The 106,216-nt window shown below is 41.4% G+C and overlaps 5 protein-coding genes across 7 annotated transcripts; 2 read left to right on the top strand and 3 right to left on the bottom strand.

Moving 5' to 3' along the window:
* Window positions 1-1,331: 1,331 nt before the first annotated feature.
* On the bottom strand, window positions 1,332-48,242 carry LOC139416705 (diacylglycerol kinase alpha-like). The gene is made up of 24 exons (XM_071165687.1): window positions 48,015-48,242; window positions 42,875-42,961; window positions 42,467-42,543; window positions 36,740-36,872; window positions 36,475-36,549; window positions 36,311-36,360; window positions 34,468-34,542; window positions 34,196-34,312; window positions 31,812-31,929; window positions 31,354-31,442; window positions 31,061-31,180; window positions 26,292-26,390; window positions 25,935-26,021; window positions 24,003-24,076; window positions 23,817-23,891; window positions 18,880-18,965; window positions 17,818-17,907; window positions 15,204-15,364; window positions 14,937-15,001; window positions 14,724-14,814; window positions 4,268-4,457; window positions 3,931-4,048; window positions 2,274-2,334; window positions 1,332-2,067 (listed from the first exon to the last, which is right to left on the bottom strand). Exons 2-24 carry the CDS (start codon window positions 42,948-42,950, stop codon window positions 1,990-1,992), a joined length of 2,205 nt encoding a protein of 734 aa, XP_071021788.1. The 5' UTR covers window positions 42,951-42,961; window positions 48,015-48,242; the 3' UTR covers window positions 1,332-1,989.
* Window positions 48,243-49,950: 1,708 nt separating this feature from the next.
* Window positions 49,951-58,013, bottom strand: LOC139416716 (E3 ubiquitin-protein ligase NRDP1-like). 3 transcript variants are annotated; one of them, XM_071165714.1, is made up of 8 exons: window positions 57,925-58,013; window positions 54,862-54,937; window positions 54,472-54,587; window positions 54,014-54,285; window positions 53,675-53,810; window positions 51,729-51,832; window positions 51,227-51,495; window positions 49,951-50,442 (listed from the first exon to the last, which is right to left on the bottom strand). In XM_071165714.1, exons 3-8 carry the CDS (start codon window positions 54,559-54,561, stop codon window positions 50,369-50,371), a joined length of 945 nt encoding a protein of 314 aa, XP_071021815.1. In that variant the 5' UTR covers window positions 54,562-54,587; window positions 54,862-54,937; window positions 57,925-58,013; the 3' UTR covers window positions 49,951-50,368. The 3 variants fall into 3 exon arrangements, with proteins under 3 accessions (XP_071021815.1, XP_071021814.1, XP_071021812.1); XM_071165713.1 differs by lacking the exon at window positions 49,951-50,442 and having other exon boundaries at window positions 51,079-51,495; window positions 54,871-54,937; XM_071165711.1 differs by lacking the exon at window positions 49,951-50,442 and having other exon boundaries at window positions 51,079-51,495.
* A 2,144-nt stretch (window positions 58,014-60,157) lies between these two features.
* LOC139416706 (zinc transporter ZIP5-like) lies at window positions 60,158-73,975 on the top strand. The gene is made up of 11 exons (XM_071165688.1): window positions 60,158-60,219; window positions 60,346-60,395; window positions 60,596-60,790; window positions 63,137-63,390; window positions 64,286-64,475; window positions 64,793-64,970; window positions 65,158-65,327; window positions 65,488-65,616; window positions 70,808-71,096; window positions 71,757-71,947; window positions 73,090-73,975. The coding sequence occupies exons 3-11, from the start codon at window positions 60,608-60,610 to the stop codon at window positions 73,237-73,239; spliced, it is 1,734 nt and encodes a 577-aa protein (XP_071021789.1). The 5' UTR covers window positions 60,158-60,219; window positions 60,346-60,395; window positions 60,596-60,607; the 3' UTR covers window positions 73,240-73,975.
* Window positions 73,976-78,969: 4,994 nt separating this feature from the next.
* Window positions 78,970-95,781, bottom strand: LOC139416717 (serine/threonine-protein phosphatase 6 regulatory ankyrin repeat subunit C-like). The gene is made up of 26 exons (XM_071165715.1): window positions 95,423-95,781; window positions 95,046-95,132; window positions 94,481-94,559; window positions 94,176-94,246; window positions 93,853-94,053; window positions 92,440-92,527; window positions 92,091-92,233; window positions 89,785-89,997; window positions 89,466-89,544; window positions 89,170-89,367; window positions 88,566-88,683; window positions 88,384-88,452; window positions 88,033-88,173; window positions 87,872-87,934; window positions 87,610-87,721; window positions 87,418-87,489; window positions 87,068-87,269; window positions 86,801-86,888; window positions 86,453-86,570; window positions 86,045-86,264; window positions 85,812-85,899; window positions 85,215-85,298; window positions 84,886-85,031; window positions 84,617-84,699; window positions 84,287-84,461; window positions 78,970-84,157 (listed from the first exon to the last, which is right to left on the bottom strand). Exons 1-26 carry the CDS (start codon window positions 95,447-95,449, stop codon window positions 83,892-83,894), a joined length of 3,231 nt encoding a protein of 1,076 aa, XP_071021816.1. The 5' UTR covers window positions 95,450-95,781; the 3' UTR covers window positions 78,970-83,891.
* On the top strand, window positions 95,773-101,275 carry LOC139416720 (coenzyme Q-binding protein COQ10 homolog A, mitochondrial-like). The gene is made up of 5 exons (XM_071165717.1): window positions 95,773-96,386; window positions 97,051-97,203; window positions 97,602-97,794; window positions 98,057-98,158; window positions 98,377-101,275. Exons 1-5 carry the CDS (start codon window positions 96,256-96,258, stop codon window positions 98,542-98,544), a joined length of 747 nt encoding a protein of 248 aa, XP_071021818.1. The 5' UTR covers window positions 95,773-96,255; the 3' UTR covers window positions 98,545-101,275.
* Window positions 101,276-106,216: the final 4,941 nt, after the last annotated feature.

The raw sequence follows: 106,216 nt of genomic DNA on the forward strand, positions 1-106,216 counted from the left end.
GCCGCTTGATCCTGTTGTGATGGGTGGTTCTGTAACGGCTTTCCTCCTGGGAAGGAGAGGCGGACCAAAATGCAGCGTGGTTATAGTTCATGTTTTTTAATAGGTAAACTCAACATGAACATAATACAAAATAATAAACGTGGCAAAACCGAAACAGCCCTATCTGGTGCAAAAACACAAAGACAGGAAACAACCACCCACAAAACCCAACACAAAACAGGCTACCTAAATATGGTTCCCAATCAGAGACAATGACTAACACCTGCCTCTGATTGAGAACCATATCAGGCCAAACACAGAAACAGACAAACTAGACATCCAACATAGAATGCCCACTCAGATCACACCCTGACCAAACAAAACATAGAAACATACAAAGCAAACTATGGTCAGGGTGTGACACACTGTATATAGACTATTTTTTTACTACTGTGTCATTGACTTGTTTATTGTGTTACTGGCTTGTTTATTGTTTACTCCATGTGTAACTCTGTTGTTGTCTGTGTCACTGTCACGTCCTGACCATAGAGAACCCTTATTTTCTATGGTAGTGTAGGTCAGGGCGTGACTGGGGGGTTAGTCTAGTTTATATTTTCTATGTGGGGTTCTAGTTTCGTTTTATATGTTGGTGATTGGTATGATTCCCAATTAGAGGCAGCTGGTAATCGTTGTCTCTAAATGGGGATCATATTTAAGCAGCATTTTTCCCACCTGTGTTTTATGGGATATTGTTTTGAGTAAGTGCACATAGCATCTCTGTAGTCACGGTTTGTTGTTTGTGTTATTGTTTTGCTAAGTTTCACTTTATAATAAATTATGTGGAACTCAACATCCGCTGCGCCTTGGTCCGTCTCTACAAATATTCGTGACAGTCACACTGCTCTGCTTTATCTTGGCCAGGTCACAGTTGTAAATGAGAACTTGTTCTCAACATGCCTACCTGGTTAAATAAAATAAAAAACACTGTCTGTGATTTATTTAGAATTCAAGGCATGGCTACCACAGCATTCTGTAGCGATACACCATCCCATCTGGTTTACGCTTAGTGGGACTATCATTTGCTTTTCAACAGGACAATGACCCAACACACCTTCAGGTTGTGTAAGGGCTATTTGACAAGAACAAGAGTGCTGCATCAGATGACCTGGCCTCCACAATCACCCAACCTCAACCCAATTGAGATGGTTTAGGATGAGTTGGACCGCAGAGTGAAGGAAAAGCAGCCAACAAGTGCTCAGCATATGTGGGAACTCCTTCAAGTCTGTTGGAAAAGCCTTCTAGGTGACTACCTCATGAAGCTGGTTGAGAGAATTCAAAGCTGTCATCAAGGCAAAGGTTGGCTACTTTGAAGAATCTAAAATGTATTTTGATTTAACACTTTTTTTGGTTACTATATGATTCCATATGTGTTATTTCATATTTTTGATGTCTTCACTATTATTCTACAATGTAGAAAATAGTAAAAATAAAGAAAAACCCTTGAATGAGTAGGTGTGTCCAAACTTTTGACTGGTACCGTATACATTTAAATTATCCTACAAAAATGTCATAACAATGAAGTTAAATGCAGTTAAAATAATCTTGTTGAATAAACATTTAACTCAAACTTTTCAAGCGGATACCAATATCTTAGACTGTGCAACCCAGCAGTCTTTGTCCCCTTGATAACGCATAAGGTAAATTTGGCAAAAAATGATGGAAAAGGCACATAAAACCCACTAAAAGCTCTTAACTTGTTGTCCAGAGTAATATAAAAGGCTATCATACAGCTGTAGTTGGCAATGTTTTCATAATATCGTCTTGTATTGAGGCAGAACAAACAAAATAATATGTGTTGAACTTTCTTAAAATGTTGGTCAACCTATTTCTCTAAAATATGCATATACCAACTGGTTTCACAAACAAAGCTGCTTCAGTCATTTCACAAATGTAAAATAATAAGCAAGTGCATATAGGTCATGTTACTGCGTGTAGCCAGGGAGCAGGCTTCTACTTTGAGCTGAAGAAGCTGGACCGGCTCTGGGGACCCATCAGCATACTGGCCTGGTTCTTGTGTGTGATGTGAATCTGAAGGGGGAATATGAGTGAAAGGTTGTGTTACTCAAATGACCATGTTATTACCATGTCTACGTACTTGTTCCCAACATGTTACCATGTTATATTAACAACATGTTATTAGCATCAAGCTCCATGGTCTCTAGCAATATAACTTGCTTTAAAAACCCTTAAAATGCTCTGTTACACTGAACTCAATCTGGGTTCCTAGCACTCACCGTACAGGGTGGCTGCATCCAGGGCTCTCCGTCTATCTGCATTGGTAAAGGTTTCTTAGTCCTGAGAGATGGACAGAGACATAAGGGAGAACATTTTGTGTTCACAACATCTCAGAATTTTGTAAATACCAGCATACAACTGGGAAAATATACTTAAATGCCCTTCCAACTGGTAATTACTAGTGGGGAAACTCATCTATCATCCCCATGCTACCGGGTTTCCCACTTGCACCTCTCTGACACCATTTGTCATCAAAAAAAGACAGCAAGCATGGTGGCATCTTCAGCAGTTGTACAAATGATTGATACTAAATTGATTCTGTTTATCTTCCTTCTGATTTAAAAAGTGAAAGCATCTCTGAATATAGGGCAGGTAGCCTAATGGTGGCAGGTAGCCTAGTGGTTAGAGTGTTGGGCCAGTAACTGAAAGGTTGTTGGATCGAATCCCAGAGCTGATAAGGTACAAATCTTTCGTTCTGCCCCTGAACAAGGCAGTTAACCCACTGTTCCCTGGTAGGCTGTCATTATAAAGAAGAATGTTCTTAACTGACTTGCCTTGTTAAATAACAAACAAAACAATATAATATGTTCAACAGTTAGGGGCAGTTATCCCACTGTTCAACAGTTAGGGGCAGTTATCCCACTGTTCAACAGTTAGGGGCAGTTATCCCACTGTTCAACAGTTAGGGGCAGTTATCCCACTGTTCAACAGTTAGGGGCAGTTATCCCACTGTTCAACAGTTAGGGGCAGTTATCCCACTGTTCAACAGTTAGGGGCAGTTATCCCACTGTTCAACAGTTAGGGGTCACTTAGAAATTTCCTTGATTTTGAAAGAAAAACAACTTTTTTGTCCATTTGTCCATTTAAAATAAAATAACATCAAATTGATCAGAAATACAGTTTTTAATGTTGTAAATGAAAAAGAAAGCTATTTATTTATGGCCATTTTGAGCCTGTAATCAAACCCACAAATGCTGATGCTCCAGATACTCAACTAGTCTAAAGAAGGCCAGTTTTATTGCTTCTTTAATCAGAACCACAGTTTTTAGCTGTGCTAACATAATTACAAAATGGTTTTCTAAATGATCAATTAGCTAATCCAAGTTTATAATTGTAAAAGGCTAACCCAACGTGCCATTGGAACACAGGAGTGATGGTGGCTGATAATGGGCCTCTGTACCCTTATGTAGATATTCCATTAAAAAACTGACGTTTCTAGCTACAATAGTCATTTACAACATTAACAAGGTCTACATTATATTTCTGATCAATTTGCTGTTATTTTAATGGACAACATTTTTTGCTTTTCTTTCAAAAACAAGGACATTTCTAAGTGACCCCAAACTGTTGAACAGTAGTGTATATATATATATATATATATACTTTTTATGGGCAAAAAAGAGCAAAATAATCTAAACCTTCTCATGACCTACACATTTGATGGAATTTCTCAGTTCAAAATGTGAATACACCCATCTTGTATTTAAGACTTTACAATGGGTAATTACCACCTTCTCACTTGGTTATGAAGGCAGCATTAGTAGTGAGGATGGAATATATTTTTTTAAAGGTGTAAGGTGTACAAATAATCATCCCACATCATACTGTGATATCTCAGCTAGTCTGTACATGTCTCAACATGTCACAAGCACTCACCTGATTGTAATCTGTGAGGTTTTTGCTAGTCTTATAGCACTCTTAAGTCCAGTATATATCTGCCCCATCTCCATGGCCCCTTCTAGACCAACCACTTCCAAACGCAGGTCACTGAGGTCTGTCATGGAAGATGGAAACACTGAACATGCAGTTCACACAGAGGCAGTACAGTTTTTAGTCTGAGACTAGCTGTTCAAACCTAGAACAGACCTCTTGAAATGGATACTCTAAAACATCTCACATGATATTCTAACAATATTCTATACCAGACATGGGCACAACTTTTAACATTTTGAAACCTTGAGCCCTTGGATCAAGCCAAGGGATTTCACTGTACCTTGTCCACTGACTTTCAGGATTTCAGGGTCGACAATAACCTCCGGCATTTCCTGAGGATTCATCAAGGACTTGGATTCACTCTTCTTGGCTTCTCCCCACAGGTTGGATCCACCGTGCATGCTGGGAATGTTGAGGACTGCGATCCCCTCCATAGAAAGGCCACTCAGGTCCAATGGGGTGCCGCAGCACTGAGGGACGTACAACATCAGGCAGACAGTGCAACTTAATGAGATGCCATAATGAGCTAAACATACCACATAACTATCAGGTCAGCTGTGTTAACCACAATCCTCATGTAATAAAATAATATATGCTTGCTTGCAGACTATCGACGCGCTAGCGGAGTGGAACTCACCTTTCATGGAGTAGCATTATTTTCCATCGATAGGTTTGGATTTCTGAACTTTAAATGTTATTCATCATTAGTTGTAATAGATACCTGAGGGGTGCCATAGGCGAGGGGCTACACCAGAGGTTAATGGCTATCTGTAGGAAGAAAGTATATAGTGGGTGCAATGAAGCTTGGAATGTACTGAGTGTAGGGAATGAGATCACGTTAAGGGATAAAGAAAAGTTTATGGCTCGTATCACTTAGTTTCCTGCCTAGCAATAAAGATACAATGTTTGTTCAGATGTGTAGGAGGAGACTCAGCATAGGACAAAGGGTTAAATATCAGTGCTTGTGTGAATATGTCCTTGTCTAATGCAGCTGTATTGACCCTCTAGAAAGAATCAAATTGGTTTGAGCTTTCAAATTGCCCGTTGAGTTTTTACTCTGAAAATTAGAACCTAACAGTTGGCGTCACGAAAGGGATTCACCACGATTTGCAGTTGAACTAGAGATTTCCGAATCAGAGAAACAGGATCCGGCACCAGAAATAAGGTAGAAGCAGTTCCTACGCCTGTTATCACTAATTCTGACACCTTGGGGAGATGAGAATCGTAGGCTGAACAATTATAGGATACGGACCTAGAAAACCTGAGTTTATTCAGTAGGTCCATTGTGTTTTATTTATTTTTTATTTTACTAGGCAAGTCAGTTAAGAACAAATTCTTATTTTCAATGACGGCCTAGGAACAGTGGGTTAACTGCCTGTTCAGAACAACAGACAGTTGTCAATCTTCCAGTTACTAGTCCAACACTCTAACCACTAGGCTACCCTGCCGTGTAATGACCGGTCGTAAATATCTGGTGTAGGCTAGGTTCCATTAGGATAGGTCCCGAGTGGAGGTTTTCCTCTGCGAGATCCATGAGGGACAATACAGTGTAGGGTAGGTTCCATATAGGATATGTCCCTAGTGGGGATATTCCCCTGTGAAATCTGTAAAAGGGATGAAAGTCCCAGCTGCAGTTGACAGTGAGGCAGTAGAGTGTATGTGGATAATGATAAGAAGGCTGCCTATAAATTCTGAAGATAAGCCACATGCATGGGTAAAAGAAAAGCATTAAGATATTCAAACACTGTTTAAGTTACGTGTATTAGCAGTAGCAATAAGGAGAGAGGTTGGTTTATGCCCTATGGGGAGGGGGAACCATGAAAGATTACGTGGAAATAGGAAGACAAGTCTGAATAGTTTTGGTAATGTGTGTTATCAACAACAGTGATATTTGAGGCGCAACACTGGAATAAGACATTAGGTGATATGTATTCTCCAGCAATACATTTGCAGATGCTATAGTATAGGTTCTAATACAAGCTATTAAGTGCCGTGACCAATTAATAGCCACAAATACCATAACTATTATCCGGCGAAGTGGGTAGCTCTACCTTGGAAAATAGTTAATAGAAGGTGTGTATTATAGACGGGAGTGAAGAAATCTAAACACCCTGAACACTGTCGGGAGAGGTTTCGGAATAATAACTATTGATATGGCAACAGGCAGCCCTGATTTTTCCGGTAAAGCAGAGCTAGAGGATTTTAATAAAGCCATGGAGGCACTGAAAGAAGCGTACAAGCATTCTATCAATTCGGCTCGAATATGGGAAAATTGAGCAAACTGGATAAGATTGGTCAGCATTTCCCGGCTGACAGAAAATTCCAATCTGACAGAAAATTCAGGGAGGCAATTATGACTTGGCACAATGACAAAACCATAATCAAAGCTCAATATACCAGCGTTTTGATGTGAGCATTATCTCAACAAAAAATACCAACCGATAAACCCGGAATTAGTACAGAAAGACTGGGTACGGGAGTACATTGATAGAATTTGTACTTTGGCCTTGATATCAGATTTGAAACCTGTGATCAAAACAGCGAAGGTTGTGGATGAAATAGAGCAAGATGCTATGAGAGTGGAATTTAACTCTGCTCACTTCGCAGACGTGCGAGGGGTTAATACGGCCACAGGGAAAGTCACTAACTATAGTTTCAATGGCCAAGGTAAGAAAGAAACGTAGCGGAAAAACATCAAAGCGTAGGGAGAAAGAGTTCTGTTTTAGATGTGGGGCTGTTGGTCATTGGAAAAAGGATTGTAAAGTGGGAATGGAGCCTGCTGCAATCGGAAGAAATGCTGCCATTTGCATCTTTTTTAAAAGAGCAACAACAAATCCTCTGGAAAGTAGCAGGGCAGGAACTTTCACATAGCGGTGTACGGCATCGGTACGATCGATAGTGGTTCATAGAGATTACAGTTCTATGTGAAGGAAGACATATGAGATCACCTCTTACACATCTTTTTAATAGATCCAGGGAACAAATATGGCTGATTACTTATGATGAGAAATTGGCTAAATTTGCCATAAGAAAAAGTCTTTTGGGTTGAAAAATCTAGGTGAAATGCCAGGGGTGTGGATTCTGAAGAGGTAACAAATTAAAATGATCTGGCCAAACACTCAGAACACACCTTGGGAGCTGTTTTATCTTAGGAGACATTTTATGTGGTTTTATTGTGAAATAGATTTACATTTTATGTCGTCTTGTTCTGAAATTGATTTCTAGAATGGACGAAAGGGTGGAGGGATCATGAGGAATTAGCATAGGGGTTACCAAACCTAAAATTAACTTTACATTGTTTTTGTTCATGAACATTGTGGTGCGGTGGTTATGGAGAATCATGGGGAAAAGAGACCTGTGAACCGTTGGACTCGTGGCGAGATAAAGTCGCTAAATAAAAGATACATAAACGTTGGGGTGGATTAAAACAAATGTTTCATGATTGGAGTAAGGATAGAGGATTTACCATCATCGTGTTTGATTTATAATTAATACTTTTGGATTGCTGGTTAAGATGTAGCATAGTGAATGCTAAGGAAATGTACACTTTCTTTTCCAGAAGAGGGGGTTTCATTATCTCTCGTTGGAATGTTCCCGGAGACTGTGGTCTTGGGGAGAGCAGTTAGGGATATTTGGCAGTTTTAAGTATAAAAGTATCTGGAGTAAGCCATAAACGGAGTTCCCGGATAAATAAGGCCTGTTCTTTAGTGGGGTCTTTTCAATTTGGTTTTAAATTGGGTATGCAGAATGATGGAAAGATTTCAAATGTTTTTAAATGGTTTCGGAAGGAAAGGGAAAGAAAAGGGAGAGGAAATTTTTAATGGTGTCGAATGCCCTGTATCCTGACTTTCTGGTGAGGCCTGATCAATCTCACTAGAAATTATCGAAACGGGTGGGATTTAATTATACATTGAAAGAGAAACACCAGTCTCTATTCTATTTTACCATTTATGGGATACCATTTTTTCCTTATAGAATTATCAAGAGTTGTAACTCTAAGTTGATTGGTTATTCGAATTAGTTTATTTTTTATTTAACATGTTGTTTTTGAATCACGATGTGAATCATGTGTTCGAAGGGAAAATTACTAGTTCCCTGGTCCTTGGGTAAATATACACATTTACTTTGTTCAGTCTGCATACAGAAGAAAATATATATGTTAATGATGTTAATGATGGTTGACTCTTACTCCAAATGGATTGTGATATGTGTATTGCTGATTTCATTTTTGTCTTTGTTTCGATACAAATGTCACCAGATTGGGTCTACTGGAGTGTTGGGATTCCCCCATGGGTTAGGGTGCTAACTCCCTGATCTGGTCACTCTTCTGAGAGGTCGTCGGTAAAATAAGGGAGTATAAACCAAGTTTGAAAATGGTTTTAACAGTAACAGTATGTTGTTATGCTGTTTGACATTTGTTGTAGAGATGATGTTATTAAGGAATTGGGAATGTAATATTTTGTCATAGTCAATTCTTGTCTGGATTTCCTGAAACAGAACTGTTGTTCTGATCTGTCCTCTCTTGAGGTTATCATGGAAGGTGACGTCAGATGGTGTCTTAATGCATGTAGGAATAATTTGGCCACAAACGGTTTGTGTGAACCGGCTGAAGAAAGAGCAACAAAGGCGTTCAATGTGACAGTGACTTTTAAACACTCCAATCTGAGTCCGAGCCAAACCTGGGTACAGGTGGCAGGAGTGCTGAGACTGCGCATGTGGAGTGAGCATGGAGAGAGAGAACATACACATTTCTCTCATGCTCCTGGGTTGCTGGTGGGAGAAATGGACAAGAAAGAAATGGTGGTAACGGCTCAGATGAGAGACTCATGTATGTGGGAAAAACGGATGTATCTATTTGGATATTGAAATCGGGACATTATCAAGGGCCATCAAAATGACAGGCAAGAGTAACATGTGCCGTTGGGAAGATGAACTGTCATGCTACCTGAAGAAGACATGCTAGAATGATAAGTGCCGGGAAAAGGGGCAAAACACAAGTCTCAACATCAACAGTGAAGAGGAGACTCCGGAATGCTGGCATTCTAGGCAGAGTTGCAAAGAAAAAGCCATATCAGACTGGCCAAATAAAATAAAAGATTAAGATGGGCAAAAGAACACAGACACTGGACAGAGAAGGCGAGAGAATTTTTCTTTGCAACTCGGAGCATCCCGGAGTCGCCTCTTCACTGTTGACGTTGAGACTGGTGTTATGCGGTACTATTTAATGAAGCTGCCAGTTGAGGACTTGTGAGGCGTCTGTTTCTCAAATTACACCGGGGCCTCCCACTCCTCTTTCTATTATGGTTAGAGCTTGTTTGCGTTGTTCTGTGAAGGGAGTAGTACACAGTGTTTTACGAGATCTTCAGTTTCTTGGCAATTTCTCGCATGGAATAGCCTTCATTTCTCAGAACAAGAATAGACTGACGAGTTTCAGAAGAAAGTACTTTGTATTTCTGACCATTTTGAGCCTGAAATCGATCCCACAAATGATGATGCTCCAGATACTCAACTAGTCTAAAGAAGGCCAGTTTTATTGCTTTTTAATCAGAACAGTTTTCAGCTGTGCTAACATAATTGCAAAAGGGTTTTCTAATGATCAATTATCCTTTTAAAATGATACACTTGGATTAGCTACCACAGCATGCCATTGGAACACAGGAGTGATGGTTGCTTACAATGTTCCTCTGTACGCCTATGTAGATATTCCATTAAAAAAGAAATCTGCTGTTTCCAGCTACAATAGTCATTTACTACATTAAAAAAGCAGTTTCTTTCAAAAACAAGGACATTTCTAAGTGACCCCAAACTTTTGAACGGTAGTATATATATATGTATGTACAGTGGGGAGAATTTGATAACCTGCAAAATCGGCAGTGTTTTCTACTTACAAAGCATGTAGAGGTCTGTAATTTTTATCATAGGTACAGTTCAACGGTGAGAGACGGAATCTAAAACAAAAATCCAGAAAATCACATTGTATGATTTTTAAGTAATTAATTTGCATTTTATTGCATGACATAAGTATTTGATACATCAGAAAAGCAGAACTTAATATTTGGTACAGAAACCTTTGTTTGCAATTACAGAGATCATACATTTCCTGTAGTTCTTGACCAGCAGGGATTTTGGCCCACTCCTCCATACAGACCTCCAGATCCTTCAGGTTTTGGGACTGTCGCTGGGCAATACGGACTTTCAGCTCCCTCCCAAGATTTTCTATTGGGTTCAGGTCTGGAGACTGGCTAGGCCACTCCAGGACCTTGAGATGCTTCGTATGGAGCCACTTCTTAGTTGCCCTGACTGTGTGTTTCGGGTCGTTGTCATGCTGGAAGACCCAGCCACGATCCATCTTCAATGCTCTTACTGAGGGAAGGAGGTTGTTGGCCAAGATCTTGCGATACATGGCCCCATCCATCCTCCCCTCAATACGGTGCAGTCGTCCTGACCCCTTTGCAGAAAAGCATACCCAAAGAATGATGTTTCCACCTCTATGCTTCACGGTTGGGGTGGTGTTCTTGGGGTTGTACTCATCCTTCTTCTTCCTCCAAACACGGCGAGTGGAGTTTTGACCAAAAAGCTCTATTTTTGTCTCATCAGACCACATGACCTTCTCCAATTCCTCCTCTGGATCGTCCAGATGGTCATTGGCAAACTTCAGACGGGCCTGGACATGCGCTGGCTTGAGCAGGGGGACCTTGCGTGCGCTGCAGGATTTGAATCCATGACAGCGTAGTGTGTTACTAATGGTTTTCTTTGAGACTGTTGTCCCAGCTCTCTTCAGGTCATTGACCAGGTTCTGCCGTGTAGTTCTGGGCTGATCCCTCACCTTCCTCATGATCATTGATGCCCCACGAGGTGAGATCTTGCATGGAGCCCCAGACCGAGGGTCATTGACCGTCATCTTGCATTTTCTAATAATTGCGCCAACAGCTGTTGCCTTCTGTTAAGGTATTTTTTAAAATCAATAATGACTAATTATGTATAAATTTCAATCAGGACTGACTAACCAGAATACTATTATGTTACTGTATAGATTTATGAATTTTCTTTTTATCCTAGTACTGAATATAATGTGTGTAAATATAATCAAGAATTAGAACAATGACTGTCTGTTCCTTGGTAGAAATTAATGAACTTATCGTCAGACTGGCTAGAATGCTTATCTACACAGGAAGATCTTGGCTCATAAATTATATTAAATTGGTGTGGGATGATGTGGGAAGGCTTGAGATACTGCCTTTGTACCAGGGTGAAGAAGAGACGGGACAGTTTGAAAACTAATGACGTCATTTTCAGTTTATAACCTGTGGTAAAATGTTTCATGTTCAGTACTCTCAAGAATAAACGCTGCTGATTGGTGTCCATTTAATGCAAATAAGAGTCTTACAAATTCTTAGAAGTGGGCGGAGTGTTTAATTTCATTGGGTATTAAAACATGTAGGAATTTAATTCCAGTAACAATTGGTCCTTCGAGACGGATCTAAATACCCGTCTCTGTCATCTGAAGGTAGTATGCCGAAAATCGTGCACGAGCGGGTCTAGTCCCGTTATTTGAAGACCTGGCCTCTGAATTGAGGTTAAAGACCAGGCCGGTGTACACCCCAGACCGACAGGGACGGTGACTAGATTACAACGAACATTGCTTTTCCCAGTCGGCGACAAGGTTAGTAGCCTATATTCTCGATTCTGGGGGGAATGATTTAAGTTATGTTTGATTTGATTTTCTAAAAGGTTTAGAATTTATCAAGAATAGGAGCTTTGTTCTTTCCAAACAGATCCAATGGGTTGCGTATGACCGATATACACTGGGTTTTTTATAACCCTGGCAGGTTCGAGATAACCTGAGGTACCGTGCACACCATAAATAAACTAGCTTGATAGATCCGAGTGCCTTGGAGGCCAGAGGTGTTATTAAGACGGGACATGCAGTCCAAATGAGGTTCCAGGAGAGAGGGAAACCTAAAATAGCGGCGTGAGATACGAGATATTAGTGTTCTTTAAAAGCCCTTCGACACAACCTGAAATAAGATGTTAACTAGGGATTTATGACCCCTGGGCTTATAGTTGTATAGGTAAGAGACAATATCTGATCGACAGTCAAAACTATAGAGAAGGTTTCCAAAAAGGAGAAAAAACAAATAGAAATATATATACACATATATAGTGATAAATACGAACATTGCTACTAAGAGCGGCAAGGATTTATTAAACACGGGTAGTAAATCCTCCAAGGAGGTCCCGGAATGGACGGGAGATTACCATTATATGGAGCAGAAAGACAGAAGGAATATTGATTTCTGTTTAAAATGGAAAAATGTTATGATCACTGTGTTATGGGCTACCTTCACCTGTGTGACTGTTTTAGTTTTGTGTGACTGGTTTAGTTTTGTGGCTATTGTCTAATTCCCTGTGTATGAGGTCTTATTTCCAAGACTCTGGAGAAATCAATGAGAAAACAGATGGTGCGATACGGACTGATTCCAAGATTAGACCAGTGGAATGATGGATACATGCCTCAAACCTAAATAGATGAATGAATCTGGATTCTTCATATGCGAGGAACTTATGTTTTTGATTAGGGCATTTTGATATTTAGAGATGTTAGGTTGTATCTTGTTTCGATGAAGATTGTAACGAAAATTCTGATGAGAAGAATTCTGATTCTGATGTTGGCCTAAAAACAGTCAGTGTGAATGTAACTATTGGTTTATGCTTTTAAATATTTTAATAAAACTAGATGTGTGATTGGATGTATAATATTTAATCATAGGGTGGATATGTTAAGGGATTTTTTTTATCAATAATGACTAATTATGTATACATTTCAATCAGGACTGACTAATCAGAATACTATTATGTTACTGTATAGATTTATGAATTTTCTTTTTATCCTAGTACTGAATATAATGTGTGTAAATATAATCAATAATTAGAACAATGACTGTCTGTTCCTTGGTAGAAATTAATGAACTTATCGTCAGACTGGCTAGAATGCTTATCGACACAGGAAGACGTTGGCTCATAAATTATATTAAATTGGTGTGGGACGATGTGGGAAGGCTTGAGATACTGCCTTTGTACCAGGGTGGAGAAGAGACGGGACAGTTCGAAAACTAATGACGTCATTTTCAGTTTATAACCTGTGGTAAAATGTTTCATGTTCAGTACTCTCGAGAATAAATGCTGCTGATTGATTTTGAGACTGGTCTCTGTCCATTTTATGCAAATACGAGTCCTACAAATTCTTAGAAGTGGGCAGAGTGTTTAATTTAATTGGGTATTAAAACATGTAGGAATTTTATTCCAGTAACACCTTCTCACCAAGCTGCTTGCCTATTGTCCTGTAGCCCATCCCAGCCTTGTGCAGGTCTACAATTTTATCCCTGATGTCCTTACACAGCTCTCTGGTCTTGGCCATTGTGGAGAGGTTGGAGTCTGATTGATTGAGTGTGTGGACAGGTGTATTTTATACAGGTAACGAGTTCAAACAGGTGCAGTTAATACAGGTAATGAGTGGAGAACAGGAGGGCTTCTTAAAGAAAAACTAACAGGTCTGTGAGAGCCAGAATTCTTACTGGTTGGTAGGTGATCAAATACTTATGTCATGCAATACAATGCAAATTAATGACTTAAAAATCATACAATGTGATTTTCTGGATTTTTGTTTTAGATTCCGTCTCTCACAGTTGAAGTGTACCTATGATAAAAAATCACAGACCTAAGTAGGAATATATATATATATATATATATATATATATATATATATATATATATATATATATATATATATATATATATATATATATATATATATATACATACATATACATACACCATTAGGGGAGCCTGTAATAATCCATTTGTTTAGAGATACAAATTATAATCAGTTTTTAATAAAGCAGTACAGATTTAAGGTAAGTATGTTGGAGGCAACTGGCACACCCTCCAATAGGGCAACTTGAAAAAAAAGTGCCATCTGTAGCCACTTATTTCCCTAAGCATGACCATCATTAAAATACCACATTTTTACCAAACTTTGGGGAAAAACTTTTCTTGTGTCAGCAATTGGACATTGTTCTTAGGGGGAACTAGTTACACCACGTTAACCTATCAAGATATCATTTAGTTGTGTGATGACACTTTTTATTGCCGTTTTGAATTGTATTTATCAGACATTTTTTATTGTTTATATGAACATTTCGTAAGAACACTTGGAAATATTATTTAGGCCTATGGATCTTCGTTTATTGTCATAATATGTAGGCCTATAGATTTCTCCTCTTTCACGCATTTCTGGAACTTTGGCTACCAGCTCTGTGCCTTTGTGCACAATCTTCAGATGCTATTTCAGGTTTGATGTGGTGTTTCTAGACAAAGATATTAATGCTTGCTGCCTGTGCATAGGTTAAGCAGGGGACACAACACAACTGCCATCTTTCTTTGATTTTCAGTTTCACGATAGCCTAGGAAACGAGTTAGCCTAGCTACAGATGAATTCCAGGAAACAAGGCTTAAAAAATATACAACCTTCTGAGAGATTCTGAAAGTAATGGAAAAAATAATAATATAAAACAATTTTGAAGACAGTAACTTGTTATGTTACTCCGTTACTCATAAAAGTAACAGTACTTTAATGTGTTACTTTTACTCGCAACACTGGTTGGGTATATGTTTTTTTATAAAGTTACTATATGTTTCTATGTGTTGATGCAAAGCTGTGTGTTTGCAATCCTCACCTCAATTGTAAGACATTCATTCAGTTTCTTGCATGAAGCAGAGATGGTCTCAGAGGTGGCAAACTCAAAATACCACAACTTGTTCTTCATTCTAGAATATTGAACAACATTCTTGCATTAACGTAGGGTCATTTACACCATGCACAAAGTCATTACACCTAAAAGTCCCCTCTGAATAACCAGACTCCAGTCCGGTTATTCAAGTTTTCTTACCTGCTATTAAATTTCTGGGGGTGTTTCTCTCTCAGCGTATGAAACCGGTGGGCAATAGAGGCATCCTGTCAACACAGAACAAGTTATAAAAAAGTTGACAAAGCATTCTGGTGTGTGCCATAACTAAGTAGCCTGGACATATCATTTTTTGCTGTCCTGCCAACTCCTATGGTCATTGCCATGTTGACGTGACAACACGTGACAATGACCATAGGAATTGGCAAGACAGCAAAAACAGATCTGGGACCATGATAGAAGTTCACTCGCCACTCCGATGGAGAAGTAGTTGTTGATGATCTCATAAGGCACAGGGTCACCCATCTCCTGGGGGTCCTCTAGGATCACCTCTACATTCCAGCGGTCCATCAGCACCAGGGTGCTGCCCTCAATCTCCTTCAGGATCCGACACAGATCCGTCCCATCATAACCTATAGGGGAGAGTGGCTCAACTATATTCAGCATCACTCCATCAAGGGAACTATAGTATTCTTTCTCACAGAGATACCTACATATATTTCAGGATGTTCTGTTTCCCTGGAAATAATCAGAATTCATATTAACATGATAGTTTTGAAAATATACTTGTAAAAAAAAAAAAGAAGTGGTCTCTTTGCACAACTTAACCCAGGTTTGGGATAAGTTCAGCCGCGGGACTGTAAGTTAAGCCGCCTACAAAACAGACATTTGTCTGTACTGAATGAAATATTACCACTACATTTTTCAAACCATTTCTATCTTTATTTCCCAAACACAATCACAATTGCTCTTTTGTATTTTAATAATTTGAAGCATCTTTTAACACACACCTAAAAAACATGCCTAACAAACACTTTGTATTTAAAAAGAAAAACATTTTTAACACAGGCCAAGCCCTATTGTTACCTAATTTCCAGTGATAATGCGTTGCATTACACCTGGGAAGAAAACACTTCAATTTGCTCAACTTAAACAAACATAGACTATATTAGCCCACACAGCTACAGTTGAAGTCGGAAGTTTACATACACTTTAGCCAAATATATTTAAACTTAGTTTTTCACAATTCCTGAGATTTAAAGCTAGTAAAAATTCCCTGTCTTAGGTCAGTTAGGATCACCACTTTATTTTAAGAATGTGAAATGTCAGAATAATAGTAGAGAGAATTATTTCTTTTAGCTTTTATTTCTTTCATCACATTCCCAGTGGGTCAGAAGTTTACATACACTCAATTAGTATTTGGTATCATTGCCTTTAAATTGTTTAACTTGGGTCAAACGTTTTGGGTAGCCTTCCACAAGCTTCCCACAATAAGTTGTGTGAATTCTGGCCCATTCCTCCTGACAGAGCTGGTGTAACTGAGTCAGGTTTGTAGGCCTCCTTGCACGCACACACTTTTTCAGTTCTGCCCACAGATTTTCTATAGGATTGAGGTCAGGGCTTTGTGATGGCCACTCCAATACCTTGACTTTGTTGTCCTTAAGCCATTTTGTCACAACTTTAGAAGTATGCTTGGGGTCATTGTCCATTTGGAAGACCCATTTGTGACCAAGCTTTATATCCATATATATATCCACACAATTTATCTTCCTCATGATGCCATCCATTTTGTGAAGTGCACCAGTCCCTCTTGCAGTAAAGCACCCCCACAACATGATGCTGCCACCCCCGTGCTTCACAGTTGGGATGGTGTTCTTCGGCTTGCAAGCCTCCTCCTTTTTCCTTCAAACATCAAGATGGTCATTATGGCCAAACAGTTCTATTTTTGTTTCATCAGACCAGAGGACATTTCTCCAAAAAGTACAATATTTTTCCCCATGTGCAGTTGCAAATCATAGTCTGGCTTATGTTGATATAGGACCAGGTTTACTAGGGATATAGATACTTTTGTACCTGTTTCCTCCAGCATCTTCACAAGGCCCTTTGCTGTTGTTCTGGGATTGATTTGCACTTTTTGCACCAAAGTACGTTCATCTCTAGGAGACAGAGCGCGTCTCCTTCCTGAGCGGTATGATGGTGCGTGGTCCCATGGTGTTTATACTTGCGTACTATTGTTTGTATAGATGAACATGGCTTCAGCCATTTGGAAATTGCTCCGAAGGATGAACCAGACTTGTAGAGGTCTACACATTTTTTTCTGAGGTCTTGGCAGATTTATTTTCATTTTCCCATGATGTCAAGCAAAGAGGCACTGAGTTTGAAGGTAGGCCTTGAAATACATCCCCAGGTACACCTCAATTGACTCAAATGATGTAAATTAGCCTATCAGATGCTTCTAAAGCCATTACATAACCTTCTGGAATGTTCCAAGCTGTTTAACGGCTCAGTCAACTTAGTGTATGTAAACTTCTGACCCACTGGAATTGTGATACAGATACATTGCGATAAGTGAAATAATCAGTCTGTAAACAATTGTTGGAAAATTTACTTGTGTCATGCACAAAGTAGATGTCCTAACCGACTTGCCAAAACTATAGTTTGTTAACAAGACATTTGTGGAATGGTTGAATAACTAGTTTTAATGACTTCAACCTTACATGGATGCACTTTCATGCTAGGTTTAGGACCTCATAATGAAGCTTACGTAGACCCAAACTGATGTATAGAACAATCTTAAAATAATATTATTTTGTTTAGATACGAACATCATGAAACCTCTTACAATAAATGTACAATTTTTTTTTTTTTTTTACCTAACTTGCTTACCACTTTTCCCATGTGGTTTCTTCCTTCACAATGATGACCTTTTCCTAAATGTTTAGTTAAATTATACATTTTGTGTATGGATTCCTATAAACAAGGGTGGCTCAACTTACCCCTTTGGCTAAACTTACCCCGTGATACAGGAAATATGATACGTGAACACACAACAGAATGAAAAAAGACAAAAGACAACCCTTCTCACCTCCTCCCCATCTAAGACAACGTGCAAGGTCATTTCCTGTGCCCAGGGGTAACACAGCCACAGGTGGCCGCACTTGAAGATTGGCTTTTTCTGATTGCACCAGAAGGGGAGAAAGAGAGATCATCAGCATTACTCATGTCTAGGTTACTACATGGAATCCATTTCTGTAACATGTTTGGTAAGAAAATTAATTGTTTTTACTCATATACTAAAGTTGACTTGTCTATTGGCATGTACACACAGAGGCCAGTTTATGGTACACCCATCTAGTCCTGGGTCGGATCCCCCTTTGCCTTCAGAACAGCCTAAATTATTTCGGGGCATGACCACTTTCTCCACACCGTTACACTACTGCCAACAGTCAGTATCGTTGACACCAGGCAGGATGGGGCCATGGACCCGTGCTGCTTACACTAAATCCTGACTGCCATCAGCATGACGGAACAGGAACTGGATTCGTCGGACCAGGCAATGTTTTTCCACTACTCAATTGTCCAGTGTTGGTGATCGCGTGCCCACCGGAGCCACTTCTTGTTTTTAGCGGTTAGGATTGGAACATGGTGTGGTCGTCTGCTGCAATAACCCATCTGTGACAAGGACCGACGAGTTGTGCATTCCGACATGCTGTTGTGACCCACCGGTTAGCTTGCACGATTCTTACCATTCTCCTTCGACCTCTCATCAATGAGCTGTTTTCTTCCACAGGACTGCCGCTGACGGGATGTTTTTTGTTCGTCGCAACATTCTCGGCAAACCCTAGACACTGTTGTGCGTGAAAAGGCCCAGAAGGGTGGCCGTTTCTGAGATACTAGAACCGGCACGCCTGGCATCAACAATCATACCACGTTCAAAGTCCCTTAGGTCACTCATTTTTCCCATTCTAATGTTCAATCGAACAGTAATTGTATGCCTCGAGGCCTGTCTGCCTGCTTTATTTTGCAAGCCACAGCCACGTGACTCACTGTAGGAGCGAACAATTTTCCTGAACGGGGAGGTGTACCTAATAAACTGTCCACTGAGTGTATAGTACATGGTCTACCAATATTGTGTACTGGACCCCACCTATGGCATCAAGTATCCAGCCCACAGTGCCGTCCCCTCCGCAAACCAATATCCTGTAATCCTTCAGATTTCTGAAGAAGCACAGCCTGAAACACAGAGTGTATATTATGTTGGGGGTGCAGTACAAGATCTAACAGTGACGTTCACTGATGGTTATGATATCTCAGAGAGAAATAAGCCGTTCAAGTTTACTTGAAGTATGAGTGTACAAAGTGGTCAGTCAACAGTGTAAAAAAAAGAAGAAAGAAGGCGTTATTTATATTTATTATTTCTAAACATAATTTTTAAACCAAAAGTAGGGAAATCTATCAGATATAAAAATGCTGAACAAAGTCTTCCAAACATGGAGATCAACTATGATTAACATCACGGTTGTGATGATAAGTTTATAACAAAAAGGTTCAACATAAAAAGATTAGTGAAGAGAGGATCTGAAAAACCATGATCAGTCAATGGGAAATATCACTAACTTGGGAAAAGTATTTATTTTTAGGCCAATATCGGCATAAATGTAATAATTTTACAACTGCGACCTGGCCAAAAACACAGAGTTACACATAAATGTACAGTCAATAACACAATATAAAATATATGTACAGTGTGTGCAAATGTAGAAGAGTAGGGAGGTAAGGCAATAAATAGGCCATAGAGGTGAAAAAATTACAATTTAGCATTAACACTGGAGTGATAGATGTGCAGATGATGATGTGCAAGTAGAGATACTGGTGTGCAAAATAGCAAGAGGATAAATAACAATATGGGGATGAGGTAGTTGGGTGTGCTATTTACAGATTGGCTGTGTATACAGTGCCTTGCGAAAGTATTCGGCCCCCTTGAACTTTGCGACCTTTTGCCACATTTCAGGCTTCAAACATAAAGATATAAAACTGTATTTTTTTGTGAAGAATCAACAACAAGTGGGACACAATCATGAAGTGGAACGACATTTATTGGATATTTCAAACTTTTTTAACAAATCAAAAAGTGAAAAATTGGGCGTGCAAAATTATTCAGCCCCCTTAAGTTAATACTTTGTAGCGCCACCTTTTGCTGCGATTACAGCTGTAAGTCACTTGGGGTATGTCTCTATCAGTTTTTCACATCGAGAGACTGACATTTTTTCCCATTCCTCCTTGCAAAACAGCTCGAGCTCAGTGAAGTTGGATGGAGAGCATTTGTGAACAGCAGTTTTCAGTTCTTTCCACAGATTCTCGATTGGATTCAGGTCTGGACTTTGACTTGGCCATTCTAACACCTGGATATGTTTATTTTTGAATCATTCCATTGTAGATTTTGCTTTATGTTTTGGATCATTGTCTTGTTGGAAGACAAATCTCCGTCCCAGTCTCAGGTCTTTTGCAGACTCCATCAGGTTTTCTTACAGAATGGTCCTGTATTTGGCTCCATCCATCTTCCCATCAATTTTAACCATCTTCCCTGTCCCTGCTGAAGAAAAGCAGGCCCAAACCATGATGCTGCCACCACCATGTTTGACAGTGGGGATGGTGTGTTCAGCTGTGTTGCTTTTACGCCAAACATAACGTTTTGCATTGTTGCCAAAAAGTTCAATTTTGGTTTCATCTGACCAGAGCACCTTCTTCCGCATGTTTGGTGTGTCTCCCAGGTGGCTCGTGGCAAACTTTAAACGACACTTTTTATGGATATCTTTAAGAAATGGCTTTCTTCTTGCCACTCTTCCATAAAGGCCAGATTTGTGCAATATACGACTGATTGTTGTCCTATGGACAGAGTCTCCCACCTCAGCTGTAGATCTCTGCAGTTCATCTAGAGTGATCATGGGCCTCTTGGCTGCATCTCTAATCAGTCTTCTCCTTGTATGAGCTGAAAGTTTAGAGGGACGGCCAGGTCTTAGTAGATTTGCAGTGGTCTGATACTCCTTCCATTTCAATATTATCACTTGCACAGTGCTCCTTGGGATGTTTAAAACTTGGGAAATCTTTTTGTATCCAAATCCGGCTTTAAACTTCTTCACAACAGTATCTCGGACCTGCCTGGTGTGTTCCTTGTTCTTCATGATGCTCTCTGCGCTTTTAACGGACCTCTGAGACTATCACAGTGCAGGTGCATTTATACGGAGACTTGATTACACACAGGTGGATTGTATTTATCATCATTAGTCATTTAGGTCAACATTGGATCATTCAGAGACCCTCACTGAACTTCTGGAGAGAGTTTGCTGCACTGAAAGTAAAGGGGCTGAATAATTTTGCACGCCCAATTTTTCAGTTTTTGATTTGTTAAAAAAGTTTGAAATATCCAATAAATGTCGTTCCACTTCATGATTGTGTCCCACTTGTTGTTGATTCTTCACAAAAAAATACAGTTTTATATCTTTATGTTTGAAGCCTGAAATGTGGCAAAAGGTCGCAAAGTTCAAGGGGGCCGAATACTCTCGCAAGGCACTGTAGGTACAGTGATCGGTAAGCTGCTCTGACAGCTGATGCTTAGAGAGGGAGATATAAGACTCCAGCTTCAGTGATTTTTGCAATTCGTTCCAGTCAGTGGTGGGTAGTATATGGGGCTTTGGTGGCAAAACGGATGGCATTGTGATAGACTACATCCAGTTTGCTGAGAGAGTGTTGGAGGCTATTTTGTAAATGACATCGCCGAAGTCAATGATCGGTAGCATAGTCAGTTTTACGAGGGTATGTTTGGCATCATGAATGAAGGAGGCTTTGTTGTGAAATAGGAAGCCGATTCTAGAATTAATATTGGTTGGAGATGCTTAATATGAGTAACAGTCAAGGCCATGTCAGTCAAGGCCATGTCAGTCAAGGCCATGCCTTGATTTTCTGGAGACTGACATAGTTTCACTTCTGTTGGTAGGAGGGAGACCAGCATTTCTCATCTCCACAGTTTTGGCTATTCTATTCTGGACACATCATCATATTCTGACTGTGTTAAACCTGCCGCTGCATCATGTCATTAACAGTCAAGGCCATGTCACTGACTGCACTGAGCAGGCTGGAGCTGTTGGGCAGCCCTTGGCACATTGACTGTAGTGTTGTCAGCTTCCCATAAGGTGGGAGTGGATGATGATACTTTGTGTTTTCTTTGTGTGAGGTGAGTTTCTGATAGAGGGTTATTATTCTCCAAAATGAGGGAGAACGTTGCACTAATGCCGGGGCCCAACGGTGGTGAAACTGATGAAGCGTCAGGTAGTGTCAGTGGGACTGGAGTCACCAAATCAGGAGTAACCGAAGACCCTCCAAGAGATGGAGGAGATGAAGTGATACAATTAATGCAATGCAAAATCCAATATCTAACGTAATAAAACTAAAGTCATGTTTTTAACACAACTCACCCTCAGATTTCACAACAGGGACTGATGTTTCTGTCACAAAGGGGCATTCCTCTTGCCAGACAACTCACCCTGAATTGAATTCTGCTGCTCTATCGTTACATACATTCAGTCTAAACTGCCAACCTAGAAGTCATTTGACTTCAAAATGAGGATCGTAAAAATTAACCAGAGTATCAAAGTTGATAATGCCATCATGTAGGCCGGCTCTGGCCTAACCAATCGTTTTTTCGGACCAATCAGAATGGTCAGAATGTGTTTGCATTCTAGAAATCGTCGGGGAGGGAGGCAAATCCAGACTCATCACGGAGAAGAAACATCAGTTGGCTGGAGCGGTGTGGATGGGTAGCCAGGCAAGCATTCCTCTTCTGTCTTCACAATGATTGGCTGTTGCTGCTCAGCCTCAATCTGTGGAGGAGGTATCTGATCTTTCGAAAGGGGTACAACTGCATGTCCTACAGCAGTACAGTGCAGTACAGCATTGTCCGCCAATCCTCCTTTATTCTTTCTAGCTCCGAGTCTCTCTGGCCATCTATGCTTCACCTCGCTTACATAGCCGTGGGAAATAGGGGTGCTGAGGGTGCTGCAGCACCCCATGATAAATTTAAATAAAATAAATATCTAATATATATACTTTAAAGTGAACTACGCCTTTATTACACGTCAATAGCACCCCCAACCCAAAAACATCTTCCAGCGGCCATGGTCGCTTACTGTTCGTCTAGCGCCCCCCACTGCATTGATTTTCTGTGTAATGTCAAAAATGTGCTGCCTTTCACCACTCCCTGTATTTACCATGTGCAACATATTTTTGTGGCGCATGACCTCCCTGTTCATCACTTTCCCTTTCGCTAAAATTATTTTTCCGTCTGTGTTTGTCTGCATTCTTTTGAACACACAGAGCTGCATTGCCTCGCATTTTTGACAGCCTGCGACTGAGCGATATTTGACCAGAATCCATCAAATTTATTGGGGAATTTATTTGTGAAACTTTAACGCGAGATACTGTAGTAAAACTCTTACAACTATGAACTTTTTTCCCAACTGCCACCAGTTTGGCGGAAAAACAAACATTAACATAGAAAAATGTTTTACAGCTTTGTCACCCTATTTTTTATTTTAAAATTATCTTATTTGATTATTTATATATATTACATGTGATAAGGCCACAGACAGCCAGAGGTAATTACAGATACCTGTGATCATCTAAAGTACCAACAAAAAGAACACTAGATGTCATCTGATAAAATTCCCATTAAAAAACGTGAACGTTTTCTGGTAAACTTTGAACGTTTCCAGTAATATACCCTCCCTTTGCAACCATTTTATTGGCTTTGATGTTCCAACTATCCCAATACCATTGCATATTCAAGCAGTAACTAAGAGAACTGGTAATGAATTTATATTAAAGCCCAGATACACACACAATAACAAATCTCAGACTTCTCAAAATGTAAAATGTCTTAAATGTAATTTTCGAGATTTAACGCTGCTAAATACACCCCAGTTGTCCAATTAGTGATGCAGGTAAAACAGAGTGTAGTTTTTCATTTTATACTAATAGTGGTCTATACTTAGATACATCATATGCAGTTATCCATATGGGAAACCTTACCCTGGTCCAGGTCCACCATTGGATAGGTTATACACCTGCCGTGGATTCAGCAAATACTGGAATTTACGCAGAACTCTGAAAATAATAAAATAGGACTTGAAATTGTAAAATAGAAACATTGACATAGCTTATTATTCAACCATAAATGCCCATTTGTGTAGTAGGAGTGTTCACTTGTAGCATCACCTTTCTCCCTGCTTGCCTCCACTTTTAGGGTTCACAAACACTAAAAGAGGATGAGTGTCTGGGACCGGATCAATCTGATCAGAGATAAATAGTTCAAAGATTACAACAGTTTCACAAATGGATACAATGATATTGTCAGTATATTCAGTCTATATTGTCAGTATATTCAGATAACATATACAGTGGGGCAAAAAAGTATTTAGTCAGCCACCAATTGTGCAAATTCTCCCACTTAAAAAAATGAGAGAGGCCTGTAATTTTCAACATAGGTACACTTCAACTAAGACAGACAAAATTAGGAAAAAAATCACATTGTAGGATTTTTAATGAATTTAGTTGCAAATTATGGTGGAAAATAAGTATTTGGTCACCTACAAACAAGCAAGATTTCTGGCTCTCACAGACCTGTAACTTCATCTTTAAGAGGCTCCTCTGTCCTCCACTCACTACCTGTATTAATGGCACCTGTTTGAACTTGTTATCAGTATAAAAGACACCTGTCCACAACCTCACAGTCACACTCCAAACTCCACTATGGCCAAGACCAAAGAGCTGTCAAAGGACACCAGAAACAAAATTGTAGACCTGCACCAGGCTGGGAAGACTGAATCTGCAATAGGTAAGCAGCTTGGTTTGAAGAAATCAACTGTGGGAGCAATTATTAGGAAATGGAAGACACACAAGACCACTGATAATCTCCCTCGATCTGGGGCTCCACGCAAGATCTCACCCCGTGGGGTCAAAATGATCACAAGAACGGTGAGCAAAAATCCCAGAACCACATGGGGGGACCTAGTGAATGACCTGCAGAGAGCTGGGACCCGAAGTAACAAAGCCTACCATCAGTAACACACTACACCGCCAGGGACTCAAATCCTGCAGTGCCAGACGTGTCCCCCTGCTTAAGCCAGTACATGTCCAGGCCCGTCTGAAGTTTGCTAGAGAGCGTTTGGATGATCCAGAAGAAGATTTTGAGAATGTAATATGGTCAGATGAAACCAAAATAGAACTTTTTGGTAAAAACTCAACTCGTCGTGTTTGGAGGACAAAGAATGCTGAGTTGCATCCAAAGAACACCATACCTACTGTGAAGCATGGGAGTGGAAACATCATGCTTTGGGGCTGTTTTTCTGCAAAGGGACCAGGACGACTGATCCGTGTATAGGAAAGAATGAATGGGGCCATGTATCGTGAGATTTTGAGTGAAAACCTCCTTCCATCAGCAAGGGCATTGAAGATGGAACGTGGCTGGGTCTTTCAGCATGACAATGATCCCAAACACACCGCCCGGGCAACGAAGGAGTGGCTTCGTAAGAAGCATTTCATGGTCCTGGAGTGGCCTAGCCAGTCTCCAGATCTCAAACCCATAGAAAATCTTTGGAGGGAGTTGAAAGTCCGTGTTGCCCAGCAACAGCCCCAAAACATCACTGCTCTAGAGGAGATCTGCATGGAGGAATGGGCCAAAATACCAGCAACAGTGTGTGAAAACCTTGTGAAGACTTACAGAAAACGTTTGACCTCTGTCATTACCAACAAAGGGTATCTAACAAAGTATTGAGATAAACTTTTGTTATTGACCAAATACTTATTTTCCACCATAATTTGCAAATAAATTCATAAAAAAATCCTACAATGTGATTTTCTGGATTTTTTTTTCTCATTTTGTCTGTCATAGTTGAAGTGTACCTATGATGAAAATTACAGGCCTCTCATCTTTTTAAGTGGGAGAACTTGCACAATTGGTGGCTGACTAAATACTTTTTTGCCCCGCTGTAGTCTAAATGGAATATGGCTGTGAGGCACTTCCTAGTGACAGTTCTCTAGACCCTAAACAAGGTAAAATAGTTAGACACGGTTGCTTATTTACTCACACCAGTTACTATCCAGCAGTCCTGTAATAGGGAAAGGCCTAGACAGGGTACTAGTACGTACCTGAAGCACCTTTCCGTCAGGAGTGGTGTTGTGGTCACTGTCGCCGACTGAGCTCGAGGAGCCGTTCTTCATGCTGTTAGGCTTCTCCTGATGGGGTCAAGAGAGAGATGAACAGTCAACTTAGCAAATCCAGAGATCATATAAAACAACAAGCAATAACCGTATAATAGTCAAATACAGATGTATTGTTTCTCAAACTAGACTTCTTAGCTTTCCTACTATTACCATTGCATGTGAGTGAATGTTGTTAAGAGAATAAAAAAAGTAATTTCACTAAGTTGAGGTTCCTTAAAATATATCCTTATGTGAGCTTTACAGTATTAGACACCTGTCATAGGGCAGTAGGTTATCCTGTACCTTCATAACAGGGTAGATGGCCCAAGGGGGGAGGATATGGTCTCTGAGAGTTCCACAGTTACAGTCGGAGGGCTCCTGGGAGGCACAGTCATCATGGCGCTGGAATACAGTAACAGCCTATTATCAAATTATTCATTTATAAAGCTAACCACATTTGATTTATAAAGCATTTTTATATCAAAGTAGTCACAAAGTACTGTATTGTTCACAGACATACAGTACCAGTCAAAAGTTTGGACACACCTACTCATTCAAGGGTTTTTCTTTATATTGACTATTTTCTACATTGTAGAGTAATAATGAATCAAATCAAATCACATTTTATTAGTCACATGCGTCGAATACAACAGTGAAATGCTTACTTACGAGCCCCTAACCGACAGTGCAGTTTCAAAAAATACGGATAAGAATAAAAGATAAAAGTAACAGAGTCTATGTGCGGGGGGCACTGGTTACTTGAAGTAGTATAAGTCGGAAGTTTACTTACACCTTAGCCAAATACATTTAAACTCAGTTTTTCACAATACCTGACATTTAATCCTAGTAAAAATTAAATTTTAGGTCAGTTAGGATCACCACTTTTTTTTTTAAGAATGTGAAATGTCAGAATAATAGTAGAGAGAATGATTTATTGATTCATCACATTCCTAGAAGTTTACATACACTCAATTAGTATTTGGTAGCATTGCCATTAAATTGTTTAACTTGGGTCAAACGTTTCGGGTAGCCTTCCACAAGCTTCCCACAATAAGTTGTGGTGAATTTTGGCCCATTCCTCCTGACAGAGCTGGTGTAACTGAGTCAGGTTTGTAGGCCTCCTTGCACGCACACGCTTTTTCAGTTCTGCCCACACATTTTCTATAGGATTGAGGTCAGGGCTTTGTGATGGCCACTCCAATACCTTTACTTTGTTGCCCTTAAGCCATTTTGCCACAACTTTAGAAGTATGCTTGGCGTCATTGTCCATTTGGAAGACCCATTTGTGACCAATCTTTAACTGATGTCTTGAGATGTTGCTTCAATATATCCACATAATTTTCCATCCTCATGATGCCATCCATTTTGTGAAGTCAACCAGTCCCTCCTGCAGCAAAGCACCCCCACAACATGATGCTGCCACCCCCGTGCTTCACGGTTGGGATAGTGTTCTTCGGCTTGCAAGCCTCCCCCTTTTTCCTCCAAACATAACGATGGTCATTATGGCCAAACAGTTTTATTTTTGTTTCATCAGACCAGAGGACCTTTATCCAAAAAGTGCAGTGGTGGTTTTGGAGCAGTGGCTTCATCCTTGCTGAGAGGCCTTTCAGGTTATGTCGATATAGGACTCGTTCTACTGTGAATATAGATACTTTGTACATATTTCCTCCAGCATCTTCACAATGTCCTTTGCTGTTGTTCTGGGATTGATTTGCACTTTTCGCACCAAAGTACGTTCATCTCTAGGAGACAGAAAGGATCTTCTTCCTGATGGCTGCACGATCCCATGGTGTTTAGACTTGCATACTTTTGTTTGTACAGATGAACGTGGTACCTTCAGGCATTTGGAAATTGCTCCCAAGGATGAACCAGACTTGTGGAGGTCTACACATTTTTTTCTGAGGTCTTTGCTGATTTATCCCATGATGTCAAGCAAAGAGGCACTGAGTTTGAAGGTAGGCCTTGAAATACATCCACAGATACACCTCCAATTGACTCAAATTATGTCAATTCGCCTATAAGAAGCTTCTAAAGACATTACATAATTTTCTGGAATGTTCCAAGCTGTTTAAAGGCACAGTCAACTTAGTGTATGTAAACTTCTGACCCACTGGAATTGTGATACAGTGAATTATAAATGAAATAATCTGTCTGTACACAATTCTTGGAAAAATTACTTGTGTCATGCACAAAGTAATGTCCTAACCGACTTCACAAAACATAGTTTGTTAACAAGAAATTTGTGGAGTGGTTGAAAAACGAGTTTTAATGACTCCAACCTAAGTGTACGTAAACTTCTATTGTGCCTTGCGGTCAGGCCGAGCAGTTTCCATACGAGGCAGTGATGCATCCAGTCAAGATGCTCTCGATGGTGCAGCTGTAGAACCATTTGAGGATCTGAGGACCAATGCCAAATCTTTTCAGTCCCCTGAGGGGGAATAGGTTTTGTCGTGCCCGCTTCACGACTGTCATGGTGTGCTTGGACCATTTTAGTTTGTTGGTAATGTGGACACCAAAGAACTTGAAGCTCTCAACCTGCTCCACTGAAGCCCCGTCAATGAGAATGGGGGCGTGCTCAGTCCTCTTTTTCCTGTAGTCCACAATCATCTACTTTGTCTTGACCACGTTGAGGGAGAGGTTATTGTCCTGGCACCACACGGCCAGGTCTCTGACCTCCTCCCTATAGGCTGTCTCGTTGTTGTCGGTGATCAGGCTTACCACTTTTGTCTCATCGGCAAATTTAATGATAGTGTTGGAGTCGTGCCTGGCCTTGCAGTCATGAGTGAACAGGGAGTACAGGACGGGGCAGAGCACACACCCCTGAGGGGCCCCTGTGTTGAGGATCAGCGTGGCGGATGTGTTGTTACAGGGTCCCAGGGTCCTTAGCTTATTTATTAGCATTGAGGGCACTATGGTGTTGAACGCTGAGCTTTAGTCAATGAATAGCTTTCTCACATAGGTGTTCCTTTTGCCCAGGTGGGAAAGGGCACTGTGGAGTGCAATAGAGACTGCATCATCTGTGGATCTGTTGGGGCGGTATGCAAATTGGAGTGGGTCTAGGGTTTCTGGGATGATGGTGTTGATGTGAGCCATGACCATCCTTTCAAAGCACTTCATGGCTACAGACGTGAGTGCTACGGGTTGGTAGTCATTTAGGCAGGTTACCTTTGTGTTCTTGGGCACAGGCACTATGGCGGTCTGCTTAAAACATGTTGGTATTATAGACTCGGACAGGGAGAGGTTGAACATTTCAGTGAAGACTTGCTAGTTGGCCAGTGCATGCTCGCAGTCCATGTCCTGGTAATCCGTCCGGCCCTGCGGCCTTGTGAATGTTGACCTGTCTAAAGGTCTTTCTCACACTGGCTGCGTAGAGCGTGATCACACTTCCGGTACAGCTTGTGCTCTCATACATGTTTCAGTGTTATTTGCCTCGAAGCGAGCATAGAAGTAGTTTAGCTCGTCCGGTAGGCTTGAGTCACTGGGCAGCTCTCGGCTGTGCTTCCCTTTGTAATCTGTAATGGTTTGCAGGCCCTACCACATCCGACGAACGTCAGAGGCTGTGTAGTACGACTCAATCTTAGTCCTGTATTGATGCTTGCCTGTTTGATGGTTCGTCAGAGGGCATAGCGGGATTTATTATTAGCTTCCGGGTTAGTGACCCGCTCCTTGAAAGCGGCCGCTCTACCCTTTAGCTCAGTGCGGATGTTGCCTGTAATCCATGGCTTCTGGTTGGGGTATGTACGTACGGTCACTGTGGGGACGACGTCATCGATGCACTTATTGATGAAGCCAATGGCAGATGTGGTGTACTCCTCAATGCCATTGGAGGAATCCTGGAACATATTCCAGTCTGTACTAGCAAAGCAGTCCTGTAGCTTAGCATCTGCTTCATCTGAACATTTTTTATTGATCTGATCACTGGTGGTTCCTGCTTTAATCTTTGCTTGTAAGCAGGAATCAGGAGGATAGAATTATGGTCAAATTTGCCAAATGGAGGGCAAGGGAGAGCTATGTATGCATCTCTGTGTGTGGAGTAGTGGAGTATAGGTGGTCCAGAGTTCTTTTCCCTCTGGTTGCACATTTAACATGTTGATAGAAATTAGGTAAAACTGACATTAAAACTATGAAATAACACATTTAGTAACCAAAAAAGTGTTACATTCTTCAAAGTAGCCACCCTTTGCCTTGATGACAACTTGGCGCAGTCTTGGCATTCTCTCAACCAGCTGAGCACCTGTTGGCTGCTTTTCCTTTACTCTGTGGTCCAACTCATCCCAAACCATCTCAACTGGGTTGAGGTCGGGTGATTGTGGAGTGGAGGCCAGGTAATCTGATGGAGCACTCTATCATTCTCCTTCTTGGTCAAATAGCCCTTTTAAAATATTATTTTAAAAAACAACAATTTAACTAGGCAAGTCAGTTAAGAACAAATTCTTACTTACAATGACGGCCTACCCCGGCCAAGCCCAGACGACGCTGGGCCAATTGTGCGCCGACCTATGGGACCCCCAATCACAGCCAGATATGATTGCAGTCACTGGATTTGAACCAGTGACTGCAGTGCACCTCTTGCACTGAGATGCAGTGCCTGTCTTGCACTGAGATGTAGTGCCTTAGACCGCTGCACCACTCGGGAGCCAACCTGGAGGTGTGTTGGGTAACTACCTCATAAAGCTGGTTGAGAGAATGCCAAGAGTGTGCAAAGCTGTCATCAAGGAAAAGGGTGCTACTTTGAAGAATCTCTAATTTGATTTGTTTAACACTTGTTTGGTTACTACATGATTCCATATGTGTTATTTTATAGTTTTGATGTCTTCACTATTATTCTACAATGTAGAAAACAGTAGAAATAAAGAAAAACCCTTGAATGAGTAGGTGTGTCCAAACTTTTGACTGGTACTGTAGATCCAGACGTAGTTCCAGACATAGCTCTTGCAAGACCACTCCATGAACAGATTGAACAACAGATTGTAATATGTAAATATTCTGCGTGGAAGAAAAGACTGGCCTAATAACTTAAAGGGGCCTAACTCTCCCCACCACAGGGCTACTCAGGAGCCCTCGTTCATCACCATGGAGTGGCACCAGACACAGTGTTTGCCCGTCAGCCCGTGATAACTCTTGATCTTCTTCTGACACTTGTCACACTTCCCAGAGTCACAGTTCCCACTGACCCAGTCATGAGTTGGAACCTGAGGCAGGAGACACAGGCAGAGTCAGATGCAAGACTGACATACATGCATCGGGACAAAGAGAGTGGCTTAGAAATTCACATTACAACATACACTAAGAATGAAGAGGCATTGGAAATATTAATATAACTGCAAATGCCATTGTAAAATGTTGTTTGAAAAAAAACTCTTACTCCCGTGTCTTTCTTAGACTTGACATAGGTCCTGGTACAGGGAGCTGGGTTTCTGTTGGCACAGCGTCCATGGACCGTGTATTTACAGCCTTGAAAACAAAGACAAGTAAACAATGCGTTACGTGTCTCCATTGTGTTTTCAACTATTATTGTTATTCTCTCGTTTAATGAATCATGTTAATCAAGACAAGATATACAAGGCTGACAATTAAGTAAACAATAAACAACACCACTACAGTTTTTCCTATGGAAATATGTGGGGATGTCATAGGTCATTATGGTTATCTAATGGTACATGTTGACATCATCTGATTATGAGAATGATATTCCACTAACTTGCTTTTAATTGTAAGTTCAGGATAGGTGTCTTCCTGGTAATTTTTTGTTGTTGCTTTGAGTGGATTGAAGAAGTTATGTTGTATTTCCCTCTAGTGGTGAGACCAGACAATGACACTCACAGGTGCAGCAAAGCCCCTGTTTCCTCAGTCCTAGCAGCATGCTCTGACACACGTTGCAGTAGACAGGCTTGTTGTAATTTTTCATCCTCCATAGGTGCTGCCCATCCTTCTGCGTCATCTGGGGGTAGATGGTGGGGGAGAAAACACATATTATGGTATAATAAACAAAATATAAAAACGTTGTGCTTTTTTATCTTATATGTCAAAAACTATTTTGACCATTTTTGCACACTCCTAAAACAAACACTGACTCTAGGGGTAAATGTTGGATCTCATATTTGGAAAACATTATGTAAGCAATGCAACATTGATACACATTTAATTTTAATATTGTCTCATGGTTGGAGATTGGGGCTATTAGTGATGCTGTTAGCAACAAACCTAAATCGCCTCTGAGATGACTCTCCTGGAATGACAGTTCAGTGTTGACTTTTACAGTTGGCTTTACAATGGCCTTTGCATGCCACGATCCCATCTATCAAAATATCAGAATTATGCTGAAAGGAAACTATGCTGCATAATTAAATGAGGAATGGAATGTACATTTCTACCATATTTCCATGGAATCTCCTTGGGTAAATATAAGCCCTGTCTATGCAATACTACATCAGTAACACCAATGTTTGCAACACAAGATTATACAGTAACAAGGTCACAGATTGTATATGCTCTTTTCCAGATTATAGACACAAATACACAGTAAAAAAATATTTTACAAACATTGGTTTAAATGACTCATGGTGCCTCAGCTCAGAGCCAGACTTTCAGTCAGTCTATGTGTATAGCCTCTAAAATCAGCACACAGCAATGTGAGAGTGCTGGATGAAGGCCTCCATGGTATTCTCATTGGTGGCCAGAAATAGCCTGAGGGGAAGTACCTGGCATTGTGGTAGGGGCACGAGAAAGACCAGTTTACAGTTCAGATCTTTGTAAGGCAGTCTGATAACAGACCCAAAAGTAAACTACATGTTCAATAAGTAAGCATACCCCCTGTACCAAGATATTTCCTCAGACGCTAGTATTTCCAGATCTCAGCACTTGGGAGACAAGAGTGACAGTGGTCCCATGTGGCTCAGTTGATAGCGTATGGCACTTGCAATGTCAGGACTGTGGGTTCGATTCCCACGGGGGACCAGTACAAATTAAAACAGATCCAGTCGCTCTGGATAAGCACGTCTGCTAAATGACTCGAAAGAAAATGGCACCCCCACTTAGTTTCATTGTTCTAAACATAATAACTTACTCTTTATACTGTAACAATGAATGTTTATGTTCTTCCTTTCCATTGCAGTTGCTACTAATTGATGCAGAGGGTGAGGTTAGATGGAGTTGTGAATGAGAATAATAGATAGGCTTTTCCCCACTTCCTCTAACTCACTCTGGTGGTGCAGAGATAGATGTGTATGTGAAACAGGTAACATTAGCACACATGCATGAGTGAGTCAACAAAAGGGTGGTGCACAGAGGTAAGAGCAGAAGGAGAGCAACATACAGAGTGACAGAAAGAGAGAGAGAGAGCATGTACTGATAGTGTGTGAGTGAGGAAGACAAAAGGAGGAACTGCAGACACCGGCTGAGCATATTTCTAAAGGTACAGTAGTATTATCATTACAAAGACGCATTAGGAAATGTACTGCGTGATCAAAACATTAAGAACCCCCCCCCCCAATATCTTTGGGGCATGGAGTCTACAAGGTGTCAAAAGCGTTCCACAGGGATGCTGGCCCATGTTGACCTTCATGGATGTCCTTGGGGTGGTGGACCAATCTTGATACACACAGGAAACTGTTGAGCGTGAAACACCCAGCAGCATTGCAGTTCTTGACACAAACCGGTGCACCTGGTACCTACAACCATACCCCGTTCAACGACACTTAAATGTTTTATCTTGCCCATTCAACCTCTGAATGGCACACATTCACAATCCCCCATGTCTCAACTGTCTCAAAAACTCAAAAACTCCTTCTTTAACCATCTCCTCCCCTTCATCTATACTGATTGAAGTTGATTTTAACTGGTGACATCAATAAAGGATCAGCGCTTTCACCTGGATTCACCTGGTCAGTCTATACCATAGAAAGAGCAGGTATCCTTAATGTTTTGTACACTCAGCGTATAACACAAAGAGGATGCATCATGTGTACTCCTCTCGGCCTGCACAGGAAACATTTGTTGATGCAATAAAAGGGGAAGGAATGATGGATGGTCCCTTTTCCACCTTCTGCCCCAGTGACATTATGGTCTTATTCATTTGGGCAAAATGTATCAAACCATTTTTGCAACAGCAACCAGCATTTCTTATTGGAAATCCAAGTAGTCCCTCCCTGTTTCTTCCATTTTGTTCCTAATGAACACAACCCAGAAGGGGAACATGGTTCACCCACCTTCAGCCCAAGTAATACCAGCAGAGGGACGTTGTTCATTCCGCCTTCCACCCACTCATCCAGAGAGACCGTGTTACTGCTGTCTGCGTCGATGGCTGTCATCATGTCCTTCAGCACCTGAACAAACCAAAGTGCATTCTAGCTTAGCATCTAAATTAGTATTCTTGGGAGGTTTTGTTCAGCAGATATTTGTAGAATGCTTCATTAAAATATGTATTTTCTCCTCTGTTATCAGTAATTGTAAGGGACATCCCACATTTGGCCACACTTACTGGTCTCAGCTCAGACACATCCCAGTCCAGGTAATCTGCAGCGTGCATCATCTGAGCAATGATCCGGTCCACCTCCTATAGGAAGAAGAGTATTAGTTATTCTTATGAGAAGACCTGATATACATTACCAGTCAAAAGTTTGGACACAGCTACTCATTCAAGGGGTTTTCTTTATTTGTACTATTCTCTACATTGTTAAATAATAGTGAAGACATCAAAACTATGAAATAACACACATGGAATCATGTAGCAACCAAAAAAGTGTTAACAAATCAAAATATATTTTATATTTGAGATTCGTTAAAGTAGCCTTGATGACAGCTTTGCACACTCTTGGCATTCTTTCAACCAGCTTCATGAAGTAGTCGCCTGGAATGCATTTCAATTAACAGGTGTGCCTTGTTAAAAGTTAATTTGTGGAATTTCTTTCCTTCTTAATGCATTTGAGACAATCAGTTGTGTTGTGACAAGGTAGGGGTGGTATACAGAAGATAGCCTTATTTGGTAAAAGACCAAGTCCATATTATGGCAAGAACAGCTCAAATAAGCAAAGAGAAACGACAGTCCATCATTACTTTAAGACATGAAGGTCAGTCAATCCGGAAAATTCCCAAAACGTTGAAAGTTTCTTCAAGTGCTCTCGCTAAAACCATCAAGCGCTATGATGAAACTGGCTCTCATGAGGACCGCCACAGGAAAGGAAGACCCAGAGTTACCTCTGATGCAGAGGATAAGTTCATTAGAGTTACCAGCCTCAGAAATTGCAGCCCAAATAAATTCTTCACAGAGTTCAAGTAACAGACACATCTCAACATCAACTGTTCAGAGGAAATTGCGTGAATCAGGCCTTCATGGTCGAATTGCTGCAAAGAAACCACTACTAAAGGACACCAATAAGAAGAAGAGACTTGCTTGGGCCAAGAAACACGAGCAATGGACATTAGACCGTTGGAAATCTGTCCTTGAGTCCAAATGGGAGATTTTTGGTTCCAACCACTGTGTCTTTGTGAGACGCAGAGTAGGTGAACGGATGATTTACGCATGTGTGGTTCCCACCGTGAAGCATGGAGGAGGAGGTGTGATGGTGTGGGGGTGCTTTGCTGGTGACACTGTCTGTGATTTATTTAGAATTCAAGGCACACTTAACCAGCATGGCTCCCACAGCATTCTGCAGCGATATGCCATCCCATCTGGTTTGCGCTTAGTGGGACTAAAATAGATTTTTCAACAAGACAATGACCCAACACACCTCCAAGCTGTATAAGGGCTATTTGACCAAAAAGGAGAGTGATGGAGTGCTGCATCAGATGACCTGGCCTCTACAATCACCCAACCTCAAACCAATTGAGATGGTTTGGGATGAGTTGGACTACAAAGTGAAGGAAAAGCAGCCAACAAGTGCTCAGCATATATGGGAATTCCTTCAAGACTGTTGGAAAGAGATCCAGGTGAAGCTGGTTGAGAGAATGCCAAGCATGTGCAAAGCTGTTATCAAGGCAAAGGGTGGCTACTTTGAAGAATCTCAAATATAAAATATATTTTGATGTGTTGAACACTTTTTTGTTACTACATGATTCCATATTTTATTTCATAGCTTTGATGTCGTCACGATTATTCTACAATGTAGAAAATAGTAAAAATACATAAAAACCCTTGAATGAGTAAGTGTGTCAACTTTTGACTGGTACTGTAAAAATGAAAGGGTATGAGGTGATGTCTCCTGCAACAACAGACAGTCATTACATGTTATTACATTGTTATTATTTTGAAATGGGTAATGGGGAAACTGGGGTAATACCTAGGGGGGTGTAGTTATTCTTTGTAGTTCACAAAATTGACTTACAGAGCTGTCAAGGACTCCATTGCCATCTCTGTCATACAGTTTGAAAGCAACTGAGGGAAAAATGTGCATATAAAAATCTTGAAAAGGCACTCAAACAAATATCTATACAAATAGACTGCAACAAGAAGCTGCTACTCAGTGGAGAAAATATGATAAAGACTCACACTCCAGCTTGTCTCTGGGCTGGCCATCCTCCAACAGAGAGAAGTAACACGAAACGTCCTTCAGAAAGACCTCTTCTAAAGGAGAGGAGGAGGACAAGGAGGGGGAGGAGGATGGTGAAGTGGATACACATAGTATAGCTACATATTCAGGTTCAGTCTGTGGACTCACATAGCAATAGTGAAACTGATGACTAAACTATAGACAACAAAATAAGCCAACACATGGTATTCAAGAGGTATTCTACACATGGGCAAATAAACATACTGGCGTTGTCCCGCCCGTCCAGTTCGGTTCCGCTCTGGAAGGATCGGAACAGGCGCTGGCAGAGATCCTTGGGGAAGTCCTCAACCTCCAAATAGGTCTTCAGGAAGAGACGGAAGCCTTCCTCATTGATACACTGGAACAGAAGATGGGATATCAATCAATCAGTAAATTGATGGGAGATGGATAGTTTCTAAAATAGTCATCAAAACAGTCTGATTCAGAGCAGAGTGATTTAGGTGAAAAGACTAATTCCTAGAGCAGGGATCATCAACTACATTTTTCCTTAAGCGGATGGTCAGTGGGCCGGAACATAATTACAAATACAGTGCATTCAGAAAGTATTCAGACCCCTTGACTTTTTCCACATTTTGTTACGTTACAGCCTTATTCTAAAACTGATTAAAAACATGTTTTCCCTCATCAATCTACACACAATATCCCACAATGACAAGGCAAAAACAGGTTTGACATTTTTGCAAATTTATTACAAATAAAAAACAGAAATACCTTATTTACATAAGTATTCAGACCCTTTGCTATGAGACTTGAAATGGAGCTCAGGTGCATCATGTTTCCATTGATCTTCCTTGAGATGTTTCTACAACTTGATTGTAGTCCACCTGTGGTAAATTCAATTGATTGGACATTCATTTTAAAAGGAGGACACCTGTCTATATAAGGTCCCACAGTTGACAGCGCATGTCAGAGCAAAAACCAAGCCATGAGGTTGAATGAATTGTACGTAGAGTTCCGAGACAGGATTGTGTCGAGGCACAGATCTGGGGAAGGGTCCAAAATAATTCTGCAGCATTGAAGGTCCCCAAGAACACAGTGGCCTCAATCATTCTTAAATGGAAGAAGTTTGGAACCACCAATACTCTTCCTAGAGCTGGCCGCCAAACTGAGCAATCGAGGGAGAAGGGCCTTGGTCAGGGTGGTGACCAAGAACCTGATGGTCACGCTTACATGGCTCCAGAGTCCCTCTTCCTCTGTGGAGATGGGAGAACAGACTAGAAGGTTAACCATCTCTGCAGAACTTCACCAAATCAGGCCTTCATGGTAGAGTGGCCAGACGGAAGCCATTCCTCAGTAGAAGGCACATGACAGCCCGCTTGGAGTTTGCCAAAAGGCACCTAAAGGACTCAGACCATGAGAAACAAGATTCTCTGTTCTGATTAAACCAAGATTGAACTCTTTGGACTGAATGCCAAGCGTCACGTCTGGATGAAACCTGGCACCATCGCTACGGTGAAGCATGGTGGTGGCAGCATCATGCTGTGGGGATGTTTTTCAGCAGCAGGGACTGGGAGACTGGTCAGGATCGAGGGAAAGATGAACAGAGCAAAGTACACAGAGATCCTTGATGAAAACCTGCTCCAGAGCGATCAGGACCTCAGACTGGGGCGAAGGTTCACCTTCCAACAGGACAACGACCCTAAACACACAGCCAAGACAACACAGGAGTGGCTTCAGGACAAGTTTCTGAATGTCCATGAGTGGCCCAGCCAGAGCGCAGACCAGATCGAACTGGAGAGACCTGAAAATAGCTGTGCAGCGATGCTCCCCATCCAACCTGACAGAGCTTGAGAAGACTGGGAGAAGGGTCTGAATAAGTATGTAAAAGTGATATATATATATTACATTTGCAAAAATGTCTACAAACCTGTTTTTGCTTTGTCATTATGGGGTATTGTGTGTAGATTAATGAGAATACATGTTTAAAAAAAAAATCAATTTTAGAAAAAGGCTGTAACGTAACAAAATGTGGAAAAAGTCAAGTGGTCTGAATACTTTCCAAAAGGCACTGTAATTTGTAGACTGCTAATGCACTGCAAGATGCCCAAACAGATATAATATTTGACAAAAACAACAATTGAATTGCTTACATTTGTACTCGATCATATATATAGAGTGTCATAAAAAAGTATTCACACCCCTGGACTTTTTCAAAATGTTGCTGTGTTACAGACTCACTCTGTGTGCAATAATAGTGTTTAACATGATTTTCTAATTACTACCTCCTCTCTGTACCCCACACGTACAATTTTCTGTAAGGTCCCTCAGTCAAGCAGTGCATTTCAAACACAGATTCAACCACAAAGACCAGAGAGAAGAAGGGCACTTATTGGTAGATGGGTAAAAATACAAATCACATCACTGAGTAGAGCCAAGCAGACACAATCCTAGAGGAAAACCTGGTTCAGTCTGCATTCCAAAATATACTGGGAAATTCTCCTTTCAGCAGGACAATAACCTAAAAGGTCAAATATACTGTACACTGGAGTTGCTTACCAAGACGACATTGAATGTTCCTGAGTGGCCTAGTTACAGTTTTTACTGTATGGCAGTAAAATCTATGGCAGAATCTATGGCAAGACTTGAACATGGATGTCTAGCAATGATCAACAACCAACTTAACAGAGCTTGAAGAATTTAAAAAAGAATAATGTGCAAATATTGTACAATCCAGGTGTGCAAAGCTCTTAGACTTCCCCAGAAAGACTAACAGCTGTAATCGCTGCCAAAGGTGATTCTAAAATGTATTGACTCAGGGGTGTGAATACTTATGTAAATAAGATATTTCTGTATTTCATTTTCAATAAATTTGCAAAAAATATATGTTTTTACTTTTTCATTATGGGGTATGGTGTGTAGATGGGTAAGAACAAAATCGATTTAATCAATTTGAATTCAGGCCATAAAAACAAAATGTGGACTAAGTCAAGTGGTATGAATACTTTCTGAACAGATTTCCAAAATTAAAATCACTTGGAGTTAATTTACTGGAGGTTTTACAGTCTTTCATATCCAACCATAAGAAATATATACAGTGCCTTCAGAAAGTATTCATACCCCTTGACTTATTCCACATTTTTGTTGTGTTACAACCTGAATTATAAATTGATTAAATGAATTGTTCCCCCTGACCCATTTACACACAATACCTCATAATAACAAAGTGAAAACATGTATTGAACATTTTTGGAAAAGTATTCACACCCCTGAGTCAATACATGTTGTTACAGGTTTTGGTTTTTCCATTTATGTTTTGAGGTTGGACTTTTAGCACGTATAGCATTATAGCACAAAAGACAAAGGGCGCACAGATTGGTGTCACCTCGTCAGTCGTTATGTGTTACACCTGTGCTGGTTTCCATCTCGTTAGTGGGAAGGTGTTTCACCTGTGTTGGCCCAGGTGCTATTTTAGGAGTGGCTGGCCCAGTGCTCTAGTTGAGCTTGAGAGATGTTGGGAGAGCTAAACTTTATGACAGCTGATGTGTGAGCCAAGCGCAACCTATATAAGTTTGAAAGAAGCTTATTTTTGGTTTCCCCTGTTTGTTTTGCCCCATATTCTTTTTACTTGCCATCCTAAGTTTTTGTGGGGTTTTCTTTCTTTTTGGAGGCAAACCTAGTGGGAATCCATGGTGGGTGTCTTTCAGAACCCCTTCTGAGTGGCTTTGGCAACTTTCAGTGGGCACCCATGTGTGCGTTTCAGAACCCCTTTTTGTTTGGTTGTCAGTGATTTTCTTTGTTCCCTTTGACATTTTGAGTTTCATGTTCCCACAAGACAGTGTTAGAATCCCCTTTGGCAGTGACTACGGCTGAGGCTTTCTGGGTAAGTTTAAGAGTTTTGCACACCTGGATTGTACAACATTTGTCCATTTTCAAAATTCTTCAAGCTCTGTCTAATTGGATGGTCATAGCTTGACAATCATTTAAGTAGTGTCATAGATTTTCAAACAGATTGAAGTCAGAACTAACACTGCCACTGAGGAACATTCACTATCTTCTTGGTATGCAACTTGTGTAGATGTAGCCTTGTGTTTTAGGCTATTGTCCTGCTGAACGGTTAATTAATCTCCCAGTGTCTGGTGGAAAGCAGACTGAACCAGGTTTTCCTCTAGGATTTTGCCTGTTTAGCAAAAACATTTATCCAGGAAACTCCCCAGTCCTTGATTATAAGCATACCCATAACATAATGCAGCCACCACTATGCTTGAAAAAATTGAGGTACACTGTAATGTTATGTTTGAGGCAAATCAATACTTTGTATTCAGGACAAAGTTAATTGCTTTGCCCCTTTTTTTGCTATATTACTTTAGTGCGGTTGCAAACAGGATGCATGTTTTGGAGTATTTTTATTCTACAGCCTTGTTCTCACTGTCAATAGTTTAGTATTGTGGAGTAACTATAATGTTGATCCATCTTCAGTTTTCTATCACAGCCATTAAACTAAAGTCCCCATTGGCCTCATGCTGAAATCCCTGAGCAGTGTCCTTTCTCTCCAGTATTGATTCAGGAAGGATGCCTGTATCTTTGTAGCTACTGGGTGTATTGATGCACCATCCAAAGTGTAAATAGTGTTCTATTTGGTTTTTCTTTACCCATCTACCAATATGTGCCCTTTGCGAGGCATTGGAAAACCTTCCTGGTCTTTGTTGTTGAATCCGTTTGAAAGTCACTGCTCGATTGAGGGACCTTACAGATAATGTGAGGAGTACAGATAAGGTAGTCATTGTAAAATCATGTTGAACACTTGTTGCACACTGAGTCCAGTCTACATGTGACTTGTTAAGCTACATTTTACTCCTGAACTTATTCAGGTTTGCCATGAAAGGGGGTGAATAGTTATTGACTCAAGACATTTCAGATTTTCACCACTTTGACATTATGGGGTATTGTGTGTAGGCCGGGGACAAAACAACTTGGATCCATTTTTAAATTAAGGCTGTAACAATGTGGAACATTCAAGGCGTGTGAATCCTTTCTGAAGGCAGCAGGGACTGGGAGACTATTTATAATGTGGGGACAAATAAAATCTAGCCAAAGGCTGCCAGTTGGCAAACCCTGTTCTAGATTGTACAATAAGGGGTTTTGTGCATAACTTCCTGAAGTTGTCAGATACACATAAAGACCCCATTTCAAAAAATTGTGCCGCCTGACTTTTTTTTTCTGGAAATATGTAGGGGGACTAATTTGCTTAAGGGCTTCAAATCAGAATTCCCTCTGGAATACTGAACCACAAACCCATTTCTGGTTGCGGTTGCTTTTCCCTGGGTGATACTTTATTACTGTGGCAGTTATTTAGTGTATGACACCACTATTCAGCCCAACCTCAATGTTAAGGAGACTGGTGTAGAGGAGAGAAGGGGATTAGATAACCACGCCAAAAATGTTCTGTGCCGTTTGTCAGATTTTCCACTTCCTTGATAATTACAGTACTTTGAGAGGGTGTGGCTTTGTCATTATCCTTGTTGCAAAATGTATTTTTCTGTAACCCATGGTTGCCCTTAAATTACTGCTAGTCTACCACTTTTATTCCTCTTAGATGGCAATTACCCTAATCCAACTGCCGATAACGGCAATATTGATAACTGTTCAGTTAAAATCCCCTTATGGCTTACTCTGCATGAGGCCAGCACATCACACAGACCTTACAGAATTGGCACAACTGAAAAGGTCATTTCTTTTAGCAACTTCAGCTGCTTGTAAATTCATCAATCCCTGAAGCCATGTCTCTTAGAATTGATTGGCTTTATATAGAAGTCACATCTATAAACACAAATGTTTTAGTTAGTGGATTTACTATTAGGAAACCAATTTATTTGTTTGAGGGTGTATCACATGAGCACAAACTATAATATGTACCCCGAACATTTAAGATAGCCTGAAGTAGACATGAGTTGTGGTGGGGTCAGTATCAACCTGGCCATTGTTTCCTCTCACCTCTCCATGTCTGTGCTGGGCCAGCCTGCCATCTGCATCAAATTCCCTCAGCACATCTTTAACCCTCAGCCTGCAGTCTAGGAGGAGAAGAAACGCACTACAAACATCTGTCGAAGTAATGATTCTAACAGAGAATGTGTAATCACAAATTATCAAACTATAGACGGAAAACTGCATATTCTACATTGCAACATTCATACATGGCCGGGGTACTAGGGCATTGAAATTCCGTTCTTAAAATGTTCCTTAACATTGATGTTCACAAAATGTTTAAATCCATAGATCTACCAAGAAAGATAATGTGGGCGCAATGGTGCAATGTTTTACAGATACTTAGAAATATACAGATATGACAGCGTGTGGGTGTAAATGGAAAGGGGTGCAAGGAAACTGCCAGCCTGTACTCACAGTCAATGTACTGCTGTAGCTGGATGAAGTCAACTGGGTTCAGCTCTTTCAACTCTGTGACTGTGGGGGTGGACATGCTGCCTGCGTCTGCACAAACCGCCAGAGGGCGAGAGGAGGAGGAACACAAGTCGTCAGTCTTCTGTGTGAATGTGAAATGGAGGCGGCTCAGACATCAAACCAGAATTGTAAGCTGAACAGTCCTAGGTAGTAACTCGCGAGGCTTTGTTTAGAAATAATGTCACAAGACGCTTCAGATCATAACCCCATGCAAACCAGTTAGAAACGGCCTGTTTATACCCACAAGATTTACATCTGCAAATTGGCAAGAACCACAGTTCAACACCAGATCTGGCTTGCAAATACCCCTCAATGCCCTTTAGTCATCTCCAGTCATGATGAAATGTTTGTCAGAATCCCCTCTTCCCACTCCAAAATTACAATGAGCAAAACGATGTAGCATAACTTCTAAGCATTAACGGTTTCAAGCAACACTTCACACCTCTGACCACTGTACTTCAAAGTAAGCTCTAAATAAGCAGTATCAGGCCACAGACACACCAGAGACATTATACGTCTCAAGAGTATGTCTCCCCAAAGCTTTGTTCTTTGTGTTCTTTAAATGTCTGACCCAGTTTTCCAGATTATACAATTATTGTATTACCCATAATCTCCATTTTAAAATGGTTCCAGTCCCTAATAATACCGCAGGAGTATAGGTCGACCAGTCAGTATATATCTACAGCAGTCAGAAGTCAACAGTCAGTCATGGAGTAGTACTGAAACCTAATTAAACTCCCACTCCTTTACATGTGACGCGGAACCACTGTCTCTCTCTGTGCCAACAAAAGGGTCACGCTGTCCCAACTCAATTCTCCTCAAAAGGTTAGCAGCGTTGCCTAGCAATTTTGTTCAGGCAGCCAATCAGCTGAGGGAGTAGAGACTTGACAGGAAAGTTCCACTTGTTGAGCAGGTTATTGTTTTTTTTTGTCATGAATCTGGGAGGCAGCTCTGCAGAGGTCACTAGCTAGCACAGCAACAAAATCTGATTTTAAACCTAACCCTAAACACACTGCTAACCCTAATTGTAAATTAAGACCAAAAGCATGTGTTTTCATTACATTTTTACCATTTATTTTATCTTTATTTAACTAGGCAAATTAGTTAAGAACAAATTCTTATTTTCAATGACGGCCTAGGAACAGTGGGTTAACTGCCTGTTCAGGGGCAGAATGACAGATTTGTACCTTGTCAGCTCTTGGATTTGAACTTGCAACCTTTCGGTAACTAGTCCAACTCTCTAACCACTAGGCTACCCTGCCTAATAGACAATTTTGACTTTGCAGCTGGCCTATCTAAGGGGGAAAATCACTCAGTTCTGTCTCTAGGACAAAACTCATGACAAATGTCAACCTGCACTTGTTGATGGAAAAAGTGGAATATGGCAGGCAAGTGCCTTTAAATAAGAATCTTGATAACTACCAACTCCAATGACTAGTTTTATACTGCACATAATGCAACATTTTGGGATTGCTGTTAGGGCCTTAACCATACAGTTCAAATAAGTAATCAAATCAGAACTGCTCATTCCTGCTAATGTGAACATAAAAAATACATTTCTAAGAGCATAATAAAGATGTGCTTCTAAACAAGATGTAAAATCTAGTTTTACTTCTAGATGTGTACCCTTGCCTGTGGCAATATGGCAGATGGCCATTCTTCATGCCCTTCAAAGAAACACGCTGACATATGCATGTTTCCATTCCCTCATGTCGGACAGACGGTATACCATCCTTGTCTGCCATGATTTAAGACCGAGCAACCTGGGTAAAATCTGATTCTCGACTTCCTGATCAGATATGACATTTGCATGCAAGATTTTTACATGCAGACTGGAAATTACTACCAGACAGAACAATGTGTACTATATATAAAAAAGGCACGTGAAGTCAAAAAAGGGCACCAAACTGGCCCCCCTCATGAACCCCCCCCCATCCCCCCCCATCCCAACCACACACACACACACACGTCAGGATTATGCCGATTGTGATAACCGGTGAGTAGATTGGTATAGCTGAAAGGGGGAGATCCAGGCAACCATCCATCCAGGCACATCAGAAACCTCAGCAGGTTCTTATCTGCCTGTGGAATGCCTCTGTGTTCTTAATACTCCCTTGTATACTGGGTGGCAGATAGCCTAGCGGTTAGACCATTGGGCCAGAAACGGAAAGGAAGCTAGTTTGAATCCCAGAGCTGAGGTGGTGAAAAAAATCTGCCGATGTGCCCTTGATCAAGACACTTAACCCTAATTGCTCCAGCGTCGCCGTTGATATTGGCAGACCCTGGCCGTGACCATGGGTTACCCCACTCTGAGGGTGTCTCGGGGGGAGTTGGGATATGCAAAAAAAACATTTCCAATTCACACATGGTTATAATACACTTGTGCATGTGTTTAAATAGGACAAATATAAGCACCCAGCTAAATGACATCAGGTAGGTTAGCAGACAGAAGGAAGGACTGGTTGCTATGGAAAGTGTTTCCCTACATCAGCTATGCTCCATCAGAGCATTGCCACGAGTGACTAACGGGAGGGAGGGCAGGGGGAGCCCTCAGCCAAGCCAGCCAGCCAGCCAGCAGCTATGAGTGTTCCCCGGCGCTACCACCATCTCTCCTCCCACGCCACTGTGACTCATCCTGTGAATGGGGGAATACTCCCTCTCTCTAAATCAGGGGTGTTAAACATACGGGGTCTAATCCGGCCCACAGGTGGTTTGAGTAGAAAAAAAATGACTAAAGGGACAAAATGACTAAAACCAAATAAACTGTAGAAATGATAATGGACCTACAAACATACTGTGTCCAGCTGGGTAATAATCACTAAAATGAAAGCTAGACAGGGAGCATTGAACATTCCAAAATCTATGGTTAGAGGATTATTTTTTGCACAGGAAATATAACCAATTTTCAGTGCGGCCCTCCAGACCTCATTGAAGACTGGATGCGCCCCCTGGGGCTAAATGAGTTTGATATCCTTGCTCTAAAATGGACCCTTTGCTCAGAACGTCACTTCTCAAGGTTCATCCAAAATAAAACAAAGCCTATGACATGAGTTTTTACATCTTTTTTAAAACTTTTTTTTTAATTGAGTGTTGACCACAGAGCTGGAGTGCAACTCCTTGATAACACAGTTTGGATCACTGGAAGTTCACCCATTACTTGGTTAATGACATTTGAGACGTAAACAACAAATGCCAGATGTTAGGCAGGGTTTGTCTGAGTGGAAAGACTTTGGCTCCTATGCATGAATCACACATTTCTGGCAAATGTGGGCGAGGCACAGCTTGTTGCCTTTTTTATGAACCAAACAATGTCTATGACGTTAAAAAGAAATACTATTCAGCAGGCTGTGTTGAGTTAGTCCCGTGGAACACTGTGGTGCGTACAATACAGAAAAAAACACAAACCCGCCTGGACTTGTGAGGGTGCACCCTTCCCTCCAGTAACCACGCCACTTTCACGCTGAGCGTTGGCACATGTTTGGAGGAACTGTTTACTCTTACTGTACTGCCATTGTAAAACCATTGAAATGTACAATCTGTGTATAGGGCAAAGGGAGTAAATTGTCAAATGTTTAGATTGTGTGATTGCATGATCGTAAACACACACACAATTCCTCTAGAAGCTCTATAGATCCCTATTAGATTAATTTAATTAATTACATTTAATTTCTCTGCAGCAATAGTGTGACCCGCTTCCTGATCCGTCTGTAGAGATAGTCTGTTTCCTTACCGACAGGTTGACCTGACCAGGAATGCCTCTCTCGGTGTTTCCCTGTGATTACTTAGCTGTGCAGGTTGAGTATGACTTTTTCATTAAGAGACGGTCTTTCCCAGAACGAGGATAACATTTCTGGTTTTTGGCAACCAATTTTCCAGTGGGGAGGGAAACCTGGAAATGGTATAGATTTAAAAAGGAACTGATGACCTCACTTGACTTGAATGGAAATGCAAAAACTACACTAGCAATGAAAAATGACCATGTCGTTTCAAATCCCTAAAATGTTCTGGGTAATCTGTTGTTCAAATAATGGAATAGTTATTTGCAGGGTTATCAATGCACCCTTTAGGCCACATCATGCTGGCAATATGTCCAGCCAGAAATTCACTCAAAAGACTAAATTAAGTTTCAGAACCATCCCTGTGACTGTTTGTGGTTGCATGACCCAGAAAAATGTCAAATATTAAAGGAAACCTGATGAAAGCCCAAAATGTAGTTAAACTCTGATTGCTACTTGCCAACATGTTCTAAATGCATGGACAGAAGACCTAGTTTACCCATAGGTAACTTAATTAAGGAGACACATACCAAGCGAAATAAGCACACAGTGAAGTAAATATATCAGAAGGGACAAACATGTCTTAAATGGTGCAACTATGGTTATTGTGTGTTGAGCAATGTGTTGCTTTGTCAGTTGTTTTAATCATTTAGATGGCAAGTAACTGTATTATTCAAAGTCAAAAGTTATTTGTAAGGATGTCACATTGCTAATGAAAATCATATAAACCAACATTGCATTTTCCATCCAGACAGAGCTCCTTACATCAAGGACCATAGGTCCAACATTGTCTGCAGGCAGTTGTAAAACTTGTCTCCAACCTGTCTGGTCTACAATATTGAGCCATGAGGGTGACAGTTTAACACTATGTAAAACCTTAAACAGTATATATTAAACTTATATGCTTAGTAGCTTATCTCTCCTACTCGTCTATAAAACATGCCCTGTTAACTATAGTCTAAAGAGGAACATGTCTAAAGGTTAGGCTATAGGTTTCAAAGGGGAGAAACATGGGAACAGAAGCTGCAGATATAGCCAATGTATATAGAAACCCATCATTGGATGTATCAGTAGGATCCCACTCAAAAGTAGCCTGTTTTGCCCAACCAGGGAACCAACTGAGATCAGTTGGGCGAGGCGAGGGATACCGTCTCTCCCATGAAATATGTATCTTACCCAAACTTGGCAGCGGCGCAACGAAATTCACAGGCAATATCTGTATGCAAAGTTGTGAACAGGCATACACGATTCGTTGAACTTCAGCCAGTAGTACTAAATGAGGCTGTTTTTAGCATCAATTAGCCTACCTATATTTCACGATGATGAGCGTTGTCTGTCTGTCGTCCTTAAACGGAGTTTCGTGCCGTTCGTCCGGTTAGATATTTCCTCAGCGAGGATCGAGGCACAATTCAACGTTTTTACACCCAGCAAATCGACGGAAATTGTCTGTGGACGCTGCAAGAAAGGTAGTCTAGCTGTCAGCTTTCATTTACCCAGAGATAACAAGAAAGATTGGCTGACTGCCACGCCCGACTCAGCGATTTCCCCCTTCCTAGCTATTAAAAAAAGCAAAGCGCCGCCTCGAACTGTCATCTGCGGGCACTTTGACTAACGCGGAGATGTAGTCTACATTGGGCTTGCCCCATTTACCCCAGTCTACTCTAGTATATGGATGTGCGTTCTTCTCTTATCATTTATGTGCCCTAGGCTATAATAGAGCAGCGATGGACAAATTCAGTTGCAATCGATAGGACATTTTTCCTACATTTGATTTTCAATGCACTGTGAGCCTATAGCGAACTACAGTACATCTTCCGCCAAGAAGTCTGGACCAGTTTCGCCTCGTTCACACGGATAGGGTTATTGATTTTTGGTACATTCATTTTCAATGGAACGCTGCGTTTGCCTTGCAGCATTGCGTTGCAGTTGCAGTGCGCTCTATGTAGTGCATACGTTGGATTTATCTCACTGTATGCGCAGACGGCTTGACAGAACTGGTAGCAGAAGGTGACGAACTTTTGTTATACACGTATCTAGATGATGCTGCGTGCCATTTTGCGCAATAACACTGTCGGTGTGATCAACGCGTTTGGCACAAGTGGGTGTGCTATGTAAAAGAAATAGCAAGCCTCGATCACACCTACAGTGTCATGCGCAAAATGGTACGCAGCATCATCTGGATAGTGTGCAACAAAAGTTCAACATTCACCTTCTGCTACCATTTCTGTCAAGCCATCTACACACAGTGTAACGAATAACGCCTCGATCACAGACAGCTCTTTGCATTTTGGTGCACCAAAAGTACATTCATTTCTAATTGAACACTGCATTTCCTTGCAACATTGCTTGCAGAGGCAGTTGCAGTGCGTTCTCCGTGGTGCTTACATTGGATTTATCGAAAGTATGTGTCAAACTGTAGACCGCTTGACAGAATTGGTAGTAGAAGGGGAATGTTGAACTTTTATTGCACACTTATCCAGGTGCTGCTGCTCACCATTTTGCGCAATAACACCGTCGGTGTGATCAAGGCGTAAGTTCGAGAAATCCAATGTAAGGACAACACAGAACGCACTATAAAAGCCGCTGCAGTCAAACGTAGGTGGTTTAACAAAATGCAATGACACTGTCAGTGTGCTCGAGACATTAGGCCTATGAGCTCCCAACTGCTTTGTTACATTAGTAGCCTATATTATGGAACATCTATAGATAATCGAATGTGACAGCAGTCCCATAAGTGTGTTGAGGCAATGATGGACTGACAGTAGCCTAATTATTGATTCTGACCCTTTGATGGTGTGAATTTGAGGTTGAATCACTGAACAAACAGTTGTGCATTGTAAAATCCAGTCCAACAGTACAATTATTGGCATACAAGTAAAAAGGTGTCTCAATCCATTAGATCATTTAATACCAGATGATGAACCAGAGGATTTTCAGGCACAATAACAAAAGCATGCCCTTTGGCAAATCGCATGATATTCCAACCATTCACAACAAAGGGAAAGATTTAAAAGGAAAGGCCTCAATAGAGTATGGGCTGCTGGCAAGAGCTCACTAGACACTGCTGCTGTAGACATGCACAATGTCTGACCATGTGGGTGTTTGTGTGGGTGGACAGAGAGAGCATTGCCAGATTGGCTGCTGCTTAGAGTGCTAATCATCAGAAATCATGATGTATAGAGGCCCTGCATGTAGGAATGACTCAAATGGCATAAGAAAAAGCCATGCAGGACTGTACCATGATGACAATCAAGATCACAATTTTATTTTTTCCTTCATCTTTACCCCACAGCACAAAAGATAAAAGGACACAAAATGACAAAACTCAATCCAAATGTATCTCATTATGGTGAGACTAACGAAGTAGCATTGAAGTTAGATTTCCACATGGTTGTTTTCGACTGCTTGTCTTTAGATCAAGTCCCTTGTCACTCTATCATTCAATAATTCAAAGCTTTTAGATAAAATAGTTTGGTAAATATAAGAAATTGTCAATTAATATCAACACAAACAAGCATCAAACATTTATAAAATAAAACAGGTAAAACTACACAATGTTACATTCCAATGGTTTAACATCAATTGGACCCAACTTCATGTTCACTAAGTACAACGGAAGCAATGAACAATGAGCTTCAATTTTCTAAAATGACAAATGTATTTACATAACACAAAAAACATCTTCAAGCATACTGCTTCTGGTGTGGAGATCCCGCCCCAGCAGGTCTTCAAAATCTATAAATAAAATGCATGGCACAACAAAAATGTAATAAACGAGAAGCAAAACATCATGGCGTACAACTGTCATGACATGATTAGCAAAAAACAACGCTGAAGTGAGCAAAATGTCCAGAGCAGCATCCTTAAACACATGGATGCCAACTGACAAAATCCACATAGTCTAATAACTTTATAACAAGAATAGCTTGAGAATGTGTATTTTTTTTCAATATAATATTTGTATTTACATGATTTTTTGATATGAATTAATTTACATAGTACAAGGTGTAGGATGGGGGGAACCAGAGAAGCCTAGGAGATCAGGCATTGCTTTTTATTATGTGACTCTCAAACATTCCATCTTAGAATATCCTGGGTATTATCAGTTAAGTTCTCTTTTTCCAGGTGTATTTGAAATGTCCTTTTAAGGCAAAGATATTAAATAAGCTCATATGTAAGTAATACTCTTCTGTTCATTTTAGGAGCCATTGAGATATTTTAATTTCCCCTACAACCACTTATCTTTAGAGACAAACTGACATAAACTGTCATTAAGAAATAGACCCATTATTACCATTCAATTGAGAAGGAGTATTTTTTAATTATATTTTTTAGAGATGAGTAATAACTCAAGAATCAAAATGTCCGGTTTGCACTCCTCTCTGCCATGCTAGACCCCCCTGCTCCTAGTGTTGGGTTATTATAAGATCTACTTATAAGATCTCCTCCACTCCATGGGCAAAGATCATGACCAGGCCAGGCTCTAGGATCATGTCCTCTCCCATGTGTTGGTTCTCACAGGCCATAACCACCACCGCCTGTTTCCCAGGGATCCGCTTGGCCACGTAGTTTTCATAGTAGCGCCGGTTCATCTGCCGCGTCTCCAGCGTGGCCAGGCCTTGCGGCCAGTTCCTTTCGTGGGCATTCTCAATCAGCTCGTTAATGATGGACAGAGGACAGCCGCTGTCGATGAGCGAGCGCTTGATGACCGCCTGGAGAACTGCATCTGGCGTGGAGATCATCCCGCCCCAGCGCGTCACCCGCACAGGTTGGAGGGAGTTGACCCATCTGTTGGGCAGTTCAGGAACAGGTGAGATGTGGAATAGGATCTTTAGCTCTAAAGCACTGTGACAACACGCTAATGTAAAAAGGGCTTATTAAATTTGATTTTTAAAGTGAGTTTGAATGATTGTAGCAGTCAAACAATATCCAACATAATAGACTTGATGCTGAAATCAAGTGCTAAAACTCCTGAAAATATTCTAGAGGAGAGGGCCAAAGGGACAGGAGAGTAAACTCACTCCAGGATCTCGTTGTACTCAATGCTCTCCTCCAGGTTCTGCATGTTGGGGTTTGCACTGCGTATTGCTCTCATGTTTGCTTTTAGCAGCTGGATGTCCCGTTTCTGACAATGGAAGAAACACACACACACCAGATCCCTGAACATTGAGGAACAGAGCACTAATGGATTTGCATACAGGTATATCACAGGAGGTTGGTGGAGCCTTTATTGGGGAGGACGGGCTCGTGATAATGGTTGGAGCAGAATGGTATCAAATACACTGCTCAAAAAATAAAAGGGAACACTAAAATAACACATCCTAGATCTGAATGAATGAAATATTCTTATTAAATACTTTTTTCTTTACATAGTTGAATGTGTTGACAACAATCACACAAAAATGATCAATGGAAATCAAATTTATCAACCCATGGAGGTCTGGATTTGGAGTCACACTCAAAAAGTGGAAAACCACACTACAGGCTGATCCAACTTTGATGTAATGTCCTTAAAACAAGTCAAAATGAGGCTCAGTAGTGTGTGTGGCCTCCACGTGCCTGTATGACCTACCTACAACACCTGAGCATGCTCCTGATGAGGTGGCGGATGGTCTCCTGAGGGATCTCCTCCCAGACCTGGACTAAAGCATCCGCCAACTCCTGGACAGTCTGTGGTGCAACGTGGCATTGGTGGATGGAGCGAGACATGATGTCCCAGATGTGCTCAATTGGATTCAGGTCTGGGGAATGGGCGGGCCAGTCCATAGCATCAATGCCTTCCTCTTGCAGGAACTGCTGACACACTCCAGCCACATGAGGTCTAGCATTGTCTTGCATTAGGAGGAACCCAGGGCCAACCGCACCAGCATATGGTCTCACAAGGGGTCTGAGGATCTCATCTCGGTACCTAATGGCAGTCAGGCTACCTCTGGCGAGCACGCTGTGCGGCCCCCCAAAGAAATGCCACCCCACACCATGACTGACCCACCGCCAAACCAGTCATGCTGTAGGATGTTGCAGGCAGAACGTTCTCCAAGGCGTCTCCAGACTCTGTCACGTCTGTCACATGTGCTCAGTTTGAACCTGCTTTCATCTGTGAAGAGCACAGTGCGCCAGTGGTGAATTTGCCAATCTTGGTGTTCTCTGGCAAATGCCAAACGTCCTGCACACCGTTGGGCTGTAAGCACAACCGCCACCTGTGGACGTCGGGCCCTCATACCACCCTCATGGAGTCTGTTTCTGACCGTTTGAGCAGACGCATGCACAGTTGTGGCCTGCTGGAGGTCATTTTGCAGGGCTCTGGCAGTGCTCCTCCTTGCACAAAGGCGGAGGTAGCGGTCCTGCTGCTGGGTTGTTGCCCTCCTACGGCCTTCTCTACGTCTCCTGGTGTACTGCCCCGTCTCCTGGTAGCGCCTCTATGCTCTGGACACTACACTGACATACACAGCAAACCTTCTTGCCACAGCTCGCATTGATGTGCCATCCTGGATGAGCTGTACTACCTGAGCCACTTGTGTGGGTTGTAGACTCCGTCTCATGCTACCACTAGAGTGAAAGCACCGCCAGCATTCAAAAGTGACCAAAACATCAGCCAGGAAGCATAGGAACTGAGAAGTGGTCTGTGGTCACCACCTGCAGAACCACTTCTTTATTGGGGGTGTCTTGCTAATTGCCTATAATTTCCACCTGTTGTCTATTCCATTTGCACAACAGCATGTGAAATGTATTGTCAATCAGTGTTGCTTCCTAAGTGGACAGTTTGATTTCACAGAAGTGTGATTGACTTGGAGTTACATTGTGTTGTTTAAGTGTTCCCTTTATTTTTTTGAGCAGTGTACATCAAACACATGGTTTCCATGTGTTTGATGCCATTCCATTCATGCCGTTCCAGCCATTTATGAGCCGTTCTCCCCTCAGCAGCCTCTACTGGGGTATATGTATGCAACGTGAGAGTGTGTGTGCTTACTTGTTCCCCCAGCTGGTGTTTGTGCTCTGCAGCATTTTTCTCTAGTTCAGAGATCTTGGTCTGCTGCTGCTGTACCACGCCACGTAAGTGCTTGATGCAGTTGTGGTTGCACATCTCATCTTTCGGCATCTCCAGCCTGCGGCGAGATTGTGACATTATGAAATTAAAGCCACTGCGTCACTCTAGAGACCACTACAATACTAAATAATAAATACAAGACTAGGTAATGTCACATTCTGCAGTGGTGGTGCGGCATGCCCAGCAACTCAAAAGTCACAGCCATGTTTTCCCATTCTGTCTGGTCTACTCTGCTGTGTAATGTGCTCTAATGTCACCTACCCACAGCCCTCCTCACAGTTGACAGGTCTTTTGGGGTTGTGCTCGCAGTCCTTCAGGTGAGACTGCAGTTGATCTAGCCGCAGTGTGGCTGGGCAGCCGAAGCCAGCGTTGTCACAAGCGATTTGGAGTTTGGAGAGCATGTTGCGCATGATGCGGGGCACAGGCCGGAGGTGAGCCAGTGTCACCACGCTGCGGTCCACAGGACAGATCTGCTGCTGGTTGAACCACTGGGTGATGCAGGCGTTGCAGAAGGCATGCTCACAGTGTGGGGCCTAGACATAGGAGAAAAAGGAGCGGAGATGGGAAAAGGGAAGATGGGAAAATAAGTATATTGTTTGAAATCATTGAAAGGTCTATATTAAGAACTCAGTGACAACCTGTCTAAATAAAGGATAAATAAAATAAGTCCTTGTAATAGATCTGGTCCAGAGGTATAGGAGGTATAGTAGGCCATTAACCTGCACTGGCTCCTCCAGTACCATGCTGCAGATGGGACAAAGCAGGTCTTCATCCACCTCCCCTTGGAACCTGGTGACGTCGTACCCCATGGCACATCACTGATACACACCAATTTCTGCAGAATACAAGACATAGGTGAGTCAATGCCTGGAGAAAATCCATCTCACCAATGCAAACCTGTCCAAGAGTGTTTATGGGATATCTGCAGAAGAAATGCAGCAAAATGAACATACCCACTTTATCCTGTGCAATTAACATAACTTCAAGGTCAAGCCTTGTTACCATATTAAACAACTTCAGCTATATCATCATACTAAACCATTTGGAGTGGCTCAAGCCAGTAGCTTGAGAGAATTAGTGAGTGAACAAAAGAAAAGCAGTAGTGGTACCTCACTCACAAATGGTCCTCATTTCTCCTATTCAGCTGGACTGTTAAAGGTCACATGGAGTGGTTTGGATGGCACACTGTATGGAGAGACAGACTCAATCAGACACATAGCTAAGTCTAACTGGGAAGCACATTTGCAGGCATTTACTACATTTACTGGACCTTACTGACTTTATTGTCCCTATGGGGAAATTTTGTTGCAGTGTCATGTACACGTTTAAAGTGGTGTTTAAATACAAAAAAAATTGGCAATACAACTTTCATAAGTTACATACCAATAAAACATTTGTTTTTTATAATTTAAAAAAGACTAGCCTGCGGGCCTTACTGAGTCGATAGGTACATTATCCCGAGCTATTTAGGAGGGATATCACACCTGGCACAAATTATTGTCTAGTTCTGTTTTTCCTGCTGAGGGGTGCCCTATACCTGCACCCAGAGGGGAGTAGTTCAAAGTCTGGGTACAGGGGGTGGCTTGGGTCTTATGACAATTACTCAGTAATTAGGCCTACACAATATCCTTGGGATTAATCACGACATGCATCTTCATCTTCGCAACAAAGCCTCCTTCACTCACGCCACCAAACTTACCCTAGTAAAACTGACTATCCTACCGATCCTAGACGATGTCCTCTACAAAATAGCTTCCAATACTCTACTCAGCAAACTGGATGCAGTCTAACAGTGCCATCCGTTTTGTTACCAAAGCCCCTTATACCACCCACCACTGCGAACTGTATGCTCTAGTCGGCTGGCCCTCGCTACATATTCGTTGCCAGACCCACTTGCTCCAGGTCATCTAGAAGTCTATGCTAGGTAAAGCTCCACCTTATCTCAGCTCACTGGTCACGATAACAACACCCACCCGTAGCACGTGCTCCAGCAGGTACAGTGGGGCAAAAAAAGTATTTAGTCAGCCACCAATTGTGCAAGTTCTCCCACTTAAAAAGATGAGGCCTGTAATTTATCATAGGTACACTTCAACTATGACAGAAAAAATCCAGAAAATCACATTGTAGGATTTTTTATTAATTAGCAAATTATGGTGAAAAATAAGTAAGTAGGCAGTTAACCCACTGTTCCTAGGCCGTCATTGAAAATAAGAATTTGTTCTTAACTGACTTGCCTAGTTAAATAAAGGTAAAATACATTTTTAAAAATTAGCCACACCTGTTGCTGACAGGTGTATAAAATCGAGCACACAGCCATGCAATCTCAATAGACAAACATTGGCAGTAGAATGGCATTACTGAAGAGCTCAGTGACTTTCAACGTGGCACCGTTATAGGATGCCACCTTTCCAACAAGTCAGTTGGTCAAATTTCTGCCCTGCTAGAGCTGCCCCAGTCAACTGTAAGTGCTGTTATTGTGAAGTGGAAACGTCTAGGAGCAACAACGGCTCAGCCGTGAAGTGGTAGGCCACACAAGCTCACAGAACGGGACAGAGTGCTTAAGTGCGTAAAAATGGTCTGTTCTCAGTTGCAACACTCATTACTGAGTTCCAAACTGCCTCTGGAAGTAACATCAGCACAATAACTGTTCGTCGGGAGCTTCATGAAATGGGTTTCTATGGCCAAACAGAAGCCACAAGCCTAAGATCACCATACCAAGCATCGCAATGCCAAGCATCAGCTGGAGTGGTGTGAAGCTCACCGCCAATGGATTTTGGAGCAGTGGAAACCTGTTCTCTGGAGTGATGAATCATGCTTCACCATCTGGTAGTCTGACAGACAAATCTGGGTTTGGCGGATGCATAGTGCCAAATGCATAGTGCCAACTGTAAAGTTCTGTGGAGGAGGAATAATGGTCTGGGGCTGTTTTATGGTTTGGGCTAGGCCCCTTAGTTCCAGTGAGGGGAAATCTTAACGCTACTGCGTTATTTTCAGTAATGTTATGTACAATGACATCCTAGACAATTCTTTGCTTCCAACTTTGTGGCAACAGTTTAGGGAAGGCCCTTTCCTGTTTCAGCATGACAATGCCCCCATGCACAAAGCGAGGTCCATACAGAAATGGTTTGTCGAGATCTGTGTGGAAGAACTTGACTGGCCTGCACAAAGCCCTGACCTTAACCCCAATGAACACTTTTGTGATTAATTGGAACGCCGACTGCGAGCCAGGCCTAATCGCCCAACCTCACTAATGCTCTTTTGGCTGAATGGAAGCAAGTCCCCACAGCAATGTTCTAACATCTAGTTGACATCCTTCCCAGAAGAGTGGAGGCTGTTACAGAAGCAAAGGGGGGGGGGGGGGGACCAACTCTATATTAATGACCATGATTTTGGAATGAGATGTTCAACGAACAGGTGTCCACATACATTTGGTAATGTAGTGTAGCTACTATAGATGATAGACTGTAGTTTAAATCCAATTAGGCTGTTCATTAGGCTATTATGTTTTCCTAGATACAGGTGAATACTGATCAAGGCATTTGGGGAAAGCTAGAACGACAGAACTATAATATTAGATTGAAAAACTATTTCCTAATGGTAGATTTAAAATGACAATATTTCTGAAATTGAGAATCTGTTTTACACCCTTGCTGTCTAATCTTTATGCCAACTGTGTAACCTCCCATTATATGAGTCGAAGCTCGTGTTGTTCAAGCTGACCAGTGACCTATTTTCAGTAACGTTATGGCAGGGGGTGGGTTTGAGGAGTGGTTAAATAAGAGAACCTTTTCGCATATCTAGTTATCTGATATTACAGGGCATTTTACAGACTGATAGCCAGCTCAATCTAGCTAGCTAATGTTAGTTGGTTAGCAATCTAACGTTAGCCACTACTAGCTATACGAATGCACTGTAGCTTAAATATATTTTTGTTTTACTAGCTAGCTGCTAGTTAGTTAGCAAGTTGCCACCAAGGAGTCAACATTCGTTTTTTTGTTTAGAAAATAGCTAACGTTAAACCCAACTAGCTAGTTAATGCTGGCTACCTAGCTAGCACTGCAGCTGACTAGCTAACATTAGCTAGCCAACTGTTGTTGACTTGCTAGCTATATCAGACTGTAACCATTTTAAAAATATATATATAATAATCTGTGATCGGAATGAAAACTTACGTGTTTGAGGCACAAGCAAAATTGCTGCGACAATTTCAGACCTCTCTGCTAACTAGGTATAGTAGCTGGTTTAGCAAGCAAGCCACTCCTACATCTCCTCGCGGTGCTATGCAACCAGAGTTTGGGGGTGTCCGAAATTATTGAAATCAAATGATATTAAAACATTTAGGATAAAAATATTTTCTTTCGTTTTTCTGTTGACATACTTGGGAGGGGGGGGGGGGGGGGAGAAGAATCACAAAATCTTTGTAATTCAGCTTTGGATACGGGCTCTCAAGTTTGGGGCCATTCGGGGGGGCTCCATTTTCCTGTGCAAGTGGCAGACTCCTAGAGTCCTCTGGGAGATTACACACAGGGGGACCACTCACTGTCCTCTTTTTTTTTCAGGGTGTCACTGCCTCTTGTGGGGTCAAGACAACCATCATATTTTGGCTCCCAAAGGCCATCGATGAACCAGCCAGGAGAGGGTGTCTTCTTCTCGAATGAGGTTTAACGTAGGTTGGCATCCAATAAATGCTGCATTACTGCCACCTACTAGACTGGAGTAAAACTCAATTATACTTTGCTTGAAAAAAATAACGAAAAAAAATAATACCCTACCATCGAAAAGAAATACACGTAAAAAAAATGTATGACATACTCCACTATTTAAATCGATTTATTCCTACTTCAGCCCAACAACCTGAAAGGATGGAACACCACCACTTAACACACCCTGTAACTCTTCTGACATCAAATATCGCACACCTCAATACCTCTCTGCAGCTGCCACCAAAACCTCTATTTTCTGCGACTTACGTTCCATCCCTGCAGTACAGTTGATAACCATTGCTATAAATGCCAAAAATCCAATCTTACTGAAACATATATTACTTGTTTTATCCCTCTGTACTGGTTCATATATACTACTCACACCACTCCTCTCAGGATCCACCCCCCTTGACCCATCTTCCTCTACTTTCTTCACTGCCTCAGCATGTGACAACTTCTACTCTAACCCTGGAAACATCAACCTACCTCTCTCGCACAGGACATTTTTGATCCCCAGCCCCATGGGCACTCCTACAATTAACACATACCACTAATTTCCCCAATGCTACACATTCCTTTGTCCTTCTGCACACTTCTCACACCTAGGAACGTCCCTTCTACAGACTGCCGCCACATGCCCATAAGCTTGACACCTGTAACAACGTAATGTATTCGGCACAAAAGATTGTACAGGATAACATATTTCCTAACATCACTTTGTCGGGCAAAGACTCAACATCAAAATGCAAAAGAACAGACAATGACTGTTCTGTTTCACCAGTCACGCCACCCTGTCTGCGTCACATCAAATGACGAGCATCACAAACACAGAGAATCTTCCCCGTCACTTGGTCAGCTTTCAGTTGGTACCTCTTTCTCTCTCTCTTAGACCTCCTCTGACTCTTTTTCTTCCTTCCATTCCTCCTCCGAATTCCAAGTATTAGTCTCCTTAGGATAATACTGCACTTCCCCTGACGTACATATTGTTCTTGCCTTCTCAAGGGACGCCATTTAACCGGCTGTCACAATCTCCGTACAATCAGCACAAACACCCCGGGATGTATCGCTCAACAGTGCATCCCACTTATAAAGCCCAGGAGAGGGTGTGGTGGCTCTGGGGTTCAAGAGTTCTCCTCTTTGGACTTCTGTTAAAATCAGACTCATAATCTATTATCCCATTAGGCCCACTCATCCTTCTCTTTCATGAATGATTGTGAGATATTACTACTTACCTGTAATGTATTCTTCAACATTTAAAAAGGGGCAATCTGTGGTTGAAACAATAAGAAAAGGGTCACCCCACCTCTGTTTTGGTAAAAAGCTGAGCTGCGGGCCTAGAGACATGTAACCACTCTCAAAGTAATAGACAGAGCAATGGATGCAAGGACTGCCCAGCCAATCAATCAAGGTTATAGTTCTAAGTATGTTTTAAGCCTGTGCAGTGTTTGTTTGCATGTACAATGTTTACAAACATTGGCGTAACACGCGTAGCAACTGCAGCTTGCCCCTTTAAAGTGATAACAATTTGCATAGGGTAGGCCTATCACAAGAAAGGTTGAGAATTCAGCTAATTATTATTTTTGTGGATATTAATTAAATTCAACCCTTTTTAGGCTACATTGTTAGATCCTACAACTATTATTATACTGGTTGAAGATGTTGCAGTAGCCCAGTTATTGCAAAAACTCTGTTCCAGGACATGGATATTAAGAACACTTCTCACGTGCCTTGAGCAGGGCAAACCATCTTGCTGTATTGGAAAAGGTAGGTCAATTGCCTTGAGTAATGCTTTGCGGCCTCCCTTATCTGTTTCATGACTCAGTTAACGTGTCGTTATAATATTAACACAGAAAACCAAAAGACAATAACCCCAGGCTCTTCAACCCTCAGATCAGCAGGGCAAGAGAAGATGTACTTCAGGACTGGGAAAAACAACCCGTGTGAGTAGCCTGTAGGCATAATAAAATCTGTACGATTTTGTTGTTTCACGGACTGTATAAAGTTTGGCAATTTTGTAGCGTTTCGCAGCGTGTTGCAATTTGGCAGACTAAATGATAAACAAACTGGAAGCATTAAGAAGTTGAGACTGTTCACGGTACGTGACTTTTGAATAAACTTGCCTCCATATTGCTTTATGCAGTTAATTTCTAGGATGTCACCTCTACTGACGCTCGCAGTATTTGTCTGTCTGCCTCTGCTGGAGTTCGGGACAAGGGCTCGACCATCTCTCAGTGGCACAGTGGAAACGCCATCGAATACGACAGACAGGATGTCAAATGGAAGCCGACAAGAGGTATCAACAGCCGAACATTTAGACGAGGCTTTTGAGGAGCAGGTGAGAATATTATGGAAGGCCGTCTATGCCATTACAGTTTTGCAAATTTTTCTAATTTGATCATTCCGAATATTTCGAGAGTGCTCTTCTCGACGATTTGATGGCCTGATAAATCCTACCCCCTCTAACCTATGTGAACTTTCCTCCACATCTAAATGTGATGAGTTTACGGCATATTTCAGAGACAAGATAACCAACATTAGGCTTAGTATCAGACTTGGTTAAAGTTTGATTTGTGCCCTAGCCTGCCAGGTAAAGGCACTATGGATTTATTTTCCCTGGTTGACACAGACATGCTCAGGAAAGTGATTTCACAATTTCACTCTTAAACTTTCCTTCTCGATCCAAGCCCCCCCCCCCCCCCCCCCCCCCCCCCCTTTCAAAACCCCCCTTTCAAAACCCCCCTTTCAAAACCATTTTTAATTGCATATCTGAAGAATTAAAGCTATTGTTAACCACTCCTTGTTCACAGGCACTTTCCCCACTGCACAAAACTTATATGGTGAAATGCCTTCTGAAGAAAAGTATTCTAGATTCTTCAGTTTTTAGAAATTTTCAGCCAATCTCCAACCTTCCATTCGTCAGCAAAATTCGGGATAAATTGATTTTCAAACAGTTAAATTATTCTTTTTTAAATGCCAACTGTATTAAAAAAAAAATCCAATCTGGTTTTCGTGCCCACCACAACACAGAAATAGAGGTAAATGATCTTCGAGCCAACACATATTCCAAACAGCTCTCTGTCCTAGTACTCTTGGATTTAAATGCTGCATTCAACACTGTTGAACATGATGCCCTTCTGGACAGACTGGAGAGGTAGGTTAGCCAATACCTAAATTGGTTTAGGACCTTTTTAACTGGTTGAGAGTTTGTCACCCTTCGTGAACATAACTCAGAGAAAATACATATCACATGACACGTTCCCCAATGTTTGATTTTTGGTCTGGGGCTGATCAGTTGATATGTGTTACCCCTTGACAGCGTTATTAGAAAGCACAACATAGATTTTCACTGCTACGCAGCTGATACACAACTTTACATTTCTGCATCACCAGAGGATTTTAGCTCAATAATTTAGACTGTATTAGTGATTTAAATACTTGGATGGCTCACAATTTCCTCCAGCTAAATCAAGACAAGGCCGAGGTACTTACTGTTGGAGCCCAAGCACAGAGATAAACTGGCCGCACATTTTAATTCACGGGCGATAAAGATAAAACACAAAGTAAAAAACCTAGGTGTTGTTTTAGATTCTGAACTAAACTTCGAATCACACATTAGGAATGTGACCATAATAGCTTTTTACCATCTGAGGAACATTGCCAAGGTGCGGCCATTTCTTTCTCAGGCTGATACAGAGACTCAATGCTATTATTACAAGCAGGCTTGACTACTGTAATGCTCTCCTGTCTGGTCTACCCAAGAAAGTAATTGATCAACTGCAAAACATACAGAATGCTGCAGCACGGGTAATGACCAAGACCAGACAGAGAGCACACATTACACTGGTTTTAAGGTCTCTGCACTGGCTGCCTGTGAGTTTGAGATGATTCAATTGGTTTTTAAATCAATCCACGTTTGTGCACCCCAATACATGTCAGACATGCTTTTAAGTTATGTACCCAGTAGGTCCCTCAGGTCCTCTGGCACTGGCCTTTTTAACTATCCTGAAGCCTAAGACCAACAGACATGGAGAGGCAGCCTTAAGTTATTACGCCCCCAGCCTCTGGAATAGCTTGCCAGGGAACCTGAAGGGGGCCTAAACTGTGGACATATTTGTAAGTGGGTGCTTTTTAGTCATTCAGGTTTTGTGACTTTTGTTTTTCTTGTGTTTGTTGTTTAGTAAATATTTTAGCTTTTTATTTTCATTGTTAACTTTTTTCCTGTGAAGCACATCGTGTGGCATTCTATGTCAAATGTGCTGTATAAATAAAGCTTTATTTTTATATTCTCCGGGCATCTCAAATATCTGAATTTGGCCTCAATATATCAGTGATACAACTTCATTTCACAGCGACATTATGGATATCATAGTTGATAAGGTTACAACTTAAACTTTCAGGAGAGACACTGATGTCAACAAGACACTAAACCTAAATTGCATCGGTAAAAAGGGGTTGCACTAAATTGCATCAGTTGAAAATTAGCTGGCTGGCTAAAACTGTCACTTTTACAGTAATATTCATTAATGTGCGCTATCCCTGTAAAACAAAATTGAATAAAGTAAAAATATAAAGTAGCCTAGCTATTATAAGTCTCATAATGGCAGGGTTTTAACACTAATGATTATCCTTCTTGCCGACAATTTCAGCTGACAATTTACTCTTGTCAATACCCTTTTTCCAGGTCTACTACTTGCACCGTCTGTTCCATCAGTATGGAGACAATGGGACCTTGAACTATAAGGGCCTTCAGATGTTACTGGGCAGCCTGGGACTAGGGCAGGTCAGTGTGTTGGAGATCAGCCACCAAGGGTTGAGGCACAACCATGACACTCTGACACCCCCTCACCCACAATCTCATGACCATGAAGATCAGGAAACGGACACCCCCAGTCCTAGTAGGCCTATTCAACCACCCCCCACTGTAAAAGCATCCAGGTGTGACAGATATTGCAACTGATTTGATTCCATGATTGTTAGAGATGTGCAATATACAGTGCCTTCAGAATGTATTCACACCCCTTGACTTTTTCCACTTTTAAAATTGATTAGTTGATTTCACTGGCCTACATACTGTACAATACCCCATAAAGTGGAATGTTTTTTTACATTTTTAATTTTAACTAATTAATACAAAATGAAAGCTGAAATGTCTTGAGTCAAAAAGTATTCAACCCCTGTGTTGTGACAAGCCTAAATAAGTTCAGGAGTAAAACATTTGCTGAACGAGACACTTAAGTTGCATGGACTCGGTTGTGCAAAAATATTGTTTAACATGATTTTTGTACCCCACACATACAATTATCTGTAAGGTCCCTCAGTTGAGCAGTGAAATGAAAACTTGTTCTCAACTAAATAAAGGTGAAATAAACATTTGAACACAGATTCAACCACAAAGACCAGGGTGGTTTTCCAATGCTCCACAAAGAAGGGCACCTATTGGTAGATGGGTAAAAAAAACTGACTTTGAATATCCCTTTGAGCATGGTGAAGTTATTAATTACACTTTGGATGGTGTGAGAATACACCCAGTCTCTACAAAGATACAGGTGTCCTTCCTAACTCAGTTTCCAGAGAGGAAGGAAACCGCTCAGGGATTTCACCATATGGTGACTTTAAAACGGTTACAGAGTTTAATTGCTGTGATAGGAGAACTGAGGATGGATCAAGGATGGATCAAGGATGGATCAAGGATGGATACTTTCTGAAGGCACTGTATGTATCCACTTTTGAAGTACTGAGGTTTTGGCATTATAGTGTTCATTAAGCTATGAATAGTTACACAATGACACCTGAATAAACTGTGCTGCCTCTTCTCAACACCCTCTGAAAGAACTCCACAGCCTGGGATATCAGGGCCTGCTGGATCTGGGTCTGAAGAGGGCAGCGCATTATCCTCCGATCATGTGATTAAAGAAGAAATTCTTCTATGGTCATCTGCTATTGCACACTCTATTCCTGTCCAAGGAATGTTTGACTCCCTTGTGTCAAATCACCCCACTACGAGGCATCTTCATGGGAACGTGAGTAGTCAATAAAAAAATGTTGATCTGGCTAATGTTTTGTGCCAAATGCACAATGTTAACAACTGAATTCTGCTTACTGTTCTTGGCTAAATGTCATCCTCTCAGGTGATGGTTTTTATTCAAAATTGTTAAGATAAGGAGGAAGTTAAAGGAAAATGGTGTTCTGTTGTACATGCCTGGCCAATGAATGTTTTGGGTCCCTTTTGTCAAAATAAACTACTCTTAGAGTTAATGAGAGAATCCACTATCAAAACATTCCCCATACATAAACAGTTTCTGTGGACAGTGATGACTTTTAACCCTTTCCTTTTCAGTGTCTGAACGTTACTCAGCTGTTGTGGAATTTCGGTCTGGAAAAGGCATCCCACATCACTCCTGCCCACTTCACCCTCCTGTGCCCAGCTCTGTTGTACCAAATTGAGAGTGGCGTGTGTCTACGCCACCCAGAAACCCATGGTGCGGAGTCAGAAAGGAGTGTGTCTTTCCTCAAAGGTGCATTAATGAAACTACCAGCTATGACTGGAAATTATTTATCGATATAGTATGTTTTAAAACTTGTTGCATAACTTTACATTTATGACACCTAAACTTAACATAACCCTGGAAACTACAATACCCTATTGACCAAGCAGAATGAATACAACATCTAAATGAATACAATATATTGTTTGTTTTGCAGCTCTGGGATGGAGCTTCTTGGCTCTGGTTGTGATCAGCCTGCCGTCTCTGCTGGCTCTGAGCCTGGTACCCCTCCTGCCACCCGCCCACCTCCGTTCCTTCCTCAGCCCAATGACAGCCCTGGCTGTGGGGACGCTGTGTGGAGATGCCTTGCTGCATCTCCTGCCTCACGTAAGTACCCATCCAAACTGTCAAACACTAAATAAATACCAGTGCTGCTGTCTCTGTTTAGTCATGGAGGGTGAATTTGTAAAATCTATTAGTAAATGTTGTAAGGTAAAACCTGTTGCTGATAGTGAAAACTGTGTCTTGTTGTATCTGTGTCCTGCAGGCCAAGACTGGGCCACACTCAAACCACTCTGAAGAACAGGACTCTATTCTGAAGGGCCTTTGCGTGCTGGGAGGTTGCTACCTCCTTTTCATCTTTGAGAGCCTTCTAGGACTGAAGACCCATTACAAGGTTAGCTGGATTAAGATAATAAAGGGGCGAGTTTAATGCTGTTGTCACTGTTTTATAATACACTGTGCATAGGAAATTCAACAAAAAATATAAATGCAACAATTTTTAAGATTTAGCTGAGTTAGTCAATTGAAAAAAATTCATTGGGCCCTAATCTATGGATGGGTGGGCCTGGGAGGGCGTAGGTCCACCCACTTTGGAGCCAGGCTGACCCACTGAGGAGCTAGGCCCAGCTGGCGCCTAGCCAAACTCGGCTAAGTGAACCGAACGAATGTGCTCGCATATCCCCTTTAAAAGACATTAGCTAGAAAAGTGGCAATAGTATTGATTGTCCATCTTGAGATGCCGTAGCCAGTATACACTTCCTCATAAATCAGAATTAATCTAAGATAAGAAATCTGTCATTCATTTTGACATTTTTGCAGAGATCTTAGTTGCACAATTTTTTAAATCTAACCAAGATGTGTTGTGCAGTATTTTTCAAGTCAATTTTTTTGCATTAAAACTTGCCGTCTGTTGTTGAACGACAACAAACACTTAATTGAAGAATCCCTACTGTTGACCAATCACCGACAAAGGGGTGTAGACTTCGGCTTCTGATCTTTGGCTTGTCTCAAGAATGTTTTTGTGTGTGCACAAAAAGCCCCCCAAAAAACCCTGCCGAAGACCAAAACAAACAAACAGTCATAATATATGCCCAAACTGTTTCGGATGGGAAGCATGAGGACGCCTTTAGGCCCTATTCTCACTATGAGATATGAAGACGTCTGAGGAGCAGGGGTGGCGAAAGAGAATTCTACTTTTCAATTCACATTACATCCTTGCCTAACATTTTGTTGTGGCTGGCCACATTACATCCTTGCCTAACATTTTGTTGTAGCTGGCCATATTACATCCTTGCCTAACATTTTGTTGTGGCTGGCCACATTACATCCTTGCCTAACATTTTGTTGTGGCTGGCCACATTACATCCTTGCCTAACATTTTGTTGTGGCTGGCCACATTACATCCTTGCCTAACATTTTGTTGTAGCTGGCCACATTACATCCTTGCCTAACATTTTGTTGTAGCTGGCCACATTACATCCTTGCCTAACATTTTGTTGTGGCTGGCCACATTACATCCTTGCCTAACATTTTGTTGTAGCTGGCCATATTACATCCTTGCCTAACATTTTGTTGTAGCTGGCCATATTACATCCTTGCCTAACATTTTGTTGTGGCTGGCCACATTACATCCTTGCCTAACATTTTGTTGTGGCTGGCCATATTACATCCTTGCCTAACATTTTGTTGTAGCTGGCCACATTACATCCTTGCCTAACATTTTGTTGTGGCTGGCCACATTACATCCTTGCCTAACATTTTGTTGTAGCTGGCCACATTACATCCTTGCCTAACATTTTGTTGTGGCTGGCCACATTACATCCTTGCCTAACATTTTGTTGTAGCTGGCCACATGACATTCTTGGTCTGCAGCCAAATTGACCTTAAATATTTCTGTAGCCAGTAAGCACAAACCATTCAACAATGATAGAAACATTTCTTCTAAAACACAATACATTATTGAATAATGCAACCAAACCATATTATACTCTTGAATAATGCAACATTTTACAAGCATGTATCGGCAGACAATGTGTTATTTTCTTATCTGTAGGCTTCACTCATTAAACGGTATCTTCAAGACATAAGCACAGAGTTGCTATAACAGCATGGCTTCAAGTGACAGCCTATCTGTAACGGTTTTCTTTAGGTGAAGGAGAGTCGGACCAAAATGCAGCGTGGTATTCTTGATACATGTTTAATAAAGAAGAAACACGAACAATACAAAAACAACAAACGGAACGTGAAAACCTATACAGCCTATCTGGTGACAACAAACACAGAGACAGGAACAATCACCCACCAAACACTCAAAGAATATGGCTGCCTAAATATGGTTCCCAATCAGAGACAACGATAAACACCTGCCTCTGATTGAGAACCACTCCAGACAGCCATAGACTTACCTAGAAAACCCCACTAAGCCACAATCCCAATACGTACGAAAAAACCCCAAGAGAAAACACACCACATACAAAACCCATGTCACACCCTGGCCTGACCAAATAAAGAAAGAAAACACAAAAATACTAAGACCAGGGTGTGACACTATCGGGAAAAAAAATGAGCGATTAAACCTCTAATACGAATATAAAGGTACATTAGGCCTACCTTACAACATTACAACAAAGCAGGCTTCATCATGCAAAACATTACATGAGGTAAAAGCAAATTGCGACAGTGGTTATAAGTGAATTCACTGCGAGGAGCTGTTTTATATGGAAGTCCATAAACGCCACAAAATAAATAAAATTCCTTGTGATTTGTCAACGTGCACAATTAGTCTGTTCTTCAGTCTGATCAGCAGTAGCCTACTGATAACAACCGCAGCTTCAGGTAGCCTAGAGAAGCCTATGCGATCTGATCCCATTTGGGCTTGGCCAGGAGAAAAATGTTTTTTATAGCCTCAGCTTTGTATTTATAGCCTAAAATAGGTCAATGTTATTTGTATTCTGAGGACCCAAATTTGATGACAATTCACATTATGTTCACACTTCGGGTGGCTAGGCTACTTAGGCCATTTTAATAAATTACTGACTGGAATGAATCAATCAGCACAATAGTGATGACATACTATGAGTATCTTTTTCATTACAGATGCAAAGGCCTACACGATGCAACCAGCAATACAGCGAGCTCGGCACTTCTTTTTTTTGTCCAATCGTAGTTCTCTGTGTAAAGGGTTTTATAAAGTTGTCATCCTCCCTAGGGCCAGAAGTTATATGACGTGATTAGAAAATGATCTGGTCCCATTTATAGCCCATGTGAAACTGTTTTTTTTATTTACAGCTGATTTTATTACTATGTCATACACTACAACTAGGGTCCAGTGTTGGTTAGGTTAGCCTACTACCAGATCAGGAAAAACTCTGGGCCCCAGGAAAACAATCCCCCCTCCCACTCTAGGACCTGTGGTGCTTACTTGTTTTTGATCCCCATTAGCTTTTGCAGAAGCAGCAGCTACTCTTCCTGGGGTTCACACAAAACATGACAAGTAACAAAACACTGATACACTGAGAGAAGGAAAGTCACAAACTAAAAATTCAACAATATACAACAAAATGTCTGTGTGTGCGCCACCTCTGAAATCACCACACAATGCTACAAATGAAAAAACATATCCTATTTGTACGATCTACATTTCTACATTTGTATGATCTTCCATAGCTTTATGTAGCTCAGTGCATATAGCTGACAGCTACTGTGAAAATGTCAGAATATAACAGGCTGTTACTGCAATTTCAGGTAAAAATCTGTCTAAAATATTAGGGAAATGTCTACATTTCAGCTGTTTCAAAAACATTGCTCTGCTGTTTACATTTATACCGTAGGAGTGTTGGTTCAACAAGACAATTGTGTTTACATTGCTCTGCTTCAAGGGGGCAACTGTCGGGAGTGTTGTGCACTAGAGGTAGTGGTTGACACGTAGCAAGTTCACATTTTATTATGTGTGTGTGTATGTATGTATGTATGTATGTATGTATGTATGTATGTGTGTATATATATATATATATATATGACGGTATTTTTACAAAAAGGGTGAAGTGGTTCTATAGTCTTTGTTAGGAAAGCAAGCAGGGTGGATTGTTTGGTCTTGTAGTTTAGTTGATTCATTTGACTATTTAAAAAAACAAGCACACATATAACTTGAAAAAGCCATACATGCACATGAATAAAATCATCTCGGAGGATCAGACAAATTCTGGGACTTATTTCCATTGTGGTCCTCTTGAGACAAGATGGCTAGACAAGATCCAACACAGTATGGCAGTGAAATAATAAAACAAAAACATAGAATAACATCTCTCATTGCAGTTACATCATAGGGGTTATTCATATGGGCACATAAGACATCAAACATATTTTTACAGCTGTCCAGAGAGGATGTTGTTTTTATGGGCAGAGGCAACTCATTTCATTCTGAGGCTCCAGTATACAAGAAAGTACCTTTCCCAGCATTACTCCTGAACCTGTATAATCACACATCAGCAACACCTGCTCTGGTGCTGTGATTGTGTGCATCCCTAACACGAGGAAAAATCACTTATATATGGGCGCAGGACCATAAATACTCCTGGAAACCAAACCTAGTCTAATCTGGGACACCCTAGCCTCAACAGGCAGCCAGTTTAGTTCCTGAAAGCAGCTCCTGCCTATGTGAGTAAGTCGACTCACCTTCAATACTACCCTGATCAGCTTATTCTGGGCAATCTGGAGCTTCCCCTTCATAAGTTTAGATAAGCCCCCAAACCAGGAAGTACTAGCGTAGTCAAAATTACATTGAATGAGGGCAGTAGCTAGCACTTTCATGGAGTCCTTATCAAGCAGCTTGGACTTTCTAGCCAAAAACCTAGTCCTGGCATTAACCTTCCCTAGCACTTTATTGGCCATGCTCACACCTCCCAAGCTTCCATCAAGGATACATCCCAAGTAGCTAATAGAGGTTTTAGTAGTCAGCACCTCACCCCCTAACTCCACTCTGATTTCAGATGACCTGCACAATTTAGGTCTGGATCCAAAAATAATTGCTTCAGTTTTCCCTAAGTGCAGAGATGTCTTATCTCCAAGCCATTTGCTAATGTTAATAAGCTCTGTGCTAAGTATGCTCTCCAACATAGTTTAAATTTTGTGAGACACCAGAAGTGTTGAGTCATCCACATAAAGAAAAAGACGGCAAGAACAAGCATCTTTCATATCATTAAACAATAAAAACAGCAGAGGCCCAAGCACGCTCCCCTGCAGAACGCCACAAATCATTGGTTTTGCCTGAGACAGTGAACCATTAACCTATACTACTAGCTCCCTTCCTGATAAATAGGACTTTACCCCAGTGCCTCCAATTTGGAGATTAGGAGACAGTGGTTAACTGTATCAAAGGCCTTCTGTAGGTCAAGCAGTACCATTCCACACAGATTTCCCTCATCAATCGCTTTCCTGATGAAGTCAGTCAAGTAAAGTAGACATGAATCAGTGGAGTATGTTTTTCTAAAACCCGACTGAAAAATCATACATTAGACCCATTAGTATTCAGTTGTGAATGTTTCACTCATATGGACAATTTTTTTTTAATGCTCTTTTGTCATCAGAAGGCTAAGAGGAAGGAGCAGAACACCAGTATAGAGCTGTATCCAGAGAGGGAGCTTACTGCTCTGCAGAGTGAGACACAATCCTCTGAGCACGGTCACGGCCATTCACATGGCCCACCTTCCAAGGCGGAAGCTGGGATAGGAAGCTTGGTGTGGATGGTGGTTATGGGAGACGGGATCCACAACCTTACTGACGGTCTGGCAATTGGTGCAGCTTTTTCTCAGAGTCTGGCTGGAGGTCTCAGCACCACGATAGCGGTGTTCTGTCATGAGCTTCCTCACGAGCTAGGTATACAAGAAAACCTTCCCTTTCAACTGCGTGTACAAAACATTAAAAACAGCTTCTCTTTCCATGACAGACTGACCTGGTGAATCCAGGTTAAAGATATGATCACGTGTTAAAGCCACTTCAATCAGTGTAGATGAAGGGGAGGAGACAGGTTAAAGAAGGATTTTTAAGCCTTGAGACACAAATTGTGTTTGTGCCATTTGAGGGTGAATGGGCAAGACAAAAGATTGAAATGCCTTTGAAGAAGTTATGGTAGTACGTGCCAGGCGAACCAGTTAGCATGTGTCAAGAACTGCAACACTGCTGGGTTTTTCACTCAAGTTGCCCATGTGTATCAAGAATGTTCCACCACCAAAAGGACATCTAGTCAACTTGACCACTGTGGGAAGCATTGGAGTCAACATGGGCCAGAATCCCTGTGGAACGCTTTTGATACCTTGTAGATTCCATGCGCTGTTGATTTGAGGCTGTTCTGAGGGCGAAAAGAGGATGTAACTCAATATTAGGTTTGGCGTTCTTAATGTTTTGTACACTCAGTATGTACTGTAGGCTACAAAGGTACAACGCATCATAAAATCCATGTTCAAATTTTCAGGTATACCTCTGCTCTAATGTTCCATGGAGTATACGGTTCATTCAATGTGTTGACTGTCTGTGTAGGTGACCTGGCAGTGCTGCTAGGAGCAGGGTGGCCTGTTCGCCGACTAGTTCTCTTCAGTGCTGTTTCAGCCTTGCTGGGCTTCGTGGGACTGCTGACTGGCTCTGTCCTGGGCCACCAGTCTGCTCAGATCTCCCCCTGGATCCTCACCCTCACCGCTGGGGTCTTCCTCTACGTGGCCCTTGCTGACATGGTGAGCCACTAGAGTGGATCGATTTCCACACGTACATTTTCACACTAAACACACTTTGACAACTGCTGATGTAAATAGGGCTTTATAAGTACCATTGATTTAATGATGATGTCAACCATAACCATACTGTGCTGGCTGATATCTTCTTTTCACATTGTCCTTTCCAGCAGGGTGGATGTGTAAACAGGCCAGGGTCCAGTTTCCTTATAGCGATGAAACTTAGGCTTATGAGTGTTTTAACAATGCATCTTTCCTACAATGGCCGACGATGTAACATATTTCCTAAAACGCCACGCAGAGAGAGCGTTCGCTAAGTGCGGCATTTTGTTGATCGAAAGTAAGGCAGTGCTGGTCTCGGATCAGCTTTCTCCTTTAAAATCTTACCTTAACATTAGAATTATTCCACAATACTGACAATGTATCAACTCCTAGAGCGATATCACCTATGGCTTCAAATATTGAGGCGGCTTATTCTAATGCTTACCCTACAACAGGGGTGTTAAATTCATTCCGTGGAGTCCTAGTGTATGCTGGTTTTTGTTTTTTCCTTTCAAATAAGACCTAAGACAACCAGGTGAGGGGAGTTCCTTACTAATGAATGACCTTAATTCATCAATCAAGTACAAGGGAGGAGCGAAAACACTCGGCCCTCTTTGAAATGAGTTTGACACGTGCCCTATAATAATGCACAAAATCAAGATTTGGCTTGGCTTTTTTTTTTTGACAGTAGCCAAATGGCAAAATAGAACAAACATGTATTTAAATAAATGTCAGTATATAGGCCTATGTAGCCTATACTGTAGGCTATTTATCAGTTTTCATTTGAAACATATTTTTATCCTTTGGGAATTTATTAGTGGTTAGAGACCGAGAATTAAGATGTTATGTTTAGTGAAAATCTGTGTATGTGACAGTTGGGAAAAAACATCTAACACAGACCTTTTCTGAGTGGTCAGTAAATAACAAGCGATTAAGTGCAACTTTAGTAACAATAGTTTTGGTTAACAGCTTGGAGATTTAACCTCTTATGAAAGGTTCAAATAATGAACTTAGCCTTAAGATGCTTTTGGGAAACCAGGCCCAGCTCAGTACAACTCTGCTGGGCTCCGTGGTGTGAAAATGTCACATTCTCTCCCCTCAAGTTACCTGAGATGCTTCATGGTGATCCTGGCCCGATGGGACCCTGGACTCGCTTCCTGCTACAGAACCTGGGCCTGTTGGCAGGGGGAGCCATCATGTTGTGTATCGCTTTGTTTGAGGACCATATCGCCTTCAACCTGGGTGACATCTGACTCAATGGGAAGGATATGAGTGGATCAAATTCTAAACCACCTTAGGTTCAGATGGGGATTCAAACCCACTGGATTGGCTGCTCTTAATTCAAGTTCAAACGGCCAATATCAAGACCTCAAAGTAGACTTCATTTACAGTACTTTACTACTAAAGACCTGAAAAACATGATTTGAGATGACCTCAATTAAGCACCAGCTTCACTCTGAGGCACGATATTCCACATTTACATTTTTAGTAATTTAGCAGACATTCTTATCCAGAGTGATTTACAGATGGCAGACAGGTTTTCCCCCCCCCCATCTAGTTGGCTTGGGGATTCGAACCATCAACCTTTCGGTTACTGGCCCAAACGCTAGGCTACCTGCTGCCCTACTGACACAATTTGATGGTTAATGTAAACAACCCATGAGTCACTCGTCCTGCCGGGCAAGATGATTATCACAAGGCCAAGAGAATGGCACTGTACTGCACACAATTTAGTTTTCTTATTACCATGTTCTATGAAACTACATTCTCTTAATGTAGTGTGCAACTTGTTTTTTCCTATATCATGAATGTATTTTTATGGGATTTTTTTTTGTCAATTATTTCAGAATGTTTTGCATGGGTTGAACCACACTGGCAGGAAGTACAAAACAGATGTAGATTTTCAATGTCCTTTTTTTGTTTTTAAAAATCTTGAATACTGAATAACCATGTCAAATTCACCAATAAAGGTGTCCCTTTTATATCTGACCATGACTCCAGAGCACTTCTCACTAGTTGTACATCTAGGAATCAAATCATAACACATGATGCAGTGACTATTTATCAATAGCACTTTATTTAAAACACAACCAACCCTAAGCCACAATACTGAATGACAAGACCAATTGGCTGCAGCAAACATTGTATAAAATAGATTTAGGTTCAATGTTTAAATCATTTTATTATTTTAACGTCAAAGATTGATGCAGATTAGTCCGAAATTGTGAATGAATGATCTTACACACATCCGTAACATTTTGTAACAAATTACAATTTACATAGTTCACACAATGGAAATACAAGGCAAAGTGCTTTTGGGATCAATTGCATTGTCAACTAAAGAAATGGCTTGAGGTTTTGGAGGGACAGTGGGTGGGGAGTGAGGGGGTGTTCCTCTCCTTGTGTGGGAATGAGGGGCAGGGTGAGTGTCTGTCTGGTCAGAAACCAGACCTCTCACCCTGTCCTCTATTGCCATGGAATTAAAGCTAGAATCTTTAGTTCCTACATTCATTTCTGGACTTAAATTAATGTTATGGCCATTTATTATTGAAGAATATAATTTGACTCAAACTAAGTTCAATGATCATACCCCATTTAAACCCCCAAATATACATGTTATATTCATTTTACAATGTTGGTAAACACACTGTATAGCCTCAACATGGTTAACTATATTTTATCATGGGTGGTCAGTCCTTGCATCCATAGCTCTGTCCATGAATTTGAGTGGTTCCATTTCTCCAGGCCCAGCCGTCAGCTTTTTACCAAAGAGGTGGGGTATCCGCTTTTGTTTCAATTAAGGATTCTAGCTTTAAAGCTGATGCACAATGACAGTGGGAAGGCAAACACCTAGCAAGTTGAGTGGATTAGTGTTTCTGAAGGCATACGGCTTGAGGGGAACAAAATTCAACCTCGTACAGAATATAATAATGCATATAACCGGTCTCCACTGTTAAAAATATGATAGTACCAAAACCAGCTGTAAGTACATATGCAATAACTAACCCAACCAAAATTCACATATTCCAGGAAGCTGTAAACGTTAAGAGACTAGAGCATAACATGAAAGCAGAAGAATGGAGAAATTAGGTTTTAAAAAGACATCAGTCTGGCTTCACATCCCAGTGGTATTTTGTTGTAGAAATGTGTATCATAAATCTCATGAACACACACAATTATACATACAATCAAGCACACTTCATCAAGTTGAATTATTGTTCATGGTAAAATTCTCAGTTCCCATAGGCTATTGTGTATATATTTGTTTGTCAAAACAGGTGCAGATTAACTCTAGCTGCAATGTAAGGGAGGTAGGAAAAATGCTACTATTGAAAAAGACAAACATGTGTATTTACATGGATAATACCATTTATATGCATCAGCCTTACAGAATTAAGAAAGTGAGAGGCGTTGACTATTCATGTTAACTCAAATGTTGAAATCGCGCTATGTCATTGGTCCTGCTGCCATTGTCATCACAGGTCTACAGCACATGCTGGTGATGGCATTTTCTACTCACAGTAGAATAGTATTTGCAGGTTTGTAAATGAGGTTAGAGTTAAATAGGGAATCTTTCCTTTCTCTGACAAACACACAGCATGTAGACTAGGCCTATGCCAGATGTCAGTTACTACTATTCAACAGCAAAGCAGTTTAAACTGTTCTGTTACCCAACAGCAAAGCAGTTTACTGTTCTGTTACCCAACAGCAAAGCAGTTTAGACTGTTCTGTTACCCAACAGCAAAGCAGTTTAGACTGTTCTGTTACCCAACAGCAAAGCAGTTTAGACTGTTCTGTTACCCAACAGCAAAGCAGTTTAGACTGTTCTGTTACCCAACAGCAAAGCAGTTTAGACTGTTCTGTTACCCAACAGCAAAGCTTGCAAAACTTTTGGAATGTTTAGCTGACAAACCAATTTTTTTTTAGGGTACATTGAAAAACCATTTCATTGTAACTATTGATGTGCCCTGATTTAGACTCCTCCTCCTTTCCTGGTATGGGGTCCATAGTATTTACAATACATAAGCCACGGAGTGAAACGGACAACTAACCCGTAGTCGGTCTTCATTAGTTCACATTCAGTTAAGGTGCTGCAGAATAAACTAAGAAATCAAAGGGACCAACAAGTCACAGGATATGCCAATGAATGCATCCATTATTCTGTATTGCTCAGAGTACATTACCATAGTGTACCTCCAACAGATGGTATCAAAAAGACTGAATTACCATTGTGGTCCCTTACGGAGTCCAATGATAATATCTGGCCCCAGACTTCATTGTGGGTGACCGCGCATCTCAAGGCAATTCCCAATAGGAGGCTACACTCTAAGCTAATAAATGGGCAATTGGCATTGATCCTGTGCTTATTCTAAGAGTACGTCTATGTGCTTTTACAGCAAATTACTGCCAATAGTGGCAAACAATGTTTAAGAACACTTCCTTCCCCTGCTGGTTAAAAAGGTTGTTTCAAGGGGAATGTTATTCTACAACTAATATCACAGGGCTTCCAACAATGTCAACACATTATACCCTAAGCACTAGGCTGTTCTCATGCTACACCTTTCATTCCCTACCTTTCATTTCCATTGTCATCTATATGTCTGATTTAGACAGGCTTGGTTACTTGCCCAAAGTAACAAAAACATACATGTGCAACACTAAGTGTTTCTTTTAAGTAGTTGCTTGTAATGTGTAATAATTCTTACGTAGTTTTGTTAATGTAACCCATGGGTCACCATTTCAACACACCTCCATTATTGATACTAATAAAACATACATGATCAGAACAGCTGCAGAAAGCTTAACGTAACACATATATGTTTAGTGAGGGGGAATGAATGGGAGGTCTCCCTTAATGTTTCTTCTGAAAACAAGGCATTTCATAATTCCTTTAATACACTTAATTTACGGCCAGACAATATTTCATTCGATACGGAGGAAGATGCATACATACACACCTTGACATGCAATCAAAATATTCACATTCAAGGAGATTGAATCCCAAAAATGCTTCTAACACAATACACACAGTCAATGTATCAGTCAAATTATCTTGTGCATGGTCCCCCTTATGAGAAAGCAGCTTTGATACTTGAATATCACAGTTCTAAGAATGGAGTTCTTCACATCCTAGTGCCACTTCTCTGGATGTGAAGCAGCAAGGAGAGTTTACAATCCCACTGCATTAACCATCTACAGAAAGTTACTTAATTTTTTTACTTGAGGAAGCAAATGATAAATAAGAAGTTTATTGCACTCGTCTTTTTCATCCACTTCAAAAGGGAGGTCAGCTTAAAAAGCGAGGATGATTCATCACGCCCTAATGCTACTAGAATACGACGCATGTTATATTAGACCACTTCAACAGAATGATCACATGCTTAACACTGCACACCGCTACTGAGGAACCACTACTTTTAATAATGCAAAAACACCACACGATTACGACCAAAACATTATCATTATTACTGTTATGTACCCTAATATGACTTCACAACCTGAACTATTCTGTACAGTTAGCACATCTAAGTATAAATACATCTAAATTGATATGCTCAGACTACAGTTACTGGTAATGACTATCCAATCCCATGCTTTCCTTCTCTTTGTGACTCCCTCGTTCAAACTCTTCTTGGCTCTAACCGCCACAGCATTGCTTAGAGGTATCGTCAAAAAATATGGTTCCATGTTTGGATTTGTGCTTTCAAAAAAAAAAAAAAAGACTCCAATATTGGTGTTCAACATCAGGTATGATGGTACACTCGGATTCACCATATGACAGGACTCACGCGCAGAGATCCATAGCATGCACACGGAATAGGCCAAGAACATAAACAACAGTTGCTTATTTTAGCAAACATCAAAGGTTGAGTGTTCTTTTCAGAGAGATGTGCTCTTATTTTACATGGAATTCATAAGACTTCCGGAAGGTATAAATGGAAGACCATGCCGTAGCTACAACATTCATTTAGAAACACATGAAAAGGCACCATGCCACCTCTGTGCTGGTTATCACACAGGTCCAAATGATGGAGAACAAAATACCAAGCAAGGATGAAGGGAAAAAATGAGACCACAAGCAGGGGGAAAGCAAGAAAAATCCTCCCATATTTACTAACCCACATTCACCAACTTGAGGGGGTAAATAATTACTGCATAGTACTCCCCCCCCCCCCCCCCCACACACTATAGATGTATACACTATTTTTCCTCATGACCTTCATTGAATTACACATTTGTGCCCTTCACGTACCAGAACTTAAATCTTTAGAATCAAATTGACAACTGTTTGCATTTATAACAAGGTAGACTTTTTGCCCTTTCTCTTCTCTTCTCTCCAACTGGTACTTAAATTAATAGCGTTATTTGGTTTTGGAGATTATAGTCAAACTGAACTAGACCGGTAATAAGTAAAATCCAATTAATGTTTTTCACTCAATGTAGCAAATATGGCAAAATCCCAAAACAATCTCAGGGAAACCTCGAGTTGTTCGCCATCAACATTGGATGTGTGCTTCCAGACACCCAAGGATATGTGTGTGCTCATCCAAAATGGCACCCTATTCTCTAAACAGTGTACTGCTTTTGACCAAGGACCAACTTTGGTCAAAGGTTGTACACTATGTAGAGAATACGGTACCATTTGGGATGCACACCATAATAGCAAAATCAGCAGAGATTTGATCAGTTCCACTGAGAAATGGAACTCCAGAGGGGTCACGTGTCATAACTTAGTAGGTACTGCAAGATATTGGTTCCTTTGCTTTAAAGTTAAGGCTTGGCTGTGAATGAAAATTTTACATTTGCCTTCTATGAAAAATACTTCAAGTAAGAATAGGGGCATCCATCGAGGTAAATCTATTCCCTGTTAACCACACATTCCTTCAACATTAAAAACTGTTCCTATAATAATTACAAAACCAGCTCTTACAAAGAAATAAACATACATTTTGATCATTGCCGACTTGTTACATTATGTCTGTCCAATTATAAATACTTTAACAAATCTTGCATCCATTCTTTTTTCCAGACTACCATGTCTGTTCTGATTGCTTTCCTCTTCCTAGTTTCCACCCTACGATCAGTACTAAGTAGTAATGCAAACCATTAGTCACCACTGACATTAGGACCTGTATCTCTGACAGCAATGTTTCAAATCAGAGCTTAATACCATTTTTATTTTACTTTCTAACCATGGCTATCTGGGTAAATGAGTCCCAAACACAACAAAGAAATGAGTTACTGACCAAATATGACTATTATGCTTGAAGGCAAATAAAGGTTTCTATGGCACTAAATGGATGTAGCTAGGAGTATTTTCCTTTAAAAAAAACAGGCTATCAATTAATGCAAAAAAATTTAAGCAACTACAGCGTAGTAATTTTCTGTTCAAAATATATTGTAAGGCTATCTCAATGGTATTAACAGAGATGAATGTTCAAACCCTCCAACCTGCTGTTTCCATTGTCAATGCATGACAAACACATAAGGACCTATAGGTATAGCTCGATCACATTCAAGAGACAAGACCCATAACAGGAAGACTAAACTTACATGACAGTTATTTCATGCTGCTACTTGTATAATTTCATAAATGCCAGAGCAGTAGTTCAAAAGGTCAGGAGAAAATAATTGTTCCAATTTGACCCCATATTCACATTTGCCAGTGAAGTCATGGGTCATATTTGGAGTCAGTGTGTACATTCCATGTTCTCGGAATTTATCTTTTTAATTTTAGTTTTTTAATCCAATGTACTTCTGGCAAATAAGGCCTTAACTGTGACCTAAGATTTGCACAATAACTCACGCAAATCTTCAATTGGCATACATGTCAATTGTAAGTCGCTCTGGATAAGAGCATCTGATAAATTACTAAAATGCTTTGTTGGATTAGCTTAAATACAGTAGAAGGCAGTGCAATATTTGTGCTGCACACATTGTTCACACGCACTTTATTGCTACAAATGAGAAATGTCCCATTTAATTGTTTCTTTAAAGTCAGAAGAATGATCTCAAGCTCCTTTATAATGAGTTCTCTGTCAAGCAATGGAACACATATATATGGATAGAGGTCCAGGTGGGATATATGCAGTAGAACTGGTGCCATCAGCTGGACAAGGGCATTGCAAGAAGAAAACTATTTCTGACCTGCTAGCCAGACACACCTGCTGTTGGATTGTTGATGTAATCAGTGTCTGTTATACAACATACAGATGTTGCTCAATGTGGAGTCATGGGAGGAGGATGCAAGCATGGTGAAAACAAGCCTAACTAAATCACTGGACTAACCAGAAGGACTAGTAACATACCCTGGACTGGCATCGAACAAACCACATTGTGATAACTGGATTTTGGACCATGTGTGACCATTTTAGACCCTGAGAGTTTTGAAGTTAAATCTGTCAATGAAGCAACAGTACATACATACCTTGCAATCTTTGCCATGACCTGTTTTGCACCTCTTCTCTCCCACAAAGCAGACTTGCTCATGTAGCTACAACACACATGCACTATTCAGAGTGATAATGCACACGAAGACACTGAACGTGTTAAAGTGCATAACTACCTCAATAAGTGCCTTGGATCAGGGTTGAATGAATAACTATAGAACTGTATGCATATCACAAAATGTCAATATGACTTGCATGTTATCAATCCATGTGATATGCTTACTGGCTCCACACAGCCTGAGACTATTAACTGTTTACACATGACACCAAAGACTAAACACTCCCTTTGTTCCTCCTCTACCCCAGACAACACAGAGAACACCGACTGTTGGGCACCACATGACTTGTTAGTCCATTAGATTAGGTCCTCATCTTTATCATCCAGAAAGAACTAAGGCATGTCATTTAGCCATCATCAAGAGATGTTATGGTGAAGAATTAAATAAATATGTAAATTAGTCCGGAATCTGTGAAATGTAGCTGTCCACTGATGATGCAATAGAAATGGTAGTGTAAAAAATATTTAAATTAAGTTGAGCAATGAGCTCCAGTGGTCTGATACGATCTACAATGTAGTACCACCAGACAAGATACACGTGTAACAAAAGGAATACCACGTAGCAAAAAAGGAATTACACTTTTTGGCTTTACTAAAAACACAAGTACTACTACTGCCCATATGAGTGTAACATTTGTTTTTCAGTTCATTCCTACAGTAACCCTGCCAACCTACCGGGCTTTCAATTATCTCTAGTAAGTCATGACTTCTATCCGGAGACATGACCAATCAAGCCCAACCAAGGAATCCTCTTCTTACCAGATTCACAGGTCTAATTAAGTGGGTGAGATCCTAGGGTTCGTCTTATTTTGCCATCCTGCCAAGATGTCATATGGTTCTAAATGAGATGCCATGGTGGCAATCAATTTAAATGTTTTCTTGGCACAGCGACTACAGCCTTTAGTCTAGAACAGATCATGTCCATGTAGCTAGGCCTAGTGTCAGAACTAAAATAAAGTGAACATCAAACAAGATTACCAAGGAAACAAAAGCCCTTGAGACTATGATTGTCTTTTCAATAACGTTCAAATGCCAGAAAGTAAATATTGCTTATATTATACAAAAACGAAAGAGCATTTCAATCTCATACCAGGACTGACCATTGTACTAGTCAAGATACAAGCGTTGAGAGGAACAGTGGTATTGCTCCATCTCTTAATTTCTGAAGAACACCGAACAAAAATATTAAACGCAACATGTAAAGTGTTGGTCCCATGTTTCATGAGCAGAAAAATGAGATCCCCAAAATGTTCCAATCGCACAAAAAGTATTCCTCAATTTTTGGGCACAAATTTGTTTACATCCCTGTTAGTGAGCATTTATTCTTTGCTAACATAATGCATCCATTGGACCGGTGTGGCATATCAAGAAGCTGATTAAACAGCATGATCATTACACATGTGCACCTTGTGCTGGGGACAATAAAAGGCCATGAAAATGTGCAGTTGTGTCACACAACACAATGCCACAGATGTTTTTTCAGGGACTGTGCAATTGGCATGCTGACTGCAAGAATGTCCATGAGCTGTTGCCAGAGAATTTAATATTAACTTCTCTACCATAAGCCACCAACATCGTTTTAGAGAATTTGGCAATATGTCCAAGCGGCCTCACAACTACAGACCACATGTAACCATCTCAGCCCAGCACCTCCACATTTGGGTTCTTTACCTGCGGTATCGTCTGAGACCACACGTTGATGTCAACGTTGTGAACAAAGTGCCCCATGGTGGTGGTGGGGTTATGGTATGGCAGGCATAAGCTACGGACAACGAACACGTTTGTATTTTATCAATGGCAATTTGAATACACAGAGACAGCGTGACGAGATCCTGAGACCCATCGGGGTGCCATATCTCAAGAATCTGTACACAATTCCTGGAAGCTGCAAAATGTCCCAGTTCTTCCATGACCTGCATACTCACTAGACATGTCACCCATTGAACATGTTTGGGATGCTCTGGATCTGTACACCCAGTCATGAAATCCACAGATCGGGGTCTAGTGAATTGATTTAAATTGACGGATTTCCTTATATGAACTGTAAAATATGAATTTATATGACCTCAGTAAAATCTTTGAAATTGTTGCATGTTGCATTTATATTTTTGTTCAGTATAAATTCAATTTCAGATTGACCAAGGCCAAATTTGGGGAAATAATCCCATTCAATGTACCAAAGTCTTTAGAGAATGAAAAAAAAAAAAAAAAGAGAAATCAATTGAAATGGCTGGTAAAATGACTGAGCAGTAATCTCAGAATACAAGAGAAAGTGCTCACAATACAAGAGGCTTCACTGAGGTGCAATGGGGCGAGCCCGCTCCCAAAGGCAAACTAAATAACCAAGGCCTCATTGCTACTACTCTCCCTGTCTAATCGTTCAGCAGCTGCAAAATTATTTATCGAGGTATCTCAAGATCGATCTATCGTCTTTCTCTATACAGTACATCTCAAATAAATATTTTTGTTTTGCCATAGTAGTGATGATCACCTTTGGTCATAACTGATATGCTTTGAACCACATTCTAGCTTAGTAAACACAAAACTGTGTTGTAGACAATACTTCAGCATTGAGAATAAATTGATGCCAAAATCCCAACCCGAGCACTGTACTCCTTTGCAAGGAGACATGCTTACATATACATTTTTCAAACTTTAGCAGCTCTATGAAATTGACAAACTATTTTAGGCTAAAAGTTTAAATATAGGCTACTACACAAGGTACATATAATAATCATTTAAAAAAAAAATCAGAATAGATATATTTTAGCATTGCACTCTTGGGCAGGCCTTTCTTCTGTATGGTTCCTTCATCAAGTCCTCTACCCTACTTTAACCCGTTTGATCATTCTCCTTTGGGGAAGGCTGTGCATTCCTATTCAAGGCCACCACTACTAGTCCTAGTTTCTGATATAATATTAAATACCGAATGATAATGAGAAGTGACTAAACAAGAGACTACAAACAAACACAAAGAGGAGAAGAAAAAGTCCTTTAAGCTGTCAGTCATGTTTCTGTGCTGACAAGTACCTATTTGCGGGACATATTTTAAAGGGATTGATTATTTAGATGATTTTTGTGGTTGGTTATTAGCAACCATTTAGGGACAAACAGCGGTATTCCAGTGACATTACAGAAAGAGAGATCAGTCTCTCTGTGTTAAGCACTAACTACTACAGAGCTGAGATAGATGCTGTGGGCTCTATTTGCATATAGGTTTGACTGCACTTCAGGAGAAGACCATACGCGCACACATACGCACAGGCGTGTAGGTGGGTGTACTCAAGGGAGTCACCCTGTGGTGGTGGTTGTAGTGGTGTCAGATTGTAGGTGTAGGATGACCTCACTCAGAAAGGCACCCGTCCAGGCCGATGGCGGCGCCATGGTGGTCTTTGACTTAGCCGTGGTGATGGTGAAGGCTTCCGTTGGGCAGGGGTGTGCAGGCTGCGGTGATGCCGCAGTGCTTCAGTAGGTTGAGACCGGGGGAGATGGAGGAGGAGACAGAGATGGAGGAGACAGAGATGGAGGTGCAGGGGCAGGAGGCAGAGGAGCAGGAGCACGAGGAAGGGTCCAGAGGTGGGAAAGGTTTCATGGTAGAGAGGATCAGAGCCAGGCAGTCAGCCACGTCCTTGTTGGGGGCGCAGGCCAGGGCTGGAGTGTGGCCTGGTCAACAACAAAAACACCATCAGACCAGATACACTAGAAAGCTGTCGGTAACAGTCAGAAAGCCCATAGCATTATGTTAAAATGAAGACAAGGTTTTGAGAAAGATGGAATAGTGTCTCTCCTTACCCTCCTCATCCACTGCCAGCACTGTGGCTCCTCGACTCAGCAGTGCCTGGACCACGGTGGCCATACCGTTGCGTGCTGCTAGATGCAGGGGCATTTGCAGTGCAGCGTTGGTTGCATTGACGAGGGTAGCGTTATGGATCTCCCCCAGAATCAGCAGGGCACACATCTCATGAGCCTGCAAGACAAATACAGAAACATGCTTACATCAACCATCATCAATACATGCACTTCATTCATCTCCGTTCATCAGAGAGGTGCTGAAAGCTTGAATGCTATGTTATTATGCTCCATTTCTTTCTGAGCTCTGATGATATTGTGAGGGCTGCTTACCTTGCTGCAGGCCAGATGCAGGGCAGTGTTTCCATTGTCGTCCAGCAGTGTCAGGTCAGCCTTGGCCCGTTGCAGGAGGATGGCTGGGGACACCAGGGGAGAATCAAGAGATAAATGACACAGGATTCCTCTTTACAGATCTACCCAAAACATAATGAATTCACTCCAATCAAGTGGTAGTTCATTCTTCTTCAGAGACTTATGAGAGAGAATCTGCTAAACTCTATCCTTTATCAAAACATCAACGAAAATGTGTTCCGTAGACTTACCCACGGTGCCACTCTGTCCGTTGTCAGCAGCAACCATGAGAGCAGAGCGTCCGGTGTGGTCCACGGCGTTGATCTCAGCGCCGTGGCGTAGGACCAGCTGCAGCCCCGACACGTCCTCGGCGCACGCTGCGGCATGAAGCGGGGTCCTACAGGCAAAGAGAGGCAGCCTGACCTTGGTGAGCTCAGTCTCGCATGACAACGAAACAGGAGATCAAATCTGGAGTCCACACTGAGCGCAGAGGTACAGCTCAGAAGACATACCAATGAAACAGGAGATACCCAGGTAAACATCTAGTAAGGTAATGACACCTTGCCCTCAATTGACTTACCTTCCTTTAGTATCCCTGGTGTTAACCATCTGTACACCAGCAGATTCCAACAGCATCTCTGCAGCTCCACTACGGCCATTCATTCTGCAGCATCACACAACATCAAAACATCAAAAGATCACCACAGACTGATAACGTCACAAAAAAGATGCGCGCGTCAATGTGGCCGGAAGGCGTGCGTTGTTACGATTCTGAAAGGTCAGATAGCTAGCAACAATGACAAGAAGCTGCCCTGTGGGGAATCATTGGTGGCTCGTTTCATCATTATTGATACCATGTCTTGTTTTGAGGTGTTTTGACTGATGTTTATGCTAATATGGCTAAAATTAGCTAGCTAGCTAGCTAACCAACAATTGTAACGATGTATTTGAGACAAGTGCTCATTGTGCAAATGTATTTATGTTTTCAATAAACATTTGGAGACTAAATATAGTTCACGTTGTCAACAGTCTAAGCCAACCCTGTAGTTTAGCAACTGTCAGTTTTGTTGCTAAACAACCAGCCCGTTTATAGAACCCATCATTACTGATCCTTTCCCAAACACATTGTCGTAATAATGTATTATCATGCTTAAAACATTGATTAGAGAATACTCACAGAGCACAGTGCAATGGGGTAAAGCGGTTTCCCTCCTGGCTACTACATGTTTTGTGTTCAAGTAAAACCTCCAAACAGCCTTCATGCCCTGATAGGAGAAAAAAAGTGTGTTCATTTGAATTACAAAGACACTACAAAACAAACTTGTTTTCCCCCCACATTTCATTTATACATGTAATATACACCCTTCTTGAAAGAGGGTGTTATGGGATGTAACCAATAACCACACAGACCTTGGTAGGCGGCCCAGTGTGACGGCGTGTACTCTTCGTGGTCCAAGAGGGAGTCGAGAGGATCGGCGCGTGTGGCGGCACACAGCAGACTGGCCAGGATGTCAGTGTAGCGGTGGGAGGCAGCGTAATGCAGGGGGGTACGACCCTGGCCGTCCCGACACAGGGCAGATGCCTCGTGATCCAGCAGGGCTGTCACACAGTCCTCACGGCCCACCACCGCCTATGGGACAGGTTCCAAAGAGTTACACAGCTATATTTCTAACTTTTACAGTGCTTTAATAATTATTTCAAACTAATGTTGCAGTGTTCCTCTGTACCACACAACAACCAGACAGGCTAGGTGTAGCTGAAGAATTTGACCTTTTTCTCAGCTGAGTAATGTGAAAAGCCTCTAGGCGTGTAGCTCACCCCTCTGTGCAAGGCTGTGCTGCCCCCCTTGTCCTTGGCGTCAGGCCAGGCCCCCTTCTCCAACAGCAGGTGGACACAGTCTGTATGGCCACCTAGCACGGCCAGCATCAGAGGGGTCCTGAGGAGGAAGACAGGGAAGACCACACACACACACAGTCATTTATATTACAACGTCAACAACAATGCATTCTAGCAGACAGGATGTGCGATTCTGTAAATCTTCCGTGAACAGCCTAAACTGTATTGCTAACACTGTATCTATATGGAGTTATTAAAAGTAAATAACAACATGTTTACATTACAAAAACAAAGTTTCCTGCCAGGTAGCAAGAAAGAGAGACCACTCACTGTCCCTGTGTGTCTGTGACGTTGGTAAGGTCTGCCTCCTCCCCGCTTTCCACCAGCATGTGGAGACATTCCGTGTGGCCGTTGGCAGCTGATATGAAACAAATATTCAATCACACATTCAACCCTGACTGCTTCGTTTCTAAGCTATTCCATACTTGCTAATATCGAACAATATACAGGGACACATACTTGCATGTATTCATTACACATGGCAAATAAACTTTAACTCATTTCAACCCACATCTGGTTCTGAGGGGGGGACCGTACCTGCGACGTGTAGAGGGGTCCACGTGTGTCTGTTCTCGTTGAGGAGGCAGGAGGCCCCCTGGGCTAGCAGGACCTCTACACAACGGGCGTAACCTCTCTGGGAAGCCAAGTAGAGCACAGAGCGGCCCGAGGCATCTTGCACATCTACGTAGGCAGCAGTCTCTGTCAGCACACTCAGAGCCTGCCAGTGGCCATTATCAGCCTGAGGGGGAGAGGAGATGGGATACAACAGGAAGCGGTCATGTTTTGGCTGCTCTATATGAACATGGCATCTTCTCCATACGAAACACACACTCAGTCTCAAGCTACAAAGTAACAGAGAGGATTTTAGGAATGAAAAGCACACTTACAGCTAAATGCAACGGACTCACTGGAATACTGCTCTCAATGTCTCCTAGGGCATTAAAGGACATTTCCAGGAGCTAAAGGGACAAGAGTTACGATGTAATACTATCCACAGATACAGCAAAGTCATGATGAAAAACAATTTACCTAAATGGCTAGAGCTATACAAGTTACTGAACACAAGCAGAAGGACTTACCAGTTCCAGGTTCTGCTTGTTGCCGTGGGAAGCAGCATAATGAACAGCACTGTAACCTTTAGAGTTGACCAGGGATGGGTCGGCACCATTGTCCAACAGATGCTCCAAGCAACTAGTAACAAAAACAGACAAAAGCCACAGTCAAGTAGGGGTCATGAAATAAACAACATATTTTGAGTTCTTTAAGCGGATCTTTAAATCAGTAGAAAATTATACACATTTTAAAAAGATACAAAATAATGGTTGCAGACAGTAAACTAACAAATAGGACTCCTTATCTCCATCCTCCTCGCTCTGAAGAGTCCCAGGGAAATGTCGGTCCATTCTGGAAGTGCAGAATGAACACGTTTATTCACAAATTCAACACAGCTATGTTTCCTGAAAGCGTCTTGGTGTATTTGTCGATGGAGTGTGAGTTCCTACCTGCAGAAGGCCTGGGAGGCAGCAGAGTAGTGCAGGGGAGTGCAGCCTGTACGGTCTGGCTCATTGACCTCAGCGCCAGCACTCACTAGGGTCACAGTGCATTGGTACCTCCCATTAGCAGCTGCATAGTGCAACGGAGTCCTGAGAGACCAAGAGAAGGCCCAACTAATAATCAGTGCATCAATCAAATGTATTCATAAAGTACTTTTTACATTAGCTGTTCACAAAGAGCTTTTACAGTACCCAGGCGATCTCAAATTACTGACTATTCCATGTAACATTACTATCTCGTACTCACACCAGCATGAGTACAAACACAGACAAAGAAAATAATCAGTGGCAAAAACTCACCTTCCCGATTGGTCCCTCTGATTCAAGTCAGTACCACTGCTTAAGAGCAAGTTGAGACATTCAACGTTTCTGTCAGCAGCGGAGAAGTGAGTAATAAGATGATGAGAATGACAGACTCATTTGGGTTTATTATCCAATAGTTCAGAATGGGTCCAGTTTTGGAGTGTGATTATGTGTCTTACCCTCCAGAAGCAGCAGCATGTAGACAGGTCCTTCCAAAGTTGTCTGGAGTGTTTATGTCAAACCCGGCTGATAGTACGTGCTCCTTACTCATAGATGAAACAATACTGTACAGCTGACCTGAGGGGAGAGGAAGAGGCAACCAGGAGTGATCCATCAAATACAGATATAATGTACACTACCGTTCAAAATGTCCTTGTTTTTGAAAGAAAATCTACTTTTTTGTCCATTTAAAATAACATCAAATTGATCAGAAATACAGTGTAGACAGTGTTAATGTTGTAAATGACTATTGCAGCTAGAAACTGCAGTTTTTTTTTATGGAATATCTACATAAGGGTACAGAGGCCCATTATCAGCAACCATGACTCCTGTGTTCCAATGGCATGCTGAAAAATGGCTTCTGTACGCCTATGTAGATATTCCTAAATCAGCCATTACCAGCTACAATAGTCATTTACAACATTAACAATGTCTACACTGCATTTCTGATCAATTTGATGTTATTTTAAATGGACAAAAAAAAGTGTTTTCCTTTCAAAAACAAGGACATTTTGTAAGTGACCCCAAACTTTTGAACGGTAGTGTATGTATGTAAGTACCAACCTGAGGAGAGTAGCTTGCGACAACAGTCTGAAAACCCATAAAGCACAGCCAGGTGCAGCGGGAACATCCCATGAATCCCTTGTCTGGCTGTATCTGCACCGTTGGTCATCAGAGTACTGATCAGTAGTTCATGGCCGTACTTAGCAGCAACATGGAGGGGGGTATTGCCATATTTATCCACACTGTCAATCTCTCCACCTAACAACAAACAAGAAACATAGAATCAGAGACCCGGTGGGACAGGACTTGTATAAAGCATCCTAACATGTCATTCAGTCAGGGGTTGTCATGGTTACCGTTTTGGATGAGGATCTGAGAGCGTGTGAAGCGTCCATGAATGGCTGCCATGTGCAGGGGGCTCTTCCCTGCATTACTCTAGCGAAGGGAGAAGAGAAATATGACAAACTAGTCTGGCAGAGAACAGATAAATCCTCCCATCGCCACCCATTAAACAACATCTAAGGCTATTGATTGCATTAGCCTCAGAGTAGAGCTGCTGATCTAGGATCAGTTTTTCATTTTAGATCATAATGAATAAGATTACATGGACAGGTGGGGACATAATCCGAGATCAGTATTCCTACTCATTGACACTTTATGAATAAGGGCACAGACCTGCTGGTTGACGTCGGCCCCATTGTTGACCAGCAGCTCCAGGCAGAGGGCCCCGTTGGTGGACACAGCAGCCAGGTGCAGTGGGGTATAGCCACTCCTGTTGGGCTGGTTGACGTTAGCTCCTTGGTTCACCAGCTCATTGGCCACAGCCTCTTGGCCTGTGTAGCAGGCCACATGCAGAGCAGTGTTCCCAAAGGCATTGGGCTCATCCAGCTGAAAGAGTACAAGATCACACAAGACATAAGGAGCTAGCTAAGCAACAAACAAACAAACACACGAAGGCGGATGTTTACATACACTTAGGTTGGAGTCATTAAAATCAGTTTTTCAACCACTCCACAAATGTCTTGTTAACAAACTTTAGTTTTGGCAAGTCAGTTAAGACATCTACTTTGTGCATGACACAAGTCATTTTTCCAACAATTGTTTACAAACAGATTATTTCACTTATAATTCCCTGTATCACAACTCCAGTGGGTCAGAAGTTGACTGTACCTTTAAATAGCTTTGAAAATTCCAGAAAATTATGTCATGTCCATCATTTGAGTCAATTGGAGGTGTACCCGTGGATGTATTTCAAGGCCTACCTTCAAACTCAGTGCCTCTTTGCTTGACATCATGGGAAAACCAAAAGAAATCAGCCAAGACCTCAGAAAATAAATTGTAGACCTCCACAAGTCTGGTTCATCCTTGGGAGCAATTTCCAAACGCCTGAAGGTACCACGTTCATTTGTACAAACTATAGTACGTAAGTGTAAACACCATGGGACCACGCAGCTGTCATACCGCTCAGGAAGGAGACGCCTTCTGTCTCCTAGAGATGAATGTACTTTGATGCGAAAAGTGCAATTCAATCCCAGAACAACAGCAAAGGACCTTGTGAAGATGCTGGAGGAAACGGGTACAAAAGTATCTATATCCACAGTAAAACGATTCCTTTATCGACTTAACCTGAAAGGCCGCTAAGCAAGGAAGAAGCCACTGCCATAAAAAAAGCCAGACTATTGTTTGCAACTGCACATGGGGACAAAGATCGTACTTTTTGGTGAAACAAAAATATAACTATTTGGCCATAAATACCATCGTTATGTTTGGAGGAAAAAGGGGGAGGCCTGCAAGCCGAAGAACACCATCCCAACTGTGAACCACGGGGGTGGCAGCATCATGTTGTGGGGTGCTTTGCAGCAGGAGGGACTGGTGCACTTCACAAAATAGATTGCATCATGAGGAAGCTAAATTATGTGGATATATTGAAGCAACATCAAGACATCCGTCAGGAAGTTAAAGCTTGGTCGCAAATGGGTCTTCCAAATGGACAATGACCCCCAAGCACAATTCCAAAGTTGGAATTGGGACAACAAAGTCAAGGTATTGGAGTGGCAATCACAAAGCCCTGACCTCAATCCTATAGAAAATTTGGGAGCAGAACTGAAAGTGTGTGTGCGAGCAAGGAGGCCTACAAACCTGACTCAGTTACACCAGCTATGTCAGGAGGAATGGGCCAAAATTCCCCCAACTTATTGTGGGAAGCTTGTGGAAGGCTACCCAAAACGTCTGACCCACGTTAAACAATTTAAAGGCAATGCTACCAAATTCAAATTGAGTTTATGTAAACTTCTGACCCACTGAGAATGTGATGAAAGAAATAAAAGCTGAAATAAATCATTCTATTACTACATACTATTATTCTGACATTTCACATTCTTAAAATAAAGTGGTGATCCTAACTGACCTAAGACAGTGACTTTTTACTAGGATTAAATGTCAGGAATTGTGAAAGTCTGAGTATAAATGTATTTGGCTATGGTATGTAAACTTCCGACAGTTGAAGTCGGAAGTTTACATATATATACATATATATACACACATATACACACACACACACACATACATACACATATATACACACATACAGTGCCTTGCGAAAGTATTCGGCCCCCTTGAACTTTGCGACCTTTTGCCACATTTCAGGCTTCAAACAAAGATATAAAACTGTATTTTTTTGTGAAGAATCAACAACAAGTGGGACACAATCATGAAGTGGAACGACATTTATTGGATATTTCAAACTTTTTTAACAAATCAAAAACTGAAAAATTGGGCGTGCAAAATTATTCAGCCCCCTTAAGTTAATACTTTGTAGCGCCACCTTTTGCTGCGATTACAGCTGTAAGTCGCTTGGGGTATGTCTCTATCAGTTTTGCACATCGAGAGACTGAAATGTTTAGGTTTATCTTGTAAAATAAATGTTTAATCTCAATGAGACTAACCTGGTAAAATAAATACAATTTGACCTCTACACTCACCTCAGCCCCAAGCCTCAGTAGGTACTTGACTATGTCAATGTGTCCGCTGGCAGCGGCAGCATGGAGAGGGGTGTAGCCCTGCTTGTCCTTGCAGCCCTTGTCTGCACTCCGAGACACTAGCAGCTTCAACACCTCCAGATGCCCTATAAGTCACATAGGAGAGGCAGTGTGAGTACTGTTTTAATGTCACCCTCTAGTGAGGAGTACATCCATAATGTTCACCCAACTTAAAATTGGGAAACACTGAATATTTATCACCTGCCATTCAAGCCAGTTTTATGAAATTCTGATAATTCGGTACTCTAAGAAAATCACTTTAAGAGTTTTCCCAGTGCAGAGTCCAACTCACCTAAGTACGCTGCCCAGTGGATAGGCTGTCTCTCTCTCTTATCATTGGTACTCAAGTTGGCCCCTTTATTCAGCAGCAACTTCACCATCTGAGGACAGACAAGAGGAAAAATTACATATAAACAGAGTTTCATTATTCACTAAAGCATCTCAGAGGAGGCATGCTGATCTATAACCAGGTTTTCCTTCAAAATTATAATGAACAAGATGGGAGAACTGATCCTAGAGTTGGATGGTGGTTGGAAGAGCGCGCTTACTTGAAATGGAAAAGTGTTGCGGTACCTTTTGATAAAGAATAGCATGAAGATGAAGCAGCTGCTTTATAAGTGGGATGCAGTGTTGAGTGCTATAATCCAAGGGGTTCGTGCTGATTGTACACAACCTAGTCAGTTGTACACAACCTAGTCAGTTGTACACAACCTAGTCAGTTGTACACAACCTAGTCAGTTGTACACAACCTAGTCAGTTGTACAACTGAAGGCCTTCAACTGAAATGTGTCTTCTGCATTTAACCCAACCCTTCTGAAGTAGTGGTATGTGTTAATTGTAGGAGTGCCCATGTGGCTGGGGATCAGAAAGGTCCTGTGCGAGAGAGGTAGGTTGATGTTTCCAGGGTTAGAGTAGTGCAGAAGTCGTCACATGCTGAGGCAGTGAATTAAGTAGAGGAAGATGGGTCAAGGGGGAGGGATCCTGAGAGGAGTGGTGTGAGTAGTGGGGAGGCAGGTAGCCTAGTGGTTAGAGCGTTGGGTCAGTAACCGTAAGGTTGCTAGATCGAATCTCTGAGCTGACAAGGTAAAAAATATGTCGTTCTGCCCCTGAACAAGGCAGTTAACCCACTGTTCCTAGGCTGTCATTGTAAATAAGAATTTGTTCTTAACTGACTTGCCTAATAAAGGTTTATAAAAGAAATGTATAAAAATAATTGTAGATATGAACCAGTACAGAGGGATAAAACAAGTAATATACGTTTCAGTAAGATTGGATTTTTGGCATTTATAGCAATGGTTATCAACTGTACTGCAGGGATGGAACGTAAGTCGCAGAAAATAGAGGTTTTGGTGGCAGCTGCAGAGAGGTATTGGGGTGTGCGAGATTTGACATCAGAAGAGTTACAGGGTGTGTTAAGTGGTGGTGTCCCATCCTTTCAGGTAGTTGGCCTGAAGTAGGACTAATTGATTTAAATAGTGGAGTAGGGTGGGAGTTGTTTGTGAGTAGTGTAGTATTTGTAAAAAAAAATTCAAGCAAAGTATAAGGGAGTTTTACTCCAGTCTAGTAGGTGTCAGTAATGCAACATATTGGATGCCAACCGCCTTTAAACCTCATCAAAGAACTGATCTTAGATCAACAGTTCCACTCTGAAATGGTTTGTAAAAACAGCCCTGTTCCAAGAGCACACAGTATTTCCAGCTCTCACCTCCATGTATCCGCTCTGAGCAGCGTGGTGCAAGGCGGTTCTGCCAGTGCGGTCTGCCATGTTCAGATTGCTCAGCTGGGGGAGCAGGGCCTCTGCACAGCGCGTGGCTCTATTGGCAGCTGCAACATGCAGTGGAGTCTGCCAGAACTTGTCTCGTGCATTGGCCTCTGCTCCCTGCCGCAGAAGTAGCCCCACTGCCCTCTGGAGAGAGAAGGAATCAAACTGGGCTTGAAAAAACACTTATTGTCAACACCCAAACAGTACCAAACATTGATACAGTGCTTTATAGTCTTCACATTAGAGAGATGATCAACACTGCTTACTTCATTCCGGGAGGCAGCAGCTCTGTGCAATGGAGTTAACCACACATGGTCCTTAGCATTTACATTTGCACCTATGAGAGTGTACAAAACAAGGAGCAATATTAGAGGGCCTTGACAAGTACAGTCGAGTCATTTCTTTCAAGTTTCAGTCAGACTAATGAACAATGAACAGACACTACACATTGTTACTACAACTGTACATAGACCAAAACCCCCTTTTCATTGCAAATATAGCAGGTCAGGCGTGGGGAGTTCTGTTTAGTTAACATAACTACCAGTGGTTGGTCAATTTTGGTCACAATCACCTGCATTGATGAGGAGGTCCATTATATGAACATCCCCCAAACAGGCAGCAGCATGTAGTGCTGTACGGCGCTCTTGGTCCTGTGGGAAAAGTTAAGACAAATGAACCATCTACATTAAGACGCAAAATCCATCTCCCTCTTACACTGGCAGCCACAAATAAGTATATTGATGAGATACTGGGCCGGGAGGTAGCCTAGTGGTTAGAGCGTTGGACTAGATCGAATCCCGAGCTGACAAGGTAACAATCTGTCGTTCTGCCCCTGAAATGTATTAGCCCACTGTTCCTAGGCTCTCATTGAAACTAAGAATTTGCTCTTAATTAACGGACTTTCCTAAAAAAAAAAACCTTTAGACCTTCTGTTGACATTCTACTGTTTGTAGATATATAAATTAGGTTTTAGGGAAATACAAAAGAATAACCTAATCACTTGAATTGGGAAAAGGATCCACCTGGCACCCCTCTACTTGCAATAACTGGAGAAATGTTGCGATACAGTAGCTAGCTAACGTTACAATATCAACACACAATATACCAGAGCCAGTGCTGTGGCACCACAAACATACCAGTGCATTGACGTCCTCTTTCTTGTTGTGCAATAGTAGTTGAATTTCATCGGCATTTCGATTAAAAACTGCTTGGACCAGTGGAAGCTGGAGATAAGCACAGGAGAACGTCAGACTGTGTGGTTAGCAAGGAATCGCAGCTAGTTAACGTTAGCTAAGTAAAGTGAACCGTTGGCAGACAGCATCAGGCCGCGCCAAGGTTTAGCTAACAATCCTACGACACATTGCTTGCAGATACTTGCATCAGTAACGTTATGGAACTGGTCAACTTTCAGGAAAATGCAATCAAAACATTTGATTAGCTAACTAGCCAGCCAAATAGCCAGGCTTTTCATCTAACGTTAGCTAGTTAGCATGCTAACTACTTGCTAGATCACCTGGTCTGTAATATTGTGTACTCCCATCTCCCAAAGTCAGCCAGGACGGAGCTCCTTCATTAGAGTGGAACTGCAAGGTATATTAAACGATAGTTAACTCATGTAGATAGTTAGTTATTAATACGAAAGTTCGTGATCTGTGTTTGCTGTCCGTCTCTGCTTGATGTTTGTTTGTTAGTTAGTTCTGCTATCACGCACATGCGCAGTTCCACGTCCCCCGTTTTGCCCTCTCAGACAATGTGAAAGCCTGGCAATGTTTGAGGAGAATTACAATTATATACTAAATGCATTTCAAAATAATCTCATCATTTTAAAATTGTACTCGTTTATTATATAAGAAATCATTGCTTACTCCCAGTAATGTTATTTGGGAGCAGGGCGGTTGGGATTGTAATACCTCCGACACAGTTGGTGGCAGCAATGCACTGATAGGACAGTTGCTCTGTTTTAGAACAGTGTGTCCCTGGCCATGAGCCTGACCAATACCGGTGTTTACTTTACTAAACAGATACGGTCGAGATAAAGAGTTGTCGCCGTATGGGGAAAAACTTGAACGCGCATTTTATGCACCTTCAGCGTCCCAGGACATCGAGCTTGGAATAAATAAACGATTTATGTAAACGCGGCATTTTTGGTTGCGTCTACTTGGATAAGTGAACTGAAGCTTATCTACACGGTGTCTGACGTTGATGGATGCCTTGAAATAGGACTGGGAAAGGCTTCAAATAGCCAATCCGAAATAGGCTAAAGTCGGTGTTTAACAGAAATCTACAGATCCGGTCTCCGTGAACCGTTATTCTACTTGAGGTTCTGATAAAGTAACCCAAAATACAATGGCAGCAACTGCCCGGCGAATACCGATGGGTGTGCGGACATTCAGTGAGTTTTTGGAGATTGCTGTAGGCTCTGGGCGCTCACCATGTCACACCGCGGGGTCAAGAGAACATATGAGACAGACTATCAGGTGAGATTAATGAATTGATAACTTCATGTGACACGATTAACCAATCAGTGCTGTGCATATCTTTGAATCCCCTTTGGTGCAGGTTTTTGTTCCAGCAAAGCACTTACACATCTGGTTCAAATAGGTCCACACTGAAGAACATTCTGTTTTTTCAGAGAATATAAACAATTAGTAACTTGTGTTCTTCCTATTAATCATCAAATTGGCATTAAGGCCTAAAAAGTGCCCTTTTCAATCCTATCAATGTCACCATTGTTGTATATGCATATTGTGGCTTTCTTCGTGTTGGTTTCACTTTGTCAGTAGTGCTCTCTGTAATTTTGTCTATGACTGTAATTAAACTTTTTATGACTGTCACACAGTTATTTGTAGTGAGCACATTCAGACCCCAATAGCAAAACATGCCAGCTCTGCAAGCCACCTCACGTAACCTGACTGAGTGGGTCGCATTACACATAGTTCCATTCATGTGTTTACTCAGAATATAGTAGCTTGTCCTAGACATTGAAGGTTAGGACACTACTGGCAACCTTTTCCCCCTGCAGGCAATATATTATTTCTGCCCTGACTCTAAAGGCAGGAAGCCCGCCTGGAAAAGTGTGTTTGTTAGAGATGTTACATTCCAGTATTTTTAACATGATCCTTTCTCTCCCTTCCCTATCAGACACTTGTCATCATGTGGTATTGTAATGACTAGGACTCCCAGAGTGCTTTGCCATCAGCAGAATTGGGACACAATGACATCAGTTCCCCACAGCAGAACCTTCATGGGGTTCACAAATAAGAGAAAGGAGTACTCCGAGCGGAGGATACTGGGGTAAGATGCTACCATACATGAAATAGAATATATTGTAGGACTTGCTATTTCTGTATGTAGTTTTTAAAATTTATTTTACCTTTATTTAACTAGGCAAGTCAGTTAAGAACAAATTCTTATTTTCAATGACGGCCTAGGAACAGTGGGTTAACGGCCTGTCCAGGGGCAGAACGACAGATTTGTACCATGTAACCTTCCGGTTACTAGTCTAACACTCTAACCACTAGGCTACCCTGCCGTTACAAGCTTGAATGAGAGCTTGAATGAGAGCTTGAATGAGAGCTTGAATGCATAGATAGATTTCATATTAAAGGAAAAAATAGGGCTTAGCCTATTTGAAACACAAAGTGGAAGGGATGTAATGTTGTTTTCGAACTCCTTTTGCTATGCTGCTTCAGGTACTCTATGCTGGAGATGTATGATGTGGTAGCCAACGTGGATGACTACAAACTCTTTGTCCCCTGGTGTAAGAAGTCCCAGACCATCATGAAGAGGGCAGGCCACTCCAAAGCTCAGCTAGAGGTGGGATTCCCACCCATCGTAGAGCGATACACATCCATGATCAGCGTGGTGCGACCCCACATGGTCAAAGTAAGTCCCTCCTGTTTAATTATGGTTTAAAAATCCCAGTAACTTCCAGATTTCCTGCTTATTCCCTCCTGGTTTCAGGAATCTTCCAACTAGGATTTCTTGAAAACCTGGGATTCTTGAGAAAGTTACCAGATTTTTTTCAATCCCATTTAGTCCCGCTTAATTGAGGATTCATGAATTATGATGAGATATGTGATGATTATTGTTGGTTTGGTGATAGATTACTCTAAGTAACCCTTTCTTATTGGATTACATTTTTTAGGCGGTGTGCACAGATGGAACACTTTTTAACCACCTGGAGACGATATGGCGCTTCAGTCCTGGAATCCCTGGTTATCCCCGCACCTGCACTGTGGACGTTTCGGTGAATATGACAGCCCCAGCTTGCAGCCCTTTTGTTTATCTCATGCTGCCAACCTCTCAATTTCTTCTAATCTTGCTCTCTATTTGTGCATAGACCTTGTGCATGTGAATAGTCTAAGTTATATCCGTTAACAGAGCTTATCCTTTGCTTATCCTCTTTCTCTTTTGTATGTCTTCTCCGACTGACATTCTGCCCTCTCCTTCCTTCCTGCCACACAGATCTCGTTTGAGTTCCGCTCCTTGCTCCACTCTCAGTTAGCAACTGTGTTTTTTGACGAGGTGGTAAAGAAAAATGTGTCTGCCTTCGAGCGCCGGGCCGGCACGCTCTACGGCCCACAGACTCGCGTCCCACGGGAGTTAATGTTCCATGAGGTACACCAAACGTGAGGTCCATCTGCCATTGTGTGCCCTTGTCCCAAAACAGCCTGCACCTTCACCCTGGCTGTCCCCTGTATCACCTAGCTGGACCTGCATGACACTACACCACCAACCACCTCCATTGCCACCCAGGTGCCATTAGCCTGGTCCCAGAACTGTTTGTGCCATCTTGCCAACTCCTAGGGTCACACTGGCGTGAGACAGCACTTCTGAGATCTTGGACCATCTGGGACCAGGCTAAGATGCCACTTCGTGCAACCTCACATCGCAGAGTAAGGACCAAGCAACCAGCTAAACACCCTTCACAACTAGTTGAAAGTCCCATATCTTAGCCTGGATCATGTCTTGTAAAAATCTGCCATCTACCTCCTCACAAGGGTTACTCTTCAATGTTGCATTGGTGCTTGTGCACAATTTAAATAGAAGAATCCTTCTTCCAAATCTAGTTGTAAAACAAAAAAGCCACTACACATATTGGAACAGATTTAATGTATTGCTGTGTAAGCGTGAGTGAACAGGACACAATATTGAGTCAACCAATGACATGGACCATTTTGAGTCTGTCATACAGTATGTCTGTTGAAGCTTCAGATGGTTGAAGAATGGATGCAGGTGCACTCCACTTACCTGCCACATTAAAGTCGTACATTCATGTCAAATTAATTTATCTTAGAAATATATTTTAAATGTACAGTATTGCTTATACCAAGAAGTGCTTCTTTAAAATGTGTTTGTTTTGAAGTTATTGATTATAAATATACACTGAGTATACAAAACATTAGGAACACCTACTCTTTCCATGAGAGTGTTCACCTGGTCAGTCTATGATCCCTTATTGATGGAACCTGTTAAATTCACTTCAATCAGTGTAGATGAAGGGGAGGAGAGAGGTTAAAGAAGGATTTTTAAGCCTTGAGACAATTGAGACATGGATTGTGTATGTGTGTCATTCAGAGGGTGAATGGGCAAGACAAAAAAGTGAAGTGCCTTTGAACGGGGTATGGTAGTAGGTACACCAGTTGGTGTCAAGAACTGCAACACTGCTGGGTTTTTCACAATCAAGTTTCGGTGTGTATCGAGAATGGTTCACCAACCCAAGGACATCCAGCCAACTTGACACAACTGTGGGAAGCATCGGAGTCAACATGGGCCAGCATCCCTGTGGAACGCTTTTGACATCTTGTAGAGTCCATGCCCTGACAAATTGAGTCTGTTCTGAGGGCAAAGGGGGGGGTTGGGGGTGCAACTCAATATTAGGAAGGTGTTCCTAATATGTTATAATTGTGTGTGTGTACAGTTGTGGCCAAAAGTTGAGAATGTCTGTTTCAAAGTCTGCTGCCTCAGTTTGTATGATGGCAATTTGCATATACTCCAGAATGTTATGAAGAGTGATCAGATTAATTGCAATTAATTGCAAAATAACTGAAACCCAAAACAACATTTCCACTGCATTTCAGCCCTGCCACAAAAGGACCAGCTGACATCATGTCAGTGATTCTCTCGTTAACACAGGTGTGAGTCTTGATGAGGACAAGGCTGGAGATCACGCTGTCATGCTGATTGAGTTTGAATAACAGACTGGAAGCTTCAAAAGGAGGATGGTGCTTGGAATCATTGTTCTTCCACTGTCAATCATGGTTACCTGCAAGGAAACACGTGCCGTCATCATTGCTTTGCACAAAAAGGGCTTCACAAGCAAGGATATTGTTGCCAGTAAGATTGCACCCTAATCAACCATTTATCGGATCATCAAGAACTTCAAGGAGAGCGGTTCAATTGTTGTGAAGAAGGCTTCAGGGTGCCCAAGAAAGTCCAGCAAGCACCAGAACCGTCTCCTAAAGTTGATTCAGCTGCAGGATCGGGGCACCACCAGTACTGAGCTTGCTCACGAATGACAGGTGTGAGTGCATCTGCACGCAAAGTGAGGCCAAGACTTTGAGGATGGCTTGGTGTCAAGAAGGGCAGCAAAGAAGCCACTTCTCTCCAGGAAAAACATCAGGGACAGACTAATATTCTGCAAAAAGGTACAGGGATTGGACTGCTGAGGACTGGGGTAAAGCCATTTTCTCTGATGAATCCCCTTTCCAATTGTTTGGGGCATCCGGGAAAAAAAAAGGCCGGAGAAAACAAGGTGAGCGCTGCCATCGGTCCTGTGTTATGTCAAAAGTAAAGCATCCTGAGACCATTCATATGTGGGGTTGCTTCTCAGCCAAGGGAGTGGGCTCACTCACAATTTTGCCTAAGAACACAGCCATGACTAAAGAATGGTACCAACACATCCTCCGAGAGCAATTTCTCCCAACCATCCAGGAACAGTTTGGTGATGAACAATGCCTTTTCCAGCATGATGGAGCACCTTGCCATAAGGCAAAAGTGATTACGAAGTGGCTCGGGGAACAAAACATCGATATTTTGGGTCCAGTGCCAGGAAACTCCCCAGACCTTTAATCCCATTGACAACTTGTGGTCAATCCTCAAGAGGCGGGTGGACAAACAAAACCCCACAAATTCTGACAAACTCCAAGCATTGATTATGCAAGAATGGGCTGCCATCAGTCAGGATGTGGCCCAGAAGTTAATTGACAGTATGCCAGGGCGGATTGCTTGTCTTGAAAAAGAAGGGTCAAAAACGGCAAATATTGACTCTTTGCATCAACTTCATGTACTTGTCAATAAGCCGTTGACACTTATGAATTGCTTGTAATTTACTTCAGTATTCCATAGTAACATCTGACAAAAATATCTTAAGACACTGAAGCAGCAAACTGTGTAAATTAATATTTGTGTCATTTTCAAAACTTTTGACCACGACTGTATTGTGGTCACATAGAAATGTCCTTTCCTTTTTGTCCATTTAAAATAGCATCAAATTGATCAGAAATACAGTGTAGACATTGTTAATGTTGTAACTGACTATTGTAGCTGGACATCTAGGCAGAGTTGCAAAGAAAAAGCCAAATCTCAAACTGGTCAATAAAAAAAAAAGATTAAGATGAGCAAAAGAACAGACACTGGACAGAGGAACTCTGCCTAGAAGGCCAGCATCCCGGAGTTGCCTCTTCACTGTTGATGTTGAGACTGGTGTTTTGCGGTACTATTTAATGAAGCTGCCAGTTGAGGACTTGTTTCGGTTTCTCAAACTAGAAACTAATGTACTTGTCCTCTTGCTCAGTTGTGCACCGGGGCCTCCCACCCCTCTTTCTATTCTGGTTAGAGACAGTTTGCGCTGTTCTGTGAAGGGAGTAGTACACACCGTTGTACGAGATCTTCAGTTTCTTGACAATTTCTCAACTAGTCTAAAGAAGGCCAGTATTATTGCTTATTTAATCAGGACGACAGTTTTCAGCTGTGCTAACATATTTGCAAAAGTGTGCCATTGGAACACGGGAGTGATGGTTGCTGATAATGGGCCTCTAGATATTCCATAAAAAATCTGACAATAGTCATTTACAACATTAACGATGTCTACACCGTATTTCTGATCAATTTGATGTTATTTTAATGGACAAAAGTGTTTTCCTTTCAAAAACAAGGATATTTCTAAGTGACCTCAAACTTTTGAACGGTAATGTGTGTGTGTAATTTAATGTATATATGTATGTATGTATAAATGTGTATGTGTATACATACATACATACATACATACATACATACATACATACATACATACAGTTGAAGTCAGAAGTTTACATACCTTAGCCAAATACATTTAAACTCAGTTTTTCACAATTCCTGACATTTAATCCTAGTAAAAATTCCTTGTCTTGGGTCAGTTAGGATCACCACTTTATTTTAAGAATCTGAAATGTCAGAATAATAGTGGGGAGAATGATTTATTTCAGCTTTTATTTTTTTCATCACATTCCCAGTGGGTCAGAACTTTACACGCACTCAATTAGTATTTGGTAGCATTGCCTTTTAAATTGTTTAACGTGGGTCAAACGTTTCAGGTAGCCTTCCACAAGCTCCCACAATAAGTTGGGTGAATTTTGGCCCATTCCTCCTGACATAGCCGGTGTAACTGAGTCAGGTTTGTAGGCCTCCTTGCTCGCACACGCTTTATCAGTTCTACCTACAAATGTTCTATAGGATTGAGGTCAGGGCTTTGTGATGGCCACTCCAATTCCTTGACTTTGTTGTCCTTAAGCCATTTTGCCACAACTTTGGAATTGTGCTTGGGGGTCAATGTCCATTTGGAAGACCCATTTGCGAGCAAGCTTTAACTTCCCGACTGATGTCTTCGAGACGTTACTTCAATATATCCACATAATTTTCCATCCTCATGATGCCATCCATTTTGTGAAGTGCACCAGTCCCTCCTGCAGCAAAGCACCCCCACAACATGATGCTGCCACCCCTGTGCTTCACGGTTGGGATGGTGTTCTTTGGCTTGCAAGCCTCCCCCTTTTTCCTCCAAACATAACGGTCATTATGGAAAAACAGTTCTATTTTTGATTTATCAAAGTAGATGTTCGGACTTGCCAAAACTATAGTTTGTTAACAAGAAATTTGTGGAGTGGTTGCAAAACGAGTTAACGACTGCAACCTCCGTGTATGTAAACTTCCGACTTCAAGTGTGTGTGTGTGTGTGTGTGTGTGTGCGCGCACACATATATATCAACACACAGTACCCGTCAAAAGTTGACACACCTACTCATTTGCAGGTTATTCTTTATTTTTACTAATAGTAAAGACATCGCAATTATGAAATAACACATATGGAATCATGTAGTAACCAAAAGTGTTAAACAAATCCAAATATATTTTATATTTGAGATTCTTCAAAGTAGCCACCCTTTGCCTTGATGACAGCTTTGCACATTCTTGGCATTCTCTCAACCAGCTTCACCTGTAATGCTTTTTCAACAGTTTTGAAGGAGTTCCCACATATGGTTAGCACTTCTCGGCTCCTTCTCCTTCACTCTGCGTTCCAACTAATCCCAAACCATCTCAATTGGGTTGAGGTCGGTTGATTGTGGAGGCCAGGTCATCTGATGCAGCACTATCATTCTCCTTCTTGGTCAAATAGCCCTTACACAGCCTGCAGGTGTGTTGGGTCATTGTCCTGTTGAAAAACAAATGATAGTCCCACTAAGAGCAAACCAGAGGTGATGGCGTATCGTAGATCATCCATTCATCTACTCTGCGTCTCACAGACACAGCGGCTGGAACCAAAACTCTCACAGTTGGACTCATCAGACCGAAGTACAGATCTCCTTCAGTCTAATGTCCAATGCGCGAGCTTCTTGGCCCAAGCAAGTCTCTCTTCTTATTATTGGTGTCCTGTTAGTAGTGGTTTCTTTGCAGAAATTCAACCATTTAGGCCTGATTCACGCAGTCTCCTCTGAACAGTTGTTGTTGAGATGTCTGTTTCCTGTGGCGGTCCTCATGAGAGACAGTTTCATCATAGCGCTTAATGGGTTTTATGACTGCACTTGAAGAAACTTTAAATTTTCCAGATTGACTGACCTTCATGTCTTAAAGTAATGGACTGTCGTTTCTCTTTGCTTATTTGAGCTGTTCTTGCCATAATATGGACTTGGTCTTTTACCAAATAGGGCTATCTTTTGTATACCACCCCTACCTTGTCACAACAACTGATTGGCTCAAATGCATGAAAAAGGAAAGAAATTCCACATTAACTTTTTACAAGGCACACTTATTACTTGAAATGCATTCCAGATGACTATCCCATGAAGTTTGTTGAGAGAATGCCAAGAGTGTGCAAAGCTGTCATCAAGGCAAAGGGTGGCTACTTTGAAGAAACTCAAATAAAATATTTAGATTTGTTTAACACTGATTACTACATGATCCCATGTGTTATTTCATAGTGTTGAAGTCTTTACTATTATTCTACAATGTAGAATAATATAAATAAATTAAGAAAAACCCTGGAATGTGTAGGTGTGTCAACTTTTGACTGGTTCTGTTGAGATATATATACAAATAGCTTTCCTTCACTTTTGTGTGTGCAGAGAGAATGTTGTTCAAGTGATTTATTTTTCTTGGAGAAAAAAAAGGTTTTAAATGTTGAGCTTGTATGTAAATATGAAGAAAAGGAGCTTTGTCGATTATGCTGTGAAAATTCTATAAAGTGTGTCAAGATGGCTGTGTCAAGACAAGCTACCTAGCGCGTTCATAAATTAGACAAGACAGTTATTTTATTGCAGTATTTATGCATGAAAGATATGGCTACTTGTGTAGGATGTTTTCTTTTGAATTGTATTTGTTGGGTTTGCCTACGTTTTAATGGGAAAACATGCACATATTTTAGTTATTGTGTAATAAAGGACTAAGTCTAACAGATCATGTGTAATGTACTGGTATGCATTTGCTATGATGGTGGAATTTACTCTAGGAGGTCATGAAAGGTTAACATAGGAAGCTATTTTAAGTGTGTCTTTTAGATTCAAGACTATTCATTTGTTCTCAAGCAAGACTCCCAAGACTTATAACCACTGTCTCAATACTTCAAAGCAACTTCCTTTTTGTATTTTTTTTTTATGTTCAAAAGCAACCAATAAGTTGCTAGTGGTCATCCAGTTTAACAGTATTGCACCTCTAGCCTTCCTAAGAACCGCTGTATTCATTGCTTTTCATTTTCCGTCGGGTGTTGATATAGGGCAATTGTATTTGTGTGCATGATGTGTGTATTGTAAATAAAAATGGAGGTGGAATTGTGAATCATGTTACTGTATTCCTAATTAGCCTACCTTGTACTTATTCTGCCAATTAGATCTAAAGTGAGCAATAATGGACAAACGGGTGTTGAGACGCAGTGTATGAGCATATAATGTTTGAGTTTGGCGTGCTGATCAAATTGGTTTTAACTTAGGTAAGTTGTGTTTAGTGTGTTCATTTACACTTCTGTAACCATGGTATCAGTTGGAGAACAAACACTACTTGTGCTCTACTTTTTTTCCCCAATTAGAATTTCAGCAAAATGTTACATTCTGGTTGACCATGAGCAGCTGGTCACTGCTCACTACAAAATCACACTTATCAATGCAATGGAATATTGGGAATGTGCATCCATACAATGTAGTCCAAATACATATTGCCATAACTCCTTATCGAGTCGTTTCCTTCGCAGTGTCAAGCACAGAAGCTGAAGAGGGAGAAAAAAAAAATCGATTCACATTTTGTCACGTGCCGAATGAAACAGGTGAAGTGTGAATCGTGGGGGGGGGGGGGGGTTCTGCTATGTGTGGATGCTGCCTTTTCAAAGGGAAACCAGAGTAGGGTGGTGGTATCTGGGCCAGTTATTAATAACAGCACAGAGAGATGGGTCCTTTAACCATCTGCCAGTTATTATTACACATATCTCCCATACACCACCATACCTATACAAATGAAATCACAACGTAAATGTAAAGACTACCACGTTGGGTAATACTGTACTTAAACTGATTGTAGGACATTAACTAAAGTTCACTAAACAAAGCCCCACTTCCTTGTGATTCAGCTGTCTAGCCATGTATACAGAAACAGACAAGGCCTGGTGCAGTGGGGGCTCATGCAACAGCGGCTGAGTGGTTGTTTCAGTGTGTAACATTATCCCCGGTCTGGTCTCATGACTGCAGTTCTCCAGAGCCAGAAACAAGAGAGCCAGAGGTGAGACTGCTGGGCTTATTTGACGTAAGGCAAGCTGGCTGGTTGTGTATTTTTATCATGCACAAGG

The sequence above is a fragment of the Oncorhynchus clarkii genome, chromosome 9, assembly GCF_045791955.1.
Source record: "Oncorhynchus clarkii lewisi isolate Uvic-CL-2024 chromosome 9, UVic_Ocla_1.0, whole genome shotgun sequence".
Lineage (NCBI taxonomy): Eukaryota > Metazoa > Chordata > Actinopteri > Salmoniformes > Salmonidae > Oncorhynchus > Oncorhynchus clarkii.

Coding starts and splice junctions, on each gene's coding strand:
- LOC139416705 (XM_071165687.1), bottom strand. CDS start 42,950: ATGTCCACCCCCACAGTCACAGAGTTGAAAGAGCTGAACCCAGTTGAC. Junction 31,181..31,353: donor AGTCTAAGAAAGACACGGGA/GTAAGAGTTTTT, acceptor CTCCTGCCTCAG/GTTCCAACTCATGACTGGGT. Junction 14,815..14,936: donor CCCCAGAAATTTAATAGCAG/GTAAGAAAACTT, acceptor TCAATATTCTAG/AATGAAGAACAAGTTGTGGT.
- LOC139416716 (XM_071165713.1), bottom strand. CDS start 54,561: ATGGGGTACGACGTCACCAGGTTCCAAGGGGAGGTGGATGAAGACCTG. Junction 54,286..54,471: donor TACTGGAGGAGCCAGTGCAG/GTTAATGGCCTA, acceptor TCCTATGTCTAG/GCCCCACACTGTGAGCATGC. Junction 51,496..51,728: donor GAGTACAACGAGATCCTGGA/GTGAGTTTACTC, acceptor ACTGCCCAACAG/ATGGGTCAACTCCCTCCAAC.
- LOC139416706 (XM_071165688.1), top strand. CDS start 60,608: ATGTCACCTCTACTGACGCTCGCAGTATTTGTCTGTCTGCCTCTGCTG. Junction 60,791..63,136: donor ACGAGGCTTTTGAGGAGCAG/GTGAGAATATTA, acceptor CCCTTTTTCCAG/GTCTACTACTTGCACCGTCT. Junction 71,948..73,089: donor ACGTGGCCCTTGCTGACATG/GTGAGCCACTAG, acceptor TCTCCCCTCAAG/TTACCTGAGATGCTTCATGG.
- LOC139416717 (XM_071165715.1), bottom strand. CDS start 95,449: ATGGGAGTACACAATATTACAGACCAG. Junction 94,247..94,480: donor GGACCTCCTCATCAATGCAG/GTGATTGTGACC, acceptor ACACTCTCATAG/GTGCAAATGTAAATGCTAAG. Junction 89,998..92,090: donor TACTGAGGCTTGGGGCTGAG/GTGAGTGTAGAG, acceptor GTACTCTTTCAG/CTGGATGAGCCCAATGCCTT.
- LOC139416720 (XM_071165717.1), top strand. CDS start 96,256: ATGGCAGCAACTGCCCGGCGAATACCGATGGGTGTGCGGACATTCAGT. Junction 96,387..97,050: donor CATATGAGACAGACTATCAG/GTGAGATTAATG, acceptor CTTCCCTATCAG/ACACTTGTCATCATGTGGTA. Junction 97,795..98,056: donor TGCGACCCCACATGGTCAAA/GTAAGTCCCTCC, acceptor TACATTTTTTAG/GCGGTGTGCACAGATGGAAC.